This window comes from Epargyreus clarus, unplaced genomic scaffold (genome assembly GCF_041222505.1).
Source record: "Epargyreus clarus isolate Ecla_fem2 unplaced genomic scaffold, WU_Ecla_fem_2.2 ptg000004l, whole genome shotgun sequence".
Lineage (NCBI taxonomy): Eukaryota > Metazoa > Arthropoda > Insecta > Lepidoptera > Hesperiidae > Epargyreus > Epargyreus clarus.
In genome coordinates this window covers 339,246-483,424 of record NW_027332212.1, presented here as the reverse complement: position 1 = coordinate 483,424, position 144,179 = coordinate 339,246, and the positions used below count along the sequence as shown (strand labels likewise).

The 144,179-nt window shown below is 34.7% G+C and overlaps 4 protein-coding genes and 1 long non-coding RNA gene across 5 annotated transcripts in view; 1 reads left to right on the top strand and 4 right to left on the bottom strand.

Annotated features, from left to right (window-relative positions):
* Positions 1-53,432: 53,432 nt before the first annotated feature.
* On the bottom strand, positions 53,433-96,759 carry LOC140757217 (putative inorganic phosphate cotransporter). The gene is made up of 11 exons (XM_073092752.1): positions 96,416-96,759; positions 70,153-70,283; positions 60,805-60,984; positions 58,725-58,863; positions 58,305-58,531; positions 57,645-57,794; positions 57,092-57,224; positions 56,483-56,607; positions 55,893-56,012; positions 55,562-55,694; positions 53,433-55,365 (listed from the first exon to the last, which is right to left on the bottom strand). The coding sequence occupies exons 1-11, from the start codon at positions 96,453-96,455 to the stop codon at positions 55,298-55,300; spliced, it is 1,446 nt and encodes a 481-aa protein (XP_072948853.1). The 5' UTR covers positions 96,456-96,759; the 3' UTR covers positions 53,433-55,297.
* On the top strand, positions 83,024-86,825 carry LOC140757219 (uncharacterized). Its single transcript, XR_012103950.1, has 2 exons — positions 83,024-86,497; positions 86,591-86,825. It is a non-coding gene; the product is annotated as an uncharacterized LOC140757219 (long non-coding RNA).
* A 17,184-nt stretch (positions 96,760-113,943) lies between the features above and the next one.
* LOC140757218 (putative inorganic phosphate cotransporter) lies at positions 113,944-130,821 on the bottom strand. Its single transcript, XM_073092754.1, has 11 exons — positions 130,695-130,821; positions 129,950-130,071; positions 124,558-124,737; positions 123,931-124,069; positions 122,273-122,490; positions 121,500-121,649; positions 120,121-120,253; positions 119,461-119,585; positions 117,016-117,135; positions 114,495-114,624; positions 113,944-114,075 (listed from the first exon to the last, which is right to left on the bottom strand). Exons 1-11 carry the CDS (start codon positions 130,726-130,728, stop codon positions 114,035-114,037), a joined length of 1,392 nt encoding a protein of 463 aa, XP_072948855.1. The 5' UTR covers positions 130,729-130,821; the 3' UTR covers positions 113,944-114,034.
* A 5,607-nt stretch (positions 130,822-136,428) lies between these two features.
* Positions 136,429-139,540, bottom strand: LOC140757097 (putative inorganic phosphate cotransporter). Its single transcript, XM_073092632.1, has 7 exons — positions 139,528-139,540; positions 139,159-139,283; positions 138,570-138,749; positions 138,142-138,280; positions 137,577-137,794; positions 137,041-137,190; positions 136,429-136,515 (listed from the first exon to the last, which is right to left on the bottom strand). The coding sequence occupies exons 1-7, from the start codon at positions 139,538-139,540 to the stop codon at positions 136,429-136,431; spliced, it is 912 nt and encodes a 303-aa protein (XP_072948733.1).
* A 2,055-nt stretch (positions 139,541-141,595) lies between these two features.
* Positions 141,596-144,179, bottom strand: part of LOC140757089 (putative inorganic phosphate cotransporter) — a 3,206-nt gene continuing 622 nt past the window's right edge. The window contains exons 3-8 of the mRNA XM_073092626.1: positions 143,881-144,098; positions 143,199-143,348; positions 142,941-143,073; positions 142,553-142,677; positions 141,994-142,113; positions 141,596-141,736 (exon numbers count right to left, since the gene is read on the bottom strand). Of these exons, the coding sequence (XP_072948727.1) occupies positions 141,596-141,736; positions 141,994-142,113; positions 142,553-142,677; positions 142,941-143,073; positions 143,199-143,348; positions 143,881-144,098 (887 nt within the window). The remainder of the gene's footprint in view (positions 141,737-141,993; positions 142,114-142,552; positions 142,678-142,940; positions 143,074-143,198; positions 143,349-143,880; positions 144,099-144,179) is intronic.

Sequence of the window (144,179 nt, the reverse complement as noted above, 5' to 3'; positions counted from 1 at the left end):
ATTGTATGTATAGATAATCCACTAGTGACAATGGACACAGCATCATTACTTATTTAAAGCCTTTGCTAAGTACACAGATATAGGACAATTGAATCGTACTAAATGTTGGTCGATTGTGAATTAATAAAATAGACACAGCTTATTTTTTGGATGTTTCCATAAAGCACAGTTTTGAGGAGTTTTGAGGAGATTTATAGACTGCTATCCAATGGGACTAGCGGCAAACTGTGGACTTCAAAGAATAAAGGCGCGGATAAAATTCAACCACGACCTTGTTTATAGATTAGTAATGATGTGTAATAAGTCATTAAATCGTATACGTATACGTTCTTCGTAAGTATCCAATGATAATGAACACTATCATATCATAATAAATACTATCATACCAATTGGGCTAATATTAGCTCAACGAAAACTGATTTTCAATCATATTTATTTTTATTTTAAAGGAAATCTTAAGCGTATTTCTTAACGAACAAAACTAGTTATAATAATACTAACAAAAGTAATTAATGCGGATATTACTAACAAGGTTCTATTAAACAGCTATTTTAAACTCCAAATACACCTAATCCCATCCAAGTGGTTTCTGTTTGATTCAATTTACATTGCAGTCCTCTCCCACGACATTCAATTACGCGAGTGGCTCCGGTAGTGTTGTTGTTGTTCTGTGTTGTGTCACAACTGTATTGTTGTCTAAACAGTTATGAAATTACTTGGTACCTTCACTTACCATTTTCGAGTTTGCGATGCATGAATTTGTAATTTGAGTTGCAACTTCATATGGAATAGGATTCCTACATTTTGGTTATTAGCTGGTGATTATTTTTTGACAGGTGTATAATGAAGTGACCCTTTATGTCTATGGGTGTTGGGGTTGTCATTTACAGAAAATGATATCATTAATATTTTGATTAAGAGCTGACGTTTTATTTCTAGTGGAACCAACTACTGTTGTGGCAATACATCAACAACAGCCCTCTAACAGTAGTGTTAGTGTAGTATTTATAAAAGCTAGCGGGATAGATTACGACCTAAACATTTCTGACTAAAAAAAAGACAAAAGTCTAGCAAAGAGAAAGATTAATGTTTACAAGTTACATTTGCAAGTTGTTCTTTATTTTTTTCAATAACATGCATGTACTCGTATGTACAATACATAGGCATGTATAGTTGATCGCTACAATCCTCACATCTTTGGTAAATCCTGCTCTCATTAGTACCTTCATTCAAGTTAGGATTAAGGCTACATCTTGACCTGGTTCGTTAGAATACCTAACAGAGCACATAATGTCCCTCTAGGTACAGAGTCAGTAAATTCATAAATAGACTCCTAAAGAAAAATATTCTAGTAGTATTTTGAAAGTGCTAGAATCACCGTCACACCTATTTCTGACCTAATAATAAGTGTTAAGCGCTGCTATCTTTCGCTTTGAAGGGCGTGGTAAGGGAGCTACTTATCTGAAGTCTTCCAACAAACGCCTGACCATAGGTTAGGTAGTGAATATTTATTATTAATGATTATATTTTCCTTTTGTGTTTGCTTAACTTTAAAGCAAAAATAATTATTAGTCTGTTTTAATTATTCGTCTATGATCTAAGACGACCTCTTTAAACCACTATTCACACCTGTGACACTAATCCCTCGTTCAAAACAAGCATTTATACATTTATGTGAGGAAAAATAGTTTCACTTTTCACTCGACTTTTATAAATATAAAATGACTGTCATTAAAGTGTTGTACCGCGAAATTTTAATTAAAATTTCCTCTCCGTTCCATTGCTAGTTGAAATAAAATGCAGCAAGTTAACTGTGTTAAGCTTTTGGACTTACTTCTGCATTATAAACACTTTAGAACTGTAGTTAACTATTTTTTTAAATTAACTATTACTTGAATATGTTTAGTTTTTTATTTGCACTAGTTGTAAAAAATATTCAAAAGTATGAAAACAAATATTTGTAGCAAAATAATAAATGTTGTTTGTTAACTTGTAATATTGTTTAAATATTTCTTTTGCATATTTTTTAATTAGCTTTGTAGATTTTGAAACAAAATCTCACATAACGGACAAAAATTTTAGTGCTTATAACTGAAAAACGTCAATTCGAACTTAAAATTAGCAACAAACGCAAAAAACACGTTCAATTCAAAGTTGTAAAAGTGAGCGAATAAAAACGATGAACAACTTTAATAGAGTCTGAAATAATGTTGTCTTTTCAAAATCCGTAGCACGCGTAAAATCGCTTCGTGCTCGTAGCTAAACAAGTGTACCGCTACGCCGTAGAACCGCTACGAGAGTCGGTGACAGCATTTCCTTTATTCAAAACTGCATTTTCAGTGTTTTTTCATTCTGCCATCAAACTGTGCAGAAAATCAAAATGTGCACGAAGCGATTTCTGAATTCGTCTTTTGTTTTGCTCTTCGACACAATGTTGCTGACGACTCGATTTAAAACTCTTTTGAATTCAGAAGACAACGGTTTTCTGATTGAACTAATGTCGTATAACTAAGTTTGTATAGATGATAACCAATATTGTACTAAGTATTTCACGTAATCGATCACAAATGCTTAGTTACTCTTTAAAACTAAGACAAATTGTATCGAAATACAGGATCTACCTTAATGATAAATATGGCTATTATCCATTGAATCCATAGTATGAATATATATATATAGATTCTCTTCTAAAAAGTACGTACTTTAGGTTTACTTGTCAAATTGTTTAGAAGAAAGAAAATTAGTCGTCCATTCCGTTAAAATCAAACATGCGTACACACGCCGCCGTGTTTCTTTACTCTAAAATAAGTGACTAATATTCTTATTTTCGTTCCTAAGGAACAACAAACAAATGTATTACGGTGTTGATTCACAAAACCTTCTCAATTAAGATCAAGGCCGAGACATAAAAAAACACTCAACAAATCGCAACCACGGCACCGTAACAAAACGTTTCGCGGAAACACATTCAATTCATCTTATACTGCAAGTATAGAAAAATAATGAAAGAATCTGTTGTACAAAAATCAACCTTACTTTCCTAATATAAGGTGTAGAGTCCATAACGCCGTGGAATTATAGACCTATGGGCAGTTTAGGTAAAGGTTCAATAGAGAATGGAGTGCGATGAAATATGGACTAAACTTTACAATTTTGAAATATAGTAATTCGCTTGTAATCGAAGCCTTCTTGAAGGTAGTCGTGTATAAATATAGTCACATATACGGTACAGAGTAACGATATTACAATAACACGTAAGTAGGTACACACTAGTGATTAGAGGTATTATAACTATTCCCGTTATTAAACTGTTCTTGCTGAAGTCTCCGACCAGAATGTCGCTCTCTGTTAACTCGAGCGTCGCCATGATATCATCCCCACTTGACATCCCCACTGCATCTATGTTGGAACTGTAGTAATCAAATGAGTGACTTATTATTTTAAAGTACTAATATAAAAATGCGATATCGTTAATATTCAAGCTTCGTATTAACGATGATAACACGCTTTTGCCTCCAACAACTCAACAACTGATGGTTGAAGGGCTGTCGAAAATAATTATAATTTGCTTGAACAATGAAAAAATAAATAATGTTTTGCCAGTATTGTGTGGCCAAACATGTTATTTTACCACTACTTACTAATTAGAAATGTATATGGCGAGATGAATAAACTAACGGCCATTATTAATTATCACCAATAAATGTATTATATAACAGGTACTCACGATATGCGTTTTATAATTTGTGTATTGCCGATATTTCGACCCAGTTGCAATGAAACTTATGCAACGTAGTTTATGCAAGTCACAAATAGTGCAAAGTACGATGCGTAAGGATATTGTTAGTGTTGTGTGTCGTGATACATAGATTAATCTACCACTAGTACTGGTCAACTAGTTTCTCCTCGCCATCGCAGTTTCGCCGTGACCACGAGCCATGCAACTGGGACGAAATATCGGCAATAAACAAATTATAAAACACATATCGTGACTACCCGTTACATAATAAGATGTGTCAATTCCGCGATAATTTTAGTCTGAAATCATACATCAGTCAATTATTTTGCCTTCCAAAGTTTGGTATTAGACAATGTCTGCCTATTAGAAATTATCAAATTTAGATTTTTGGGAGGTAAGAAACGGCTAAGTTGATTATAAAAATTTGGCGTAAAGTATATTAATAAGATAAATTATTTGCACATTACGATAACTGAGTAAGGAAATTTATCTAAATATATCTGTGTATATATATGTGTATTACATTCCTAGTACAAGAGTTACGATGGTGCGATCGCCATCAAATCTTGTTATTGCAAATATTATCCACATTAGTTACTCGCTTTCGATCGAACAAGTATCTTATGCACTTGTTTACAGTTTAATGCGGGAGGGTAATCTCTCATCTCTTTGTGGTGAGATAATGAAAGTAAAAAGGCGCCCAACTGCGAGCTCTTGATGAAATGTGAAGCTTCCCATGAACTTAGATAGCACGGACTCAATGGTTTTTTATACGGAAATTTGAAATATAAACATGTTAGATTTAAGGCGTATTACGTATACGCCTTATATATAATCTTTTATAATATTGATATAGCAAACGAGCATGCAGTTAGTGGTTATGAATCTGTAATTAACCCTAAATAATATAAGATTCCCACCCGACGTCGGCTACAGAGTAAAAACATACTCAGGGGTAGCAACGGATCTACAAAGGGAAACTCATTACCTCGCAAATGTTAATAAAGATTTAACATTAACTCGCATAACTTAAACGATGTGTTCAACAGTGTGACTTTTCAGGCGTTCAATATGCAAAAAATTCAGTTCTTCAGAAATTCTTCCTTATGAGAAATAAATAGTGAATCTATGTTGCTACGAGTAATTGACACTCTCGGAATAAAATCGCGAGCAAAAGTTAGTACTTTGTATAAATTGATTTCAATAATATAATGTCTCAACATCTGCTATCGACTTTTAGAACAATTTGAAAACTAATTTTAATTATTTATTCTAGTTTTGACTTTTGTTATTCGAACTATGAATTCTATTAATTCCTTTTAATTTATTCTGCCTTTCTATTTCAACATTTCAAACTTGAATCATTTTGTGTTTTTATTTCAGACGTTGAGTTATTATTTTGATAACTGTTAAGTATTTCATTTATTTTATGTTGTTTCAATTAAAGTATTGATTTTTATGCTCCGACCTTTATTTTTGCCTAACAAAAACAGGGTTAAGTTCTGCTGAATGCCGACGTAAAGGTCAAAGTAAGGGAGCCATACTTTTCTGAGGCGTTCCAGCTAGGTCCTCAGGAGTAGCTACTCTAATCTTATCTGGGGTAGATTGCAGACGTCTATGGGCGGAAGTAGCTTATATAATAAAATAACTTACCATTAGGTGGACTGCATTCTTGTTTGCTGCTTCCACATTATCAAAATGCCCGTTTACTACTTCTGTATCATAAAAAAGAGTGGTGCGAGAAATTAAAATAAAAACTAACAATTGCAACTCCCTGAAAACATTTGCGCTAGTAGGTACTGTATATATCCAGAAATTTAAGCTGTATTTTGTCTGATGTACATTCTGTGTATTTCATGCACGAAGTAGCTACAGTATTCGTTACATTCGAGTAACTTTTAACATTCAAATTCAGCGCTCGAACAGTTGTGTACTAATTAGGACTTAGTTACTCTTCACAAATGTTGCTAAATGCCAGCAGCTACCGCTTACACGTAGACGAAGTAAACATAGAATCCTAATACAAGATACTGTTTGTCGTAGCATCCGTAACTACGTTATTATTGGCATAATCGTAGAACAGCACCGGTTAAAATATTAAACTTTTGTTCTGTCACAAAGAATGGGTTCTTTAAATAAATCAAATGTAACATGTATTTTTATACATGTATTAAAACTCGTACTTAAATTGCTTGAAAATTTAATAAAAAATATTTTATAGTTTAAGTATAAATTATGCGCAGTCTTTTTAAATTAACAAAAATATATTTAATTGGAAGTCTGTCTTTTACTTCGTCTGCGTTTATTTTATATTAGTTAGTGCTATATATTATATCAAAAATATCCTCTCGTCTATAAACTTCTTTCACAGTATACAAGAATTCTGTAATAAATCAAATAAAGAACTTTTCAGAAGTGCCATTGTTATATAGAAGAAATTCCACGTTTAATCGATTTACCACAGGGAATAAGGTTTAGTTAAGGAATTTTCTGTCTGGCAAGTTGATTAACAATGCCTGATGTACCAGATACTAAGAAAATTTCTATAGCGTGATTCAGGATAGTGTGGCGCCATCTAGTTTAGTTATAGGAAATTGAACGAAGGTTCTTAATTGTTATTGACGTTGTTGTATAAGGTCACAAAAAGGAATCATTTCTTAAATCCACAAGTAATCCCATTTTGAAGGTGGTAGAACCCTTTATGGTTCGACTCCGGCGGCACCACCACCACACCTATTTCTACCTAATAACAGCAGTGTTAAGCGCTGCTGTGTTCCGGTTTGAAGGGTGCGGTAAGGGAGACAGACTTTTCCGAGGCGTTCCAGCTTAGTCCTCAGGGGTAGCGGCGCATCTGTGGCTGACCTCAGGTAGGTATATCTAATCCTACCTGGGATTGATTACAGATGTCCATGGGCGGCAGTAGCTACTTACCATCAGATGGACTGCATGCTCGTCTGCTACTCTTATACTATAAAAAAAAAAAAAAAAAAATTGTATCTTTTCCTTTGTGGCTGAAAGCTTCGAGTCTAGGCCGACACGTACGTTATATGTAATTACATATTAACATACATAATATTACAAATAAGGCACAAACTATTGTGAGCTTTATAGCATTTCATCTGAAGCCTAAGCCATAAAGGACGACCCTTAAGTGTTAAATTTTCATTATACAGTTTAGTAATAGGTACCTAAATAAGTTATGTGTACGATAACTATGGATTTGATTCAGAACTTGCAAAGATACTTAATAGTTACCATGTTCAGCCCCAGAGGGGGCGTAAAAGATAACGCTTATATTATTGAAATGTGAGCATTTGTGTGAAATATGTATGAACCACGTCCCCAGTTAGTCTCAGTTAGTCGTTCTACGCAGTGTTTAGTCGTTAGAGAGATGTGGCATATTTCTACTGGGAATCGTAACTATCAATTCGTACTTTGCCGCGAGCCGTAAGTTCCAGTGCTAGACACGTGTCGCTCATAGCTATAAAAGGCCTAGAGTAAACTTCAACTTCAACCGAAGGACAAACTTCAACCGCACTAAATGGATTTGTAAATGAAGGAACGAGCGTATAACTGATGCCTGTCGATTGTATTTAAGCCCGTATATATACCTTACCGTTTCTAAACCATGACTTTCAACAAAGTTTAACGGTTAAAATTTTATCTAAAATTACGTCAAGAACAAAAAGCTTTTATAATAATCGTAAATTTCGATACTACATATAATTTATTAAAAGGTGATAGAATCTGAATGGTTCGACTGAGGAAATAATTTCACCGTACTTATTTTTAGCGTTGACTAGTTCTTACTTTTCGGTGAAAGAGATGTTGGTTCATTTAGGTACATATAAAGTGACTATCTTAATCGTCAAGAGGTAAAGCACATATATCTGTATGCGTTTTTGCTAATTCTTTGTTATAAAAAAAATCTACCTGTCAACTTTGTAAATTAGTTAACATCTATACAAGCAGCAGGACGCCTTGTGCGTATATTCCAGTCGAAATTGCTTTCAGTTCGATCTAGAGTATAGACACGGCCTTAAATACATTTAACAATGTTACCTCTTAATAGCACAGTTGTAACACTATAACGAGGAAAATAAACCAAAAATGTTAATGGTTTTATAAACTAAAATAAGTTTATGGTCGAAATAACAGAGTTTTACCCTTACGTATGATTGCCTTTATTAAGTTTGGGACACGAATGGGTTAATGTCCAAAACGTAGCCGATGTGGCCTTTTTATTGTTATGCTGGTTTATATTTCGCACTTGTTACGAATTCTAGGGTAAAAATGAGTTATTTTTAATAAATATGAAAAAAATAAATTTGTTTTTGCTATTCAAATGTTGCTGTTTTAGTTTCATAGATATATGAGAACTTACATGAGGCGTTCCAACTTAGTTTTTATGTGTAACGGGGCATTGGTGACCGATTTCAAGTAGTTCTGTCAAGTTCAAATTCTGTCTCTTTAAAAAAAAACTATTTTTTGCAAACGATACTGATTTCTATGTTTTAATATCATTTGCAAATACAAGCAAATTTATTGCAAATATACTGGTTTTTACTCGTATGTTTTAATATCACGACATATGCAAAAGATTTGAGATTATTTCACGTAACTTATACAGTGATAAAGTAATTCTTTATCTGTTATTCTTATATTATGCGTTCTAACGACACCTTCGTGGAAATAATGTAGCCAGCAGGCAAGCAGACTAATCCGAGCCTCTCAACCCGCATACAAAATGTACGAAGGCAGCTAAATCTTACTAAATTAGGGAGCTGGCTTTTATATACTTACCCACATCTTCACAGATTCTGTGTATTAATAATATTCTCTTAGTGGTACAAAATAAACTACCATTGCTTTATCTATGTTTATTTTACTTTTAATCGGTTACTACATGTAACATTAGTTTAATAAACAATCATAACAGATGGTGGTAGAAAACCCGTGTAGCTCGACTCCGATGGTAACACCACTACATCTATTTCTGTCTAATAACAGTAGTGTAAAGCGCTGCTGTGTTCTGGTTGGAAGAGTGTGGTAAAGGTGATATAGTTACTCAAGGCTCTTATCACTTACCATAAGGTGGACTATATATTCGTTTTCATTTAAAAAATGTAAGTGTTAAAAAATATGTTATCCTTTGATATCACTGATTCTGATTTAATTTGTTCTATTGATATAAATTCCCACTAGCTCACAATCCTATATTTTTAAAGCCTGATTAAGCTATACAGTTCTGAAAGTATCACGTACGTCGTGACTGGATTATTGCAACTAAATTCTTCTATTAATTGTTTGATAAAGTTATTTATTAACGAAGATATAAAACTACTTTAATTTTTATATACATACTTAATTTATACATTACATATGTATATAATATGTAGTACATATTATGTGCTATGAGTATAAAATTTACTAATTCCAGATTATAGTAGTTACTATTACCAACTCTTGATGTATTTTTGTGTACCTCACAGAATGTGAAATATTTAGCCCATAGTTTAACAAATGTTATCGACGCCAGATAAGATTTAGAGTCCTCCTTCCGGTCGGCCACAGATGGGTCGGCATAAAAATTCAGTTGGAACGCTTCGGATAATTACCTCTCCCTTAACATTTTTCAAACTAGAACAGAATCTAATAACAACAGCGTTGAGTACACGCCGTGTTCCCATAATGGCTGCATTAGGAAGCCATTGTGGCTGATATCAGGTAGATTTCCGATCCTATTTGGGGTTGATTTCTTAAGAGACTTGTTGGGTTAAAGCATGGAGGGTTTCTGCTTCCAATTTCTACATAAAAACTTTAAAGACGCTCAGGGAACTCATTTATACTAACTACGATGTCGCAAGAACCTTTTTCTGTGTACATTTTGTAAGCGACCAGACAAATATGTTGTCACAACGGAGTCACATAAATCCGAAATGTGGCTCAGTTTTACATTTGCACATCTCCCTTTGTAACTCCGAGCTGAAACACCAGATGTATGTGGTGCTTTAGCGGAAGATAAATTAGTTGTAAATAAACTTCTAACAGCGTATCTTATAAGATGAATAGAGTGTTTGCACTTCCTGATTCTAGATTTTGGGTATAAATAAGCGTTAGTTTAAAGTAGACTGGGAGGTGATATTACAGGCGAGTGTATTTACGTGTGTGTGTTTATGGGTATAAATACGGGTGTATGTGTGCGTGTGTACGTGAGTGTGTAGAAGGACTTTTTTCTTGTAGCGCGTTTTAACGGTCGCATGCGTGATTTACATCCTATTGTTTCATACTCGCACACGCAAAGAGTGCAGCGAAGTAATTCACGTGTGCGACACGCGTATGGGAGTAAAAATGCGTAACAGGAAAAACGTTAATATTATGATCGCAACTTAGATGAACATGACTGCAGAGCGGATTCCACCAAGTGGCTCTAATGTGGAATGATCAACTTATTTCGGATTATTTAATCCAAATGGTCTCTGAAAAGTTTTAACTATTACTATCAAATTATGACAACCGAAACCGACGACTAACATGCCCTCCCAAAAAAGCATGAGCATATCTAATATTAACATAACACGCAATAAACACAATGTTTTAAAATTTTCACATTTTACATTTTGGTCTGTATACGGTATGTACTTATTTATGAGGGAAATCATAAAATTCCCAACAATATACCTTAGACGTTAGGGTACGTCTTGGCTGTGGTTTATTTCGCAATAAATATATGAACCGGTTTCACATCAGCAGTTTTCATAGAGCATTGCTTACTAGATGTACCATTAAGTTTATACATAAAAAGTTATAGAACACTTATTTCCTTTATAGCGGCACCACCACTGCACCTATTTTTGTTGTAAGCAGTGATCAGCAGAGGTGCTCTGCGGTGCATTGTATATTGTATTCTAGTTTAAAAGGCATGGCGTAAAACCTTTTATAAGAACCTTTCCAACTTAGTCTTCAGAGGTAGCAGCACATGTTTTTTCATATATAATAGAGTAGCACACGAGCATGCAGTCCACCTGACGGTAAGTGGCTACTGCCGCCCATAGACATCTGCAATCAACCCTAGATAAGATTAGATTCCTACCTACGGTCGGCCACAGGTGCGCCGCTATCACTGAGGACTAAGCTGAAACGCCTTGGAAAAGCATGTGTCCTTAACACACCCTTAAAACCAGAACACCACAGCGCTAACACTGCTGTTATTAGGTAGAAATAGGTGTGGCGGTGGTGCCGCCGAAGTCGAACCATAAAAGATTCTACCTGCTATAAAAATCGTATAACCGACGTTAGGGTGTGCTCCAACTTTAGTGTCTTTAAACGGGCTACGACCTACTATTAACATACATACTCGTTTGCAACCAAAAATAATACAACACGTAATATTAATGTAAAAAGTTCCTTCCAAATCCACACATACCAAATTTCATCGGTAAGACCCAATTTTTAATTTAAAAATAGTGTATATGGAATCGTACTAGACCAACTGGCACTTTATTATTTTTTATCAATTGAACATAAACCGAACAATGGAAAAAATCACAAGCATTGTTGAAAGTAGTTCTCATATTTTTACTAGGAAGCTAAATCGTATGTAGGCGTTTCCAGTCACATTCTTTATGTCCATTGAAATGGGTGAGGTTGGCCGCAAATAAATTTAAACATTATGAAGCTCCATTCCGTTTCAGCACACGTAGGGATGTTCTATGATCATAGCTAGTATTTGTGGTCTTAAGACCGTAACTCGAGGTTTTAAGGTTTGCAGTATGAGAAGAATCTTATATATAAAATTCTCGTGTCACAATGTTAGTTACCGTACTCCTGCAAAACGGCTTTACCGATTTTCACCAAATTTTATATGCATGTTCAATAGGTCTGAGAATCGGCTACTATCTATTTTTCATAGCCCTAAGTGATAAGGGTTGTTCACCCTTACCATTCTTTATTATTATGGCAACAGAACGTTTGCCGGGTCAGCTAAATTTAATATAAGTTAATGTTCATATTGTTTAATAAAAGGTTCATGATTCTTTATTCTGCAATAAAATTAATCGTATGAATTGAATTTTTTAGATGTACGTTTTAGAGTAAAACAGTAGATCCGATGAATTAAAAACAATTATTTCTGTTGGAGTATTTAATTGCTTGAATAAGAAGAATATGTTGTTGCTTTATCCAAGTCCAAATATGTTTTCCTTAATAATACTGTATAATTTTTGAAAGTTACGAAAATAAAAATTCAAGTTCAAATTCAAATTCAAATCTCATTTATTCAAAATTGATTCATATAGAATACTTTTTGAAAGCCAAAAAACTACCATCGTCTCGGAAGGTGTTTCACTATGGAGAAGAAGCGGAGCAAGAAACTCAAAGAATTCAAATCAAGAAAAAAAAAGAAGAAAAATAATAAATATGAAAGTGTGTTGTTTGACTCATGTAATCGTCCAAGGTTAGTGAAAATAGCAATATAAATAACGCGTGTCTTTAAGATAAAGATGTAATTCTGTTGATTCGAAAAATTGAAATATTTATGGATTAGTATGTAACTTTAATTACGGCGTTACCGAAAAAACATTCAATAATTTTCTAGACTTTATGTAGCTGTAATCGCACTTTGAACATAGTACTTGGAATAGTAATGTGCTTGGAAATACAAGATGAGCTTCAAACATAATATTTCCACAAAAGATAATTACTACGATCAAAATAGCAATTGTTTCAAACTGAATTACATACCAAATACTATTGACTCACAATATTGGCCGTACATTTACTCGTAGTTCCGAGATTGGTATGCCCAATATTTATTCGTTCGAATATTTGGTCGTAGCGGTTTTGAATGCACAGCGAATTTTAATAAAGCCAGGAATCAGTGAAATTGAATCCAACTGCACGATGCGGTTGGATTACACACACATACATGATTTTGGAAATGTAGTTACTGAACATCAACAATATCTGATATCTGCTTCTCTCGATCACAGCCTATCTTTTTCATCATGAACTTTTACCTACCAGAGATTTAAATTGGAAAATACTAGTAACACTTGTTATTAATAAACTCAATCTATTCAAATTTTAAATATTACCAAAAAAAATAACAATTTGTAGTACAGAGTAATTGTCAAATGTCGATCTTTGGTACGCAAATCATTGGATAGATTAATTATTAATAACGGGCGTAATTTGAAATAACTGTTACCTTAATACTTCTTACCAACTAATTAATAAATAATAAGTAGATTCTAAATTAAACGTGCAAAAATATTACGTGAAATAAACAGCCGTTATTTTTAAAACCATTATTGTAGATACTTAAAAGTTATCGTCATCGACCACCGCACCACTTCTGTTTGAAAAATGTGGCAAGAGTTATGAACTTTTTGAGACATTGTAAGCAATAATAAATTAATTTCTAATATCATCATCATCATTATCAACCCATTACTGTCCTACTGCTGGGCACGGGTCTCCTCTCATAATGAGAAGAGTTAGGCCATAGTCCACCGCGCTGGCCAACTGCGTATTGGTGGGCTTCACATACCTTTGAGATTTTTTTTTATAAATCTCTCAGGTTTCCTCACGATGTTTTCCTTCGCAGGTTTAGCAGGTGTTAGTTAATTTACAATACGCACATAACTTTGAAAAATTAGAGGTGCCTGGGATTTGAACCTCGGACCTCGGATTGAAAGGTCGTTTTAACCACTAGGCTGATCACTGATCTTCCTAAGCATTTGCTCGTATACAACTTCATTATTATAAACAAGTCAGGGTTTGAATCCAGGACGTTGAACTCACGCCACTGAGCTTGTTATGTTTGTATATTCAATGTATTCGCTGAAGTGAATTTGATGAATGAATTTGAACTAGATGGAGCGACAAAGCTTTTGTTTTGCTGTGCAATGTTTTACAATGTCGATTGGTAGCCGATTGGATTTGCATCGGTCGGTTTGTTCGTTAGGACGTTTGTATTGTCATGTTTAAACTAAAAAAAGTCAGTTTGCCGTAGTAGCAGTAGCTTAATGGTATGAATTTTTTCTTCTCTTCTTCGTTTCTCACGCTTAGGTACTGAGGTTCAATTCCATGAATCTCTGAATTGTCGATGATGTGGGTTTTAAAAATTATTAATTATTTGTTTAAATGGTGATGGAAAACGTGAGAGATCCAATATGCCTCAGAGCCTCATTAAGGCTATGTGTGAAGTCTACTAATGTGCATCTTTTTATTCTGAGGGAGCCCCGTACCCAATCGCAGAAAAAATGAAGAGAGACAATAAAAATTATATTTGATTGTTATTTAATGGCGCGAAGTGCATGATTTGGAGCCCAACCTTGGGACAAGTTGAAATGTATGCCCTCACCCCACCCTACATTGATTGTATTATTAGTGTTGTTGTTGCATTTGGTCTTAACTACATACATATGAGCTTTTTGAAGATCTATCTTTTTTCACTATATATTTTCTTTATTTCATTAGTAAACTAAAAAAAACATGACGAGAATCAATTAAACATTATTTTGTTTCTTTTCTATAAATAATATAATGTTTCAATTAATCGTCGAATCATTTTATCACAGTTTTTTTAATAGTCAGGAAAAACGATAAACGTTAAAAATTCAAATGGTAAATTTTTATCAAAATATCTTTAACATAATTTCAGTTTATTTGTAATTTTGCCATCTTCGTGTGAACAAATATTTTATGGAGATTAATGAAGCTCGGTCAAATGGCAGACAGTGTTTGGGTATTTATAGGTCATCCCTGAATAAACACGGGAATATTGGGACGTCTTCCGGGTCACGTCGGCTTGAATTGGATTCGGTTGTATATCGAGTCTGTATTTATTTGTGGTGTTACTAAAGCCATGATGATTGATGGACAGATCTTTGTCGTTTCTGCCTTATAACAGTAGCGCTGCTGAATTCTGGTTTGAAGTTTGGTATAATTGTGGTTTCAGATAGAATGTTTAAGATGCAATAATCTTTATGTGTTAACTAATCAATAAACGCAAGTTTGAAATTTTTATTGGCCTACGTGGCGGAGCTGGCATCATAGCGGGTTGACGCGCATAGGATTCCGGGTTCGATCCCCGGTCAGACAGATATCGGGATGATGAATTTAGATATCTGTTCTGGGTCTGGGTATTTGTGTCCTCGTCTTTGTGTGTCCATGGCACCCACGATACAAAGAATCCTAGTGTGTGGCTGTGAGTGTGGAAAGCGTTTAAGCATTTATTATATAAACAAAAATATTAAAGAAGGTGACCAACCGATGAATTTAAACCAAATTATATTGAACATCATGATAACCCTAAAATGAACGTACACGGTAATAAGGGGTGAGCAAACCGAACGGTAACTCGATAACATGGAGATTAAAATATCTCTTTGGTTTATTTTCGATTAATGAAACTTTAAAGGCTTTATCATTTTTACATTTAATACAGCTTAAATCAGAATTATTTTGTTTCCCATTCAAGTTATTTGCGATCTTGGCTTCGGTATCATGAATATATTTTTGTAATTATTTTAGGACCTAGTGTATCTAGTTCTGGTAACCTGTATCATACTCCACACTATACTCCCAATAAGTAGATATATTAAATGTGGTGTCTGTCATTGTAACATAATATAAATTAATAATATTTTATCGGAAGAAAAGTTTACCCAGTTTTTATTTAGTCCTTGGTTAAACATTTTGCTAAATTGCCAATGGTGTTTCACAATTATTTTGGTCATTATTAAGAAATACTACACACAATAATAGAAAATTGATCAAATAACTATAAAGCCGGCAATTCAGGATAATATGAAAAATCTTTAGCATTCTTCAGAGACCAACTAAAATACTATTTACTAGCTGACCCGGCAACTGCTGTGTTGCCATATAAATAAAAAAAATGTTAAGGGTGAACGACCCTTATCACTTACGGGTTGAAAAATAGATAGAATATTTGAAACTGCGATGGTAGCGAAGTCTGTCGAATCCAATGTGAGACATTCCAAAATCGACAACTACTTTGGAATTAAAAATTAATTAAAAAACCTTTTCCCACGGACTAAATTGTGAATCTAAATCATTCTCAAGTCCCCTTGAACACACACCACAAATTTCATCAAAATCAGTCCAGTCGTTTAGGAGGAGTTCAGTGACATACACACGCACATAAGAAACATATATATATATATATATATATATATATATATATATATATATATATATAAGCAAACGACGTAGGTGTTTTGGTAAATCTCAGTACAAATCCTGGTTAAACGTGAGCTATAATTTAGCAAAACAAATGGTCTTCAATTTTTTCTGAACGAACTTTGGAAAAGGTCGTATATATTTTCACGGTCCCTAAAATCGGTGTCATGGTCCGCTTGTTATATATTGCGGCAATTACCTGTCCCCGGATTAGCATTTTTTTGCCCTAATTTGCAGGTTTTAGTGCTTCATGCTTTAATTCCTAAGGTATTTTATGTTAATAATTTGTGTGTCTTGACTCATATGTGATTGAGAAGTACCTTCTTTTAATAGTTAATTACGAAGATGTTATTTTTTAATAAAGAAAAGTAACAAACAAGCACTAATGGGTAATCAAACCCAAAGAGGTCATTTAATACGTCAGGAAAGTTATTCCAAAAGTTACCGATGCGTTGCTACTTCGAGGAATTAAATAAGAAGGCCTATGTATATCTATTTATAATAAATATTTAAAAATTTATCAGTAATGGTCTAGTGCTTTCAAATAGCAACTGGAGGTTCGGCTTTAAATCTGAGTTGGCATTAGACTTGTGAAGTCTACTAATTCGCACTTGACAAGCTTGATAGACTAAGGCCTAAAGCTTATTCTGAGAAGATACTGGTTCCCAGCAAGAGACAACAAAGTATTGATTCCTTAATTAAATCTCTTGTTAATTCACGTATTCGTTCATTATTAATTCATTCATACGTACATTAATTCATTCAATTTTATTAGAATTCGAGCGAATTAGGTATCTGAACCACGGAACTCCTAAAGGATTAGTCTAAATACCTGCATCACAAACAAACTACGTCGAAATAGACACTTATGTACCAAACTGTAATATTTACTACGTATTTAATGATTAAAGTATAATTAGTTAACTAATTTACGTGTTTTGTATACGAATAAGATATCTACGAGAAAGGGAGTAAAACAAAGAGATCCATCATTAATTACAGCAGCTTATGAACAGTCTTTGTAGATTATGGGTTTTCAAATAAAACTCCAACTTGAATCTTCAGTTCTTTTCTTCTTGTTTTTATTCCGAGGCGTACACACTTTTCCATACAAAAAGGCGAGCTTAAGTACTTATTTTGGGTACCGCAACAGGCGCAGGCTCAGTCAGCAACCGCGTCCTATTGCCGTCCCTTTCTAACATAGCCTGTCTTACTCTTACAATTCTATGCTTACACTCTATTGCTATCCTACTCTTACATATCTATTCTTATTACGTAGGACTTATATCTATTGCAATAAAATGTCTTATTTACATAGTCTTAATTACATACACAAGTTACATTAATCAACATTTACATTTAAGTTCTTAGGCCGTTGTCGTCCGTAATATTCTCCCCCCGGCGTAGATTCTTCGAAGCCTCCTCCATCTGAAGGACGGCAAGCTTCGTCGCTGGCCTCTGGAACACACCTCCCTTTGTGCGGACGTCTGCAGACCGGACGATGCCATCAGGTCCCGGGTGAACTCGCTCGACGACTCCTCTCGGCCAGGTATTGCGGGGTAAGGCGTAGTCGACCACAATTACGAGATCGCCTTCCCGCAGTTGTGACGCCTGTGCGTTGGACGGCCCCCGCGGAATGAGCGTAGGCAGGTACTCTCGCAGCCATCGCTGCCAGAACTGGTCCGCCAGTGCCTGCGCCCTTCTCCACGTGCTGCGGTCCGCCTCGGTGCATGGCCCCGTCCGCGGTAGCCCCGTCGATGAGCCGATGAGGAAGTGATTCGGCGTTAGTGCTTCCTCGTCCTCGGGGTCCACGGAGACGTGCGTGAGCGGTCGCGCGTTCACGCTGTACTCGGCCTCGGTGATTAACGTCTGCAGTACCTCTTCTTTTGGCGACTTTTCTTTGAGCGTGGTGCTTAGTGCGGTTTTTACTGAACGCACTAAGCGCTCCCAGGCTCCTCCCATGTGTGGCGCCCCCGGCGGTATGAAACGCCAGTCGGTGTTGTACTGCAGACCGTAGTCCCGTAGTGCTGCGATCCATGCTCCGTATGTATTTCTCAGTTCGACGTCGGCCCCTCTAAAGTTAGTGGCGTTGTCGGAGTATATGACGCGCGGCCAACCCCTTCTGGCGGCCATCCTTCGCAGCGCCATAACAGCTGAGTCCGTAGAGAGCGACTGGACGATCTCTAAATGAATGGCCCTTGTGGTGAGACAGGTAAATAGTGCACACCACCTCTTTTCGTGTCTTCGTCCGATAGTCACCGTTAGGGGCCCGAAATAGTCCACGCCACAATAGGTGAAGGCGCGGTGCCCCGAGTCCAACCTCACTTTAGGTAGGTCTCCTTTCGGTGGTGTCGTCGGAGTCGCCTTGTACACGCGACAGTATTGACACGCTCGTGCTACTTTCTTGACTGTAGGCCTCAAGCGCAGTATGATGAATCGTTGACGGAGCTCGTTGACGACTCGTTCGTTATTCGCGTGTCCCGCCCGGCGATGATAATGCTCGACAAGCAGGTGAGTAAAGGGATGCTGCCCGTCGAGTATTACCGGCTCATTAGAGTGCGTTGTAGAATAGAGCGCACCTATACGGCCTCTTGCGGTTATTAGCCCGTCGTTCAATACTGCGTCGAGCCTTTTAAATTTGCTGTGTCGTTGTAGCGGCTGGTTGTGACTTAACCGCGCTAAGTCTTCGCTGAAGGAGTCCCGCTGCGCGCGTTGAAACCACCGTCGTTCGGCCGCTTCTAAGTGTGACACTTCTAAGTGTAGAGTCTTGTCTCTAGATCGAAGCTTCTCGACGAATAGCTGAGTAAGTGCCGTCGCCCTTATAAGCTTCAGGTAACTGGAGAACCTTCTAATGTCGGGTAATGAGTCGTTGCGGTCCGAGTCCTCTTCTGAGACGGTGTAACACGTCTCCCCGGTCTCTTCACCTTCCCCGTTCTCCGTAGGCCAGTGCTCTTCTGTGGCTCGTAGGAATTGCGGTCCCGTGAACCACCGGTCCCGGCTGTCGATCCCGTCGGTTTGAAGCCTGGTCGCATCGTCGGCTACGTTGAGTGTTGTAGGCACCCATCGCCAATCCTCTGTATGTGTGAGCTCGGCGATCTCAGCTAGGCGATGTGAGACGAACGGCGTGTATTTTTTCGTCTCGTTTCTTATCCACTGAAGGACGGTGCGGGAGTCACTCCAGTATATGACTCGTTTGGGTTTCCAACAGCTGTGCTCCCTGACTATAGTGTTAGCCATTCGTGCCCCGATTAACGCAGCTTGGAGCTCCAGTCTCGGAATGGTTAGTAACTTCAGTGGAGCCACCTTCGCCTTGGCCATTACTTGTATTGTTTCTATGTGATCGCCGTGTGCGATCCTCCAGTAGGCCACCGTAGCGTAGGCTTGCTCGCTTGCGTCGACAAACACGTGTAACTCGATGTGAGTTTCCGGCGTTACGTTGTAGCTATAGCACCGCGGTATTGCTAGTGCTGAGACATCTGGGAGTCGTCTTATCCACTCGTCGAATAGGTTAGCGTCTTCAGATGGCAATTCCTGGTCCCAATCAACCTTCTTGAGCCACAAGCGTTGTAATATCATCTTGCCGACGATCGTATATTGACTGATAAGCCCCAGTGGGTCGTACACCGACATAACCGCGCTTAGGGTTTCGCGTTTAGTCGGTGCTCTCAACCGCAGTCTGACCTCATCGGGAACCCTCTTGATGTCAGTGTTGAAGGTGAGGGTGTCGGAGCTCGGGTCCCAGCGCAGCCCCAATGTCTTTTCCTTCTGGTGTGCTGCTAACTTTACATTCGCGCTTTCAGACTTCTTATCTTCGGGTATGCTAGCTAAAACTCTCTTGCTATTTGAGTTCCATCTTCTTAAGTTGAAGTCCGCTTGTTGATAGATGTAGGTAACTTCGTTCACCATTTTAATAGCCTCCTCTTCAGATGGGAAACTGTCTAGGTAATCGTCCATGTAGTGTCGCTCCTTGACCGCCGTGGCCGCCTCTGGGTATTTACTTTCATAGTCGACGGCGTTGCGGTTTCTTACGCTGTGAGCGAGGTATGGCGAACTGCTGGCTCCGAATATCATGGAGACCATTTTAAATCTTCTCGGAGGGTCCGTAGGCTTGTCCCTCCATAAAAACATCTGTGCCGGTTGGTCCTCGGGTCTGATTTTAACCCTAAGGAACATTTCTTCGATGTCCGCTGTGACGGCGATTCTCTTTTCTCTGAACCCGAACAATATTCTTGTGAGTGAAGCTAGTAGGTCGGGTCCTTCTAGTAGGAAGTCATTGAGACAGACTGAGAGACAGACTGAGAGAAGACCATTCTAACTTTTCCCGGCTTGTTGTGATTGGTGACGGCGAAGTGCGGCAGGAACCATTTTACGTTGCTATCCCTTTCGCTGCCGTCGCATTGCACCGCGTAACCCTTTTGTATAAGGTTAGCGATCTGAGCCGCGTATTCCTTTTTAAACGCCGGCTCCTTAGTCATCCTCTTCTCGAGCGTGTGTAGTCTCTTAAGGGCAGACTCGTAGCTATCTGGGAACGTGGGGTTATCTATCTTCCAGGGCAGACCCACTTCGAAGTGGCCGTCCTTTCTTGTGGCGGTCGCTTCGAAAATGTCGTTGGCTCTCTTCTCATGCTTATTAATTTTTTCTTTAGTCGATACGCCAAGCGAGTCCACGTCGAAATGTGACTCGACGAGCTTCTGTAGTTGGACGTCGCTCGCGCAGATGTGAAGTACGGCCGCCTGGTCTTGATAAATCGATTTCCTGGGTACCGACCCGTGCAGTACCCATCCCAACTTCGTTCTCGACGCGGCGGGTTCATTTCTCTTGCCGGCGCGCAGCTGTCGCGATATTATTAGATGCCAGTTGTCGGCACCTATCAATATGCGAGGTCGAGCTTCTCCCTTACTGATGCTATCTTGTACAACTCGCAGGTGCTTGTACCGTTCTAAGTTGTGCGGTACGCGTTGGTGATGTAGCTGTAGTCCTTTTACTGTGCGGGCTGTCACTAAGTAGGCTTCTTGTTCGTGTACCCCTTTGACACGAACCTTGACCGCTTCGCTGTCGATCCTTCTCTGATCGTTAATACCCCTTATGTTCAGAGGTCGATTCGGTCCGCCGTTAGTGAGTTGCTTCGCTAATTCTTCGTCTATTAGCGTCACAGTAGACCCTTCGTCTAGGAGGGCGTACGTATTTACCTCCCCCCGTGGACCGCTGAGTTTCACCTCGCAGGTTTTGAGCAGTACTGATGTAATAGGCGACCTCCTTGTCGTGACGCTCATTACTAGCGCGGCTGCTTCGTCTTCCCTGCCGTCGTCCGGAGTGCTCACTGTAGTCGTAGACTCCGTTACTTTTTCTTTATGTAGTAGCGCGTGATGTTGGTAGGTACATCCGTGGACTCCGCAGGCCTTGGCTTTGCATGTGAACCTGCTGTGCTTCCTTTTCATGCATTTGAAGCACATCTTGTTGTCCTTTGCCCACTTCCATCGCTCGTTGACGTCGAGTGCTTTGAGTTTATCGCACTCAGTAGTGTAGTGTCCCCCAGTTGGACACATGAAGCATTTTCTTTCTTCCGGTTGACTTTCCCCCGCAGTGTATACGCCCTTGGTAGCAACCCGCTTTGGTGCTACTTCTCTTCTGACGGGTACCGGAACGCTTCGCTTCGTTGTGTGGGTGTACCTTATCATAAGGTCCGCTTCGGCCATTAAAAACTCGGAGAGTACTATCATTTCATTATCTTCCATGATGCGTGCTTCGTTATTGGCTGCGTACTCCGCCCATTTGCTTATGAGATGAGGACTCAGTTTGTCCATTACGTCTCGAACGAGTAGCGGGTTTCGTAGGTAGCCTCTTCTATCTATACTTTTTATCGTATAGACAATATTTTGAATCTTCACCGCGAACTCATACAGATCGGTGCTCGCGCTCCCTAATTTCGGGATCTTTTTGAGCTCTTCCATGGCCCGATCTATTATGAATTCCGGTCTTCCATATTTCATCTCTAATGTGCGCATGATGATATCTGGGTTAGATGCGGTGAATAGCTGTGACAGCACGGTTTCTCTCGCTTCCCCTCGCAGGCTGTTTCGCAGTCGAAGGAGATTTTCCGTTGGAGAGAACTTAAAGAGTCTTGTAGAATCTTCCATGGCGGCCTTATACGGTAGCCACTCGGCGACGGCTCCCGTGAATATAGGTAGTTCCGCTGTTTGGCGAGGCAACGGTCTTGAGGCGACTAGTTTTTCTAAGGTGTCGGCTAGCCGTTGAATGCCTTGGAATTTCGCGTTCTCCCCCCGTTGCTTACTAACGGGAGGGCGAACCTCTTCCGGTTCTTCCCTGTATTTCGTCGCCGTTGGTTGTTCCATGCTTCTATCCACCCAGTCTTGTACCCTTTCGTTGCATGAGCTCGCCGCATATTCAGATTCGGCTTCGATTGCAGTCATTTCGGCGGCTAATCTCGATTTGATTAGCTTTTCTTTCATAAGTAGCCGCTTCTCTTCTATAGCCGCGAGTTCTTTCTCCGCTTCGTATTGTGCCATCTTCATACGTGCGTCGATGCTTCGCTTTGAAGTGTTACTGCGAGCGGTGTGTGCCGGCGACGTAGGTCTCCGCACCGGCGATGTAGGTCTCCGCACCGGCGATGTAGGTCTCCGCACCGGCGATGAAGTTTCACGCCTTGGTGGCGTGCTAGCTGGTCGTGCAGGTGGCCCCATGACGGACGTCCGCGTTGACGTCGCTGGTGCTGTCTCTCTCGCCCCTTCTGGCGGAGAGTGCTGCATCCTTTTTTCTTGGGAATTTCCTGCGACCGTCGACGGCGACTGCGGAGAATCTTCATAAATTCGGTGTAGCGATGGCCCTGGCGCACCCTTAGCGCCCGGGGCTGCTTCTGACTCGCTGTACCCCGATTCGGAGCGAACACGACCCCTTGTGTTCATTGCGATCGGCGTATTCATCTTGAGTCTTCTTTAAATCCGGCTTCTCGAAGGACCAATGTAGATTATGGGTTTTCAAATAAAACTCCAACTTGAATCTTCAGTTCTTTTCTTCTTGTTTTTATTCCGAGGCGTACACACTTTTCCATACAAAAAGGCGAGCTTAAGTACTTATTTTGGGTACCGCAACAGGCGCAGGCTCAGTCAGCAACCGCGTCCTATTGCCGTCCCTTTCTAACATAGCCTGTCTTACTCTTACAATTCTATGCTTACACTCTATTGCTATCCTACTCTTACATATCTATTCTTATTACGTAGGACTTATATCTATTGCAATAAAATGTCTTATTTACATAGTCTTAATTACATACACAAGTTACATTAATCAACATTTACATTTAAGTTCTTAGGCCGTTGTCGTCCGTAATAGTCTTAATTATCGCATATTAATCTATTTCTTTTGTTAGCGGCTTCTTTGTGAAAGCTTACTTATATGAAAGGGATAAATTCTGAACAAATATATCTCATGAAGGTATTTCTAAACAATGCTTTGAAAGAAAAGGTTCTTTTATTACGTTTCCTATTGTGGCTATTCTTTGAAATACACTTTCTTATCATATGATACGAAATATACTTTCATCATCATATGATAAGAAAGTATATTCAATATTGAAGTAGTAAACAAGTATGTCGTCGTCATCAACCATTATTGTCCCACTGCTGGGCACGGGTCTCCTCCCAGAATGAGAAGGATTGGGCCATAGTTCACCGCGCTGGACTAGTGCGTATTGGTAGATTTCACGTACCTGTGTAATTTTTTTTTATAAATCTCAGGTACGCAGGTTTCCTCACGATGTTTTCCTTCACCATTTCAGCAAGTGATCGTTAATTTCTAATTCGCACATAATTTCGAAAAATCAGTGGTGCATGCCAAAACGCTATTAAAAAATGAAAATTTCATAAAAATGTATAGATTTAAAAAAACCCGGTATTTCAATATTTATTATATAATTTTTAATGGAAATGTAAGCTTCCAGCGATAAATTATTTAAACAAAGCAATGGAAATTGAATTGAAAAGGAGCGTCGTCAATCTCAAGGCCGGCTGCAGTGAATTTTGCATAAAAGGTTTTTTGATGTAGTTGCTGAAATTGAGACCCTTAAAGGCGGAAGATTAGTGCGCATACCACTTATCTATTTTTTTATTTACACAAATTTCAGTGATATCTGTGAGCGGAATTTACAATTTGATTAACCTTCCTATTTCGACTACAACATAAATAAACTAAGTTAACTACGCCTAATACATAAAATACACATTATATAAAAAAGAAAGAGAAAAAATCTAATCCTATCATATTTAATTTAGATGATATTTAATTAGTTGTTTTAACCGTTAAAAAAAAAACTAAATAAAGTTCTCAACAAAGTCGCACAAAAATATATTAATTAAGATATAACGTTTACGGTTCTACGATGAAACTACATAGAGGGACTGAACGGAAGTGGAACAAGTTCGCTATTAATTGAAACTGCAGTCGATAAGCGGATTGCGTTTGACCGAGCTCTGCGTTTTACATCAAAAGGAAAATTGTACCAACTATTTATACGTCTTTTCCATGGCAATTGCATGTTAAGTGCTGCATGTAAGTTGATCGTTTATTTTATATGTTAGTTGTACAGGATTTTACCTAGTTTAAATTTCTATATGTACTCTACTTAAGAAACCTCTAATATTAACTGCACATATTGACGGAGAAAAAAATTCAAATACAACATTTATCACATTTCATTTTGATGAACTTATAACAACCATTAAACCCAAGCACAATTCTCCATAGCGCCACACGAATTATATTAAGATATGACGTTTACGGTTCTACGACGAAACTACACAGAGAACGTTCCCTACGTTGGAGCAAGTTCGTTATTAATTAAAACTGTAGTCGATAAGCGGATTGCGTTTGACAGAGCTCTGCGTTTTACATCAAAAGGAAATTTGTACCAACTATTTATACGTCTTTTACAGACGGTAATTGCATTTTAAGTGCTTTGTTCATTTATTTTATATGTTTGTTCATTTCGAAAATTCCTAAAGTGTAATATTACCTCCTTTAAACTTCTATCTAGACTCTCCTCGGGAATACTCTAATATAACTGCACCTAATAGTAAATCATATAATCTTAGAAAAGCAATAAAGATTTTTTTATTATATTTTTTCCCCTAAGCGACCCAAATAGGTATGTTATCAAAACGTCTCAAAAGAAATGCAAGATTCTAAGTTTAAAATGATGCTGATTTCTAATGTACGTATAATATCAATGATTTCAGTTTGCTATTTTTCACGTTGCTATGTTTTTTCAATTTTATTAACAAGGTAGACTTATCACCTCAATTTTAATTAAAAATTAAATCAGCCGTAACTGTATATACATAATTAAAATATCACTTAACTGTGTACTTTTTCTGTCGCAATGAAACTCAGCTTTATAGCACTTTTGTTTAATATTTCCCCACAAGACGTAACGTTGTAACCTTACAAAGGCTGTTTAATTTCCGCAAAAACATTATTTTTTGGTCCAGACGATGAGGAAAAATCGCAAAAGGCGCCAGAGGAAATTGAGCTATAGTATCTTTGAGCGTTTCCAAGATCGACGCGGCTAACTTAAAATCCCTTTTATCCCTTTCTTAAGAACTATATTACAAAAGTAGTCACGTATACGCTAGGCTTAGTAATATGTTAACGGTGAAATCATCTGTTCGTGACGAAAAATTGTCTACGAATCTAATAGAATAGATTTTTGGAATTGTAGAGGATAACTTATTCATTCTAACGGTAATTACATAAATATTATAAAAAAACAATAAACATACTTGTTTAAAATTTAGATGAATCCAACGACAACACATATTAAAATCAGTTTGGGCTGTAGGGCGTGCCAAAGAATGAGACTTACATAAGAATATACATACATAGATACATACGCCCGAAAATCATGGCTCACCGACCGAGTGATCAAGCATCACATTTAAGTGTGCCAACAAAATGCGAACCGCTTAAAAATATCATCAAAAATATCATATTTTTTACTCCACAATTGGGTACTTGCATCCTCTCAAAATAAAAAGTGTATGTACCGGCATCTATAAAAATGTAGTTCTATGTAGCCACTAAATTATGTGAAAAGATATTTTAATAAAAAATCCAATAAATCCCTTTCAATCTCAGATTTACCTAAATGGCTTAATCAATTTCACCTTTTGATAAAGCACCCCTATTGTATCGTGTCAAGCTGACATTAATTTGGGGACCGGTGGCTGGATAGCCACTTCGGGCCCGTTCAGCCATCGTCACCTTGAATGAGTGACTTAACTAAGGACAATGTACTATCCGTGCGGGTACGACAGAGAGCGATGTGCGGTATGCGCTAAAAATCCCTTTGAAAGGCAGCCCCTAGACGCATGTACATATGATGCAATGGAAAAATGTGGTGCAATAAAAATGAAATTTGCTCAAACTTTCGGTCAATCGTTGCGCAATTTTCAATACTAACCCTAAACGTTCAGTAATATTGCACAATTCGCAATTTTGCACAATATAATTGAACGTTTATTCGGCTTAATAAATGATGGATATTTGGCAATTCCTAGGAGGCAGACATTGTCAAATCTTTGGTAGGTTAAACATTGGATAGATTGATTATGGGTAATGTTCGTACCGATCGCGACTAGTTACATTTTAAATAGAAAATACAGAGCCTGAAGTCAAGTATGGATTGCTGGCTATAGACATCTGTATTTTATTACAAATAGAATTGAAGTTCTGATATGATGCTTTGTAATTGTGGTCGATTTTAGGTAGAACTTAAATTTTATTTTATTTTGTTATATTTTCTCGCTCCCCTTGTCACATGCATCACATGCAACAAGTACTTTATAACAGCAGCCTAGTTCATTACACTACGGGCTATCACCATGGTCTTAATTCTTAAGATATGAAGGTTGGAAATCGATTGAAGTGTTACCAATACTCGAAGACAAGAGTACATAGTAAAAGGCCTATAGAAATTCATAGGTTGGATTGGATCGATTCTAAAGATATCTTCAGTATTGGATCTCGGATTAGGATTGAGGCTAACCCAATCACTGTATACTAAGATTGCAAAAAGCCATTTTCACTTGTTCTTTCAGTGCCCTATTTTTAGCGTGTCCTAGCCGAATTACAAAATGGGATCTTTATAATTTCGTCTGGTCTGACTGTAAGACCTCAGGTCACAGGTATTTTATTTGCTTGTTTTTACAGTACTCTATTTTTAGCGTTACGTTAGCCAAATGACAAAATGGGATCTTTATAATTTCGTCTATTTTGTTTGCCGATCCCAATGTTCTAGTTCTTTAAGTTTAAAAGTAAAAGTTAATTTTACATGAGTTACATTTTGGGAGGTGTATTCTGTGATCCAGTAAACAATGTTATGTAACGAAATTGAAAAAAAATATGGAGTGTCCCCTGCACACCATATTACTATTTTCGATGGTTAAAAAAAATCGCGTTATTGCAAGCATTAAAAAAGTTTTTATAATCAACATCTGATTAAATTTGGAGTTGGTCACCTATATCCTGTCCCTGTAGTTCCGGGACCAGAATAGGGCTACGGTATCCCCTGCCTGTCGTAAGAGGCGACTAAAAGGGGGCTTCCGGGGTTGCGGACGGCAAGAGTGGGAGCTCGAACCGCCCGGCCAGCAACCCCGGGATGGACGGCGGTATGTGTGGTCGCATACCGTCGTGAACACCAGATGGTGTGGTGAGTTTCAAGCTCACCTGGACGGAGCCCGACGGGGCATCGCGCCAAGTGGACTCCGGTTGCGTTCCGTTGGAGACCCCGGAGTCCTCTACGCAGCGCCGAGGACGGCCACCTGGAGGGTTTAGTGCGGTAAGAATCCCACATAACCCCGTGCCGCTCCCACGGCATAGGGTACCTTTTGAAGGTTTCCCCCTCGTCAACAAAAAAAAAAAAAATGGTCTCCTATATCCATCGGCGGCAATGGCGAATCTGTATAAGGTGTACTGCGAGCTCATTTGCTACCCCAATCTTGTTTAATAATCGTTACGATTAATTTGTCAAATATTAATAAATAATATGAGTATTTATTATTTGGCGAAATAAACTTATTAACGAAATTTGTAAGTTAATTAATATGCACGCAACCGTGTATTTTCTGCAGTCAGCGTTTCAAAGGGATGCAATTTCATGGCCAACGCGCGCGCCAAATAAATTATTATTTTTGAGTAAGTTCGCAAATAGCCAGCAAGGGTCATGAGTACTCATATTGTGAGATAATTACCTTTTACTTTCGACACCAGCTAAAATGGACGGCAAGATACCATTCCCTAAGTACCGTCTAGCTATCCTTATATTTTGGGGATACTCCCCAGTTGTCAAGATATAAAAGCCATACTGACCTTAGCCTCGTAAGCTCTGCTCATCCTGGACTTCTTTCTTCTCGAATCCTGGCTTGGTTCCACATACCTAGCCCGCACATACACACCACACACAAAGCAGCACACACATCTGCAATACGATTGCAGGTTTCACACAATTCACAAACACACTGAGAAAACAGTAAATTATTTTACATATAATTCCAATTTAAAGTAATAATTCTGCTCTTAAGATTTCTGAACGAGCCAATTCACAGTGGTCTTCTCACAACGCGCCATCTTCTTTCGGATTGCACTTCTACGGTTACTAAACAACATGCATATTATGTTCACAAGAGGGTAACAAAATAAAGTTGTGGACATTTTAATAAATAACTTGTACATCAGTGTTTTATTTTTATTATAATAATGTATAAATAGTAGGAAAACGTATAATTAATTAAAATATTTGCAATATTTATACGTATAACGAAGTTATAAATTCATTAATAAATTTATTTCTCTCGTCCAATATTTTTAGATATTAACTTATTACATTCTTCTACTAGTTGTGCGCTTAAAATATTATACACTAAAGTCTACTTACTCGTAAATTTTAATATAAACATTTAGCTAGTAATTAGTTGCACTACAGAGAATAGCTGTGAAATAGAATATTGTACGAAATAAATTTATCTTCTAGGTAATTATATTTCAGGGTGGTTGAACTATAAAGCGATATCTCCTTGGAAAATGCCCCACAATCTTATTTAATAATTAATATGTGAAACCTTAAGAGGATAAATACAATTACTGTTTTTTCATTTAAATCTAACAACTAGCAGTAGTGGTAATAGAAGATATATTAGTAGGATAAATCAAATATTTTTTAAATTCAAAATAGGTTCTATACAGAGCACTTTTTGAATGTCACTTCAACTACCACCACTTCACAAGGTGTTTCGTTATGCATAAGATATATTGAATAAGAGCTTCCTTATGTAGCTTGTAATCTATGTGAAATTTTGTCAATTTTTACGTTTAAACGAGATTTATTTCAGTGTAATAATTAACATCCCGTCACAAGCATACACCTTAGTGTAAAGTTTCCATTCAAATCGGTTTTGCGTCATTCGATAATTAGCCCGTAAAATACACAGATGATTTTCAATAAACGATTTTGTTTGGAAATTGGTAATAAGCTCATCAGTTTGTAAATATCAGTTATTTGCTTGTAAAATAACTACTTTTTATATGCACATTTATTTTGTGTTATTATCGATACGAAAGCTTAATATGGGTCAGATATACAACAACATTACACAATAAACGGATTTGTAGAAGGTCGTATCTTGTGGGACGTGCCGTTAAGTGTAAAGCAATAAAGTAGGAGATAACGCTTGTTAAGTTTATGGGCATTAAAACTATTCTGAATGCGCTGTCCCTCACTCCCTCGGCATGAGTGCTCGTTCCTGTTCTGAATTTGAGCGAGATTATTGCTTTGAGGGTTTAAAATTTCATGAGTGTCTCTCTTTATATACTGAAGGCTAGATTGCCGTTTCATAGTTATTTTCCGGATCTATAGTGGTGATAGTATTTTTTTTTATAATATAAGAGTAGCAGACGAGCATGCAGTCCACCTGATGGTAAGTGGCCACTGCCGACCATGTACATCTGTAATCAACCCCACATAGGATTAGATATTCCGGCCACAGATGCGCTGCTACCCCTGAGGACTAAGCTGGAACGCCTCGGAAAAGTCTGTCTCCCTTACCACACCCTTCAAACCGGAACACAGCAGCGCCTAACACTGCTGTTATTAGGTAGAAATAGGTGTGGAACACCACACCACCTATTTTCTGTTTTTGCTTTGTCATAAGACAAATACTATAAAATACCTAACATAATTGAATAAAATAAAATGAAGTATAACTAGCACGGTATTTAATTTTGTAAACGACCTTAAGTAGATTTCTATGTATCATCTGGGGTAATTGCAGATATCCAGAAGCGGTACTGCCACTTACCATCAGGTGGACTGTATGCTCGTCTGCTACTTCTATCATACATAAAGTAAAACATAGCTACACGCAAGTGTAAACGCTATAACGTGCTATGTTTTAACTAAATCAAAATATAATTTAGTTGCATACAAGTAAGGAGAGACTCTTGTATGGGACGTGGTTGTCATGTGATACGGTCTCAAATATGTCCAAATATTTAAATTTCTGAAGCTCAAATTAAAGAATTTACATAAAAGTGGTTGAGGTTCTTACTATTCTGCCAAATTTTATTATTTTTCCCGGAATACAAAAATAGCATGTTGTCATTAATTCTGGTAATGCTATTATTTTCATTGTTTTCGTTACTCCATTGTTTGTGTTTTTAATAACGGGACATTTTAATTTTAATTAAACCCTACAAACGTGGAACATCGTCACAAGTATACGAGTGTTTTTAAATTTCCACGAGGGCCGTAAGAGGTTTTTGTCAGGAAATTGGTTCCGTGATGGCTCACATTATCCCATCCTACACGCCGCTGTTAAATATAAATATCACTTAAATTTAGTTACTCAGTCTACAGTTAAAATTTAATATTACTGACATTTGATATTTTGAAATTTTAAAATCATTCGACAGAATTTAAAATAATTTCTAATACAGATAAGCCATAAGCGGAACGGAAATCTAAATATGTCATTTAGATATCTGTCTGGCTGGGTATCAAACCCGACACCCTCTGCGCGTCGGTTTGGCATGGTGACCGCTGCGCTTCGCAGCTTGTCAGTGTCATTGCTTCTGGTTTAGATGTTACGTTGAGTTCTCCATAACTGGAGGCTAATTAAATCTTATAGTAGGAAAATGACAGTACACATACATTCACACACGCGCACACACACACACACACACACACACACACACACACACACACGCGCGCACGCGCACACACTTGCACATACATATATAAAGTTATTGGCTATTCTCTTCTTAAAATTGTAACTATAATTACGTAATTTAATAAATGTATTTGTAATCATATATATTTATTATAGTTGTAAAAGGAAATTGTATTAGTTCAGTAAGCAGAACATACTGCCTCATTGTCCAGAGGTGGGCGTAAATGGCTGCGTCACAGTTCTTAACTATAGCAGTCGTTTATGAACAATTACTATTTGTGAATTTATGTTTTATGTTCAATAAAAATCTTTAAATCTTTAATCAAATCAACTTAAAAAAAATGTTTTCTACATTGGTACTTAACCTAATGGTACATGTGGAGCTGGAGCTACTTCAGACCACACCGTTTTATCAGGCAAATAATCACTCAGCCTATAGAGTATCAGCGTTTGTTTAACGGGAAGTTTAAACTTTTTTCTGTGAGATTCAGGACGTGGTAATCTTTTAGTACATACCAGAACTTCAACGCACTAAACTTCGTACCATGTACAGAGAGTTCTATGACACATGCATTGCGTGTAACACGCGATAATTAATACGTGCTACTTCCGTTTGTAAAATGAATGTGTCACCAATTTTTGTACTATTTATTAAGTTAATAATGTTCAACAAACATCAGTCCGTTTTCATTAAGAAAGAGTGCGAGTTATGGACGGTTATTAACTTTTATGTTTATTTTACTTAATTAATGATTTATTTTTATAATAAGGGACCGGTTGTAATACGATTGTTAGAAACAATTACACGATAAATTTTTAGTCTTCAAGTCTTGCAATGCATCTGTGGGCTCTGTAACTTACCTTAGGTAACACTCCAATTCTACTTGGACAGTTAAGAATCGAGATCACCACCAGGTAGAACGTGTTCAATATTGATTATATTTTTTTTCTAATTAGTAAAACTAATTCTAACGTATAACAAGCTTCCACACAACATGATATTAAACCATTTTCAAACAAGCGGCTAATTAATTCCTTTTCACGGCAGTGAAGCTTACGTACTATTCTCACATATCCGGATTAGAGATGGTTTTGATACGCGGAAAATTACTTTAATTACTTTCATTGTGAGGTATTTTATGTAATGTACTTTTTTATAAAATTTAGTTAGCGAATCTCAAAATTATCATACGGTAGGTGTCCTGATGGTATTTGGTTACTGTTGCTCATAGACAACTGTAACCCATTTGATATAGAATGGAAGCTTTACCTGAACTTGATTCTATCAGAAAAATTGACTGCACCGCTCTGGGTTCGTCTTTATAATAATAATGCTGCTAAATTATATTTTAAACTATTGGTCTAGAGAGAGAGAGAGAGGAGGAGAAAGAGAGAGAGAGAGAGAGATAGAAGAGTCTATTTTGAGAATTTAGCAGATATAATTTCTTCAGGCGCTCCATATTAATTTCAGAAGTCATAGTGGACCTCAAGGAGGAGTAAAAATCTTGGGGTTAATTAGAAATGTCGACGAATGCCTTCTGATAGATGGTTTATTCATTTGCTGCTTTCATTTCAGAAAAAAGCTACTTTAAAAACCATTCTCCCCAGAGCTTGTCATATGTCGGAAATTCCCAACCCCTCAATATTCGTGGACAGGGTGAGACCAAATCAAATTTGTTTAGAAGTTAGTTGGTCGTTTGTCTGTCACAAAGTTTGCTCTCAGTCGCTCTTACGTGTCGCCGTAATTCAGTTTGCTGAATGAACTTAGTGAGTGAGGAATTGTTAGGCTTATTCTGGGGTTAATCTACTTAAAGAATTTGCGGTATCGCGTGGTGTATTGTTTGGTGGTAAGAATGTAAGCGTATGAAATCAAGGGACTATTGTTGTTCCTGGAAATACGTCACCAAATATAAACAAAACGGAAATCCTATCTAATATATGTACCAAATACGATAAGATTATTTTTTTTACCAGAGACAAGTGAGGAAGCTAAGGAGAATTCACCAAGAGGATTGCTTGAATTTAATTACTTAGCAGTGGTGTAAATAACTTCAAAAACGTTGTTTTATAAAGAAGAACACAAGACAAAGATTGGATTTGGAATGAGAGCTAACGATCCAAAACCGGTATCAGAGAAGACGACGTACTGACAACAACTTACACCGCAGTTAGGGCGTGTTTGTCATCTTCATAGCACTTCCTACCCGCTTAGCTTTGAGGGAGACAGTCAAATAGTTTCGTAAAATAGCTTAGCTTAAACCACTCACCATTTACCTATCAAGCACATCTCTAATGCAAAAGCAACGTTACAGTACCACTAGATGCGTTGCCTCCTTTGAGGATTCACTTAAAACTACTCATGTTACCTTACCTTAACGTCCTTCAAATCGGAAAATTCCAGGGCAGAACAACGAGGTTTTATTCTGGTACGGTCGGATTGCTAATCCGTATATAGTTCTAACAAGACGTAGCCTTAATCTTTAAATGTTTTTATGTATACCTGACGTCAAATATCTGAAGGGATTTGTAAGTATCTTATAAAGTTATTTTTAGTACGGGCACTGTGGGCGGTTTGAATGTCAAATAAACAACCTATTTTTGATCTTTGCTTTATGCCTGATTATTCTCTCACTTTGGGCGGTGAGGCATGAAATCTTGTTATAATTTTCAGAATAGCTATTTTTTGGTGTTCGTATCGTGTCTTGAATATCAAGGGTTTATTATTATTATTATTGAATATCAAGTATTCATATGATTATTTCTATCAAAATCAATTAGTGCAACATTTTAGATAGCGTTGCATGGTCTTCTAGTAGCCAATCAATTTCACAAAGAAATAACTGTAATTATAATACACAAGTACGTTAATTGCTATCTGCTCTTAAGGTAATCTGTTTCGGTTAAGACTAATCCTATTCACACAAAATTAACCTCCCTAAAAATATTTTTCTATCTATACGGGGCATCACACCCAAAAAGGGCTTAACGTGAGATAAAGTGGACCATTTTACGGAAATGATACCAGAACGCCCTTAGGTCCCTTAAGTAATGGGATTTGTAACACCGAACAATCTTCTGTTGAAAATTTTGAGAAAATTGTGATAGAAAAATCTTTCTTTGAAATACTGCTGTATTCCGTTTTATTTGTATCGATATGTTTTTATGTGAAACGTTAGTTACCCGCGAGCATACGATCTATCATATGTAAGTGGGCACTGCCCCTCGTTGACATCTGCAACTAAATATATATAATAGTATATTTTAGTTCAAATACAACGAAAGAGTATTCAAACTATTTGGAGAGCATTTCAACATTTAAACTATATGGAAGTTTGGGGTCCATCTGATGTGCACCACTGCCCTGAAACATCTGTAATCAACTACATATAGAACAGGTTTTTCCTGAAGCATCTCATATATGTTAACCAGTTGGCATCCATACAGATACAGGTCTGTGATCATTGATCAACTGTCCCTGTAGTTGCGGGGCTAGAATAGAGGTAGCCCTATTCTAGTCCCGCAACTACAGGGAAAGTATCCACTGCCTGTCGTAAGAGGCGACTAAAAGGGGGCTGGGGGCTTTCGGGGTTACGGGCGGCAAGTATGGGAGCTCGAACCGTCTAGTAAGCTACCCCGAGAAGGACGGCGGTATGGTGCTAAGTATGTGTGGTCGCTTACCATCGTAATTACTAGATGTTGTGGAAGGAGTAAACGCTCCGCCAGGGCAGAACCCGATGGGGCATCGCGCTTGGAGGACTCCGGTTGTTTTCCGTCGGAGATCGCGGAGTTCTCCGACAAGCGCTGAGGCCACCCACTGGGGGGGTTTTAGGGCGGTAAAAATCCCACATAACCCGGCGTTGCTCCCAAGTCATCGGGTACCTTTTGAAGACCTCCAAAAGAAAAAAAAAGGTCTGTGATCCACACCTTTCTACCGAAACGCAACTGCTTCATATTACTATTAGATGTGGCAATGATACCTCCCCGGTTGATACTGTATTGACTCCACCATCTTTTAAGAATTGTAAAACGAAATCCGATACAAAACAAATGTCCCTACTTACAGTACTTTCCCTCATAAAATAATTTAAAGTCACACGCAGATGCGTGGCGTAACGCCAAATCCAGTTTATGTACACCGCCGAATGAAATATGTTTACAAAATAAATTACGTGCCTTCTGCGGATACAATGTTTTAGCAGAATTTGTGTGTAAAATATGGTTGTGGGTGATTAAAAAATTACCAAGCCAAATTACAGTTTGTTCAGAATGAATTGCGAAATGGAGTAATGGGATAATTATACGGATACGTCTTTTTTAGGCATTTTCTGTAGTAATAAATGCGTATTCAGAATCAGATTTTTCTTTGTCAACTACGACACATACAAAGACCAGTTAATTTTCTTTCATTTTATGAGCATTTATTTTAAATATTTTATCCTTAGTTGTTATATGCAACCTTTCGTGTTAGAAATAAACAGTATTTTTTGGCAAATCCAAGTCATTCCTTTTGCAAAATTTTCTCACTGTAAATGGAGCAAAAAATATTCATACGTTTCTCATTTTGACACGAAGATCTGTATTCATCCGTCGGAACATTCCCATTCACCTTGTCGCTTCAAGTTTCATTTTGCGACACGAGGCCTACACCCTTTTTGTAGATGGCCCGTACTTTACTCTCTTGTTTCAGTACCATTGGGTTAGCTCATAGCTATGACACATAGGAAAATTTCTTCTCCAAGATTTTGATGGTGGTAAAACTCTCTGTGTTTTGAGTACTAATGCAACACCGCGCTGCTGTATTCGCAGGTTTGATAGGGATACATTCTTATTCGCGTTGTTCCAACTTATACCGCAGGTGTAGGCCAACAAGCAACTTATTTTCTATAAACATATTTCTGCCCCATAAAAAAGAATAACAATGTATGCATATATTTTCTTTAAGATCTATGTTGTCGTCTTTTTTTTCAGACAATAATTCTATCAAATCGCTTTTCAAATCATCTATATTCGCTGATGGTGAAACTAACTCCTATCCTCGGACTCATATCTCAGGTCCGTAGGTCCCAAATAGATGAATCAGCGGACATTTTGCCTTTTGTTTTTTGGGGAAACTTGATGATCTTTTTGTAGTGGAATCACGATCTATATCAAAAGTATTGGACTATCAAAGGTGCTATGTGTAACCAATATAAACGTTAATGTACATCTTCACATATATATTAGCATTTGTGTTTTCACCAAGGGACCGTATGTAAAATTTATTGGAATAAAAATATTTAAAACAGAAAAGTGGTTCTTCATAGCATCCATAAGATGACACTTGGCGAAGAAGTGGTAATTAACATTTAATTAAAAATAATTTGGAAAGTGTTTTGCTTTGGATTGATTTGAAGCTTGATACAAAAAATATTTAGTAAAACATTAAATCCTATTTAGATGTCCTTTCATGTTGATGACAACTGTACCGAAGCGCCAATGTACATTTTACGTAAAACACGTTATCAACTTTTGTGGTAAACTGTTGGAAATACTTCCTATAATAAGCGTTAACTCTGGCACTGAGCCATCTGAGTGTAACGATTCCGCTATCTTCTGCAGGTCGCTGATCCACCAAGTCACTTAACTTCTGATTCCTTTTCTTAGAAGCTAGTTGCAATGTGAGAACTTTTATTATTTTTAAGTGATATTATTGGCACATTGCCACTTTAGTATCTGTATTTCGAAAGATTTTTCATGATTTTGAAGTAGCAAATAAGCATGCAGTTCACGTGATGCTAAGTGGCTACTAATATCCATTGTCATCTGTAATAAACTGATGATATTAAATTTCAATCTGACGTTGGCCACAGATATCTCCCTTACCCCACCCTTCAAAGCGGAATGTTGTGTTTAGTCCTGCTGGTATTAGGCAGAAATTAATGTGGCAGTGTTGCCTGCGGCGTTAATTATGGGTTTTACCATCTTTTTTATAGTAAATACACATGAATAAACAAAACTTCTAACGAATTTGTAAATAGCATCCTTAAGACACATTATAATGATATCAAACATATTCCCACACACCAAGATATTTCACAGGTAAGCTCGCCCTGCTGATTCGGCTGCCGAGGCAATTGCCACTTGACCTTAAATCCCTTGGATCTGAAAGGTCGGAATGAGGATGCCGTTTCCGTGACTCCATCTTTAAATCCCATTTCGTTTGTGTTAACAGCATTTTAGATGCGGATAAGGTTTCAGAATGGAAACATGTGGGTCGAATTTGCCTTCCGATTTGTGTCAGACGTTTTTATATTTAGTAGTCTTTGTAACTTTTTTCGCCCAAAATCTTTTTGAAAATTAATTTTAAGGTTAAATATGATGGGAAATTTATAAAGTAATAGTTAGCTGTTGCATTATATAACTCGGTTAAAAGGAAAATATTTGGTACAACAAGACAAAAATTTTCATACTTTTTACAGAAATATTACAATACATATTAGTACATGCAGTGAGCGTGTATCATCGTTTTCATATCATAAAGAAGTAAAATAAAATTAACTAAATATTCATGTTTTCGTTAGCTGAACTGAGGATTATTCATTAAGAGCATTCAAGAAACAGTCCAAATAATATGCCTAAAATAACAACGATGTATTCAGCATCTGAATAATATACACAGGTATACATACATAACTTGCTATTAATACCGTCGTTTACTGGGAAATTTGCAGCATTTCTGCACAAAGTGCATAAATGAAGTGCTGATGAGAGGAAGCTGAGCGTCATTATGTTTATTAAGATCGGGGCGTTGCAGCTCGTCTGCAATTCTGTAAGTGTGGGTTAAGTTATAAAAGATACGAGAATGAGCTAACGAGTCAAAAGCTAAATGTACAAAGTAAACGCTAAAAGTTACGAACCTTTGAAATGTTGCGTTTACTTTACTTACCTATGCAGTTTTTTAAGGTCTAAGTAGGTCATAAGCTTTGTTAAATTCTAATAAAAGGTTGAAGTTTAGTATAAATAGTTCATTCTCGTCTTGCTGGCCACAGGTTTCGCCATAGATAGGTCATACTGACTTAGAACAGTTAACTACTGGGCAGGTCTTCTCTTGAAATGTGAAGGATTAAGCCATACTCTCTCAGGTATTCAGGTTTTCTCATGGTTGTTCTTCGGCGTTAAAGTAAGTGATAATTAATTCTAGTACATAACTTCGAAAAATCAGAGGTGCGTGCTTGGGATTCGAACCTGGAACCCTTCGATTGCGAGGCCCAGTTTCAATCACTGCTTTTACTGCGTTAGAGTAATAACCTGAAATACAAAAAGGAGTTTTATAGTCTAAGGTTTTTTTTATTATTATTAATCCCGATAAGCTTATACTTGCTCCACCTGTGAGGGATGACTGCACCAATTATATTTCCAGTATTTCGCGTCTGCGGCATTTCTCGTAAATTATTACACCTCTGTCAACTACAACTTAATTTTAGATAACATTAAACAAATAATTATTATACCCTTTAACGGTGGAAGGAAAGTAAAGGTCGTCAAGAAATCTATATTAGTAACTGCAACTTACGTAAAATAAAATTTCTCTTGTTTTATCAGTAAAATATCCCCGACAGACCAGTGAGAGAGAAATGGGTTTACGATATAATAGAATATAAAAAAAAAAAATTGGTTAACGTTGTAGATTATTAGGCACTTAACATCTTAATGCTATTTTTATATTCTAAAAATAAATATATTCTAAAAATAATATATACACGTCGTTTGCAATTTTTCAACTTGTATGTATCCTTGTCGTTCGGTGAAAATTTTAAAAAAATACTTTTTTTTGGCTCTACGTAGAGTTGCGTGTGTAAATATGTGAACTTTGTATCCTATAATTATATGAAACAAAGGCGCTGTAAAACAAAAGAGCGGAGCGAAGGAAAGTTGATGATAATTTTTAATTAAAAATTATTTACAGTTTACCATTTTTCGCTTCCACCGTTCAACTTTGTACTAAAACTCGGAAGTTAATTTTAAGATTTGTTTTTTAGACTTTTTGTTACAAAACCAGATACGCTACGCGATATCCCAAAGGTTGTCTGGAAGAAATCGCTTCTAAGTGATAAGACCGCCTTTTTATGCTGTATCATATATTATTTTATATGATTCTTATATTTGGTGTACAAATAAAAAGTATTTGTTGTTGTTATGCTGGACATGCCGTCTCATAGGAAATCGATATAAAAATGCTATGGTGCTTATGAGCTACTCTCACATTTTTTCCACAATGTTGGATAGGCTTGTGGCAGGACGGTAAAAGAATTGCAACCAAGTCTCACCTTTAGTCCTGTAATCCTATTTGGGATTCATCATCAACCCATCCCACTGCTGCGCACGGGTCTCCGTTCAGAATGAGAAGGATTCTTAGTCCACCGCGCTGGCCAGTGTGTATTGGTAGACTTCACATACTCAGGTATGCAAGTTTCCTCACGATGTTTTCCTTCACCGTTTAGGCAAGTGATAATTAATTTCTAATATGCACATAACTTTGAAAGATCAGAGTGCGTGCCTCGGACTTGAATCTCGGACCCCTCGATCAAGAGGCCGCGTTTTTTAACCACTAGGCTATCACTGCCTTATTGTCTATATTTGTGATTGATGATAAATATCTATAGGTGGCAGTGACCATTTACTTTCAGGTCATTTGCTTCTAATATTTTAAACTAATATTTTAAAATATAAAACTAACGGTATCTACTTATATTTTTAATGTTTTTGTAATACAACTCTATCAGACTCTGAAGAATACCTAGGATACATGTTGCTTTTATATTTATTTCTTATTAATCCCAACATTTATCATCTCAATTAGTAGATTGAGATAATATTAACATTCGTTACCTGTACGACCTACATTATTTTTTATAGTAACTAGTAAATGTGATTGTTATTTAAATACTATTTTTAATACTAAAAGCTTGTATTTTTCATACTGTGTTTAGATTGGTTCGCTAACTTTTAATCTCGCCGATTATACAAGTGAAACAGACTGTTATGATACGTGCATAAGTAAATAACAAAAATATAAAGTAAATTGTGATTAAAGTTATAGTTTAAGAATTAAAAACCGCGCTAAATCGCACAAGGAAAATCGTTAATCCTGATTCCTGACGATCCTGATGAGGAGAATGGGATAAAAATATTAAAATCGTGTATTGTCATCGGTTATTGATAATAATTGTTCAAAATTTTAAATTACTCTGACAGTTCAAAGTGGGTAAAAATCGAGTTCAAAGATTCCGTTACATACATACAGGTCAAGCTAATAAAACCGTGGTTACATTAAATAGTGGAAGCAGAATCTGTGTACTGGACAGAACAACTAAATTAATTAGTTCGAATTCCAAATCCAGATTTTTCAAAGTATATAACTTTGTATCACATATTAATTAGTATTTCTAAATATTAAATAGTTAATTTAAAAGTTAATTCGTTTTAATGTAGGAGTTAACAGAACGCATTATTGTTAATGCACAAGTGTTAAGCCTTACTTAACAAGTATTAAGTTCGCTGTGTAAATGCACTTTCAATAAAATACAATCGTTACGTATGTAGTATCATGCTCTGAAACTTTTGTTATAGAAAACTTAATACACAAGCTTTTCTAAAGCAGCCGGTAAACAATAAACATATTATTACGCACACTCCATTCGTTATGAGTGCAAAAAAGAAGTGGAATTGTTACATTAAATTATGCTTCAATTTTCTTTGCGTGTTTTTATTTTGTGTAAATTATATTATACATACAACTAATAAAACATTTGGAGGATATGGTACGGGTCCTCAATTTTAGTACGTCCAAGGATTGTAGGTAGAACTTCAATTCTATCTGGGGTTGACTAATATATATCTGGGCCACAGAGATCACATACCATGAGGTGGAAGTACGGTCGAATCAAATTCAAAATCAAAAAAATAAATACTAAGTCAGAATGGATATAAACGAAGCTGCGCGGGAAGTTATGTATTTAATAATAACACTTATACCATCCACCCTGACAGAATAACATTGAAAATACTACATAGAAAATAAAATTCTCTTTTACAGCCATCGTAACGTACGGAGTACTCAAGAAATTTAATATTGTTTGCATAAAGCACACAGAAGTACGTTCTCCGAGACTTAAGTTGATATTATAATTTAGTACAACCATTCGAATTCAAATAGTACTTATTCAAAATTGATCCTCATATTTTTTTACAGACAAGCATGAAATCCACCTGATGGTAAGTGACGCCTGCTGCCCGGACAGGATTAGATACCAAATGCAGATAACAAATGCGCCGCTACCCATGAGGAATAAGCTGGAACGCTTCGGGTAAGTAACACTCCCTTACCACACCCATCAAACCAGGCTATTACGACTACTCTTACTGTACTATATTACCTTCACACCAAAACACAGCAGCGCTTAACACTGCTGTTATTAGGTAGAAATAGATGTGGCGGTGGTGCCGCCGCAATCGAACTACAAAGGGTTCTTTCTACCATCTTCAAAAACACATTTGTTTTAAGAGAACAATTGACGCCCGCATGACGGATCGGTTAAATCAACACCGATATGACATGAAATGGGATCCGGGTTTGATTCCCAGTCATATAAAAGTAGTAACTACGAATAGTTGATAAATTTAAATTTCTGTTCTGGATTTCGGTGTTTGAATATTCGTCTTTGCACAGACTGTGTCTAAAGCACTCACGACACAGGAAAAATCCTAGTATGAGGCTATGAATGTAGAATGCGTTATGAAATCAAAGGAAATCCTTTATAAAGAACACATGCTCATATATATCACTTTGCTGCAAGACTTCAGACAAAGTACGTTTGGCCGTAAAGCAGAATGTGTGTTTAATATGGAAATATGACTGCAGAGCTCTGGAGAGTAATTTAATAAGAGTAGGTAGTAAGGTAGATAAGATGTTCTTAGGATATTTCACATTAAACATTAAAGCAAAATGTGCTTATTATAATAAAATCAAATTTCATTTCCCACTCCATCTCTTTCAAAATTGATTCCCTTATTTTTTATTTCAACTATCTATGAATACATCGAAATGTGTTTCGCCATAGTGAAGAAGGGACGCTTCACAATTTTCAAATGAAGGTTAAGGGTGGTTTCTGGTGTAGTTTTGTTTGATGGTAGTAGTGGTGCCGTCGCATTCGTAAAGTTTATATACCCTTTAAAGCAAAGCTTGTTGCAAACAATGACGAAAATTTAAAATTTATCAAACGATATTCAACCAGAAAATTAATTATTTATAAGACCCCTAAAATAAGACACAAGAAAATGTTTTTGTGTCTTATTGAAAAAACAGCAAGATTTACTTTTTATACTAACGATAAATAAAACCAGTGTAAATAGTTCGTTGCATGTGAAAAGCCCTTATCGGTTGTGTAAGAAGAATGGGCGACTGCACTTTTGCATTCATAACCTTACACTAACAATAAAGTTGGCAAATAACACCTGCTCTCTCTTCTCTTTGATGTTAAATTCAATATTACATTTTATGTGGATTTCAACTAGTAAAATATTAGCTTAAGAAATTTCACTCGGTTAAGTGTCTAGAATTTGCAGGTTGAATATAATGTTGTTACCTCATTCTTACCCTTGTATATTATACTTACACGTCAAAAGGTTGCAATATAGCGCATGACTTGTTTCATTTTTATCTGGATCGTAGAAACTGAGATGCAAAATATTATTAGGGTAGTTATGGGAGCTGGACGTCGAGGAAAGAATTGCAGTATATTTCGCGAATGAATTAATTTTTATTTTATACAACACTCATTTTACACAACTTGTAACAAAATAAAAAAATAAATGATGTGATAGGTAGAGTCACTTTCCGCGATGGAGGTGAACTGTTCCCATGGTGGACGGCCACCTGCACGTGGGACGCGCCTCGTCAGCGTTGACCGCTCCGCGAAGACACGATGCAGCGTGAGAACGGTGTAGGGCTGGCGCGATGCATCCTTAACGTGTAGGGCTGTCCCTTACACATAACTGGGTCTTAATTGTTTTTAATATTAAAGTAATTAACAAACACACAGTGCGCCTGATGGTAAACGATAACTGCCACCGAGGATTTATCTCTGTTTTGAATGACAAGGATAACTTGAATGACACACAGGTACATAAACAACCAAATCCAGGACAGAAATCCACACTTTAAATGTCTGTTTACCCGGGGATGGAACCCAAAACCTTATGCCTGTGAGACTGGCTCAGTGACTGCTGCCCCATGTGAATCAGCATAATAATAGGTAGTAATAGTATAAAAGGTATTAATTAATTCTTTAGAACACAAATACTTTTCCTTAGTCAGTAGTAAAAGTCTCCGATTATTCCAGGAACCCTTAAATAATCGCTTTCATTTCTTTCCAATAGCGATCTAGTTAATTAAAATTCCCGAAGACGAAGGGTTATTCCCATGGCGTTAGGGATCGCAATTTTGTGATCAACCATTTCGTTTACATTTGTCGACACTAATATAAAATACGTAGGTTTGTAAGTATGATAGAAAGTGTGAAAAAAATTGTCAACTGTGATATATAGTCAGCATTCTACTGTGCACATGGTCCTAGGCCTATCCCTTTTAGTAAAGGTTACTCACCCCTAACAAGGAAATGTAACCATTTTTGAGAATTGAAATAGTTGCGTAAAAAAGATTTGCCACGTCCCCGTGAATAACGCAATAACGTAAATAACGCAATATTACATATTTATTCGTAATTTTTCCCTAAAATGTTTTTATTTTTTTAAGTATCCAATCAGCCTTTAGTGGCTTCATTTAATTTCAAGGCGGCGAAGTATCTTTACTTATCAAAGGTCCTAGGTTTAAACCCGTTAGAAAATCCCTCAAAAAGTGTAGAAATGTGAAGGTCAATTCGAACCAGTTTTGGAATGAAAATAAACATTTTGTGGTTTTAAAGTGTGACGAGTTCCATCATAAGTGAAGCTTTGAACCTCGTTTTTGACTAAAGGTGGTGTAATCGTTTATGATTAGACTCTGGCAGCACCACCGCCATATCTGTTTCTGCTTATAATAGTTTAATTAAGCGGCGTTGTCGGCGGCATCATTCAAATCTGCTTTGAATGATGAGAAAAGGGAGACATACTTAATACTTATCCGAGGCTTTTTAACGTAGTCTTTAGGAGTAGGTACGATTTTTTGGTTGGTACGACTATCGGGGGTTGACTACGCATGTTCATGGCCGACATTTGCTGCTTCTATATCTATACATATAAATAAAATTGGAGTGTCTGTTTTTAATACTGAAATAACCACTTTTTAATAACCAACAAAAATAACATTTTTATAATCTTTGTTTCACTGTCTGTCTGTTTGTTCTGGCTAATCTCTGAAATGGCTGGACCGATTTTGACGGGACTTTTATTAACAGGGAGCTGATGTAATAAGGAGTAATTTAGGCTACTTATATTTTAGAAGTAGCTGTGCTGTTTCTTTTTAACGCGGGTGAAACCGCAGTGGACAGTTAGTCAAAAATAAAATCTTTATAATTCATCAAAGATTTTAAAATATGCAGTATATTTTAAAGGTGGTAGAACCCTTTGTGGTTCGACTCCGGCGGCACCACCGCCACACCTATTTCTGCCTCATAACAGCAGTGTTAGGCGCTGCTGTATTCCGTTTTGAAGAGTGTGGTAAGGGAGAAATATTTTTCCAAGGCGTTCCAGCGTAGTCCTCAGGAGTAGCGGCGCATCTGTGGCCGACCTCAGGTGGGAATATCTAAACCTATCTGGGGTTGATTGCAGATGTCCATGGGCGGCAGTAGCCACTTACCATCAGGTGGACTGCATGCTAGTCTGCTACTCCTATATTATAAAAAAAAAAAAAAAATGAACGGAATCAGGGCAGAAGCTTAGCTTCTAAGTTAAAGTTTTATCAAGGCCCTAAGGAATCTTGGATCTATTACAATCAATCAATCTCGGGCATAATTGAACTTTAGCGATTCTATTCTTAATTCTAGGGATTGCCTTTAATAACCTAATTTTTTCCACAATTTTAAGACTTTTATGTACCTACTATTAGTATTTTGCACACACGGTTTACTTTTTACTTGTTTTTGAATATGCTACTATTGTATTGTAATCTATCACTCAGTATATTATGTACTTCTGTAATCCTATTGTATCTTAGCTTTTTAATGTAATTTCGCTTTCCACACTTTCCATACGCTTTTCACACTTGTATCTTCCCTACTGTTGATGTCATCAACACACACACCGAAGACATACGTTTAAATTGACTATTTATATTTTTTTGTTCTGGGATTTGAACCCAAACCCATTACGTATCAAACGGATATGGTCCACACTGCTATTTAAATTATTTAAAGTAACAATTATTAGGTACAGCGAAACTTTTCGTATTTTGCCTACAAATACAAAATTATTCATACTTACCATATCACGTGTGTGCTTATAACGAAATGTGAGAAACTTACACGTTTATGGCTGGTAATAAGAACCTGATAGCCCTTATGTGGATGTATCGATAAGGGTCGATCCTCACTACGGTGCCCAGCCTTATGTTTGAAAAACATACAGATTTCATGTATTAGTATATCGACGTGGATGAAAGTAGTAGGTTATAATATATTTCTACATTTTTAAATTATGCAAACTATTTTCACATAATATGTAATTTCTTTTGCTGTTTCTTCTTCACAGCGCAATTCCTCCCTAAGTGACGATTAGCGTAGCAAAAAAAATCTAAGTCTATAGTGACGATACTTACATAACGTATAAAGAATTATATTGAAATAAAAATTCACTAAATATGAATTACATTTGAATTATGTAATCATCAAAGGCGCAAATATCATAAGGTAGTAAATAGCATGACAGTGTGGATCCACCCTTATTGTGTAATAATAACATGTGATAATAATAAAAAATAACGGACCTTAGTAAGCGGTTGCGCGATTCTAACAATCGTTTACCTACAGATCTAATATCAAATAGAATAGGCATACATATTTTTAGTCGTATTATCGATAAATGATGTGAGCGCGTTGGACAATGTCCTAAAACTCTTACTTCGAGAGCAGACTCGAGCCCAGACGACGGTGAGGTCTGACGATATGATATGAACATAAAAAAGAGCCTTCGAAGATCCAATGGCTTGCTTTACATGTCAAATGTAGTCGCATGAAGAATTTCATATCTACAGTCTTCAACTATGGTGTAGCAATGGATCAAGATGTAGAAATAATATTCCCGTTTTAAAACTGTTAACTGTAGATAGTGCTTTTAGGTCACTGCATAAATTATTCTGTGGCATGTCTAATAGTTATTAGATCTATGTCCCACGCCCACATGAACCCGGTAAACTGCCGAATTGTTTTAAATAGCTACGTATTGGATATGTATTTTCGATTAATGGTAATTATATCTTCATCGTTTCATATAAAAGCGGTTTTGGATAAATTAAGATGACAAGCATTTACAGTTAGAACTATAATTACTATGCGATTTCTAGACCTAAGCTCAGGATTTGTAATCAGGATTTGCTGAAGGATAACCACTACATAAAAGCATTTGTATCCATCTCAATAGTATTAATATCATTAGGAGAGCCCGTAAGGCCTAACATCAACGTAAAAAGCATCTTTTACCTAAGGATGTCATCATTAGGCTCTGAATATTACCTCATTATAGCACAAAAGGGAACCAAAATAATTGCTGTATAAATCCTTAATATTATAGTTTTTACGATCCTGTTACCTCTACAATCAGCTCAACAGTTTATACAAAGTTTTTAATAAACAATCATTTATGAACAATTGTTGGCCATGACTTAAAAAAAATTAACACTACTCCATTCAGAGTAATCAAATCTATATAAGTTATAGACGTTTTTAATAAGCCTAAAGCAAAATTAATTTCCATCTCAGGAGCTACCAATTTCCGAAAAGTTGATAAATAGGTAATCCTGTTAATATTTAAACGCCCAAACTGTACTTTACACCATCAATCAGATTCGTCAAACATGTTAACACAGTTATGAATTTCAGTAAAGTAAATGAAGTTGTTCAAAGTTGTCTGACTTCGTTAATTAAATTGATACTGGCCGAAAAGTTTCACAAAGTTTATCTCTTGCGTTAGCTCTCGATTTATCTCTCGATTTAGCTAACAAATTTTTGCTGACTAGTAGAAAATGGTGACAACATGCTTCCCTGTGAAACTCCCGTGCGGTGGGAATTTTGATGAGCTTAAATATTATGTCAGTTTTATTGCAAACGGTTTGTACACATTTAAAAATTCTTATTATTGTTACGAAATATAATTATTATCATATCACTGATATATTTTTTCATTTTTATTTTCTTTTACAAGATTTTTAGTATTAAGCCGTTTTTGTACCACCATATAATTAGTTCCATTGGATTTCAAATAGACTAAATTCAATTTCTAGCATAAGTCCTACAATTTCGTCATATTTTTACGGCCGATAACAATAATATATTTTGAAAATAGCTTATTACATTACACCGACTTTTTATACCTATACGATTGCCTTTCACATTATAAACAATAAAAGTGTTGATTCGATGAAATATGGTGTAATAAATCCCGTTATCCTTTATTGAAATCAGTCATAAATTTGAGGAAAACGTTTGATTCGAGAATCACATGGAAAAAATATACGGTATATAAGTAATTTTTATTTTATTTTTTTAGGTTGAACGTTTGAAAATGATCCTAAACCCAAACCAACCAACCAAAACCCAAACCTTGTTAAATGCGTACAAAATACATATATTTTTTTTAAAATTAAGAACGTGTTTGAAATTACTTCTTTAAAACCGATTGTAACTAAAAATATGTTCAGCCCTGCAAAAACATGTTTTTTTCACTGCGAATTATAACAATTTTGAAAGTTATCTTGTTTGTTTCATTTGGTTACAAAGGAACTGAGCAACCCATTAAAACTTCCGCGCGAGTAACTCGCCGTTAACTAATCCTACTCGCGCAATAAGCCAACATAAAATTAATTCATCTAGAACTAACCCAAAACCAACCGCTGAAAGTGCTTTAGCTTCACCGACTGCACAAACTATTGTGGATTCTAATTTAATACCCTACGAGCTACTATTCTCTGCATGACTTGGATACGCGATGTCATTTTAATCTAGGATACTCTACAGTTGAATGCGATTTGATTTGATTTATACCTCATTCTCGCGTTAAATGTTGCCATCATTGCCTTTGCAATTAGATTGTTTGTTTTGAGTTGGTAACCTGAACGTTATTCACATAAATAAATTAAATTTATTGGTCAATTTTGTGTTTCGGTATAACTGCCATCTTTCTAAATTTATGGACAATATTTATGTCGTATAAAATATCGTATTAAAATATTTTATTTTATATTGATTGCTATTCTTGTTTTGTCAGTTTTAAGCTGCGTTAGCTTAAATATGATCAAAATTAATTAAACAGGCAACCCTTTTAAGCATAAATATAATGACGCATCTCCAAAGGGCTATTGTACACAAAACGTAACAGTAGATTGAAAAAAAAAACTTTTTCATTAAGCCTTCCCCTCATTTAAAAGTTTTACAAAGCGTTTTGCGAGAGGACACCATAAACGACTTATGGGGAAAGTTTAACTGAAATTTTGTGTGGCAGTTAAAATGAAAGTGGAACCCGTGTCGACCACAAGATTAAGGTTGATAAAGGAACTGACAAGCATGTAAATTGGTGAGGAAGAAATTTACATAGCAATAGGAAAAGTGAGGAAAAGTTTTAGGATCATTTTTCAAGTCTTTATTTTGGGTTGAATTTTAACACAATGGATCTGAAAGGGCTGAAAGGATGCCCTGGGAAGCAAGCCAAATTTTTTTCTTTCGTGGTTTTTAACGTTAAAATTGTTCGCGTAAGTAAAAGAATGGTAGATAAAAATTGTAACGTGCGCACGCACAACATTACAAAGAATGACAAGGTAACATGTATTACGAATACTGATGTAGGTCATATAATAAATTTTGAATATTTCATATTCACTCAATTTTTTACTTTATTTTCAATAATTTGATTCTAACGACATTAATAACAACAGATTCTTCTGCTTTGTAAGATACAAGTGAGACCATTTATGGAGTATTCACATTTCTGGGCAGAAGCGTCAAATACCAACTTAATTCATTTGACTTCGTCCTACCGGATCGACTAGCATGAATGTTTTTGCTAGGAGCAAGATGTCTAATGAACTACATCCTGAGATATTCCCGGAACACTATGACAGGGCTTTTTAAACATTGTCCATTCGTACATGGACATTTCGCACCTAAAATGCTCAAGATGGCGTTGTATAACGAAGCATCATATATTCACAGTCCCACGTGCAGCTTTTAACGTCAATTTCTGAGCAATCCCTGAACGCTGTCTTACGAAGTATTACGAATACTGATGTAGGTCATATAATAAATTTTGAATATTTCATATTCACTCAATTTTTTACTTTATTGTCAATAATTTGATTCTAACGACATTAATAACAACAGATTCTTCTGCTTTGTAAGATACAATTGAGACCATTTATGGAGTATTCACATTTCTGGGCAGAAGCGCCAAATACCAACTTAATTCATTTGACTTCGTCCTACCGGATCGACTAGCATGAATGTTTTTGCTAGGAGCAATATGTCTAATGAACTACATGCTGAGATATTCCCGGAACACTATGACAGGGCTCTTTAAACATTGTCCATTCGTACATGGACATTTCGCACCTAAAATGCTCAAGATGGCGTTGTATAACGAAGCATCATATATTCACAGTCCCACTTGCAGCTTTTAACGTCAATTTCTGAGCAATCCCTGAACGCTGTCGTGTAAGTTGGTTCTTATTGGTTAGACATTTGTCTAATCTTAGAAGAGTAGCTATAAACTTATGTAATATTTTCTTTTTTAATTTGTAATTCAAATGAGAAAGTGTCAATGACTAATCTATTTATAGGATGAAGAAATAGCAGCGTTTCGGTTGAAGGGTGTGGACTTACCACTTCTATACTTACTAATTACTTTATTTTTATTTGACTTAATAGCAAATTTCGATTCGGAGTCATTAACATATTCTTGTCTGCGACATTTACCTACTAATTATAATTATCAGTAGGTGCTTTGTATTACACTATTTATAGAGTTTCTTAATCTTCTTCGTTCTTAGTGAGACAAAGGTTTTACACATAGACTATTTCTGTATCTGGAATGTTTAACGCGAGCCTGTCGAGATTCTGTCGCGTGTTTACATTTTAATAGCTACTTTACCCGGGGGATGTACGTGTTTTTAGAAATCTCGACGTGTGGTATTTCTTATTTAGATAGGCTCCAGTTGGGCTATCGAGATATACAAGGTTCTTTGAAATGCGCATTCGAAAATAGGCGTGGGAGAACACCAGGGGCCTTAGGTTTAGCTATTGCTTTTTTAGAAAAGCTATGAAATTTCTGTGTATAAAATTGTCATAGTAAAGTCACCCGTTTTAATTGAGATCTCTAATAGATGTGAATTCGTATTACATGAAGGTAAAGTTCCATATATTATTTTGCCATATACGTCAACACGGGAACAATTTATTTTTACATTCCCATTGTTAGGCGGCTATCTATGGCGTTGTGTCGCTGACTCGCCACATTTTAGCCTTGGATAAAACTGCATCTATAATTTACAAAATTTTCATACTAATATCAAAAATCTATAGTACTTAACAAAACTTATTAATTACTAACTATTATCTCCATAACTCAGAATTGTATAGACATGGTGAAATTTCGTTTCCATTTCGATAAACTTGGTAAACTGCGGCACTACATCACACAACAAGACTAATAAATGGTCAGATATCCAATTGCTCTTCCAAATCTCAGTGCAATTCTCACAATCCCTGATTGCTTGGGGACTAACGTGGAAATATATCGCGTCGGGTTATTTGTAGACGCGATCATGTTATCTACAAATAAGTTAACATTAAACATCGGAGAAGCAGTTATAGCCTAGTTTTAGAAAATATCTCAATTGGAGGTCCGAAGTTCATATCCCGCCTGATCTGATTTTTCAAATATGTACATCGAAATTGAATGTCACATGCTTTAATGATAAAGTTTAATCATTGTGAGACAACTTATATGTCTGAGAGTTCTTAAAAAAGACTGAAACCTATGAAGTCATCCAAAAGTGCTTGGCCAGCCTTAAGGATTAGACGTAAGACCTTGCATGAAGCAAGATCTTGCGAAGCGGTAGTAATTTATTAGAGTTTAAAAGTATTAAGTGACATTCATAATTTAAAGAAATAGGATTAAATAGAACAGAAACGTGATAACCAATATACTAAAAGTCTCATTTCTGATATGTAATAAAACTAAATGCAACAAAAACGACTAACCATCCAAAAGCCTCAACAAATGGCGCAAACAACATCTAAAGGATAGCACAAAATCGTTACAAGTTTCTCATTGGTCGGTATTTATTTGTGTGCAATGGTTCCGGCGATAGTTTATTGCACTTCGTCGCGAGATTGAAGATATTGGTGTCCGGGGAGCGCTAGACTGAGTCTCGAGCCGTTTGAGATATAGAACAGGCGAGTCTACTCTAGTGTAAAGTTGTTAAGCTAGAGTACACGATACCTCTTGCTGTAACAACATTTTAATAAAAAAGAAATACAATAATTAAGACCAAGACCTAGATATTTTGCATAAAGCAAAACCTTGTGAAGTGGTTTTAATTTATTAGAGTTTAAAAAGTGTTATTCAACATTCCAACTTTAAAGAAATAGAACAGACATGTGATTAACTATACTCCAAAAGTCTCATGTCTGATGTCATTATTTCAAGTCTTAAAAAATAAAACTAAATGCAACCAAAATCCGGTTACCAATACCCCAAAAGCCTCAACAAATGGTGCAAGCAATGTCTAAAGGATAGCACAAAATCGTTACAAGTTTCTCATTGGTTCGTATTTATTTGTGTGCAATGGTTCCGGCGACAGTTTATTGCGCTTCGTCGCGAGATTGAAGATATTGGTGTCCGGGGTGCGCTAGACTGAGTCCCGAGCTGTTTGAGATATAGAACAGGCGAGTGTCTACCCTAGCGTACACTTGTTACAGTCAGAGTAATTACACGATCACTCTTGCTGTAGCAACATTTTAATGAAAGAAGACACAATAATTATAGTTCAAAAAACTAAAAAACACGCTTTTATGATAAAATCAACTAAAAAGTAGAAAATAACTTTCAATCTAAAAATCAATTAAGGAACAGTAAATAGTATAATTGTGGAAAAAGTGTGGGGTGCTTTTCGAACCTGATAAATGGAGCACCCCACACTTTTTCCACAATTATACTATTTACTGTTCCTTAATTGATTCTTAGATTGAAAATTATTTTCTACTTTTTAGTTGATTTTACCATAAAAGCGTGTTTTTTAGTTTTTTGAACTATAATTATTTATTAATTTTTAGTATTTCTCGTTATAGCGACCACCATCATTCATCGTTTGTAAAAAAATCAAGTGTCTATCTATTACGATTTAAGAGATAAAGCCCAACGACAGACGAACAGACCGCAGAGGGTTTCGTTTTAACCTTTGAGTACGGAATCCTAAAAATCATTCTACAAGAGGGCAATATAGATATGTTTCAGAACATTTGAGTTATAGGGAAATAACGTTATTATTTTCTAAACTAAAAATCACGATATAAAAGTTACGCCTATTGAAACTAAATAGCAATAATTATTTGCAATCTAAAGTTGCGATGCACTTTGCTGAAGGTGCTTGAAAAATCTCGCTTCGAAAATCGTTAATCCTGAGGATGTTGATAAGGACAATGGTACAAAACTATTAATGTTTAAAATATTGAATTGTCATCGGTCCTTAATAAGTATGCCAAATTTCGAGTTAATCCGACGTTTTGAAGGGGGTTAAAATCATGTTCAAAGATTCCGTTACATACTAACATACCAACATACATACGTCTGAAGCTAATAAAAGCGTATTAATAAATATGATGACACTTTTACAGCCAATTCAAAAATATAAGATTTACCAATTGAATACCGCTTTAAAATAATTTGTCAATTGTAACTAATTTATAAATATACATGAAAATGTATATAAAACACAGTCAAATTAATTAGAAGTTCAGGATTTTACAAGAGAAGACGGTGTTTTATAATATATCATTTATTCGTTACTTAAAGAAATATATTTACATTATTTAACTGTGAATAAATATTCTGTACATGATTATTTTAATAAACGCATCCCGCAGTCATATCAATTACAATAATTAAATTAAAAGAACAAACATATTTAATTCTACTTAAACAATATTTAAATACAGAAAATAATTACTTGTTTTGTTATTTGTAATAAACAAAGAGTCGTATCTTTCAAATGATTATGGGTATGGTTTTCCAAAATTTTACAACTGCTTGTACACGTCAAAGTATTCATTTAAAAAGATTTTTTTAATGTGTTTTGTTAGTTCGTTTTAGTGTAAGAGTCAATCCATACAAACTAAAATTAACCCTTCGGTTTAGCTAAAATTGTGTTCATACGTTTGGTTTGGATGACAATACATGAGCGATGTCATTCTAAATCCGATCCGAATAAATATGGCATACCAATTGCTTTTCAGCAATCATGATGTGTATATCAAATTAATAGAATTTCTAAGAATACAGAAAACAAATACAACTTACTAAAAGCTTGTGTGTATTCTTTTTATATATAAACATTTATCATTTCTATTTTATATTAAAGTAGTTATTAAATTATGTTAACATAATAACAATATGATTATCACAAACATGCACATAGAAATCTTAAATATTTTAACAATTTAATTTTATTGACGAATATAACATTAACATAAATTATTATTAATTGATATTTTCGTTCCTGGGTCCTTAAAATGAACCCATCACCCAGCATTAGACACACGAAAACAGTATCGAAATATTTCCAAAGAATTATTTTTATAATTAAAGAAACAGATGTTCGTATTAGATTATTAATACGCACATATGTGATATTTTAATACCTTTTAAACTTAATGGAACTTTTTGAGGTGGCCAAATTTCCAAAAACCGAAAGTAAAATTTGCGGAACACCTTCGGATCTTTTGTTACTGTCTTCGATCCTCAATATACGAGTACGAGTGCCAGGATTATTTTAATTACGATTCACATCACAACTGACATAAAGATTAGTGACAAAATAAATTATGTTTTTAGAATTATTTTTCAAAAACATTATTTTATACCTATTTTTAAACTATCACTGGTTACCGCTTATTATACCATTTGCAAGTACTGAACAGTAATTTCCCTTAAGATTTTTACTAAATGTAACAAAACATTTAAAACAGCATGTATACGAAGTTTCTTTACTACAACTTTAATCCTGATGTAATACTTACCCATTTTATATTAATATCAATGTTATGTCCTACGGACTTTCATTATATACTTGCTTACTGACCTGATTGGGCACTTAACCATATTATATCACTCAAACGATTCATAGTGAACAACGTTTGAAGGCTAGAACAGGTGCGTCTGGAAGCAACTATGCATCATCTAGAAATGGCATTATTTATTGAACCTAGAGGTACAATTTGGCATTGCAGAATCACACATCTTTAAGATGTTATATCTCAAATTTCTCAAAATCTCTTTTAGTAGTAACAACCTTCAATAATTTAAATCTTAATACTTACTACCATTATATCTAGTTTTGCTGCTTTGCAGCATCGCGTATTCTTGTGCGCTGGTCTGAACTTTGTGAAAGATGGCAACCTGGTCATGGAGTATTCCGTAGAGTTCAAATCCACTGACGTTAGATAAGATTTTATTTGATTGTGGTGTGCAATTATGCTATATAAATTGATCTAATACAGTCCTAATAAAAGCTTCTATTACACACGTTGTTGTTTACCGAATCTCTTAAATCATTACATAGTTATAAATACTAAACTTGTGGAATACTGCACGCCAGTTTGCTACTTCTATACCATTAAAATAATGACTAGCTACACTAAAAGCTTTGGTCTTCTTAGAACCTGTGTTCTCCTTCTGACTTTTTCTCTGTTTCCTTCTTTTCTTCTTTTTTAACCCCCTCTTCTGCAAAATTAAATATTGCTGTTTAAACATTTTATTAACATTTCATTCTTCTTTTTTTAACTTTCATCTAATAATATTTTATCCTAACATTGTTGATTGGTCTTACAAATTTGAAACGGATAACACAATAAAGCGAACTTGGGTAACTATGCACTGCGTAAAACGTGAAATGATTCTATCATTTTAAGATACGTACCTAGAGAATTGTTTACTTGAGGCTCATTCCAGTCCTGGATCTTACCAGACATAAACAAGATGAAGAATAAGTTGCTGAGGAAGTAGAAAGCAATCGAGATGAAAAACACCTTTCTCCATTCAGATGCACTAGTCTGTGGATAATTAAAAATTAAAAATGTATAACTATATAATTAAACATGAATAATGTAATGAAAAATGATGTAATAAATGTTTGAAATACCGATTATATAAATTATGGGTGATAATAAGGTAAAAAAGCACTGTCTCTTAGAATAAATAATGCAATTAATAAAAATAACCGATTGACTCATAGAAATAAAAAATAATACCTCATCTTTAACAACAAGTGAGACGCTGAGAGGCGCCATAATTGAGAATATGTTTCCGCAGCCGTTGGTGATACCCATCAGAGTACTGGCAAAGTTTGGCGATAGGTCGATGTGGGAAATCTGGGAACAAAAAATATTGTTACTTAATTATACATTACAATACCTTACAATATAATCTTAAAAGGTAAGGTTATTTATTAGAGACTATATATGCAAAATAATGTAAATTTTTATAATGCTAGTCTTTAGCGGAATTTTTCATTGTAGCTTATATTTTTCATTATAAATCAACTTTTCAGAAAAACAAGACAAACAATTTTAGCTGCCAATAAAACATTTAATTCTACCTAAAGATGACTTTGAAATATGCAACAACTTTTATTTACCTAACAATGTTACATAATCGTATTTACATTTTATTATAGGGCAATGGTTCTTCCCCGCAATCAGGGAAACCCCGAACCATTCCTTAACCGTTTTCGAATACTAACTGCCTAATTGTGTGATTTTCCTTATCATTATATTTTTCAGCAGTCACTTTCTTAACTATTCATTTATGTCATAAACCTTAACTAAAAATTAACACTTACCAGGAAGCCGACATAGTGAGCTCCGTTCAGACCAACTGTGATGGTCAAAATAACAACAGCCATTGTTAGATGACCCGCTGGGAGATAAGACAACGCTAACAAAGCGGCTGCAGGGCCCCAGAAAGCTAGAAACAAAAAATAAGAAAGGTAAATAATGACTTAGATATAACAAAAGAACGTAATACTTTGATAGTCAGTGCTATTTATTAATATCTTAAGTTCTATTAGAAGTTGATCAACTACAACACTAACCATGGGGGTTAAGTAGAAATGTTTTAACAATTTATGAGGTAGCTGTCCTTAGAAACTGAATAAGTAGCGCCAAATTGCTGTTATAAAGCAGTAATGACATGGGGCTCTTCAAAAAGGGTGCAAAAAGTTCTCATACAAAGCCGGCGATGCATTGCGACTCCTCTGGTGTTGCAAATATCCATAGGCGGCGTTGACTACTTTCCATCAGGCAGCGCGTCTGCTTAATCGTTAGGTTAAACAATACAAAGAAAAACAAGTAAAAGGTATGGCGATGGTATCTCCACGTAACATTCGGGAACTCGGAATTGTTCTGCTAGGAGAAGTTGGATATATAATTATAACATTTTTTTTGCTTACCTATAGTGTTGAAAACCTTACGAACTGTAAGCAGGGAGAGAATATTCCTATTAACGAGGAGATCAGCTGTCCAGCTGAAGATGAAACTCAGGATATACATAGCGACGTAAGGAAGAGCAGACAGGAGACCATTCTGTAGGAAGACATTTTATTTTTTTGTAAGTAACGAACGGGTATGTGCTTTACATAATCATTTATTTATTACTGCTGAATATGTAGAAGATGTGCTTTTATCTTTTTTTTAAGATTCAGTAGAAAGAATACATGTCTTTTGTCTGGTTGGAGCCACTCAGACCAGTCATTTGTTTTGTGTTCAGCGGATTTCCGCTATTTTATCATCTAAATAATTGCTCACAAATAACTTTAATTCTCCAATTTATCACATAGATAACATAAAATAACCATAATAGCACAATCAGCGGTCTGTCACCCATTCAACTTCGTACCACGCCTGACGTTGATTAACTTTATAGAGTGGTTGAAATCTTCACAAGCTGCTGGAAAATTCGCGTTTCAGAGACTTTCCGTATTATTTTATATATCTAATACTTACATTCTTAATATTCACTCCTAGGACCTTGCTCATGTATGACGGGATCTCAGTAAGAAGAGTCCAGAAACCTAAACTTTGACCGCAATGTGCCAGGATGATGGCCCAGAAGGGAAGAGAGGTCCAAATCGACTTCCATGGCGTTGGCATTTTCTAGAAAAAAATATTTATTAAATTATTGAAATAGTTCAAACATGTTAATTTACTAAATAACCAACATAATTTTCACCGTTCCATCTTATTTCATATCTTCAATGAATTACCCGTCGTCATCGTCGTCATCAACCCATTACTGTCCCACTGCTGGGCACGGGTCTCCTCTCAGAATGAGAAGGATTAGGCCATAGTCCACCGCGCTGGCCAAGTGCGTGTTGGTAGACTTCACATACCTTTGAGATTTTTTTTTATAAATCTCTCAGGTATGCAGGTTTCCTCACGATGTTTTCCTTCGCCGGTTTAGCAAATGACAATTAATTTTACCAGATATTTCTGGATGTATATTTATCAGAACTGAACTACATTTTATTATCTACACAAATTAATCTTAGTATATAATCCTTATATTGTTAGAAGACCCAATAATGTATTCACTAAGTTTTTCAAATAATTTTGGTAAAATATAAATTTCATTCGTTGCAGTTCCGTGAAACAAAAATCCGTTACCTTTTGCTCAGTAATATCAAGCGATCCAGCATTCATCTCAATGTATTTCCTCTCCTCTTTCGATATCCATCTGCTAGTTCCAGGGGTAGAGGCACCGAAGATGATCCACAGAACTGCCCAGCCCAAGCAAGTGATACCGGCCACGTAGTAGACGGAAGGCCAACCCCAGGGGCCAGCTGATAGGACACCAGCCATCATCATCTCAATAATTGTTCCTAATTGTGCACCTAGAAGGATTGATTGCATTGATTGAATTTATAATTAATAAGTGAAGAAAGTTATAAAGATGCAAATTTGCACACTCATGGAGTTTCTTTCGTCGCTTTTTCTCCATAGCGAAAGACCTTCCGAAGAGTTGTTGTTTGTTGACGTACAATATAAGGATTGACATTGTAGGATTCACATTCGCTCTATTCTTACCCGCATAAACGAAGGTTCCCATTCGGCTCCTCTCAGAAGCCGGAGACCATTGTCCCAGCAGTCCATGAAGACTTGGATATAGTAAGCCCTGCGCCAGGCCCATGACAATACGACATCCACAAACAGCTACCCAGTCTCCCTGATAAAAATATTATAATAAAATCAAACCATATCCATATTTTAAATTCGTGTTTTCGCCTCAATTTGTCAATTAATTCAGTAGATATTATATAATTTGTCTTAACCACTAGTAATTAGAACAGAAAAGACTATACCCATGGGCGTTATGTAACATGTCCAACTAAATTTTTGTAGTAATAAATAATAGTACAAAAGTAAGTAAGCAAAGTATGATGTAAAACAGTAGAGCTTGCTACACATACAGCCAACCGTGATGACTAAGACAACTAGCGTTGGATTTCTTCGTCAATTAATATAAATAATTAAGTCAATTATATAATTAAGTCAATTAATATAAATAAGATACTAACAACATGAGAAATAAGTAAATCGTTTTTTGGTTTAATTCTGATGCGCACATACCACATAATATCCCCAAGGAGACAAGTTTTAACAAACTAAGAACTTTGACGAAATTCAACTTCATCTTTCAATTCTCGCGCATTCCCACGGCGCTGAACAATGTTTTATTAGTAATTTGATTGATCGTGTCGTACTGAAAGTTTTGCTTTCTGATTGGATTTTTAAAGCACTAAAATATTATATTTTTGTATTTTGAAAACAATACGTTAAACAATAAAATAGTATTTCTTAAGTTAAATAATTATAAGAAATATTATATGTTTTTAAGTTTAATTTTTCGATAAAAAATAAATACAATGTAGCTTTTCTAATATTATATAAAACGTCGCTTAATTTTACAAGCAGATATTTTATGTTTTTCAAATTAATTTAATTGCCTAGATAACGAGCAAATATTCAGACCAATTGTGATTGGAATTATATTTTTTGGCTAACGAGTAGTGCTTTAAACTTGGGACTAATTGGATAAAAATTATATTATTAGTGTCGTAAAGGAGGGTTTGAATAACAATTTTTTCAAAAGCATATTTTTGAAGTTAGTTTAATACGTGATGCTGCGCAAGAATCTAAATTTACTATTCTACGGGTTAAAACTGATATTAATTAGAACTACTAAATCTGGTTAAAAGTGTCGGATATTTCCTACTCTTATGCACGTAAGGATATACGTGCACATTTCGGATAGATTTGATTTGAAAATGAAACTTAGTCATCTGACTCGCGATCTTGATTCAATACAATATTTATTTATTTACAAGTATTTATTTTCATTTTAATCTTGTAAATTACATATTATAACGAGTATTCTTTAGCACCTTTATTTATACCTATCTATTCCTGTAATTATTAAAAATCAATTCACGACAGTGCATGCAATGGGGACGCGGAAAGACGTCGATAATAAACGAAGATTATTATATTATCAAGAGTTAATATTATCCAGATCACGTCGGGATGAAAAAGTGGAATCATTGAGAAAAATTAGACAAGGTTTGTATTTACCAAACGGAGTCAGCCTTTGGCGGAGTTACTTTACTAAATTGGCCAATTCATCTTGATCGTTCTCAACTCAAGAACGTTTTCATTTACCCTTTTTCTTCACTGTCTGTGCTTAAGTGAAATGTTGCTTTTAACATACAATTACATGTCTTTAACGAAAAATAATAAGCAGTGAATTTTCAAGTATTCATTACTCATCTTTTTGTCAGGGTTCTCGATTTATTTACAAGTAATTAACTGTTACATTAAATAAACACCTAACAAAATCTAAATCAATATGATAACATTAAGTTTTGGACACATTAATGCTTACATTGTACAACTGTGTTTGCTATTTTGAACTTAAACTCATGACAATCGGAGTAACATAGTCGTTATATTTACATAATACATAGTTCATATTACATAATTTATATTACAACCATCTTCTCCAGGAGTACTTACAAAGACCCAAAACACGAATTCAATTCATCATTTACATATCAGTTGAGGAACATAACCCAAAATATTTGCTTGCGAAGTTTGCACTGTTACTTACCATATCAGCAGCAAGAGGAACGAACAAGTTGACGATGCCAGTGATGAGCATGGAGACGAAGATGAGTAGCTTCCCACCGAACCTGCCGGCGAGCATGCCCGCGGGGATCTGGAGCACGATGTAGCCCCAGAAAAATGAGGAAAGCAGCGTGTCTTGGATCTTACGGTCCCATTCGAACACCTGAAAAAGTTGATGATTTAGAATTTAGCTATTCGAAGCTCGTTTATTACAGTTCCATAAATTACAGTGATGGTTGAAGCTCAATCGGTTCGTAGTTCAAATTCTGCACACCTGTCAAATATGTGTCTATTAGAAAAAAAAATCATTTGCTTTAATGGTGAAGGAAAATATTACCAATAAACCTACACGCCTTATAGTTTTAAAAGAAGACGTCAAGAGTGTGTGAACTCTACCGATTAGCACTCTCTTACTCTGAAAGGTCTAGCAGTAGAACAATAATGGGTTGAAGACGAAATTAATGTTATGAACTTTTACGTTATGTTACTAGAAGAGGTGATTTTTGTTAAGCTCTAGAAGCAATTTTAATCACCGTTACGTATGACAGTTGCAGCTTAACATAAATATAGAAAAGGTAATATTGTACACTTGTAAACAAGTGTTATATCAAACAGGAAAATGTCGGATTAGGAAAATATCTATAGCCTTAAGACTTTGAAGTGTGTTGAGTGGCTTGTGACATTTATCCTGACGGAAGATCTGAAAGGGAAACATTTCTCCGTATGTTACACCTTGTACACGTGTTCACATAGTATTTTTGTTTTCTTTATTTATAACCACGGTAAAAATGTATTCTGGTAACATTTCTTTTCACATGTAACATAAATATATTTCTTATGGGAAAAATATTTAAATTTCTCGTATGACTAAGTACAAATTAATAACTTTTATACCTTAATATTGTGACTATACGTATAATGTAGTTTTCGCCATATTAATCTGTTAAGTACTGGGTACGCAATTCGATTAGTTAACATTGGAGCTTTAATGCGTTGGTTAAAGCATCATTAGTCCATTGAAATGTTGACAACATTTGGCTTGAAAATATCAGACAACGCAATTTTATTTCAATATGGTGGCCGATTAGGCGGATTAGGTTAATACTATTTATGACCACATTGACCACCCCTCCTTGCCTTGAAAAATTGCGTACCATGACTTTTGTACGCTTAGTACCCTTAGTATAAGTTTTTACGTATTGACAAAAATGACGTATTTCCTTTACATTTCCAATCAGTTTAGATACACTCCGCTAGGGGCGCTGATTGGAAATGTATGGGAAATTCGTAAACAAATACAAAAACATTCAGTAAAAACTTAAACTATGGGTACAGGACCAAAATTTGTAACTTTGTAACATTTCAATGGATTACATTGACGGCTGTCAATTTACCGCTAGATTTCTTACAAAATTAAATTCTAATTCTAATGGCATTTATTAATGGTTTGTTTTGACCAGTTCTACATATGCTGTCTGCGGAGCGTGCTAAAAAAGTGAAAGTGTAAGTTCTACTATTCCAATTGATTCCTCAAGGGTATTAACGAATCTGTGGTCGAGCTCAAGTAGGACTTCAACCCAATCCTGTCTGAGGTTGCTAGTTTCCTAATTATACATATATATTAAAAAAGTTTATTACATGATCAATACCAGTTGTTTGAAATAATCGACTTAGGACGATCAGAGAAATTTGGAACTTCTCGAAAATCGATTTTCTCAGTTACTTACAACTAACATAACTTATCATTAACATCTCAAACCGTTTTGAATTTCTTCGCTCCTCACAGATTTTCTTTTCCTCTTTCCTTATCAAGAGAGATCTAAAATGGATATTACTATTTTCAGGCTGCGCTATTGAAGCATCAGTCTTCTCAGTCATTTATTCTTCCACTACTAAAACTACTTATCTCTTTGCATTTTAACATATCAAAAGCTTTACCGTGAACGTGTAGTTCGTCTTTGAATTTTAATTTAAATTCACAAAGTCTACTATAAAATAATGATTGCGCTCGACCTATTTGCTTCCTCGTGTTTCCACTGCTGAGTGCCATTGTCATTAGCGGGGTTGCTTCTGTCGAGTTGTTTTGCATTTTAGAATAATATGTATGCTTTTAACAAATTATTGTTACGTCACACACCGTCATAAACACTTTGTTCGTTTCTTTTGTATATGTTAGTAATATTTTTTATTGTATTATGATATGCGAGCTTGCATTACTTAACTATAATGAGTAATTCCATACCTGGAATATAATGAGCATTTTTTTAAAAGTGTTTCTATTTATGTAGACCAGGTGGAACCTCGCTGGATGCATAGCTTAGAAATGTAGCAGTAAAAAAGTAAAAAAACTGTTTACGGTAACACCAAGGCTACATCTATTACTACCTTATAAGAACAGTGTCAAACTATACCCTTAGTATGAGTTTTTACGTTTTGACAAAAATGACTGTTTTTGTACTTGTTTACGTATTTGAAATCAGCGCCCCTAGCGGACTGTATCAGGACTGATTGGAAATGTATGGGAAATACGTAAACAAATACAAAAACAGTCATTGTTGTAAAGGGTACTGCTGTTTTCAGTAAATTTAGTATTAAATTTAATTCTATTATAAATAAACTGATGCATTCCAACTTCATTTTCCAGGAGAGCAATATATCTTTGATTGGATTGAAGTACAACCCCAAAATCGCAACCCTAAAAGGTACATGAAACGCTATAATACCTATGTCAATGTCAAAAGCGAGAAAACTTTTAAACATAACTTTCTCTCAAAACAAATCGAATTTTCGAAAGTTTCTAACAATTTTGTCACTTGCTCCTTTAATTGCTACACTTATATTATCGTTATACAAAAATAAACTATGATCGCTGACAATAGAGTTCAATTTCACGTCAAGTTGCAAATATAAATGTGTAGAACTTACGTGTTTACATATAGTCGAATTTTAAACCGTATCTTATGACAATAAAGCTTATTTTACAAAATAGCTTATGAAGTGTAGATAAAATCGTGCCATAAGATTATACGCTGTATCTCTTAGATAATAAGAACTATATTCGCATGTACATGTGAACCCTAGCACAAGGGCGGCAAAGCAGTGCGAAGTTTTGTGTAGATTTTATTCTTCATGCGTGTACAAAACGTGCCGTGTAGTGTGAAACTGTTAATTAGGAACTTTTATAATAATACGCACTTGTTCTGAAGCGCTTTGTAAAGTCACGTAAGCCTGGAGTTACTGTAGAATACAATTACTTTTGTGAATGCTTAAAAAATTAATCCTTTTGACACAACTTAATAAAAATGTATTTAATTAAGTTTTTGGTGGAGTTCGCGGTATTTATAAAAAGCCTACTCAGGTTTTTATAATAGTGAAGTAGGATACGAGTATCTGATGTTAAGTGACTATGGGCATTAGTCACTTAACACGTCTAATCAACCAAGGATAAAATTAGAATTCTACCTGAAGTTGGCCACGGATAGGTTGCTACCTCTAAGGAATAAGTTCCAACGCTTCGGATAGATAAATCTTTCTCATCACACCAACAGGCTTGGAAATAAAAGTTTTGTGACACTCACAGTAAGTATTCTAATATAGTAAGCAATGCATCTATGGCCAACCTAGGATATTCTATCTGTAATGTACCATGTATTACCCAAATAGGATTAGATCCTATTGGGTAAGACATGATCTAAGCCTCTCTTACTTTGAGGAGAAACCCGTATCCAACAGTTGGAAAATGCGCTCACGACGTACGTTAATTTCTAATTTTGTATGGAGGGCAATGAACTCTTACCATAATTTGCACTGCGTTCTTGTTGCATAGCTATCTTCAAAACAGGAATTAAAAGCACGGATTCCACGGCGGGTAAATCTAATACATATATACTACACAAGTCGTATGTTATAGTGCTGCAACCCATCACACGTCAAATTACTGTATAACAGATCGGACAGCGTAACGGATGGTATGTTTCGCTAAGTAATAATATTCGTATGTACCTAACTCGTTACCATATAGTTTATACACTTGCATAAAATGTAATTAATGTGCAGAGTCGAGCGTGGTAAGCTGTTGGATGTGTGACTGTTATTGCCTAATTTTAATAGGCGCTTCTGCGCTTTGAAGAGCATGTAAAACATGCTAGGCGATTATGCCCGGGGAGCAACAGTCTCAGTTCGGAGCTTGTATGTATACAATATGTTGAGAAAACTTCGATAGCGTGATTCAAAAACATGTGGCGTCATCTTTTGACGATTTGTGGAAAGTCGGCACAGTATCACTAGACAGCAGCAGCAGTCGTTAACCTTTGTCAGAGGTCTCATGGTTTAACTTAGAACATCTTATACAGATTGGCCTAAGATTTATGCTTTTCTCTGCTAATACGTTTTGCAGCAGTTTATTGGAGTAACCCGTAGATACTTCACCATTTACTTTAGAGAACTGTCTTTAGAGAACTGTACATGTTTATACATAATATTGTATTTTAATATTTTGGGTTTGGTGTTTAGTGACACCTAAGTTGCAATTTGAGTGATCATGACTATTATTATGAGTTTTTACACACAGTTTTAAAGGGGGTGAACCCTTTGTGGTTCGACTCCGGCGGCACCACCGCCACACCTATTCCTACCTAATATCAGCAGTGTTAGGCTCTGCTGTGTTCCGGTTTAAAGGGTGTGGTAAGGGAGACAGACTTTTCCGAGGCGTTCCAGCTTAGTCCTCAAGGGTAGCGGCGCATCTGTGGCCGACCTCAAAGAGGAATATTTAATCATATCTGGGGTTGATTACAGATGTCCATGGGCGGCATTAGTTACTTACCATCAGGTGGAATGCATGCTCGTCTGCTACAGGAGTAATTATATAAAAAAAAAGTTATTTTTTATCACATTCAAAATGGATCTTATACATTTTGAGCGCTCAAATTTAAAAAAGACATTGTTATTTTATTAATAAATTTAACCATTCACAGTACACCCATAATTGTATATGTGTTTATGCACTTTCATTGCCGCCAACATAACAACTAAGAATAAACCTAACGCATTAGTCTTTCTCTGTTCGTGGGAAATTTGTCGAGTTATCGGAATCAATTACTTCGATTCTGTTTCCAAGAAGCCATTAAAAATCCAATTAATTTTGTTCTTCAAGCGCTTACTTTACGCAACATTACTTAAATATCAAAGGTATGTTAGAAGCAAATATTTTTTTTGTGAATATATTGTTAAATTTAAGTTAAAAGAGTATAAAAGAGAACCCTTTTATACGCAAAACATGACCTAAAAGACATTATTAAGTACTTATTAAACACTGCTTCGTCTTTATGGCGTGAACTTTCGCCAACCCCTTCTATTAAGAAGTGACATGCAAAGCAATGTTCTATCAATTAATGAATAAAGGTTAAGCAAAAACGTGCCGTAAATTACTTTAAGTAGACATTTAATACTATGACGCAATAATATATGTTCTAATTTTTATTATTTTCTCATTCAGTAAAGGTTTAGCTTATTTAAAATATGTATGTTTTCCTAAATTTTGAGCTGTATTCTAATTTAAGTTACTAGAGCAAAAATTCCTCTGTACCCTCTTTACTCTAATTCTGTCACTGAGCTACGCGGACAAAAGTTTGAAACTTTAAGTTGCTTCGTACGTAATTATCTCACTACGCTACATAATACATGACTTTCATATTAACTACATAATATATGTGGCTTTAGGGCTTATGGAAGTTAATTTTTCTTGTACATTATACAAAGTATTTTACGATGTTACGTCGAAAGTTCTCATCTACATAATATAGACTTATAGTTTTTGTTGAATATTCTACTTCGACCGTTTTATGAGCTACTAAAGTTACAAAATATGTTTGAATTAGGTATTATGGGGTAAATGCCTTTGCATAATCTACCTTTCATTAGGTAAAGTCTCTTTCTTTCTCTAGCATAATTTTCAAGTTTTTTTTTATGGATCAGTACGGCCTATCATTGGCAATAATTGTAATTTTTGTTTGAACCTGATAACCCTTAGTTTAAAAGTTATAGTGATTTATTTACTTCAGGTGCACAATTCAAAAGGTTGTAAAACCTAAAACATTTTTTTTTTGTTGACAAAATGCGGTTTAATTTTACCTGTTTCAATATGTGCACATTCTGGAGATTCACCCTGTATATTTTATTTCATTTCACTGAGATTTCGCGGAGTAGAAAATTTCACTGCATATTCCAAACAATATATTTTTTTTCACATCTAACAAATTTATCTGATCAATGCCAACTTTTAACCATAAAAAGTATCGCTGAAGTTGTTAAATTGAATTTTGATTCCCTAGAGCTTTGACATATGAATTTAACTTAAAAATATTATGTACAAATATTATAAGCAACTTTTTAGCTCAGACAGTTGGTGTGCAGTTAAAATGAATAAATATTTTATGAATACTGCAGTCCATACATTATAATTTAGTCCATACATTATAAAACTTTGGGATAATATAGGTACTGTTTAAATATATAGGTTTCATATTTCGTTCGCGCAGCGCAACCTATATTACCCAATGAAATTTAAATGAGTTTTTACAGTTCAAACAATTATAATTTTTTTATCTCTTTTCCTGCCTAATTAATAATTATTTGTTATTTGTTTTGTAAATTAGTCACAAAGGTAGTAACTAAATTCTCAAGTAATAATTAGATACTTAAATTTGACCAAAGATAAATGAGGACATAAGCCTAAATTGAGATCATTAACAGCTATTTTATGTTCTTACAAAATTATCGCCTGAACGTCAGCAAAATTCGCATCACGTACTGAACTGCGAGTAAACAGCTCGATCTTGCCCTCATCCCGCCTCTTTCTGATCCTGAACGCTGTCAACAGTTAGTGACACTGTTATGAGTAATGTATTGGTATTTTCGTCGACACTATTAAAAATGGGCTGTGTTGTAGGCGAATTTCATGAATAAAGTTACTCAAAATACGTCGTTTTGATTTCTTTTCTTGGTGATATTTCGATCCAGTTACATGAATGAATACACCGTGAGTAGCCGTAGTATAATACAATGGGCAGTGTTCAATAGAGTAATATGTTAAGTAATTCTGACTTACAGAAATATTAATCGTTACTGCGTCGAGCTATGAAGGATGTGGTAATTCAAGACTACTGTGACATTTGTGGCCAATTTTAGACAAGATGGCAATTGCCAATTGCCAAAATTGCTATCACATGGGTTTTACATTTAATACCTACTTCAATTTCATTCAAAAATTAAAATGATTAAGTTAAGTTTTATTTTTCAGCTGCTTATCCGGCTTAAATCTGCTTCCTTTTTAAGCAGCGTATAAACCGTATGGATTTCATTTGCCTGATAATAATTTTAATCATCATTAGGGATGAAGTGACTGCCTTAATTGCATGATTTCTTTTCCAACCAATTAATACGACCCACGTAACTGTACCCAGCAGAATAACAACTTATTCAGTCCTTAAATTTCCCTTAAAGAGAAATTAACTTTATTTTGTTCCCGTGGTACGGTGGGGTCATTGTAAATTACGGGACCAATATAAACTTCTAAATGGGACATTTGTATTTGAGTCACGTACGGGGTTGTTTTCTGCTGTGAGTTCGATAAAAATTGTCTGTCCATTGGTCCGATGGTTTCATAGTATTTTTGTATTTGGGCTTTAATTATTTTCTATCAATTTTCGATTTGGAAATACAAAATGCAAATCCATGATGTCTTTCTCGAACAAGAGATTACCTATCTAGGATATTTATATGTTTTATTTTGTTTGTTGTTGTTGCACATTATTTGTGTGGGAGAAAAATAAAATATTTTCATTTCATTTCATTAGATTCGAAAACACACCTCATATGGGGGCCATAATATGTATAAAGCCCATCACAAACTTTTATTTAATGTGTATTAAAATTTTAAATCGTTCTTATTGTTATTATTATTATTGTTTGCGTACGTTATTGGCAATTTATGAGGGCCTCGTAAACGATGACTTCTAAGAATATTTTAAATTCTGTCAGATTATGAGGTGAGCAGATTTGGAGTTCATTGATAATGTGTGATAGTGGTGATCAAACTAAGGTAAATTTATATGAGTATAATTGCAATAATTCGTAGGTACTTTTCGGAGTATTTTATTTATTATATAAAAATCTTGTTATGTAAAGGTGGTAGAACCTTTTGTGGTTCGACTCCGGCGGCACCACCGCCACACCTATTTCTACCTAATAACAGCAGTGTTAAGCGCTGTTGTGTTCCGGTTTGAAGGGTGTGGTAAGGGAGACCGACTTTTCCGAGGCGTTCCAGCTTAGTCCTCAGGGGTAGCGGCGCATCTGTGGCCGACCTCAGGTAGGAATATCTAATCCTATCTGGGGTTGATTACAGATGTCCATGGGCGGCAGTAGCCACTTACCATCAGGTGGACTACATGCTCGTCTGCTACTCTAATATTATAAAAAAAAAATCGTCCTTAAAATTGAAGTACATAAGAAAAATAGAATGATTACATATGTTTGAACAAAATGTAACATGCTTTCGCCTAATGAGATAGCCTAGGTAGGTAGACCAGAATCCCTATTCTGGTCTACCTACCTAGGCTACGGTATCCCCTGCCTGTCGTAAGAGGCGACAAAAAGGGGCTTCCGGGGTTGCGGGTGGCAAGAGTGGGAGCTCGAACCGCCCGGACAGCGACCCCGGGAAGGACGGTGGTATGTGTAGTCGCATACCACACACCACGTGGTGCACACCAGACGGTGTGGCGAGCGTCATGCTCACCTGGGCGGAGCCCGTTGGGGCAACGCGCTAAGAGGACTCCGGTTGCGTTCCTCTGGAGATTCCGGAGTCCTCTACGCAGCGACGATGACGGCCACCGCGGGGGTTTTAGTGCGGTAAGGGCACGGCATATGGTACCTTTTAAAGATTTCCCCAAGAAACAAAAACAAAGGTAGTCAGGCTACTTCATTAGGCGAATTAGGCAATATGTAGATTTTTTGACTAAAGAAATTATAACGACCCTGTCCAATTTTACTTTAGGAAAACTCGAGGCTTGCATTATGCATGATTAAATAAATAAATATATAAAAAAGCGCCTGAAACTTAGAAGTGTTTGAATCTCTAACACCGTTATTAATTATCAATCTGGCTAATTTTTACATACTAACGCTCTAAATTTGACATTTTTTGTAAGTTAGTTTGTAGGTGTAAGTTACCCAATTTCTATCTTTGACCAAACAATCGTGGTGGATAATTTGCTTATGTTTCCTATATAAAGATGCATGTAGTAGGCAATATGTAGGTAGGTAGGTAGGTACTTACCGGATAACTATAGTTGTTGGGTGTTGTCATGGCAACGATGGCGACACTCATGCTAACTCTCGTGGCGTACGACACCGTGGTGGCGAGGAACAGGAGGAAGACGACTACATGACGCATGCCTATCATCCGGTCTGAAACAAATGGATTACATTTAATAAATAAATCTAATTTAATACGAGTTAACCGATCCACAAATCACAGTGGTTCAATATCGTCCTCAGTCGGGAGAACCGAGGTTCGAATCCTAGACACGTGAAGGTCGTAAAAGGCAAGTGAAATCTACCAATGTGCACTTGACTATCGCACCGTCTGATACCAAAAGTGGTCTAAGAGGAGGCCTGTGCCCAGCAGTGGGGGATTTTTTTATTTGGATTTTTATGTTTTTGATTTAGATTTTTAGTTGTGCGATAGTGTGCCGCAATCTCAAAAATATGATTAAAATTTGAAAATGTTATTTAAAAAATATTAAAAAAAAAAATGTAAAGTTGTATATGAAATTTGATCTCCAAATATCTCTTCATTACAAAGTGAATCACGTAAAAGTTATGTTATCTAAACGTAACATTTTGAATGTGGGTACGGCTTTAAATATTGACATTTCATTGAAACATTAGCCAATACAGCTTTTACCGATATGATATGCAAGCATTACCTTGAGCTGATAAACTTATTGATTCTAACCTAGTCATGAACTAGTTTTTAAGTATTGTTTTCAAAATATTGTTCAATTGAACACTTATAATAGCTTTGAAATGAGTATTGGATTACTCTTGAAAATTGAGTGCTCTCTTTAAAGGTTAGGCAGTAATTGTTACTTGTTTACTATGCGTTTGACCTACATATTATCGTTCAATTGTCTAACAGATGCCCAAGCTACTAATATTAGTATTTCAAATACCTTTATTTAAATGTGTTATTTCATTTTGTCTGCATGCAGCATGATTGAAAGTAATTGAATTCGTTTTTAAACAATTGTGTCTGTTTAGTAACATCTCTAATATATCAATTTATGTCCTTTTCTGTATATTTTCATATATATTGAGTAAATTTGAATTACTTATCCCTTTTTATATGATCTTGCTCTAAAAAATAAATGGAATTCTTGCTTCATAAAATGTACTAAGGTTAATGAATTTATGTAATGACTGCTAAAACTTGGGTCTACTTTAAAACGACGAGCCTTTCGAAAGCAAATACATTTTTGCCTTCTGAATACAAGACGAGTTCTAAATGTAAAAATAAGTGATTTAAAAAAATCAGTGAGATATTTCTTCATAAATTAATTTAAATTAAAAATACCTTAATATATAGTTTCATGTTTACTATCATGCGTTTTGAATTTAATAAAGCTATACTTACATAATAATAATAATATAACAAATATGTACCTACTTAAATTTACAATTTAACGATCTTTGATAATTAGTAAAACAAAAGTTAGTAATGATAATAGAATTAGTCTAAGTTGAAGTTGATGGGAATAACGACTTTGACAAGACTTTGTGTTTCTCATTAATTGTTAACTGTTAAAGAAATTACTTGGTCTATTTATATTATGTAAGTTCATTGCCGGGGTCAATGGAATAATTGGACTATCATGAGTTGACGACCCGCGTGGTGGAGCAGTCGCGTGTACGGATTGTACTAAATACGTTCTCAAAATCAAAACATAGTAATATGACTCATTTATTACTTTTGCAGACATTATAGGGTCTTACCTTAATAACAATATGAATACGATACTTTATAGACAAGATTTTTTAAAGTTTGATATGATAACACGTGTGACAAACGACACTATCTTGATGAGAGACGCAGAAGGTTCCGGATACGATTTCCGAAATTGAAATGATTTTTTTGTAGAAAGTATTATAATTTATGGATTTTTAAGTGGTGGAAGTAAATGTTTAAGTGACCAATCATTAGTTCACCTGACATTAAAATCATACGGTAACGTATGGTTTTAATTACAGTGATCAAATTTATATGAAATGTACATGTTAGATAGATGATTTATATGTAAATATTTAAAAAGACGATTCTTAAAACCTAAGGTGCATTAAGTTATATTGCAAATATCAATTCACCTCGGAAATCTCCACCTATTTCATTTAAACTGGACTATAACGGAATTCTTGTAACTTTAATGTTATTATCATTCATATAAAGTATATTATTTGTTTTTACCTACACTAATGTTGGTCGATTAAGTGGTGTGTGGGAAATCACGCACGCGTGTTGCATACTCCTTTTTATGACATGTAAATTCGTTACTTTACCATGTAAAACACGATGAATGATGACAATTAATTAATACAAAACAGACAAAATGACGTAATGATTAATCTTTAATACCCCTCACACGCCTTGTGACCTCTATTAACTAGTAATTACTATTAAAACCCAACTGCGTAAAAATAATGAACTGAAAAGGAAATTCATGTACCCTATGTCATTCCCATAATTCAGACAAATCATTAATCGTGATGGTTTGTAATTGCATTTTAACCTTATATTATTAACTTGAAAAACATTTTATAAGAGCATTATTTTTATCCGACTTCCCAGAGGACAGAGGGTATCTATTTGTCGTGCATTTTTTTTCATAGTGTCATAGAGACATGAAAGGACAATACCATTGATCGCACTTAATGGTGTATTTTGTACGTGACTCCCATTTTTACGTGAAAGCAGTGTTTCCATCTGGTAAGTCACTGTCGCCAGTACTGGGTAGCAGTGTGTTGCGATTTTACTAATATAATAGATGAAGATGGGGGTAATGAATTTGTCCATATAGTTTTTTTTAAAATGAGAGAGAGAGAGAGGGGGAGAGAAGAATTGTATGTACTTGCCAACACTTACACCTAAACTTGAACATGATATCCAATTACATATTGTGTGCGATAGACCTATATTGATTTATTTACATCAAAACGGTGCCACAAGTCTTGATGGGACGATTAGTACGATGAGTCTATTAAATGAAGCTCAGACCAACATCGAGCTTTTCTAAGTTGTCGTTCATAGAAATTACCAATCTATGAAATTAATCAGAAGACCTAAATTTTCATAATTCCAATATAAAGTTGTGTTCTGTATTTTATTCGAGCAGTGAATTATAGTGTATATCAGCTGTATTTTGAAAGAAGAATTGTTTATTAGAAGTCTAGATTAGTTGAGCATTCGAAGGTTAATGATGGAAAACTATACAACTTTACCGACTTAAAATAAATTTACAGAATAGCAGTACGTATTGATAGGTTAGTAATAAGTTGTCCCTGTAGTACCGGGACCAGAATAGGGCTACGGTGTCCTCTGCCTGTCGTAAGAGGCGACTAAAATGGGTTTCCGGGATTGCGGGTGGCAAGAGTGGGAGCTCAAACCGTCCAGCAAGCGACCCCGGGAAGGACAGTGGTTTGTGTCATCGCATGTCGCTGTAATCACCAGGGGATGTGAGAGGAGCGTAAATTGCTCCCCCCAGGGCAGAGCCCGATAGAAGGGCATCGCGTTAGGAGGACTCCGGTTGTGTTCCGTTGGAGATCCCGGAGTTCTCCACCAAACGCTGAGGACTGCCACCGGGGGGTATTAGTGCGGTAAAAATTCCACATAACTCGGCGTCACTCACATGGCGTCGGGTACCTTTTGAAGGTTTCCCCCTTGTCAAAAAAAAAGGTTACTAATAAGTACGTGCCCAATATTCTTAACTGGAGAAATAAATAATATTATGAACCTACATAGCTTATGAATATAAAAACAACTAAGATAAAATTAATTACACAGTACAGACAGTAGCTGACTCCAAATATAATTCTAAAATTGCTTACAACATGACAGTAACTTGACTTGTCTTAAATTTGAAGACAGTAGCTGACTTAATACAAATGTGCCTCAGACTGTTATGGTGCTCGATTTAGTTGACGCACAACAGAAATGTATGGTACTAATGGGCGATTGATTCGTGGTAATGTGTTCTAGGTTTGGTGGAAACCAAGCGGTCAATGGATCTGTTGTGTAATAATTTGGACTTCCTGAATTCATTAGGTTCTTTCGATTTAAAACGCGGCGCCTGCAACTTGTCTAGGTTTGAACACATCTACAAAGTTAAGCAACAGTCACGGTTCATGTGTTGGATGGGTGACCCGTAGTACGTAAAACTGTTTGTTCCGTTAATAGTTATTACATAGGTTGCAATTCTTGAATCAGAAAACTTGAAGTGGTTTTAATACATACCACACAAATTCCTCTACTTATCTAATATTGACATGGATTTTTTTAACGAAACACCAAATTTAAAAAAAGGTGGAGTATGCTCCAGGTCTCCTTCAGTTATGATATGAGACCGTATAATAGAATAACATAGAATTTATTGTCATTTTAAAACGATATTTCATTACTATACCTAATTAGTCGTTTTAATAATGCTAATAATTTTCCTGAGTTTTCTTGCTACATTATCCTCGTTACAACTGTCCGTTTTTCTTACAATCATCATTAATGATACTTTTTTAGATGCATTGTTATTCGAATGCAATCAGTGTTTGTGATAAATCTATTATTGTTATTACCGGTTAATATGAGAATCAGGAAGATGATAAAGTTATATTTATCATCGTTAATGTTTATTTCTAGAGGAATTACAATTAAATATAGTATGCTAGCGCTCAAAGAGCAGCAATTGAAGGTGGCAAAACGTTATTTTATGTAAGGCAAAACATAATATATTTGCCATTTGTTTGTTAGTAACTATTTGAACATTTTTTCTAGCCAAATATCCAGTTCATTACTACAGTAGTTCCTATTACTCAATTCAATGTCTTTAGTCGCAGATATAATATTAATGACGTAATGCCAACCTTGACACACTCCTAAGTTCACAGGGAAGAAGTTATTTAGTCGTTTAAGTAATCAAATTTACTCAAACACTAAATTGCTGGTGTCCACAGCGACACTACTTTAAATTCGCTGTTTAAAATGAATTGGACAACGGGCGGCTTAGGATAAGTGTGAAAAGCTGCGTCCAATAGTAAGCGTTTGCATAAGTTTTAAGTAACCGGATTTTTATAGTCATGGAAATTTTATAGTATAATGGCAATACAAATCTTTCTTGCTCTCTTTAATGTGCATGATTTATAAAGACAAAATTCATCAAATTCAAATTTAAAAAAAATTGCTCTTACTGTCATAATCACACGTCAACACATCAACATTTTGTCGGACGCGGTCTCCATCGCTTTTCCGATTTTTCAGATTGCTTGGAACTTTAAAAACCATTTTGAAATTAGAAAATAATAAAACCTTATAATGTTACTTTATAGAATCCGCTCACTGTTCAACACGACTTTACTTCGAGGTATAATTCTTATGCCAAGAGTAAAGCAAATTTTTGCGACATGTCGTGATATTTACTACAGTCACTATGGATATTTCGATTCGCAAATGACCACGGGGTCAAGTGAGACTGAGTACTCACAACCAGCGTATATCCGCTATGAGGGTCCGGAAAAGACTAGCTATCATTTTCATTATCGCTTGATAACGAAATTAATAACTGCTATTTGAGCTATCGATTTGAAGATTAGGATTATTTTTTACTATAAATTTTGCCAATGTTTGTCCGTAGTACTTAGTTAAGTCTTACGGAGTTTTACGGAGCATTAACTAAATAGAGCTAATGAATTTTGGAGGTTTAATACGAGAATTGTAAAGCCTACAGAGTCTGCTTTGAAAGGTAGTAGAACGGTTCTACCGGAAATACAGCGCTCTTGACAATATTTTCAATTTACAATTTACAATATCCTGAGTAAGTTATTTCAAAAATTTACTTAAGATATACCTGAACCTTTTAAAAAGAAGAATGATGAACGTCTTATGCAACTTTAATAAAACTAGAATTAGCTAATCATTAGGATTTGATAAAATTTAATTTACATACGTAAGCACTTAGATAACATATTTATGCATATAGTATTATCATATTTACAAAGATACTAGGAAATCCTATCATAAATATTATTTAGATTGTTACCGATTGCTATTATCACCGGACAGTATAATTTCTTTTTATCATTCACCAATAGGATTAAAATAAAATGTTAGTTACCGTACTCCTCCGAAACGGCTTTACCGATTTTCACCAAATTTTATATACATATTCAGTAGCTCTGAGAATCGGTATATGTGATAAGGTGATAGAGAATCGGTATCGGTGATAAGGGTTGTTCACCCTTAACATTTTTTTAATTATATGACAACACAACGTTTGCCAGGTCAGCTAGTAAGAGATAAATTAAATTCCTATTATAAAAAACAAACAGACCAATTCGTGATAATACTTCGTAGTTTACGTGACATATTGAAATGCCGAAAATGCAAGTTTGTGATACGAGGAATCAACTTCTCCAACAGAAAAATAGAAAAAGGATTGCATCCTATTTCAATAAAATCTGCTTGTCGAATTATGTACGTTTTGCCTACCAAAGATTGAATTTGACATTTGTAATTGACAGAAATTTCGATCTTAGGTTTACAAATGTGTAGATTGATTTTATCTATAATAGGACATTGTCAGATTAAACCTATTTCATCGCGTGCCATAAATTTTTGAAACGTCAACACACCTGATAAAATATGAGCCGTGTTTGTTTTTATCATGACGTTATCAAGCATGATAGGGTTTGGCAAAGATTGGGCGAAACCATGTGGTGTCATCGTTACACCTGTTATTTTAGATCGAAGAAACTGCAGTTATTGTGTATCCAAAGAAGAAATAAAGTATATTCTCAGTGTTCAAATGTATTTTTTCAATTTTTCAGGTATTAATTGTCAAATTTCTAACTTTGTTAGGCAAAAATTGGTTAAAATTGATCATTTATTACTAAATCCTATAAAAAAGGAACCAATAAATGCTTTTCTTTGTAATATCAATGACAGTAAACACTTATTATCAAGTGAATTGTTGACGTTTTTTAGTTTTATCGCATAAAATGTAATCATATGAGTTGTAGCCACAAGCTACATAATTCTAGATACTATCTACTTATCATACTGTATTATTATGAGTTCCCTCCCCAAGCTACACTTTATCTTTGTCAACCACATTATGATAGCAACTTAAGAAAATTTTATGAGCATAGCCTTTTATCTACCCGGCTAAACAACCCCCAAAGGGATTATTGCTGTTAATAAACCGAGGAATTTGTACTGCGGTGTAGATAACGGGAACATACTTTGATATGAGCTTACCTTTTATCATTTGTGTACGGGATATTAAGAGTTAAGTTGTTTTTATTTAGGTCAGCCTAATAACAGCAGTGTTAGGGCTGCTGTGTTCTGGTTTGAAGGGTGTGGTAAGGGAGACAGACTTTTCCGAGGCGTTCCAGCTTAGTCCTCAGGGGTAGCGGCGCATCTGTGGCCGATCTCAGGTAGGAATATCTAATCCTAACTGGGATTGATTACAGATGTCAATGGGCGGCAGTAGCCACTTACCATCAGGTGGACTGCATGCTCGTCTGCTACTACTATGTTATAAAAAAAAGGTCAAAGCTTTATTATTATAGAACTAAAAGGCTGGAAAGGTTTTAAAGGGAGAAACAGCAGGGTTCGACCAGGGAGGTACCGTCACGTCTTTTTCTAAGGTGAAGGAGTCCTTGCACTTCAGTGGAAGTGTCTGGATCCCGACCAACTTACTCAGGAGTAGTAATGCATCTATGATCAGCTTCAAGAAGAATGCCTGTTCTATACGTAATTGGCTAAAGAAGTCCATGAAGTCCAAGAAGGTTGCAATACCTACTTATCATCGGGTGGACTACTCATTTTCTATTTTAATTGCTATTGTTATAAGTTAATTTTCCTCTTTGAATACTATGTGGAAAATTAATTTTCAAGTAATATTTCATAGGTTAGTCTATCCGTAGTACACTTACTCGAAAGTAGGACGTAGTAAGGCATCCTTAAATTATATGAAACCAAACATAGGACGTGCTCTAAAGAATTTCAATAATGGATTTACTGAAACAATAGCGGTCCCTAAAACTGTCGCAACGGACCTTTAACAGCATTAGCATAACAATATCAACGCAACTAGTTTCAAATTTTAATTTGAATGTGCGAAATTGGTTTCCAGACCTCTTGGGCAAGTTCTCGTTAGTTTTAATTGACGGACCTTAACTTCTATTACCCCAGAGCATACGAATAGTGGAGTCATTAGAAGTAATTTTACAGTAAACTAAAGTAACAGAAATTGTGCAAGATAAGCGTTGTGAAGCGCGGCCTTGCGGTGCGTTAAATCGTAGAGTTAAGCAACATCAGGCGTGGTCTGTAGTTTGATGGGTGAGCATTAGTGGCTAAATTTCACCGTAGTTCGGAAGGCACATAAAGCACTCGTTACGCATTATTTTCGTAGTTGTGCGTTATTTTCATAAAGTATGCGAGGATAAATTTCAAATATATATAGTTACGTTTAAAATTATGTGAAATTAGTAGGTTTTTTTTTATAAAAGAGACTTGTCGTAAAATAATTATAAACAACGAATTAACTTAAAAAAGTTAATGTCTCGAATAATTAGTAGTAAGCACTATAAATCTAAATGAACATAAATTAGGAAATATATTTGTAACTTTTTCTAACAATAACATTATCATATTGCTATGATTAACATGTTACAATGTTCTTTACGCTATTATATCGTGAGTATAAAATTATTTCCGACAACACTATGTAATTGTAATTGTTATTAATCATTAACTTATTTTTTTCGATTTTATTCGAACGCTTATCTCTAGCCCTATAAAGGTTAGACACAATTTTAATAATAATGCTTTTACAAATATTACGCCAAAACAAACGGTCTAATGAAATCATAGTACTTTATAGTCGTTTATATACAACTGTACAAATAATTACTATTAATACAATTATTTTGTCTAGCATTGAAAAAAATGGTCGTTGCGTATCATCTGCTTCTTGTATTTACTTATTTTTTTTATATTGTCCTTAATTTACTAATGTCACTTTTATTTGAGGTGATAGAACTCTTTGTGCTTCGACTTGTGCGGCACCACCGTCACACCTATTTCTATCTAATAACAACAGTGTAAATAGTCATAGTAGATTATATTATTATTTTATTTTTAATCAAATCTATATATATTAAAGAATGTCGTGTAAGTTACACTATTTATAACTCAAGAACGGCTGAACCGATTTGGCTAAAAATTGGTGGAGAGGTAGCTTAGAACCAGGAGACGGACATAAGAATTTTTTTATCCCGTTCGACCGCGTTTCCGTGAAGTCAATATAAAACGTGGTATAACAAAAACGCATCTGACATGGAATAACAAAACATTTAGGGGGCAAAAATAGCGTTTATATTTTATTTTACATGTATATTCTAAAATACCTTGACATTAAATTCGGCCCCGGGAGGCAAATTTCAAAGACCACTTAGTCTGGACGATTATTTTTTGTTTCTGATATTGTTAGATTTCTTTTTAACGCAGATGAAACCGCGGGGCACAGCTTGTTTTTTTTTAATAAATTAGAATCGTATTATATTGACGTACGCCAATCCTATCTTAACTGTATAGTTAAGATAGGATTAGAATTTTCAAATAAAGTGCGAGATGTCAATGTTAGATAGTTAATTGTATCAGGCGTTACTTTGCGGAAATCCATGGCTTATGCTATTAAGTTAAGATTAAAACTACTTCGCAACAATCCGCTACAAATATGTAGCGTCAAGTTACATATTTGTAGTCTAAGTCAAGTAAGTTAAGCTTAGCGATTAACCGTCGTAGAGTCAACTTACCCTGATGATGCTCCGTTTTGGAGCGAAACACGTGTTGGTGGTGTATATTTTTAATTTTTGCATCTGCATGCATCCTTTGAGGGAGGGAGGGTGGTACATACTGCATGGTTTAAAATATATACCATCATACATGTTTGTAGCGGATTGTTGCGAAGTAGTTTTAATCTTAACTTGATGTCAATGTTGTCAATCTATCAACGAAATGGGTTTTCTAGGTTCCCGTGGCGTAAACAATCAGGTGTTTCTATTGCTAGGTGTACAGATAACCTACAAATCTCCGCCCGATAACTGATATCAAAGATATACTTCAGAGTGATAGCTACTGATTTATCTCATCACATGGCGACATAAACTATTTTTTATCTACTTATTGAAAATATATTATCAATCTGAAGAATATAGTGTATACCCGTGAATAATATGTATGAGTAGGAGCATAAACACACCCTGGTATTGTAAGTGAATTGTTATTGTATTATATTATATTTTGTTAAGATAATAAACGTACAATAGTTTCATGAAGTAGCAATACGCACATATGTTCAAAAAATCACACGTTAGAATCAAACTTTCGACCTCGCGAATAAGATGCAGCGTTTACAACTTCACAGCTATCACAGCCACAAACTTTATTTAGCGACGTCTCAGTATACAACAGGACTTGCGCGACGTATGCCGAGCATTTTTTCATAAAATAATAGCATAGCGATAAAGCCAGTTGAATTTATTTAAATGATCCATCGCTATTTATCTTAAAGGCTACCAAGCGCGTCCGTTGGTCATTAGTATAGTTGAAATGTCATTTACATGAACATGAAAATGACCGGAGTTCATTATGTGCCGTGACCGTGAATTATTATGTACTATACTCATAATATGAGCCCGTTACGTCATCTCTATATATTGTCATTTAATTCTGTACCCTTAGTATGAGATTTTTAGTTCAAATTCAAATTCGTTTGTATTTGCCAATTACGACTATAATCAAAAATGCCGGCACGCTGCGCATCGTAAATAAATTAATTATCAGAATTTTCCTTCAAACGGTCATTAATGACTTACAAAGATGACAATATTTTATGGAAAATATATTTTAACGAATGAACCAATTAAAATTATAACCATATCACTTTTCTATTAAATATGAAATTAAGTCCGTTCCGATTTGATATAATCAATTTTAAATAGCCATAACAATCACAAGTTCCGTATAAATTATATTTCTAACATTAATTTATTTGAGTTATTCAATAATAATTTATCCACGTTTTAGTCCGGGCAACCGGGCTAACCCGGGGGAATGAAACATTTATGTCGGACCCTTACGGATTAAAACATTTTGGACGCTCGGTTCCGGATCACGAGAAGCGTTAACATTTTTTTCCCTTCTCAGTATACGTACTCAGTACAAGGTGGTAGAACCCTTAGTGGTTTGGCTCCGGCGGCACCATCGCCATACGTATTACGACACAAGTATCTACCTAATAGCAGTAACGTGAAGCCCTGCTGTATTCTGGTTTGAAGGGTAAAGTAGACATACTTTTCCGAAGTAAATCCAGCTTAAACCTCAGGGGTAGTGGCACATCTATGGTAGGTATCTATTTCTGTCTGGGGTTGATAACAGATGACCTTGGGCAGTAGCCACTTATCATCAGGTGGACTGCATGCTCATCTGCTACTTCTATATAAAAATGTTCCTCATGAGACAAGCATGCAAAACGCACACACATCTTGAGTCCTAAAGACCGGAATTGAAACGACATTGACGAGAAGAGAGTGCGAACTTAGCGAACTGTCAAATTCACATTATATGTCTTACAATTATATAATTAAAACGTGTTTGTTTAAAATCTGACCAGTACCCTTAGTATGAGTTTTTTACGTTTTTACGAACGTGACTGTTTTTTTTTTATTTAAGTAGTTCCCATACATTTGCAATCAGTTCTGATGCAGTCCGCTAGGGGCGCTGATTGGAAATGTATGGGCAAATACGTAAACAAATACAAAAACAGTAATTTTTGCAAAAACTCATACTAAGGGTGTGGTGTATACCTAACTAGTTAACTGCTTCAGTGATTTTTTATTTAATTTTGAGTCAAGTTTACGTATGTTTACACTTTCTATGTCACTCGTTCAGGTACACAAGGTCAAGTCGCGATCTCATTACGCCGCGTTTTTGCTATTAATTGAAACAGACATATTTTTGCATTTTGTTACAATTGGATCGATATATTCGATTGGCTTTTATCGAAGAGTCATTAAAAATAGTTTCCGTTTTTTCTGTTTTCAATGAATAAATTATTCGTTCGTACTAATGACGTGACAATTAATAAGATCTTATTAAAACTACTTTTAGAATTGTACGGCATTAGAGTTTTTATGCCACCACGGAGGGTAATGTTATCGAGCGTATGTATGTTTATGAGCGTATGTACGTTTAATGCTTTGGCTGGCCCTGCAGCCCGGCTTGACGGATTTAACATATGAGCTACCGTTAGATTCAACTAATCTATCTTCTAGTTTTAAAATCAATGTCCATTTTATAGTTACGTAGTTGTTGTAGTAATAGGAGCTCTAGATGCATTCATGCGGAAGAATTACCAAAAAGTATTCAATAATAAACACGATAGTATTTACTATTTAATAATGGCATCTCAAAAATCAATTTATAATCAAACGGACTTCAAGTTAAGATTGAAAGTCATTTGTCGTCGATTGAAGATGGCCTTGACTGATTTAGCGAAACTGTCGGTGGTCAATGACATCATGACACTTCGGTGATCTGCATTGAACTTAATTGAATAATAATTAGTATTCAGATTACTTTTTGTTTGTTTATTTTAAATTTTTTGAATTTAAAATATTTTAAATTTTTTGAATTTTTAACTTTATGGAGTTTAGTGTGTCGTAATATGATGCCTAAGGTATAAAAATGTAGATATAGATTTTCATACATTTACCAAAAGGCCTTTTCAACGGTTTCTCTTCAATATAATAAAATAAATATATTTTTTTTTAATCTAAAATCCTAATATATCTGGAGGCACGGCAGTGCCTCCGCCAAGTCGAGCCAAAAGAAGCGGCACGGCCGTACCATACTTTTCCCGAAGCAATTCGGCCCATTTTTGACCCCCTGTAACTTCGTTGCATATGAAGCTAGAAGCCTGAATTTTCAGGACCCAAGCAAGCATTGTATAGACACGGTACATTTAAAATTTCATGCAATTTGAACCAGTAGTTTAAGAATTACAAGTAGTTAAAGTTCGTAATTTTGTCACTCACTCACTGACTGACTGACCGATCATCAAAAGTTTAAGGCACTTCCAGCAGACATAGAAGGTTGAAATTGAGGGTACAATTAGTGTTTAGTATATAACTCATGGAAAAACTAAAATATTTTGCAATTTCTGTCCAGTTATCTAGATACACCAACTACATTAAATAACTTTGTATCCTATATAAGTTATATAGGATTACAAAGTTATATTTGCAGTTAATGAATCTGTGTTTCTGTCCGCGAAATGTACGAGTAGTAGGGGAGCCCATGATGTTAAATGGGTAGAAACTCGAGCGTCAATAGGACGTATACGATTGTGTAGATTACACGTTAGAGTGAAGAAAAGGTTGTGTGATATTTTTCGTTTCACCGTGGAAATAGTTTCTAGATGATTCGAAAAATGTAAAAAGCAGAGTCAGACATACTCAAGGCGCGGAAGGTTAGTGATAGAGTATATATCTCTGATGCCGGAAATATGTTTATCTGCTGGTTTGCATAGGGGGACAGCCATACGAGAGGTAAAAATGGAAAAAAAGTAACCAGCACATTAGATTTTCAAAGGGGATATGAAGTTACCCCAGATGAGTCCCCCATTCGAAAGTCTGACGATTCGATTCGAAAGACTGTCAGTGACTCTTCGAAAATGCAAAAAAAAAACGTTATCTTGACACACTCGAGGGCGTAAGATTATTATACAGGAAATTCCAGCTGATGTTTTACTTATCATAACCCTTCATCTGACGATTTAGTGGAGGGGTTTTTTATACTGACGATTTGAAAAAAAAAACAGAATGAGAATATATAAAGAATAATGTATTTTCCATAAAATTTGCCTTTTCCTTTAGTTTGTTGTACACCATTACTTTCCAGGGATCCATGCTAATAAATGGCGCTATCAGATAGTGCATATTTTCTAGCATTATTTCCTTTGTATTAAAAAAAATACCGCACTCGAGTATGTCCAGGTATAGATTTTTTGCAACCTTATTACTCCCTAACGCCGCCCTCAAACCATCAGATTATAAATTTATTGTTTTCAGCATGTAATTAAGCTACTATAGATAATACGATTTTTTATTAATGGACTTCCCTGGTTGAACCCCCCAAATGGATAGTTTAAGATACTCTATAGGATGTAAGGTATCTCCCATATCTTAATCTGCCGCGTTCGAGTCACTCTCGAAATCCCGTCTTGGGCTCCCCTACTATTATAGGCGACGTCAATTGTTTTTATTCTCGAGATAAAAGACGTTTTCAATTCCAACTTCAATTTAAATTCAATTCAAATAATGGGTGAAGTGCGAATCGAACTCGTACACTGAGGGTTCCGTACCACAAAAATATTTGTTTATTTTATTTTTATTTTTACTAATTGATGTTATAGCAGCCATATAATGCATTGTGAACATTTCAAATGAAAAACGCTAAAAAATAGCAGGTCCTTATATGTTTGTCTCTGTAGTTCCTGGACTAAAAAAGGGTTACGATATCCCGTGCCTGTCGTAAGAAGCGACTACAAGGGGGCTTCCGAAGTTGGGAGTGGCAACAGCGAGCTCGAACCGTCCAATAAGTGTCCCCGGGAAGGACGGCGGTATGTGTAGTCGCATACCGTCGTGAACACCGGATAGTTTAGGAGGAGCGAAAACTGTTCTCCCAGGGCAGAGCTCGATCGAGGCATCGCGCTTAAAGGACTTCTGTTACGTTCAGTCGGAGATCCCGGAGTTCTCCAACAAACGTTGAGGACGGCCACCGGAGGATTTTAGTGCGGCTAAAGTCCCACATAACCCGGCGTCACTCCCACGTCGTCGAGTACCTTTTCAAGATTTCCTTCTTATAAAGAAAAAGAAGGTCCTTGTATGGCAACTCTCCTTTATTTGAAAGTTTTTCGTTTTACTTTTAGTACTTATTGTTAAAGCCATTATACATATTCCGTAAAAAATTTAAATTTCTATCTATTAAGGTTCCAGAAATAGAGCTCTATGTCAGACAGACGAACGGACAGCTTAGAAATAGGGTTCCGTTTTAACCTTTGGGTATGGAACCCTAAAAAGTTATATAATATCAAAAACATTCCGAATTTCTGACAAATGTCATGAGAAAAAAACTAGATGTTACGGCTAATGTGCCTAAATCAGTTAAAACGCAGATTAGCTTGTCCATTACCTAAAGTACAAAACGAGATTGTATCAATTTTCACCCCTTGACGTCGACCCGTGCATGCCATGATGCGTCGTCGTGTCATGAATTTACGACAAACATTGTATATTTTCACGAAACAATATCGCTTTGCGGCACGATGTCGCTATGTGTCACGATACGTCGTCGCGTCGTAAAAAGGCATGTGTTTTAGCCCTAAGAATAAGTCTGAAAAGATGTTTCGAATTTTGACTACATAGTTAATCTGCATATTTTCTAGCTAATCTTAAGCCTAGTTAATGTGTATGCTAACGTATTCTACAATCTAACGGTAACATACAAAAAATACAATAACTGTCGTGAGGTTTAGCAACTGTCACCGCATTATAAAATAATAATAAGTTTGTTTCCAAGGAAACAAGTGTTTAGGCAAAGGAGATGTTTCATTTTCGGCCATCTCATGTACATTATAACTAAAAAACACGAATAATTTGTATAATTGAAGAAAAATACACATATATTTTGATAACCTAAAGTATTCGTGTTTAAAAATATTTAAAATAAGCAATCCTCATTGAAATATTAAAAATGGCGGAATACTGTCAATGTCAAGTTTTCAAAACTGTCGATGTCGGGAACCTATGTGTACCCCATACATAGGTTACTATACTCTTTGGATGTCGGTAATTCTGTATTTCGCTGTTTTTGTCGTAAAGTTATTGTTACCTTAGTACTTTACAACCTGGCTTTTGTTTTGGGTATCCCGTCATTATTTCTGAATTTAATTAATTATTTATAACAATAATAACAAAACCACCTTTTAAATAGTATCTGGTTTTATAGATGTAAGTGACATGTCAAATTAAAAAAGAAGAAGTTGTCAATTTGATATGCGTAAAAGTGGATATATACATATTATAATAGTGGACTCCAATGTAAACGTTGAATAAATATGTAGGTACTGATGAGAAGATTCCATTTTAATCCTGAATATGTTTCTGCTCTGTGCTGCTTACGATTATGGAGTGATTCTACCTTACTTGTTTACCCAGCTTATGTTTTATGGACTCTTGTGATTTTCGTGCGATCGCTGTGGATTGTGTTGACAAGGATTCAATATCATCAGGTAAAATATACATCAGTTGTTGTATTAATCGTGAAATAATCGTAAATAATTTTAAACTACAGAAGCTAATATTTTTACATTTCTCTTTTTTAGATAATTACATTAGCAAGACTAGGACATTCTTGGGATGACAAAATAATCAGTTATTATTGCAACTGCATCGCTGGGCAACGAACCGTACTCGTAGGTAGTTGCGCTCACATTATGCCCATTGTTTGATGTTTGGGCTGAGCTCGTCACAGGATGAAAATATTGATAAGGGAAGATATTTAAAATGAATAAATAATGTATCTAAGTGAAGAGTAAGTAAAATATGATCAAATGTGTACTTAAAGTTGTTTTATTTACACACTTAAATGTTTTAACTAAAATAAATTGGTATAGAAGTACATATTTTGGTATGTTTGTTTTAAGTCAAGATTTATGAAAGTAAATATAATTAATGTTTATCAAATATAGGCCTTGTTTCTCAATACACATAATACAATGTTTATATATCTACGCCCATTCGCGTAAAAAATATATTAAAAAGTATATAATGTATATAGTAAGTTAAAATAGAATGACAGATGACATTATTATGGTAATCACTACCGCCATGATGTTTTTGCACTGTTGTGTTGCAAGTTTAAGTGTAAATTATTGTTTTTTAACAATTAAACGAACATGATTTGAAGAAAATTAACCCCCTTCTTTGCATGTTTTCTTAATTTTTAATATAGTGTACAAAAGGTGGCCGGGAGCCCATACATTTTGAAACATCTCCTTTCGGCCTTATTGAGCATAAATAAATGTCTATGAAAATAATTTTTATATGTAAGCACATAAAAAATTACAATGTTCACAATAGAAAATCCCTAATAACTTCTAAACGGATTACCCTAATTACACAATTCCTTTTGCCCTATCCGTTTTAGACATAAACCTACCAAATGGCATTAAAGACAAACCAATATATATACGAACAAAAAATCATGTTTTCAACTTACGTAATATTAGGTACGTAACATTTCAACGCAATATTACAAAAATTTAGTTAAGTTCGTTTCAAATGATTCGAAATAGGAAACTGTTATATAAATCGAGCTTAGATATCCACTTTATAACATATTCTTGCCATGATCACCAAAAATATCAGCTCCTAGTGGCTTGATAATTGATAGCTATAAAAAAACGAAAATCCACAGTTTAACGTTGAATTTAAACAACCGTCCATTGCACAATTAGGGTATTTTATTTTGCTCCATTGCTTGTACAAAACAGTTACAAACGCGTGTCAGAAATGAACTGACAGTCGCGCACGTATGCGCTCGAGTCCCCCCGAGATAACGAGTCGGTAAGTGGTGTCTACGTGTGCGTTACTTCAGCCCACTTTGTATGAAGATTGACTTCTGTTAGTTTTTATTTTGTGTTAGTACCTACCCGGAAAAACGTGGAAATTATTATAAGAAACCTTTTTAATATAAATAATTTTAAGTATGAATTTGTTAGCGGTGAGTAAACTTACTGAAAAAGGATTTACTGTTAATTTCTTGAAAAATGGTTGCACTATTAGTAACTCTATGGATATTATCATCGCAACTGGCCACAACGTAAATGGTATATATACAATTTGTCAAATCACCGATATGTAATTTGACAATGTCAAATAAATATTGGCATAGAAGACTAGCCCATATTAATCCGGAATATATGCGAATTTTAAAGAATATTATGACTGGTCTTGATAATGAACATTACCGACGGATATGACGACTAGTAAGAAACCATTTCCAAACCTCTGAACGCGAACGAACGATATACTGGAGATCGTACATACAGATTTATGTAGTCTCATGGAAGCTAGTTCACTCAACGGTTCAAGGTACATGTTATTATTTATCGACTATTATTCTCGAATGACACGATGAATGTTTATTTTCTAAAACATAAGAGTGAGTCTTTAAGAAATTTCAAAAATATAAAGTGTTGAAAAAGGAACTAGCAAGTCGAACAAATGTATGAGATCAGATGGTGGGACGACATTTTGTAATAGAGCTTTCAATATTTTCTTATCAACAAATGGAATTCTACATTAGAAGGCGATACTGTATACCCCTAAACAAATTGTTGTGGCTGAAACAGCTAACAGAACTATTATTGTATATGCGAGAAGTCTAAAACGAATGTTATCATTATTAAATAAATATTTCATTTCATTTCAGAAGTCAGAAGTCTATTATAAATTGAAACTAATTTGAGCAAGAGCAGTAAATACTGTGGTTTATATCAAAAACCGGAGTCCGACGAAGTCAGTGAAAGATTACCAATGATTTTTGTCGGATATTCAGAAGAAAGTAAGGGATGTCGATTATTTAATACGAAGACACGTTAAATCCCAATAAATAAATAAATAAATCACAATCAGTAGAGATGTTTTTAGAAGAAGTTTTTCCTGAGGATAACGGGCATAATTTCAGTTGTCAAAATAGTAACTTTTTTAGATTTAATTTATTGTCATGTTCGAATGAAAGTGATGATGAATGGCAAGATTATTTACATAACTACAAAGACTACCTAAACAATTTAATTGCCTTTAAAAAATCTGTTGTTGAGATTCAACTAGTGGAAGGTACCGGAAAGGAAAAGAGTAGAAATATCTACAAAAAGGAATGAGATGCCATCAAAAACAATGCTTGTAAAAAGATCCAAGTCTCGCCATTCAATTCTTCTACCGTAAAAAGTCTTGAGATCTATGTAATACCAAGCCGGTAATGTATGCAGTCCCTACTTAAGGGACCTTCTGTCTTAAGGTATTATCTCACTATCTAACCTAACAACATCTCATGGGACCATACCAATTTTAAAAATATTTTATGTTCTAAATAAATTGACGTGGCAATCGTACTTGTGTGATGCGATATGATAAGATGAAAACACAATGTGACTTGCAGTACGATTGCCACGTTAATTTATTTAGAACATAAAAGATTTTAAATATTGGTATGGTCCCATGAGATGTTGTTAGGTTAGATAGTGAGATAATACCTTAAGACAGAAGGTCCCTTAAGTAGGGACTGCATACATTACCGGCTTGGTATTACATAGATCTCAAGACTTTTTACGGTAGAAGAATTGAATGGCGAGACTTGGATCTTTTTACAAGCATTGTTTTTGATGGCATTATTTAGTTTAATTGGTTTAACATATTATTTAGGTCAAAAATAAAATTTTATTTATTCCAATTGGGACAAGTCCCTACATTTAAACTACACAAGTGTACTAGCAAAAACAAAATGACAATATCGTAATTATTTTGGCAATTTTAATTGATACCACACAATTCTGATAATATAAAAGGTGTATTAAACCAGAGGCCTGACGTCAAGGAAAACATACTCATCGTCACACTGCTGTGGTTAATTGTTATTTATTCTATAATGTATCGTGGTATCGTGATATAAAAGGCGTGGTAAAACGACGAGTACCTATAAAATACTTATCGTCACTATGGAATGACGAGCCTGGCAGAAAAAAATAATGCCGTAACAGTGAATGAATAACATCACATGATATTTGCTGATGTCCAATCTTCTAGACATCTTAATCACCTAACTTTAAATAATCTAGGTAACCTGCTCAATATATTAATGGGACGTGAAGTAGGACTGTAATTACTTCTGCAGGTGAACACTACTCTCTCGAAATTTTGGACGCTTTGATACATGGTAATAGAGCCCTAATCACAAAATCTCTATTTTTATGAAACAAAGTTCAAGTTGGGTGAGTCTAATAAATGTATTAAAAATGGCTTACAAATATGATCCTATCATAATCTGTGTAGAAGTACATTAAATGACTAATTTAGTCGAGGGGTTTCAAACCTTTCCTCATCTTATCCAACGAATGTTAATTAAGGCGAGCAATAAGTTTAAATGATCCCCTAAATTGGAATAAACTGGACATAATCCTGTTCCTCCTAGGTCCTTGATAATGAGGAATTTAGCTGATTAAAACTGCGTAAAGGTTTTGTGCGATTTAATAAAGTTATTAATGGTCTGAAACTTTTCTTATGTCGTCACAATTTCTGGAGCTTACTTCCGATATATAACCGATGTAGATTGATGGAATACAGTACGAGTTATAAGCCATCAGTTTAATTGTTATCAAACTGCTCATAAGGCCACTGATCATCATGACCGACCCATGACTGTCCCACTGCAGGGCACGTGTCACCTCTCAGAATGAGAAAGATTAAGTCATAGTCCACCGCGCTGGCCGAGTGCGTATTGGTAGACTTCTTATGCTCTTCTACGTATGCTCTTGAAAACTTTTATTTTATGATTTCTCAGGTATGCAGGTTTCCTCACGATGTTTTCCTTCCCCGTTTAAAACCGTTTAAAGAGTGATAATAAACTTCTAATACGCAAATATCTTTGAAAATCATAGCCTGGGATTTGAACCTCGGAATCCTCGATCAAGAGGCCGAGTTTTTTAACTACTGGGCTATTACTGCTAAATTATAAGCTGAAGCTTTAGAGTTTTATTAAATGAAAAGGACTATGACCGACCGATTACTGTCATAATGATATATTATAATATGCTAAATTCCTAATGACTAATTTAACAATTTGTAGCAAATAGGTGCAACTTATAATGTTATCTTAAATCAAATTATATTGTTTGTTTGTTTACGAACAAACAAATGAAGGTAACATTGCACATAAGTGAGGAATAATGATCTGCTAGGAAAATAAATTATATTTTATGAACTAAACGTCCCTTTGTTAAAACCAAAAACCTGGTTTTGAAGACCTCTTGATATTATTTACGATTGAAAAATAATACCGGGCTAAGGACGGAAGTACCAATTATGTATATGTATATGTACATACAATTATGTATATGTACATAGAAATTTACGATATATTTTTGTTTTTATTGTTGCAGTAACCTTAAACATAATATGAAATATGTTACGTAAGTATTGTTGCAGTGCTGAAAAGTAAATGGATTTTAAATAGAGTCTTTGTACCTACAGTATATTTTGCTAGGTAATGTTTTTAAAGTAAATAAATTTTACAAAGTAAGATATTTAATAAATTTTAAAATTATTACTATTTCAGGCCCATGACTCTTTGAAGATGGCAATTAGTTGTGGCTACAATCAGATGTTAGAGTCGAATCGTAAATTGAGGGCTACATGCCCTAAGTAAAAGGGGCACCACACACGGGAAGTATCGGTGCGTTCTATTTGATATGCCGGGGTTGGTATCAGAAATGAGGATACCCAAGGGGTTTTTGAACTACTTTCTACTTCACTTGTATTCTTTCTTTAAAAGATCTGCCCTCAAAACAAAAAGGATCTCCAAAGAGAATAATATTATTTAAGGTTCGATATGGATTTAAATTAAAAGATCGCAAACATTCTTTCCTTATCTATAAAACGTTATGATTGCTTGGATTGGTTACGTTCAAAATTTTACGGTCCACTAAATATAACGCCAGTAATTTAATTTGTAGTCCACTAAAGCTATTTCTGTAACTTATTATAATAATAATATTTGAAGTAATAAAGATTGTTGAAGGCCACGAGTTTCTATTTAATTTCTCTCAATAATTATTATCTCGATTTATCTTCGTGAACTAATTTCATCTCATTAGAATTCATATTACGTAAAATGGTGAAAAAATAGGTTTTATTTCTTTGAAACTAAAGAAAAGTTTACTTTATTGACATGTCAAATGTGTATTAATGAAGTAAAATATGAAAATATTTAAACCTGGGAAATGGAGTCATAGTTGTTTCACTTCGCTTATTTATTTCTATTAAATTGAATTTTGTCAGTTTATTGATGTGTATAAAAAATGATTATCTACATTCTTGATGATAACTGAAAACATTGTGAGGTAATCTACGTGACCGATGTTATCTAAGAAACATTCTCAAAGGTGTAAAAGACTATCTTCAAAGGTTTGAATCAAGGTAATTATTTTTAACTAATATCAAACATTTGTCGTTTCCCGATAGAATCCCTTTTTTTAAAACGAAACAATATTTATAACATCATTATTTTTTAGTTGAAATGTAATTTATTAATCAATATTATCATTAGAAATATTTCATTAATTTGTATATTATATAGAAATAGATGTCACCATGAATAACACGAACTCTCATAATGTATGCGATGTGGACCGCAACATAATGGTAATGCCACACGTAGCCACGCGTGATGTGACTGTGATATCGGTGGTATTAGGCCGATTGCAAATTGTGCGAGTAGCTAGATTATCCTTTTAGTAGACTTTACAGTGATAGACACTTCCGTCTTTCGACTACGGAAATACTCTGCTACAACTAAGAAAGTGCTAAAACCCTCTGTGGTTCGACCCTTAAAATAGCGCCGCCACACCTATTTCTGATCAATAAAAGCATTGTTAAGCGCCACTGTGTTTCACTTTGAAGGATATGCGGAGTACTCCTCAAGGGTAGCAACTGCTACCAACGTCGGATAAGAATCTTATCTTCTGTGGAGATAATTACAGATGTCCATGGGCGGCAGTAGCCTCTTACCATCAGGTGGAATGCATGCCGTATAGTCTAATGTTATTAAATAAAAAATATTTTTCATCATCAGTGTAGTATGCAGCAGTGTTCACTTTACAATTTCAAGGATTTAGTAACGCAGAGATACTTATTACAGAAATTGTAACCTACTCCTTAGAAGCAGTAACGCGTTTGTGATCGATTCCTCTTAACATTAAAATTAAGATAAAATTGATATTATTTTACTCGTGTAAAAGCAGACTTATCGCAAGTGGCAAATATGCACGTCAGGGCAGAAATGCGTCTGTTTGTTTGTATATCTAAACTGATCTAAACAACAATTACTATTGTGATCTGACAGATGTATAGCTAATGTTGGTTTTGACTGTTGCTAGGATGAAAGATGCGTTACTAAGTAAGATGATACCGGAAACGGTGAAAATTACATATTAAACTTGACAATCTTTAAGTTTTAACTTTTTGGGATATAGTCCACCTTGCTCAATAAATGCAGATTAGTAGAGCTACCAGCTTTTGCAAAAAAAATTAGAAAAAAATCGGACATAGGATAGGCTCATAATGTTTTTTCATATCATCATTAATGTCAAATATAATTATTTTTCAAACACTATATCTGTCTTAAAATTGATCTCAAGCTGTTGTATTGTGCCTTAAAACGTGTAAATAAAATGATCCTAAATTGTCATTACATTAGGTTTTATGCAACCTACTTCATTAATGTGTTTTATAATTGAGTACACTGCGCACACTAAATCAGCGTAGTTAAATATAAAATTCATTCATGAATATCTTCTTCTTATATTATATTTATATTGTTACAGTCAGTGACACAGTTACAGAAGCAGTGATAGCCTAGTGCCTAAGAAACTTGATCGTGGGGTCCTAAGTTCAAATCTCAGGCACGCACTTCTGATTTTTCAAAGTTATTATGTAATTAATATAGTAATTAATGTAAGTATTAGTAAATTTTTACTCTTTAGTAATTTAGTACTCTTAGGCTGACCGGCGATTGGCCTCTATTGCTTAAGCAATTCGTAGTTGTAGTCATTAGCCAATGGTAACCACTGTCAAATGTTTCTCGGGGACTATTTATTAGCCTTTGTATGTATACGGACGCTAAGTCGATTTTTTCGAAATATATAAAATATGTACCACTCGTCAATATTCTTTCCTATAGCTCATTTAAATTATATAAGACATTTTTGTTCAGTTTTATACTAGACCTACTATTTTAATTAGTATGTTGTGTTAGTCGGTCAATGTTATGTTACAATAAATTAAACACTTTAACTCAAGTATTAGTTTACTTTCATTTACGTTATGCGTACACTTACTAGATTACGCTCAAGTGTACATGGATAATTGCGTACGTACTAACGATATGAAAACTAAGTACTTACTTTGTAATAGTAAAAAGATAACGTGAAAAGTGGTTTTCATGGCTCGGTATTCTAACGCACTTCTGGAGTGTACTTCACCACTGTGCTCCAAAGGTGCCTCAGCAGATATGCTGATTTTAGACTGAGTTTGATTGATGGACAATTTAGCTGATTTTCGGAAGTTAGATACAACGATGAAACGCGGGTATCAAACATCACTGCACACGTCGGTCGCAGCTACTTTTGGACTCTCGGAGTTCGCGATAATTGGGATAAACTCGGTGCAGTATTCATGCAGTTTTTGATACCGTGACCAAATGCAGCAGATCAAACGATCGTGCGGAAGCAGCAGTAGCCTCTTGGTTGAAAGTCGGCCACTCGATTGAACGGTCCGAGGTTCAAATCCTCTGAGTTTTCAAAGTTATATGCGTATTTGATATTAATTAACACTTGATATCACGATGGAGGAAAATATCGTGAGGAAACCTCCACACCTCCGAGATCTATAAAAAATCTCAAAGGTATGTTAAGTCTACCAATACGCCTTGACCAGCGCGGTGGACTATGGCCTAATTCTTCTCATTCTGAGAGGAGACTAGTGCAGGTGGGACAGTAATGAGTTAATGACGACGACATCAAGAGAAAAATTAAATTTTAAGACATTAAGGTATGGTAGGTATATAGCTACACATACGTAGTCTTATTGAAATTTGCACAACTGCTTTGTTGTCATGGTAAATGTAAATTTACGAGTATATTACCAGACATCCAAATATAAGACACAGTCAGTGGCAATAAATCATATAATTCGATACAACGTGTAAGTTCTGTAACGAGACGACGCCGACACGGACCATACCTGAATGTGCCAAAATTATGTGCAGAAAATAAGATTTCGTCTGACACGACACGTTAAATATGTAGATATAAATAGAACCTTCTACGTCATCATAACAACCCAACTGTCCCACTTCTGGGAACGGGTCTCCCCTCAGAATGAGACGGATTAGGCCATAGTTCACCGCCCTGGCCAAGTGCAAATTGGTAGACTTCACATACCTTTGAAAACATTTTTTTTTAAGATTTCTCAGATATGCAGGTTTCCTCACGATGTTTTCCATTACCGTTTAGGCAAGTGACAATTATTTTCAAATACGTACAAAACTTTGTAAAATCAGATTTGAACCTGGGACCCCTCAATCAAGAGGCAGAGTTTCTTAATCACTAGGCTATCACTGCTTTTGTGTACCGACCTTATGCGTACATCTATTAAAATATAAATAAATTTTAAAATGAGTGACAATTCAATGTGTTATGTTAATTTATAAACAGCAATTATTACTTTTTAATTATAACTATTATACACTATTTAAGGTAGAACGTTGAACAGGGGTCAATGTGCCTTAAAGGTTGATAAGTATAATAAATGGTTACAACAGACATATGTTTGTACGCGTGATAGTTTTCAGGTGTTTTTCGATTTCTTTTAAAGTGATCATATTTATATTCAAGAAAATTTGCAATGAAATTTTAAAAAATATATTTCTTTAAATCGTAAAAAAAAATTATTTTACAAATACGAATTTTATGGTGTAAGCCATTGTTTTTTAATATTTTTCATTGCACGATTCCATGAAAAAATGTTATCAACATCAGGACACTACAGCTATTTATTAATATTCATAATTATGTACAGGTCAAATATATAATAAATTACCAACGAATACCACTTAATTAACATTATCTCTTTCTCTTATACGTAAGTAAATTTTGTAAAATAGCCTATTGAACATTATTTTCCCTACTTATCCTTCACGACTATCCACAACCCCCTTGTAGAGTCTCTATAAACCTCTAGGGGGAATTTCACTTACTGAAACATAACAGTGTAAAGGAATGTTCATAACAAGTTTTACGTGCCTGTATGTATAGTAACGTTGTTAAAGAAAGTCGCATAGCAAAAAAAATGTGTTGAAAAATACCACTTACCAGGCTTTGGCGCAGCATCTTGCACGTCACTTACACCCATTTTGTCACAAATTAACAGTAAAAAGTCTGTTATAAATAATGTTTTTCTATCTTCAAATTATTTAAAATTACTTATTTAATTGAAACTCTATAATAAAAATTTTCACAGAAAAATGATTAACAGCAACCAAATTTTTTCGTTTTTTTATAAGAAATTCCGCGCACAAAATTAGAATTCGTTTATCAAGTGCTTAAAATAAAATTGTGTATATTTTTAATTTTCGAATTCGTTTCGTCTTCACAGTCGTGTAACAGTTCGATAACTGCGTTCGAATCGGAACTGAACATCAAGGGCGCCGCCTTGGCTTGCAGGAAGCGGTGTGCGCTCGCGGCGGCTCCACATGGCTTATATATGTAAACCGCATACTACCTCGTGCTGTGGACCCGCGTGCGAATTGTTAAGGAAAAATTAGGCTTGAAATACGTGTTAAAGATGATGTACAATCAGAAATTTAAAAATATGAGAATATACTTTTTAGTATGATTTTTTTTATATATACCTTACCTTACTTACCTTAAGATAAGGCAGACGGGCTACCTGGTGGATAGCAGTCACCGTCGTTTATGGATACTTGCAACACCAGAGATGTCGCCAATCGCCGGCTTTGAAGGAGAGCTCTTGTATTATAGAAATTTTCTGCCGAATAAAGTAATAAATTGCGTATTTATTTATTAGTGATATCTGTATTGGAGCTGACTATGCTTCAAGTCCCCTTTGCAAGGAGAGACGTGCAATGTATTGGGTATTGTAAAAGCAATTATTTTTTGTGACCCATGGAAGTATTTTTTTTTTATATTTTACTTAGCAATATTCGAAAGTAAATTAAAATTAGTAATCTAATAAAAAATTTTCATGAATTTCATAATAACTCAATTACTCGTGCATAATTTTGTCACATAACCTGTGTTGACGAATAGTAATATTATCTGTATACATAGATGAGTAAATGCATCACGGTCAATTTGTTTGTTTTCATCAGACATTGCTACTGCACTGTGCACTATTCACACTCTAGCTCTGAAACTTTACGATAGTAAAAGTTTTGTGTGAAATTATCGACGACATCTATATTTTCCTAGCGGAACGTGTTCCTGTGCCCACTAGTCCAGTATAATAGGTTCGATGTGATAACCAAAAAATGTGACTTGTGACGAAGTTTTGACTACGATAAAATTTATAACTTCTCTACATATTTATCCTGTCAATTGAAATCACGATACATTTATGAGTAAGGTATATGTTTTGCGCTTAAGCTGTGCTGTAAGCTTGCATACCCGATTTTTATGTTAATTATTTTCAACGTTTCATTATATTTCACTATTCTTTCTTTAGGTACTTGTATACTACTAACACTAAAGTAATATTATATAAAGTTTTATTAACAGAAGTGTCTATTGTATCCTGCAGTTTTCTGTTGATAGAGACATTGAAGACAGTTAGCAATATTGCTCAACCAGAGGCGTAACAATTCCAAACTCTGTAATCTTTGAGTAGGATCATACAAAGTCTTATTTTAGTGTAATGTAAGCAAACTTAGATACTTTTATTTTATATTTAAGTACAAAACAGAAAAAGTAAATAACCACAAATAGAACTGCATAAAATAAATTGGAATAATATTTAAACTAACATCATTCATTTGAAAAGGTTCAAAACATTTGGCAAATTTTTACTCTGGGATGGCTGGGCTAAGCATATTTCAAGGAATGCATGCCATTCTTGTAATCAAAGACATGACGACAAGAATGCCAACTCATATGCTCGTATATTATTATTAATTAACGCCCGTTATGCATAACCAATTTATACAAATTCTTGCGATCATAAATTGAAATACTACTAGACAAAAATAGATAGTTCGATTATTGATAATGGGCGTAAGTCAATTAGGGCACAGAGCGTGCCAAAGAAATTGTTTTGGATACATATAAAACACTCCAAAAATATACCCACATCTTCCGTTTCGTTTCGTTTCGTACAAATGCATTTAGAAGTAAATAAAATAAACTAATATCTTAATGTACGTAAGTACAGTGCAACTTATATAATTCGTAACTCAACCCACGCATTATACCAATTCAAAATTGTGAATCTTTTCTCGGAGTTTGAGACGGCATTTAAAGTGATCATTAAGACATTAACCCAAAAAAATCTTGTCTGTAAATTTTGTTTTTTTTTTTGCGATAAAGACTATTATTTTTCTAGGTAAAACACATAGCTTTAGAAGTAGTAATAGCTACAAATTCGTAAAGAAATCCTCCAAACACAAGTTTTTTACAATGCCATATAAATTGAAGAGTCAATGATTATCATAATTAATTGAATTGTATTTATTTATTTATTTATATTATATTATATTATAATTTTATTTATTCAATATATTATATGACTATTATTATTTTAATTTAATTAACTACAATTTAATCATTATAAGCGGCACTATCCGACTGTGGATACAAGGTATATTTTTCCCAAGGTACGAGTATATTTTAACTCGTTCGACTCTTGGCTTGTCTCGGTAAATACATTTTTAAAAATCGAATGAGTTTTTTTTTTAATGGAGCTCGAACTCCAACCGCCCCTTTTTGCTTGTTTTTTTCTTATTTTTATTTATCTTTAAAAACATATAAAAATAGGAATTATCAAAAAACTTTCCTAATTCTAATAATACATTATACTTAAGATAATACAACTTTGTTTAGTTATTATGATATTGGATTTTATATTCACAAACAAAATCACATACTATATAAATCAGAAAGACACACTTTACTCAATAATATAGATATCACTGATACACATTATGATAATGTCATTGCAGGCTACATTCGCCTTTATTTCGCAGAGAGAGGGCTTTTATTCGCGCAATGTGTTATACCGGTAACATATGTTAAAGAATAAATTATGCCAAGAAATGACACTTCGCGGTGTACAGGTTATGTTTGTTGTGCGAATTGCAATTTGATGTTATTTATCAACTGGTTTATTTTGTTACTAATTAAGACTTGTTTTAATTTTTGAAGGTGGTAGAACACTTTGTGGTTCGACTCCGGTGGCACCAACGCCACACCTATTTTTATACCTACCTCATAACAGCAGTGTTAAGCGCTGCTGTGTTCTGGTTTGAAGCGTGTGATAAGGGAGACATACTTTTCCGAGGCGGCACTAGCCACTTACCATTAGGTGGATTGCATGCTCGTCTGCTACTAATATATTATAGAGAAATGGTTATTTTTCTTATTACGTAGCGCAGGCATAATCTTCAAATATAATTCTTTCAAATCCGGCAAAGTTCCGGCGACTCTCTTAATGTCTTAAATGTCCATTCGACTATGTCCAGTTACTATATATCTCGTCTGTTTTGTTATGAGATAAGATAAATAAGAATATAGGTACATAACAAGTTGAACTTTATTACTATGCTAATATTACATGAAAAATATCATATCCAGGTTGTAACCCGTTGGTCTCTCCCCGCAACATTTGGATACCAAGGTCAGATTCTATAATAATAATAATAGTAAACATAATTTTAATAAAAGACCCAATAATAAAGTGGTTACATCTGTATAAATAAAATATGTGTAATGTAAGCAGCCAAATCTTTGTATAATAAATATCCATTTGATCACTGTAACTTATCGACACTGCCGTTCAAAACCAATGGCATTGCAATCCTTACCATGAGTTTTTACGTTTTGACAAATATGACTGTTTTGGTATTTGTTTACATATTTGCCCATACAAATTCCAATCAGCGCCCCTAGCGGATTGTATCAGAACTATAGTGCCAGTAACGTAACATTAAATTTCTAAATTGACAAAATGGCGCTTTATGTTTTTTGTCTCTCTTTTTTGCGAACATGTGAGGTAGACATAAAGACTTGAACACTTTCTTATTGTTACGTTTACTCAGTCTACTAAGCAAACAGAACAGAATAATGGATTGAGTAAACGTAACGTAAAATTGTGGGATGTTTTGAAAACTCAAGTACAGGACGCACGCCAGACGCACTATCGGGAACTCGTCGTAGACTGAAGGACACGAATAAATTATCACACGCTTTAAACCTGAATACAGTAGCTTTTAAAACTACCTACCGCTGTTAGACAGAAAAAGGTGTGGAGGTGGTGCATCTGCATGTAAACTTCCAACAGAAATTTAATAATGGCGAATTTTGTACCTACCCGGTTGTAATTTTGATTACATTGTGCAATAACATTCCTGTCAAACATTAAATTAGCCTAGATTGTATTTAACATTCAATTATAGCTGTGCTATTTATTGTGAATTAAGATACTAAAATTGAAAGTCATTCATGCCAAGTGCGTTTGTATACAAGTTGATTAATCACGCGGAACTATAGTGTATTGTATTGGTATTGATTGTATTTTCAAAAAACAATGTACTCATACTTAGAACATGACTTAGCATATGAACAAAAGAAATCTATCTACTACAATCTCGATATCGCTAAGGAATCTAAAATGAAGGTGATAGGGCGATAGATCCCGGGCGACTCCGGAGACACCATTACCGTACCTATTCCTGCCTTGTAACAGCATTGTTAAGCGCTGCCATATTTTATTTGTGCGGTAAGGGTATTAATACCAGGTACCATTTTTCAAGTCCTATTCAAATAGGATTCCATACACTTATACTGTTATACAGTTATACTGCAGTTGGTCATGTAAGCTAAAATGTATAAAAAGAGTTCTCCTTGTTCTCCTGACTCTAGAGTCGATGATGCGTTAGTCGGTCTTCTAGTATTGCATATGCTTATAGGCGACGACAATTACTTTACAACAGGTAGGTCATCTACTTGATTGCTAGGTAATAATTGACGTCATATGTCGTCATGAACTCATGATTGTACCACTGCTGGCAACGGGTCTTTTCTCAGTGTGAGAGAGTGTGAATCGATGAACACCTTTAAGAACTGTTTTTTATTATAAGGAATTCCGACACTTCTATGTTTCCTCGCAATGATTTCCTTGATTTTTATAGCAAGTGATAATTAATTTAACGTTAACACATACGTTTGAAAATATAGAGGTGTGCGATTAAGAATAGAACCTCAGACTCCTCGATTGAGACGCTAGTTTTCTACCACTAGGCTATCGCTGCTCTGATATAATAATGATTATAAAAATATAATAATTATGAAAAATGTTACCGCTAGGTTAAACTATAGAAAATCTTATGTAATTCCTGTCATTTTTAATAGAAATCAAAATCAATGAGAAAATAAAAAATAAAAATCGTAATGATTATCCTTACTTTTGTTTTCATATAAACAAATATGACAACAGTGACCGGAAGTAGCAAGATGGCCTCCATAGCCCGCGCCACAACAATAAAATTACGATAACCATCCTGAAACTACGGAATTTCCTTTAATATTTAATGACAGAACTCTTAGATGTCATTAATTACAATGGGTCATTTACATGCACCTATTCTCTGTCGGAAATGCTTAACTGGCTATTAATAAAATTAGCTTTATATACTTTTGTTTAGTACTAATAACTGGTTATATTAGTCGTAAAGTATTAATGGTATTGCATTATCTACAATCTACATACATAAAGAGTAAAAATATGTCCTTACGCCGTAGGTAATAAACGAGCACGCAATCCGCCTGATGCATATTGGACATGCTGTCTACGCCGTTATCCAATAAAATATATGGAGCGCCGACTTCAGAACTATGTACTAAACCAACATTAATTAGAATTATATTTTACTTTGTAGTGACATAGAAGTCGGTTTAATTTTTTGTTTAAAAAAATATTTTATAATATAGGAGCATGTAGTCCATCTGATGATAAGTGGCTATCCATGGACATTTGTAATCAACCCCAGATAGAATATGATTCCTACCAAAGGTCGGCCACAAATGCGGTAACGGCCCCTGAGGACTAGGCTGGAACGCCTCGGAAAATTATGTCTCCCTTACCTTCCCTTAAAACCAGAACACAGCAGCGCCTAACACTACCATTATTAGGTGTTCTTTCGTTTAAAAAAAATACTGTATTAATATGTATTATATGTACAGTAAAACATTATATCACCTCTACTTAACATGAAGTGACGCCGGCTGATAATCCATGTATTAATTTCGAGACATAACATGTTTAGAGTTTATGTCCGCTATTCGCAGTTTTCCTTGTTACATGAGGATAATTCGATTACAGGAAAATCTTCTAAATCTTGTGCTTAGATCTGGTATCGAGGTCGAGTGACGTCAGTTCCTATGTGACAACGTGATTATGTGCATGCTATTGAAAGCGTTACTTGAATTAAAATTTTGGTTTGACTCATTGTTATTGCGTGCAAATGGAGCTCTATGTCCATTAATCACGTTTTTTGTGGGAATTTACCTAAGTAGCAAGTGAAAATGCAGACCACTTGATAAGTGCCGTTGTCACCTCTCGATATCTATTATGAATAATGACCCGCCTGTTGGAGCGGTCACCATACCGGTCTGACGGGTCCCGGGTTCGACCCCCGGTCAGACATATGAATTTAGTTTCTGTTTCGGGTCTGGGTGTTCGTGTATTTGTCTCTGTATGTGTCCATAGCGCCCAGGGAATCCTAGTGTGGGGCTATGAGTGTAGAAAGCATTTATAGCGTTCATTAATGTCAAATATTTTAGGAGTCCCATTTGAGTTTGCCAACCATCTATGTGTTGCTCTTCTAAAAGGCTAAAAAAGAATGCTGAAAAAAGAATTAGGAAATACTGAGCTGCTATGTTCTGGTTTCAAGCGTGTGGTAAAGAAGAAATACTTTTTCAAGGCGTTTCAGCTAAATCTTCAGGGGGGCGCATCTGTGACCGATCTCAGTTAAGAAGGAATATGTAATCCTATGTGGGGTTGATTACAGATGTCCATAGATGATCTAGCCACTTACCATTAGGAGGACTGCACGCTCGTCTGCTATTCATATATTATATAAAATAGAAACGTTATTAATTAGAGATTCAGTGTTATTTCGATATAACCAAATACAATATTATGATTTAATGTTACAGCTGTTTGAATAACATGATTATAAATCGTTAATCATAAATCCTTCGCAACATGAAACAGGCTAATTAGTATTACAAGAGTGATATTGCGTCCGGAACTGATATTTTCCGTCTCTTTGGCTACAACGGTCACGTTTGGCTTCATTGTCCTATAGCTAATTGTGGTTAAATGGTCTATTGAGATGTAATAGGAATAACTGAAAGTGGCCATGTGTTGTGATGGACAGGAAAACGAGAAAGGTGCCAAAAAGCGGAACTTGACAGACTTCACATAAAACATTCTGCGGTTGTATCAGTGTCGTATCGACCGTTAATTACTCTTGTATTGGTAAACGGATTGTGGGTCCCACGAGCCTCTACGAATAAATATGGGAGCAGTGAATAATACTCCATTATGTTTCATTGTGGATTGTTGTAAGTGTCCGTGAAACTTCGCCTGACCATAGACACTTCAACAGGGTTTTATTACTACTAACTAGACGTTAACGTAGACGTGGTTAACGATCTTCAAAAGAAGCAGTAGCCGTCATCTATTTAAATTCTAACTCACGCTGCTTAATTTTGTAGATTAATTGAAAGGCCAACATTGCTTATGTGAAGTAGTTCTGCTTTTCGGTATGAGGGTGTGTTCGGTAGAACCGTCATGCGTTTGCTACTTCAATCTAATAAAAAGGTAGATTATACATCTACGTCCCTGTAGATCCGGGAGTAGAATAGGATTACGGTATCTCCTGCATATCGTAAGAGGCGACTAAAAGAGGGCTTCCGGGGTTGCGAGTGGCAAGAGTGGGAGCTCGAACCACCCGTCAGCGGCCCCGGGAAGGACGGCGGTATGTGTGGTCGCATACCGTTGTACACACTAGACGGTGTGGCGCGCGTCAAGCTCACCTGGGCGGAGCCCGACAGGGCAATGCGCTAAGAGGACTCCGTTTGCGTTCCTTTGGATATCCCGGAGTCTTCTACGCAGCGCCGAGGACGGCCACCGAGGGGGTTTTAGTGCGGTGAGAATCCCACATAATCTCCTGTCGCTCCCACGGCATGGAGTTTCTTTTGAAGGTTTCCCCCATGTAAAAAAATAAAAAAAGGGTTATACATCTACACAAACTATTAACACATATTACTGTAGCCTGCACCATCATCAACTCATTACTGTCCCACTGCTGGGCAAGGGTCTCCTCTCTAAATGAGAAGAATTAGGCCATAGTCCACCGCGCTGGTCATGTGCGAATTGGTAGACTTCAAATACCTTTGAAAACTTTTTCTTTAAGGTTTCGCAGGTATACAGGTTTCCGCACAATGTTTTTCCTCACCGTTTAAGCAAGTGATAATTAATTGCTAATATGCACATAACCTTGAAAAATCCGTGGTGCGTGCCCGGGATTTGAACTACGGACCCCTCGGTCAAGAGGCCGAGTTTCTTACCTATGACTACTGTGGCCTTAACTTTGCTAATTCGGTTACCTAAAAGAGTGTTCAGGAAAACCCGTACTTAGTAATGGGATAGCAAAGTTGATGACGATAAATAGGTCAAAACAAACTATAGGTTTTTCTTCGTGGGAAAACTTCACCACAAGGAATTTTTATTGACTAATTGGATTTTACCAAGGAATTTTGTTGCATTTATGCTTCATATAAAAATAATAATTGAGTAGATCAGTATGTCCTAGGAAGATCACAAGTTCTTAATAGGTTATTGGAATATACGTTAGCTATTATAAGTAACATAACATTTTTTTTAAATGGCAAAGTATATAAGATATGATAAGTGGCGGTATTTTTATTAAGTACGACGAATTAGAAAATTACGTGTCTTCTCAGATAATTAATCTATAATTCTTAAACTTAAGTTCATGTAATGAGATTATTGAGCATAGAGTCCTTCGAGATTCCACTTCGACACCACCGTCACACAACTCACACTTGTTTCTGCCGTAAAACATAGCTGTACAGTTGATATAAAAATACATTTTAAAAGTGGCATATTATTTAAACAATCAAAGTAAAAATTATGTAGTTAAAATAGATGTGGCCGAATTTTTTGGCTACTAGTATAGACATATCTGACGTATTATGTAGTTTAACTAGATTTATTCGTATATTATTTCGTATATTATTAAGTTTTTGCAAGAAAAGTAGCAAACAAAGTGATGGCATTAACATGAACCTTGCACCGACAACACCACCACTAAAAGAGTTACCACATCAAGTTGTTTTCACTTACACTGAACTACAAACTAAGTTGTAAATTGTTAAAATAACATCAAGTTAACTTCGACTAAACTTTAGTTTAGTTGGCGTTAACTAGTTCTAAGTGCAACTTGTAGTCAAGAAGTCGGAAATACACTTTACTTCAGTTTGAAAATTTTCGGCCAAGTATAAGTCGGTCTTGGCTAATTTGTTCTTTATGGCTTAAGTGTATGTGTTGAATATGAGATGATGATGGTAAATGGTTAATAAAGTCCATAGACATCTGTAATCAGCCCCAGTTAAGATTGGATGCCTAAATAGGGTCGGCTACTGATGCACCGTTACCCCTGATAACTAAGCTGGAATGTCTCAAAAAAATAAAAATAAAATAAAATGTCTCCCTTGCCACACCCTCCAAACCAGAACACAGCAGCGCTTAACACTGCTGTTATTATGTAGGAATAAGTGTGGCGGTGATGCCGCTAGAGTCGAACCACAGAGGGTTCTACAACCTTTAAATAATATGTAGAGAGTAAAAGTATGACATAAACAAACGCAAACCTTCTTTGTTCATAGTATCGTTATATTAAAACATAACGATTATAGAGTGTTTGTATAAACAAGCAACAAACGTGGTATCAAACTATCGCGTAATGTTTCATCAGGAGATCTCGAGTATTTGCAAAGGACCAGCTTTCTAAATCAACAGACATTAAGAGAAGCAACTTTATACGTCACGACGCGACGTATTGGCTGCACGTTCAAACGGAGTTTCGAATACTTGTTGGACACTAAGTAATTGAACTATTTAACTGATGACACATTTAGAAACCTTATATAATACTAAAGGTATATAATTCTTTAAATTTTACTGTCTGATCGTACATAGATCATGTTGTGAATTTATGATGTAAGCATAAGTAGTTACTTATGGTCCTGATGTGGATATGGAAAGTCAAATAAGTGTCTACTTAATCTGAGAACCTTTTTTTTTTTTTGGAATAAAAATATTGTTTTTTTTTTAATATACACGCAATCCTGAAGGAGCTAAGATCTTTGGCTAAGATGAGATCACCCATCAGCTCTAATTATAATTCTCAGCACCCAATAATATATTGCTACTCTTGCAGACGAAGTCGAAAAGCCTCGAGTAAGTGGTCTGATTTACAACGACCTTCAAACCAAGCAGCAGCGCTTAACGTTGTTATTATAATATGAAAAATGATATTGTATGAAAAGGTAAGTAAATGGTTTCTATTTAGGTTTCTATGAAGCTTGGAAATTGATGAAAGAGGCAATCCAGGCAATGTCGTATTGTCTTCTTTAATGGAAACACAAAAACCGTTACATATAAAGGTCCTTTATATTAAGGATATCCTAAAGTGCTTTGAGAAGCGACAAAGATGTCTCGTTTTAGCTTAATATGAGTAAAAGGGACAGAAGGTTTCATAACCGTGCAAATATAGAATATGTTGAGAGATATAAGTGTAATGTTTGTAAATATTGCTTAGTTGTATAGAAACATAACATCATATCGATTAAAGAATTGTTTTATCATCGTCATCGTTTTGCCCCACCGTTAGAAAAAGCAAAGTGAACATTTTCAAAATGCACGGTTTAGGTTATAAGTTCATCGTTAGGCGCCTCGTACGCCATCGTACGTCGAAGCGCATACTACACGACCACTTAATGACTCTCCTTCACCATTACATTACTGCAAAAAATCAGAGGTACCTGAGATTGAACCCCGGCCCCCTAACATGGAAAGCCGAAACTCATACCACCAGGCTTTTACTACTTTTATAACATGCTTTTCAAAGTATTCGCTAGATTTTTATGTGTCCTTTTTATTATTGTAGAGTCTTTTGCGTGATCTATTTTAAGACATAAGCCTCTTCCCCTCGATTCGATTTAAAGATATTCCAAAATCTTCTACAAATAACGATACATTATTATATTTACCTTAGGTAGCTTTCCTGTTGTGGGCGAGTAAGCGATTAGAGGTACATCGCTTAGACCAATATTTCCAGTCATATTAAAATGTGTTTAATAATGAATAGTCAAGTGCAGGTCGAACAAGCATATAGGTGGGTTATGTACCACCAGTTTTTGTTTTAATCTTACATTTTTGCAATTGCGACCATTAATAGTAATACAACTTACAAAGAACTTATTGTCCATATTTACTCGCTTGACTGGTTACTCGTTCACTGATGTTGTTGAAACACTTGAAATGAACATGATATTTTTGTAATATTTACCCCCTGATATTATCTTGGCAGTATTTTGTTTTCGTTTCATATCTGTTATATCGGTGATCCTTCAATAATATTGGAAATGTTTACAGAGATTTGTGAGATATGTATTATTGCTTTATTTTGTTTACACATAAACATCATATAATATTAGAATGTTGACTTACTGATTTTATTTTTTATATTATTGTAGTATTCAGTAAATACCTATACATATACATTTCTTCTGAAACTCAAGAACTTTTTCATGTATGAAATAGGTAGTTTAATGATACCTCCTCGATAGAATCATACAATTTGTACCTTTATACCTATCCATTTACCATTTACTTTACCTTTATACCTTTCCATTTACCATTCGATTTATACCTTTCTATTTAGGTATTTGTATTAAAATTTTATATATTTACTTGGTCCAGAAACTCAAAAAAGAAATATGAAATCCCATATTATTTATCGTTCAATGTTGATGACTATTATTTTATAAATAGGAATAATTTAACTTGTAAATTAACATAATATTTATGTATGTAGACCGTCTAATAGTATAGTGCACCTTCTTAAGAGAATTCAAGTATAACACTTAATAAGTTAAAAAAAAATTTAACAAAAATATAAAACCGACTTCTATGTCACTACAAAGTAAAAAATAATTGAAATAAATGTTGGTTTAGTACATATTTCTGAAGTCGGCGCTCAATATATTTCGTTTGATAACAGCGTGTCCAATATGAGCGCCGACTTCAGAAATATGTACTAAACCAACATTTATTTCAATTATTTTTTACTTTGTAGTGACATAGAAGTCGGTTTTATTTTTTTGTTAAAATTTTTTTTTCACCCTTTTTAGTGATGATATGCTAACGTTTGTATTAATATTATGTAAAATTGTATAAATGTGATCATGAATAAAGGTAAGGTCTGAATAGATACGGATTGGACCCACCCGCTCGCAGGGCGCTGCCGCGCCCTTCTCGCTTAGTTTTATATTGTCTTATATGTTCCAACCTAACCTAACCAATTCAATACGAAACACTATAGGCGAAGCTTTATGAGATACTAATTATTGGCTAGGTTAGGTAGGAACAGATAAGTAAATAAATCAAACTAGGTGGTAAAACTCTGCGAGTGAACCGGTCCAATTTACCTTAATTCAATAGTTAAGAAAAGAAAAAGGAGTTGATGGTCAAATTTTTCATCATATATCTCTGTCTAGCTACTTCATTACAACAAATGTCTAATCTATATACTTTACATGGGAGGCACCTCTGCATCATCAGGATTGAAGAATTGAAGGTCATATCTTCCATCATATGTCTCTACTCAAAGACCTTATCATATATTCGTAAGCTCCAAATGCCTAAGTTGTATGGTTGAGGCAGGAGGCACTTCTGCATTATCAGAGTTGAAGAGTAGAAGGTCAAATTTTCCATCATATATCTCTACCTATCAACCTTATTGAATATTCATGAGCATCAAATGCCTAACTTGTATGGCTGATGCAGGAGGCACCTCTGCATTATCAGAGTTGAAGAGTGGAAGGTCAAATTTTCCATCATATATCTCAACTTATCGACTTTATTAAATATCTATAAGTTCCAAATGCCTAACTTGTATGGTTGAGGCAGGAGACACTTTTGCATTACCAGGGTTGAAGAGTTGAAGGTCAAATTTTCCATCATATCATGATAACCTAGACACTCAATGTTCATTTTAAGTTTCATGAGAATTGAGTGGGCAGAAGGTAAGTTGTCATAAAATATGTAAAAAGCAGGGGTAGTGATGATGAGTTCCACCCCATAACTTAAATTCTAATCATCAGAGCGTACTAATGTTAATGTAGGAAAGTACCGCAACGAAACACCCTTTCATATGAAAAAAAGAAAATTAAAATTGGTTAAGAAATACTCGACTTATTCAAGTTTATATGAAATCGGGTTTTTCCAATTTTCCGGGAAAACTGGCGGAAATTTTCAAATTTCCTCGAAATGGGACCCCCTGTGAAACTAGCCGCATACAATGGTGTATGAATCATGTCGATCGGTCGCGGCATCGCGAAAAAATCGCCGAACATAAAAAAAAAAAAAAAAAAATACGGTCGAATTGAGTAACCTCTTCCTTTTTCGAAGTCGGTTAATAATTAGGTAAACTTTTTAGCACAAATAAACTTTAATTGTAAGTAAACTGATTAGATTGGCTTACTATAAACATTTATTTTCACAGCGCTATAATATTGATGTACTTAAAAACAATATATATACAAACAATACTGAAATGTAAAATGGTTTGTAAGCACAAGTATAAGCTGAGGGGTAAAAAATGATCCCCCATTTCAAACGGCGTGTTCCCACAAATTATTGCGTCGCGAAGGGATGCCGGTTATTATAACAGAAATAAATTTCACGCGAGGTGGCGCTACTGTGCGGCCTTAACGATAGCAATAAATGTGGAAATAAACGGTTGGCTGGTACTGTGTCATGTTTTATTTGCATGTAAATGTGAAATGTTTCTATCAATACAGGAGAATTAGGTAGACCCGTTCAGCACCTAAAAAAATATTGTTATTTTACTTCAGAGGTGGTACCTCCCCCATTTGTGGTCACACCTATTTCTATCTTTCGGAAATGTTAATCACTGATGTTGTTTTTAATGTAATATGGAGTACAAGACCACCTGATGGTAAATGGCTACTGCCGTCCATGGACATCTGTAATCGGCTCCAGATAGGATTAGATATTCGTACCGGAGGTCGGCCACAGATGCGCCGCTACCCCTGAGGACTAAGCTGGAACGCCTCGGAATAGTATGTCTGCCTTACCACACCTTTCAAACCAGAACACAGCAGCGCTTAACACTGCTGTTATAAGGCAGAAATATGTATGGCGGTGGTGCCGCCGGAGTCGAACCACAAAGGGTTCTATCATTTTCGTTTGTCTGATGTGTCTGATTTGAAGGAAGACATTCTTATGTGAGGCGTTGCGGCCTAGTCCAGGGGTCACACGCAGTAACGCATCCGTAATCGTTTTGTAACCAAATGCGAGGTTTAAAAACAATCATTGACATCTATTTCTATACTTTATATTGTTTACTATTGTTATTTTGTTACAAATCTTCCACATTCAAATGGTATATTTATGTTAATGAGAATATAATTATTGAATTATTTCTATACAAATGACAAGCAAATATCTACTGGTTGAGAATGATTATTAATATGTACGGAAACAGTGGTCAGTTAACAAACTGACAACGTATCCTTTATCTTCTTCTATTTATCTCTTTGTGGTTCGATTTTGGAGAAACCGGTTTTGGAGAAACCATCATAGAGATAGCAACGCATCTCTGGTCGACCTCAGATGGCACTAAAATCTTTTCTGGGGCTAATTAAATATACCAATGCGTGGCAAAGACTACCTACCATCCACTGGAGACCACGCTCAATTGCGACATCTATATTAAAAAAATAAAAGAGCGAAATTAATACCATTACATCTATTTGAGCTTTGAGAGGTTCTATGATATTACAATGTTTCAAAAAAGGTATAAAAAATATTTCTTTAAAACAGGCGATGCATTAGCGAGTGCTTTACTGCGGCAAATCACCATTCTCTAAAGAGCGCTCATAAAACCCATTAAGCCGTTCCGGCCACAGCTCGTGCCAAAGAAATAGATATATCTCGAAAAGATACACCCGAAAAGATAACCCTCCTTTTGTCGAAGTTTTTTTTTTATTATATAGCAGTAGCAGACGAGCGTGCATTCTACCTGGCTACTGCCGGTCATGGACATCTGTAATCAACCCCAGATAGGATTCAATGTTCCTACCTGGGGTAGGCCATAGATGCGCCACTACACCTGAGGACTAAGCTGGAATGCCTCAGAAAAGTATGCTCCCTTACCACACCCTTCAAAGCAGAGCACAGTAGCATTGAAGACTGTTGTTATGAGGTAGAAATACGAGTAGGTGTGTCGGTAGTGCCGCCAGAGTCGAACCACAAAGGATTCTATCACCTTCAATACCAAGTATACATATTCCGAAAAGATATACGCGAAAAGATAACCCTCCTTTTGTCGAAGTCTGGTAAAAATAGCGTGAAAGTTTCACTTTGACGGATCACTTGTAATGGCGCGAACGTATGAACATAAAGAGATCGGTAAATAACGTAACGGTGTTGTATTGACACTGACCTCTATTCGCCCCTCTCCCAGCATCCTTTGTTTATTTATTTGCCGATCCATTTAGCTGAGAAGAGCATGAGATAGATAACGATACTTCAACGTAAATAGACTTTTTTATATAATGGGAGGTTTAACTACACTCGCGGGCAAACGAATCGACTCACACTCCAAACGCGCACTCAAAGCCGCTGCATTTGAAAACGCAGATGTATTTTTGTTACAAAATTACTTTTTCTTAAAGCTTAAAAACCTAGCTTTCGAATGATATCATTACCATAAAACTCAGTACAATACTTTTTTTTTAAATTGGTGCCGAATTGAAGTAGCGAGAATTGTGCTCGTAGTCATACCCACTATTTGCGGACTGTAATTCCGTATAAAAGGCCATTGTGTTGTCATAAAGTTATCACATGTTGACCTGTACACATCTCCACTGCCTGCGCTCATTATTTCGACGACATCATGGATACTACACCGGAATAGAGCGCTCAAGTTGTTGCGTTGTTGCAACAGGGCAGGACAGAAGCATTTTTGTATTGAATGTCCTATTCTGTCCTGATAAGTATTTTAGTTTACTAGTAAATAAATTATTTAAATCAGAACACGTTAGTTATTTTCACACGTTAGTAAAAGTAGAAACGAAAATAAAAATATGTTTATGTCGGAGCTAGACCTTTTAAGAAACGGTAAATCTAAGAAACCTATAAAGCTTAGATTTTTTGAAGGCAGAAAAATAGTGTGCAGTTTTTAGCTGCACCCGTTATTAACTAGCTTATTGTAAAGACTACGTTGGAACTGTTCCAGATCCAGTTCCAGATCTTTTAGATTTGCAAAAAGACTATGTCTATTTTGACCTATTTCAAAATATGTCTTAAAGGTGTGTGTGAAAAAAGCATACACGACTATACTCACCTTAATCGCAAGCGGAAGCTGTATATCATAAACCCGAAAATTACATTCTCTTTCAAGATCAAAGAACAACGCAAGATTTTGTACATCAATCTAATAATCTGGAGAAAGCGAACCGAAAACTGTATAGAGATTTGCTGTAACGAGATACAGCCAGTTCTTTTGATGACGTGAGAAAAGCCAATGACGTTATCCGTAAAAGGAATATTATGAAATGAAATTCAATTTATATAAAACACGAAACGTGCCCCGTGGTTTCGTCCGCGTTTAAATGTCACACATTTCAGGGGGTTTAATTTTTTAAGCGGAATCCTATTATTTTTCTAAAATAAAGCTAACCTAAGTCACGCCTTGTAACATCAACTAACTGCCACTCAAAGTCCCGTCGAAATCGGTGCAGTTATTTCGGATATTAGCCAAAACAAACAGACAGTCAGCCAAAAAAATAATGTTTCTTTTCTTTTACAGCAGGACAAGAATGAGTTGAAAACGAACCAAAAGCTAGAAAAATCTCTATAAATGTTCTCTTATAAAATTTTCAGCAGTTTGTTAAAGCATTAAACGCTGAGGCGCTAGATCAAATCATCTAACATTGAGGTCAACTCAGTTAGTCACTGAAAGCATTAGTTCTCAGCGTTTTATTAGATTGCTCAGCGGCTTTGCTGTCTGCTTGATTTTACTGATTCCCTTCAGACAGAAAAGAAATATCTTTGATGGGGTACCAAGAGTTCCAGATTTTTATCATAATATTGGAGTAGCAGACGAGCATATGGTCTACCCAATGATAAGTTACTGCCAAGCTACTGCCATGGACATTTGTAATCAATCCCCTATAAAATTATACACAGGAATATAAAATTATACATAGGACGGTTTATGCCGTTTTCTTACTTTTAGATGACTCTTGGCAATAAAACGAGGAGGAAAAATATTTTATATTATTTATTTACATTTTAAACGGAATAATTCAGGTACAAAAATAAATAATTATTTTACAAAATATTAACGGTCAATTTCATTACATGTGGACGCTTCCTTGTTTCTCGGTTGTTTTCATTTCTGTAAAAATAAACATCATCATAGTATTTATTTTATCAAATATTTGAAATATGATAAATTAATTTTATTTATTGAAAAATAAATAGTACATTGGAACGCGTCAGTTTGACTGATACACAATAGTGCCGTGTCTGATGTAAAATACGGATTGTAAAATGTAAAATGGACTGATTGTAAAATTGACATTTAAGTCTGGAACAAATCCAAATAGAAATGGAATTTTATCTGTGATTGCCTACATATGCATCTCTACCTACTATGTTGGTATGTTTATGTATCTGACTTACCACAGAACACAGCAGGTCGTCATATTTTAAAGCAGATAGGTATGGTCCCTTCGTAGTTGTACCGCAATGGCTTCAACTAACTGTAACTTTAGGTTTCCCTTTTATTTCCATTTTAAATGCTTTAGAACTAACCTGTATCAGTTTCCTCTGGATCGTTCCAAGCCTGCTTCTCCGAAGTGGTGAATAGTACGAAGAAGAGGTTCGTGAAGAAGTATACCCCAGACGCTAAGAAGAACACCTTGCGCCATTCGAATGGATCCGTCTGGAAATAAATATTAATTATATCTTGTGTGTAATATGGGGTAAGCACTAAGCAACCCCTTTTTTGCTTAATGCAGCCAGAGGGTAATTTAATGTGTAAAAATCTCATAACATATCATCTTCAAAAAAGGTCAGGCGTATTATATGTGCCACATATTAGTTTTACTACACTCTTACTCTTTAAACTAGTTCCTAGAACGCACTCTTGACGTAACACTACTATTATAAAGCAGAAATAGATGTGATAGTGATGGCACTGGAGATGAACGTTTAGGATCTACCACCATTAGCATTCATACCATCTCCTTCTACAACTTTCATATTTACGTTCTATAATTATTATAAAACATTTACATTTTAATCATCCTTTAGAACTTGCTTTTTTCACGATTTCATTAATGTAATGTAATTAGGCTCAAAATATAACGTAACTTCGGTCACAGCGACCTCAGACCTGACTTCAAATATATTATCAGCCTAAGTGTATCTGATTCCATTAATTCTATGCCCGTTGCCTTTTGGGATTTCTAAAACATTTTGTACATCAGAAAGTTACAGAATGTCTCCAAATGGTATGTCGGGTACATTAAAGACATCCCTTAGCATTTAGACGTCGGGGGTTCCCTTTGAATAGCGTTTCACAATTCCAATATTCTAATTCTATCTTGGTCAACCGAAATGTGGGTAAGACACTGGTTTTATTGGCGGCGAGTAAAAGTGATAGCGGAAGATGATTAATTTTAGTTCAGTGGTCTAGAGATACCGTTTTATTTAAATGTATACTTTTTCATAGTATCGGTTTATAGTTGTGGTAGAAGAGATCATCCACGTGATATTTCAATCTAGTCCCCGTAAGTAAATAATTTGTGATCAATACATATACCGGGAACTGCAGTCACTGAATATCAAGTGTCTTTAGCAGTCATCATATACACTGGTAGATTTGTCATAAAGTGCTTTTATATATGATGTTTATTTAATATATCAAATAAAAGTCCACAGAAATGATTCTTCCACTTACAATAAGAAATATTATCAAGTAATATAAACATGTGAATAATTGTTAAACTTAATAAGATCAAGTCCTTTATTTAGGCACTGTTTCCCAAACGAGATAATATGACACTCAGTCTTAACTCGTAGGCAGTAAAACCTATAGTTTATTCTTGAGAACGCTTTTACCACGAAATAATTTAGAAGGGACCAGTATCATCTCTAGGAATTCAATTAAATCGATCCAATTAATTGAATGACAATTTTGATTTCTAAGACGAGAAGGGTCTGTCTTAATTAAGGAGATTATACCCATTTAGCCCTGACCGTAGCGAATTGTTTGTAATTATTTTAGTTAGTGATGTATTAAGGATATTACTATTATTAGAACGGTTCGAGATACATTTTAGACGAATAAAATATATAACTGATAAATTTAAATTATCTAAGCTAAAGATCCAGATATGTAAAACTAGAAGATTAAAACATGTTCATCATTTGTACAATTATACGAAAAGCAAAGACACCCAGACGAGCGACTGAACTTAAACAATCATATTGTAACGGCCCTTATTAATAATCAATCTATCCAATGTTTCGCCTACCAAAGATTGACATTTGACAATTTCTTTATACCAGATATTGTTAACTTTCAATCCTTGGTAGGTTAAAATTTAAAATTAAAATTAGATGTATCGTTTTTTAATACCGGGGGAAAAGGACCTTTCTAAAATCTTTGGCATCGCGTGTGTCTGTAACTCTGTAACTGTCAAAGCCGCATTTTCCTGTCACGACCGCATGTCACAGCTATCTTCACTATTATGACTTGGTTATTACAAACATAATTAGGATATTTTTAAAAAAATGTCTCATAACCGTTTCTGGTTCCAAATATTATTCACTCTGTATTTTTTGAGAATTTATCCTTACTAATATTATAAATCCGAAAGTAACTCTGTCTGTCTGTCTGGTTGTCTCTTCTTCACGCCTAAACAACTGAACCGGTTTTAATGAAATTTTGTACAAAGATAAAACGCGAGAAAGGACATAGGATAGTTTTTATCCACGGGAACTAGGAATGGCGATCTAAGATCGATTAATCGGAGAATCGATCTTTTGGACCAAAAAATCGATTATTTTAATCGATATTAGGAAGGATTGAATCATAAACTATGCATTTGATCAAGTGATGATCTTTAACAAAGTTGTTGTCTAAAAGCCCACGAAAGTTTGGGATTTGGTAAGACCAATTTTCGACAGATGTCGCTACTGTCATTCCAATGAAGGTACAAATTTTCTGTTTTATGTATGTCATATTATTTCTTTAAAATGCGGGCTAAGCCGTGGGCACCACTAGTGTAGTGTAGTGTATTATGATCGCCCAGTTACAAATATTTACCTCATCTTGAATGATGAACCCGCAGACCAGAGGCGCGATGATGGAGATGATGTTCGCGAAGAAATTGGAGATACCCATGAGAGAGGCGCTGAAATTAGGCGCTATGTCGATAGAAACCAGCTGAAACGTAATAAATATTACATTTTTATTATTATAACAGTAGCACAAGATCACGCCATCGACCTGATGGTAAATGGCCACTGTCGCTCATGGACACTAGTAATCAACCCCGGATAAGATAAGATGTCTACCTGAGGTTGGCAATAGACATGTTGCTGAGGATGAGAATTAAGTTGGAACGCCTCGTATAATACATATGTAAACTTCTGCTATTAAACAGGTATATGTGTGGCGATGGCGCCTGCGAACGACAAGAGGTTCTTCATACCACATTTAATAAAATCTAGTTATAGATACTTATATTAAGGCTACGAATAATTTTAGTGCTTCAAAATGATAAAAGGTGCCATTGTGAATTGTGATTTATGTTCAGTGAAGGGCTTTGGGTATTAAGGAAGCATTAAATCAATGCCTAAGAAAAGGATACCACATTCAAGTCTACATTAGTGTGCATATAATATTATCCTTGAACATTGGGATTAGATCTTCTATCGTCAAAATGGTCTAGAAGCTAGAAAGCTCTAATAAAGAACGGAGATTTTTGGTTGGAGGATTTTGCTTGCCTCGTTCTATTTAGGGAGCTAACATACGAACGACAGTCACCTCCCTTTGTCCTTTGACAGCAAACGACTGCTGCTGACGGCTGGCAAATTTCTGCGATCTTCAATAGGTAACATGAATGCGGTCTGTCGCTAATGTGTTACCTCCTTTAGGCAAGATGCGGATTAAACAAATAAATGCAGATGTGAGCTACATAAAAAGTACTCTTAGAGGTAGAATTGTAAATTTTAAGGACAGCCCTCTTTTATCACTTGGTATTCGAAGGTATTCTAGAGAACAACATATTGACGAAGGTTTGGTAACAATGAAGGAATACCGATACGCCATACATACAAATGTAAGCTACATAACATCAGTTCCATTGTCATTTTCTTGAGGTTACCACAAAATAATCATGTAAGGACAAACCATAAATAATGTAAGAAATGTACTACAACTTACAGAAGTAAAAGAAATCTATAATCTTAATACTAATACGAGTTAATTAGATATGTTTAGTGTCAATTGGGAATCAATATCACTGCTTAACAACAAAAGATGTTCAAACATACTCGTACTATTTACTACTCAATATTTTTGAAATCCTATGAAACCAAAATCAGAGGACAAACTGTTCATATTTTAAGTGTACTACCCTTGACTAATCAGTGAGGACGCTTCATATAAATTTAGTTGACTTATATTTTAAAACGATAAGAGGACGATGGCATTTCATTTATGCTGGTTGTTAAAACCGATTATGCAAATTTATTACGTAGAAATTGTTAAATTTCGACCTTTGATAGGCAAAACACAGATAGATTGTATGTATATTGTTACAGTCACGTCACACTGATTATGTTTAGATCACATAACTGCTGGCTGTTGATAATTAACGTCACTTTAATAATACTTATTCAATTTTTATATTTTTAGAATATTCAATCTTTGCTTTGAGGTATGAATTTTTAACTGTTTTTGCAATGTATTTTATAATGGAGATGCGATAAATTAGTGAATAAAGATGTATTATTGTTGATGTTGATAATTATGTAACTAGTGTTTCTGTAATCCCTTCTGAGCGTTTTCATTATATGTATAAGTCAATACTTTAAGGAGGAATCCATAATCTATACGAAGATATACTACACCTACTGAGACTATAAATATGTAATAAGGAACCGACCCGCTTTCCGTTCATCAGTCAACCTTGGATCCCTTGCATCGATAAATTTTAAATCTTTCAATAACGACCGAGGGATGGTCTGAATAATCGACGGCGTTCACGTTTGTGAGAAGAACGTTTTTTGAATATTGGAAGGGAACGAATTGGGAAACCTTTCTAGTTTAAAAAGTCATGATTGATCAAATTGTATGTTTTGGTCTCTTTTCGATAATATAGCACTATTGTGGTTGAATTTAATATACGAGTATGTTAACAAATGTTTATTTGTATACAGGTTAAAATATTGAATGGCGTAAACGCTATTATCAAAATAAGGATCCATGTAGTAATGTGATATATTAGAAAGAGGAGACGGGGTCAGTAAAAGTTATGGTAAGACGAAAATAACTTTCTATTGATTTTGTTAGAAAATACGATTCAATTTTAATAAAAAAGTAGGATCCATCTGATCACGACAGATGTGTGCACTCGTACCACCTTGCTCAGTGATGGGTTAGTTATCTTCCCCTCGTCTCTCAGTTCTCGCGTCCTTTTTCTTGTATTTGACTTAATAAATATTGGTATGCCCATTATTCTACAATTAATAAAATATATCTTACCAGATATCCCGTATATTGTCCAGAGTTGATTCCAACAGTTAGCGTGAGCATGACCACAGCAAAGACCATATTACCCGCGGGGGAGTATGACAGTCCAATGAGTGCTATAGCGGGACCCCACAGACCTGGAATATCATCATGATCGTCATGACTAGTTCGATATTATAATAATGAAGTAATAATTATATTGTTATGTTGCTAGTGGTGACAGTGAGAAAACAGTCGTAAACCTTGACAACCCATTACTTTTTCACTGCTAGACTTGGGTTCCCTCACGAAGGTAGAGGGGCGTGGACTGCAATCTACCACGCTAGCCTAGTGCGGATTTGTAAAAATTACACGCCTTTGAGATTTTTTTATTATAACGAACTCTCAAGCATGTAGATTTCTTACGCGTACCTTTATATACTCATATCATTTTAACAAATACGGACATTATTTTGAAAAGTCAAAGGTGCAATTGTGTGGATTTCGCTGCTTAGAAACAATAGTATGAAGTCTGCTAACCCATGCTTTTAGAGATGGTATGAAGTGACCTTAAACACACTTATTATTATTCCCCTTCATATTTGAATAGGAAGACCAGTGCAATGAAACAGTACATAAGGAAGAAGCCATAACGGTTTGTGCACTGAGATCGATTCTAAGAAATGTACTCACCTATAGAATTAAACAGTTTCCTCGAGTTGGTGACGCTCAGCCAGCGTTTCCTAATGATCAGATCCGTCATAGCTCCCATTGGAAAACTCAATGCATACATCGCTAGGTAAGGTAGCGACGAAAGGATACCGTTCTGAAACACACATTTGAATGTTTATGTAAATATTAACGAACATGCAGTCCATCTGATGGAATTACTGGACATCTAATAAGCTACCCCAGATGAGATTACCTAAAGTTGGCGACAGAGACGTTTTTATCCATGCGGACTATGTTGGAACGCCTCAGATTACTATCTCTTCCTTACTTCACCCTTCAAAGAGAAACAGAACAACGCCCAACACTGATGTAAAGCAAAAATATGTAGGTAGTAATAATAATAATAATCATCTTTATTTGCAAAAAATAAGGTACAATTTGGTATTAAATAAGTCAATAGGTACAATTTCCTCTTATTTTTGCCTACTTTTGTCGTTAGATGCTTACTTTTGTCAGTAATTAAAGTCTATATTCAGTATGTGCAGTCTTAAATATATAGTACTTATGTTGATGTTTAACTTCTAATATTCAAGGCACGATTAATAACACGTTCTTGAGAAATGATTTATTAGCAAAATGTCAAACCTATGTTACAGTTGAAATGAACATAATTTTAGTTCAACGTTCAAGATGTAATGGTGCGAATACATTAATAAGGGGTATTAATAAGGGGTCTACTGGTCTTAAGTTATCATATTCAGCAAGTAATTCCTAATTTTTTAAGGTATTTTAAGGCTTTAGATTTTTTTATACAAATTTCAAATACATTGACGCTCTATTTTCTTAATTACCTAACTTTTCCTTGTAGCCTTCTATAGTATTATTTCTTTGTAGTAATCACCATAGATTAGTAAAGAATACTCACTTCTGATAAGAAAATGTAACCAGTTTTGCCAATTGAAATTGTCACTGTCATCTATTTTCATGTTTAAAAATATTAAAAAATGTGGTTTTTAGATCATTTACGAATGAAACGATATTTCTCCGCACTTTTTCTTCGATTTTGTATTTTTGCACCACTTAATTGCACATGTCGGCATTGTTTCGCGTAAATTACACCATGACAGCCACTAACACATTGTCAGCCGTTTAAGCCATTTAATGGCTTCATTCATTTACAAGGCGGTGAGATATCTATACTTATCTATTATAGTCACCTTTATTGTCAGCCGTTTAAGCCATTTAATGGCTTCATTCATTTACAAGGCGGTGAGATATCTATACTTATCTATTATAGTCACCTTCAAGTTATCAATATTAGTATTTTTAAACGGATGGGCTATCTAGGCTGGAATATCTAGGTACAAAATTTATGAAAATACCCATTAAAATTACGTTACCTTTGTTAGATTGACATCCAAAACTTTCGCCATATATGTCGGCATTTCCGTCATGAGGGTAAAGAAGCCCCAGTTTTGGCCACAGTGGGCAACTACAGCAGCCCAGAAAGGAAGACAGGTGACAATCTTAGACCAGGGTGTGGCGAATCTCTGGAATATCAATTTTATAATTAAGTACCTATATACTTTTTTATGGTATCTATTTCTGGAAATACAAGCAAATGGTAGTGATTTCCAAGTTAAAATATATTATTTAATTTACAGATTTTTTTTATTTACTACTTGTAAAAATTAACGATGTTGGAATAAACAGGGGCAAAGGATATTTCTAGATACATGTAAGAAGGGATAATAAAGCCTTAGATTAGTTTGACAGGGATAGATTACGAGTGCCAAACTGTATGAATATTATTATTTTATGATAAGATAAAGTTTCTTTTGTTATTGAAACGTGAATGATATGGTGAAAGGTTTATACGTATTTTTGCTGGTCATCTGAATTTACGTTACTGTATCCATTTATTATACCTCTAACTGACTACAGTACTTAGGTTTGGAGACGTACGAGCAAACCAAAAAACAGTCATATTTTGTCGCCTCCCAGAACTAATCTTGTCAGACTTAAATCTATCATCATAAGGTATCATCTTTACCCTATGTAAAAATCAGACAACAACATCAAATCAAAATAAAACAATAAGCCACTGTTGTTATAAGACAAAAACGTGTAACTATTACTATTAAATATTTTGAAACTATGAAGTCAAAAATACCTTTTGTTCCCCTAATCTTCCTAACGAAGTCTGTATATATTTGAGTTCAGGTTTTGATATCATTTTAGATTGTTCAGGACTTGCGGAGCCAAATATTATATAGGCCACCGCCCATATAACTCCCAAGGTTCCGTTAGCGTAGAAAATGGCTTCCCATCCCCATGCTGTTGCTAGAAAACCTGATGCTATCAGCTGAAGCGCTATTCCCAACTGCCCACCTGGTAAAATAAAAGTAAATACAGTACTGTTGATAGCAACAATAATTACATGCCAAATCATAGTAAAGATCATCAAAATCATTGTGAACAATTGAGGTATTTCTCCCATAATATAATAATGGTGGCATGTTATGAGAGTAAAAGTCATAATTTTAAACAAGTGATAGTTTGATAAAAACAATAAAATTATACAAGATGATCCTTGATGTGACTTAAATATTTTCACAGGCTTTTAGTCAGTTTTAAACACTTGACCTCTAAAGACGATTATTGCAAGGTCTGCATTGATGAAATAAAATGTAACATTTATTATCTTTAATAAACTAAGTTGTAGATAAATATTGATAATTTAATAACATCACATATGCCCTAGGAAGTAACCTCAGATAAACTCCGATCAGAATCAGATCATTTTATTACGTTGTTGGTATTTCCACCTAAATGTAACTTCCGGTAGCATTCGGAAGTTTATTTCCGAAGCTATTTCCGAAGTTTCGCAGATAACTATATGAATACTCCTAAATAATTCGACCGAATAAAAAATATCTTGCAGTAACAGAATAGTTCGTGAGTTAAGTATTTCAAGAGTACTAGTTAGTAGTTTTCAAAGTTACTAAAAATATTTCTTGAGAACTGTTAGACTTTCGCGACGGAATGAAAAGCAAAGGAGGGCGAATTCGGTTTATATAATTAATGTCTCTTACATAATTGCACTATATTGTATTTGTTCAACAAAAGAAAGTTATCAAATTGGTTTGTTATATAGTGAGTATCCTTTTTATTTTTTGTACAAAAGATTTTGTAATAACTAATTGAATTAGTTCATTCAATCAAAAAATAGAAGTTTTAGTCTAGTCGAACTAAATGTTTATTTTATTTTGGGCCGTGATTAGTTAAAAAAAATGTATTAAAGTTAGTATGAAATGATAAACTTCTCATGTTTTAAACTATAAAGGAAAGATCATGGAAAAGTTTCCAATTCCTTTGTGGAACTGTAAAAAGCTCAGAAAGCTTCTTAAACAACTAGCAAAAGCAAAGGCAATAGCTCTTGAACGAGTGATGCTCATTACAGAAAAAGTTCTTACAGCGAACAGAGATCTTATTGCAGTAACTACTTTAGTTGCATCGTAAAATACTTATCAACTTTGGAACTTACGCGAATAGTTTAAATTAAATTCTTTTGTAAACAGTTGTAGGAGTTACTTGAGTTTTAATGAACGAGAAAATGTCGGTAATAAAAACGTGAGATAAATTCATTAAGACTTATAAGGATAAGTGTTACTGTAAATAAATATTGCATTTTATATTTAATAGGCTTCGATCACTACGAAGTTAATAGGATGCTTAAGTGGTTGTTTTAAAATATTTAGCGAATAATATAAACATAATTATTATATTTACTGAAACAAAAAGGTTGAAACTCAACTAAACAATACGAACCTGCATAAATGATAGTGCTGAGTGTTCCTCTTTCTTCTAATGGTATCCACTGGCTAACTAAGTGGTGCATGGCTGGGTAGACAAATGCTTGTGTTAATCCTTGTAGAATCCGGCATCCACATACAAATTTCCAGCCACCCTTGAAACAAATGTGTCTTGCGTTTTAATGCTGGATTTGAATTCCCATCGTCTTACATTTCATGCTGTACTTAGCAAGTCACGGTGCTTTTCTTTTAGACTAAATTTATGGTTTAAATGGCGCTAAATAACTAGAGCATTTTTTACATTGAAATAAGTTTTACAATCATCGTGGTTATTAATAAAATAAATAATAATAGTTGTAGTGCTAAACATAAATTTCTGGCTGTAACCATATCAGGGTATTAAAACCAAAAAGTGAAAGTTCATTTTGATAATAAGTTTAAAATCTTGATACTTAGTTTATTTATAGCATTAGTATCATCATCATCAACTTTAACCTCAACATCAATCCATTACTGTTGTAGTTATGGCCTAAAACCTACTTACAGAAAGAGTAAAACATATACTGTCCCTTCATAATATATTTTGTACCACTAGGCTACGATTCTTTATCTCTATCTCATCGAAGCGTAAGTTGATACTCACAATCGCCGCTCCAACAGGCATCACTAGCGACAGCAGCGCGTTGACACCAACAGAGATGGTGATGAGGACCTTGCCGCCGACCCTTCGCGCCATGATCCCACCAGGGATCTGCAGGATCACGTAGCCCCAGAAGAACGAGGACAGGATCATGGACTGCACGCTGTAGCTCCAATCGAAGTACTAGAAGTAAATATGACAATTAATAATTTAAGAATTAAAAAAATCTTAGTTGCTTCATTGTTTCTGTTGAAAATAAGTATATATAAATATTATAATCTTCATTTAAGTAAAATAGTAGTAAGCTACGATGATCGAAAAAGTATTATTATAGGTTACTAAATTCTTTGGTAATGTTTTCTTGTTATTCTTCTTGTCAAATATTTAAAGAAATAAAGATGAAAGCTAAGAAAATAAGATTTTATTATTTAAATAATTTCACGATCCTATATTTTAACAGTTTCAAAACAAGTTGTTTTTTTTCTGGTAATTACTATGATTTTAACAATATTGATTTCTTTGGAACTTTTAAGAGTCTAACATTAAATAAATTGGTTGTCCATTAGCCTGAATTAAAATGTAGGTAACATCGATATACTACTAATGTAGATAATATGCATCTTAAACAAAATTGAATAACAATTTATAATATACACTACTTATTGCCCGCGTCTTCGCCCGCGTTTAAAAGAAAATAATATGACACACTAACATACATAAAACTGAAAATTCGTACCTTCATTGGAATGAAAGGAAAAATTGGATGTTGCCAAATCTGGCGAAAATTGGTCGTACCAACTCTGAAACCTTCGTGGGCTCATGGACAACAACTTTGCTAAAGATCATCACATGATCACATGCATAGTTTACGATTCAATCACTACTAATATCGATTAAAATCATCGACTTTTTGTTCTAAAAGATCGATTCTCCGATTAATCGATCTTAGATCGCCATTCCTAGTTCCCGTAGGATTTCCGGGATAAAACTATCCTATGTCCTTTCTCGGGTCTCAGACTATCTTTATACAAAATTTCATTAAAATCGGTTCAGTGGTTTAGGCGTGAAGAAGAGACATACAGACAGACAGACAGAGTTACTTTCGGATTTATAATATTAGTAAGGATTAGAGTAAAAGAATATATTAAATACCATACACTTTAAGGCTAATTGATATGCAAAGACATGATCTTTCAGAAGCCGAAATTTTTAAATGACAATTTCAGGTTATGACCAATGGAATAATTAAATATACAAGTAGAACAATAAAAGAAAAATACAAATATATTTTGAGATATTGCCTGTTGAAATGAATGTAAGGTCTCAATGGTTGGTAATCTTGGCAGATCCTTATCAATGTATGTATTCGACAAAAAGTACTACTGATAGTAATTCGTCATATTATGTGTGTAGGAGATTGAATAATACGAGTATATCGTTGGTGGAATGTTATCTTTGTATTTTATTGTTATATTCGTATCTATCAATATCGTCATTTGAGTTAAATAAACATAGAATGAACAATAATAAAGTATTATTCGTTTTGTTTTATAATATATCAATAGGTAACGAGTGTGCAGTCCACCTGATGGTAAGTGGCTACTGCCACCTATGGATACCTGCAATCAACCCCAGATAAATTAGATTCCTATCTGCGGTCGCCAACAGATACGCTGCTACCACTGAGAAATAAGCTGGAGTGCCTCGGAATAGTATATCTCTCTTATCACACCTTTCATATCAGAACCCAGAGAAGCGCTTAACACTGCTGTTTTACGTTCATGACACGACCATGACATGACAAGTATTACGTAACCTACCTATGTAATACTTATATTTTTTTGTATTTTACTTCTTAATAATTATTCCTTATTTAATTTTAATTCTATTCCACATTTATTGCTCACAGTAGATCGATGAGTATCGATAATTTTATCGTAAATTTTGAACTCTTTTGTCACTACTCTATTCCAGTAGGAGAAATGTTACGCAAGTTTGGTCCGTAACTTTAATATGCTCAAGACTATAATTGCATTGTATGCTGAAGTAGCAGAATTACATCTTCAAATACTAAATGACGTAAATGCTTTTAAATTTTGTAGCAAAATATATCTTAATATTATATGCGCCTAAGTTGTTTTGAAATATGTATTCTGTATATTTTAGAATAGTTTCGAGCTAACTATAAACGACCAATAAAATGTTATTTACTTTAGTAGTGTTATATGTAACATGAAAAACGCAAGTGTGAGTTTGGGGACAACGGTTCCGATACATTTGCTCGTAATTACCACTTCTACTTGCTTTTCTCTTCTATGGTCAATACCTAATATCCATCACAACAATGACAGAAACCTTCCTAAGATCGACAATACATGCTTTGTAAGCAAGGTAAAACTGTAGTGAGCATTTACCAAGAGCGTAAGGCCTTACAGTTTTGTAATTTCTTTATCTTCTTTCATCTTTTTATGTAAAGATATTATTATTCATTTCACGTAACTTGCCCGTTATCGCAGAGATTTATTGTGTTTGTTTTTATTTTGTTTAAATTTATACATACTTTTAAGATACTTTTGTTTTTATTTCTTTCTTGCTATGTTTTGTTTTACTATCTTCGTGTTTATATTACATGTGAATTGGTAATTTTGATTTTTGCACGTAATTTGCATCTCGTACAATGTTGAAGTTATTTTACGGAATGTCATATTTTATACAATTAAGTGATGTTAAAATATTTTCATTTTAAATAATAAAATTTTATTGTTTTGAAAGAAATTTTTGTTGTTTTATTTTGTAACGCTTATTCTATATAAGATTAGTTACTGTTATTATCCATACATTTCCAATCAGTTCTGATACAGTCCGTTAGGGGCGCTGATTGGAAATGTATGGGCAAATATGTTAACAAATACAAAATCAGTCATTTATGTAAAAACATAAAATCTCATACTAAGGGTACACCTGTATTGCACGCTTGTTAGTTGGTTCAATCATATAAAAACTATGAAATATTCCATTAATCATATTTGTATGTGTTAAGGCATTTATCTTGTTTTAAATGAATACTTTAAACAATCTAATTTGTTTATAAACAAGTGGATTTATCATTGACACGTGACCTCAAATTAGTTTAACTAAATTGATGTTTTGTAATCAAAAAATGTAATCATTATTTTTCAACTTATATCATGCTTAAATTTCCATAACTTGTGACGACATTTTAAGCGTCCGTCGGCGTCATGTTAAGGGTCCAATAGAATTCTAATAACATTCAAACACTTCTATAACAACTTTTGTCAAACTATTACATTGTAGTTCTAAATGGAAATTTTCTGCTAATAAACATGAGTAGGGCAGCAATTACAAATGTGACCCAGCCCCGCCCACTAGATATGACATTGCCACATAAGATCACTAGTACAAGACACACGTTTATGATATCCTTATCAACACATTAATTATATTGCGTTGTATTGATCTTTAGTTAATTTAATACAAGTAATAAGTCTATTTATAAATATCACTTCTAATTTAATAATTATTAATTAGAATTAATTTTATAATTAAGTATTGTCATTTTGTGTAATTCTTAATTTACACAAATTTGATAGGATACGCGTTGGTTTGGATGTAAAAGTAAATTAACTTCTTTTTAACCGACTTCAAAAAGGAGGTGGTTATCAATTCGGCCGGTATCTTTTTTTTTTCTTTATGTATGTAAACAATTACTCCGCCGTTAGTGGACCGATTTTAATAATTATTTTTTTATTGTATAGAGACGAGCTGGAAGTTGGTCCCATTTAAATATGGTTATGATCCATCGATGGGTTCTGGAGAAAATGAGGGAAACTCCTCCACCCATGTAAATATAACAGCCATAACTTCGCCGTTTATGAACCTATTTTATTGCCTTTAATTTCGTGTGTGGACAATTGCTACAAGTTGGTTCCATCTAAATATGATGAGGATCAGAGTGGGTTCTGGAGACAAAATATGTAACTCCTCAACCGATGGGTATAATTAAGTTTTGTTTGAAGATATTTGGTGTAGGGTCTTATGAAATTGCAAAACCAGTTTATCATTGACCATTTAAGGGTCTGATAATGTGGCTCGGAGACAAAATACGTAACTCCTCAACCGATGGGAATAATTGAGTTGTGTTTGAAGATATTTGGTGTAGGTTCTAATGAATTTGCAAAGCCAGTTCATCATTGACTATTTAGTTAGGTTAGGTTGGAACATATAAGACAATAGAAAACAATCAATGTAAATTCAGACCTTACCTTAATTCATGATCACGTTTATACATTTTTATATTGTATATTGTATAAGCATTGCAGTCCTTGCTTGCAATGCTTGATGATATGTAATTACTGCCATCGATGGACATCTGTAATCAACCCCAGATAAGATTTGATTCCTATCTGCAACAAGCAATAGAAGCGGTCCTACCCCTGAAGACTCAGTAGACACGTTTCCGATATGTATGCTTCCCTTACCACACCCTACAAAACGGAACTGAACAGCTTTTACATTGCGGCGCCAACAGATCAATCAATGAAATAAAGTCATTTTCTAATGTTTCGATATAATTGAAGGCTGGAATAATCCCTTTGCATTATTAATTATTTATGATTTATACAAAGCAATCAGTATCATTATTTAACAAGAAGTATTAGTAATTCATTAGAATGATAAATAATTTGCATGATAATATACAGAGATTTTTTCTAGTTAAATGAACTTTACGTTAAACAGCATCACTCAATTGCTTTAAAATTTGCTAAGAGTCTGCTGGCAACATCACTTTATATCCTCTAAATAATGCAATCTACACGATTGTTGCTTTAAAATAAGATACATGCGTATGGAAAATAATATTTTCACGACTTTATATAATATGTATGAGATATGAGTATTTTTGAAGGTGGTAAAGCCCTTTGGAAATTGACTCCGGAGGTACCAACGTCACAAATATTTCTGAATTTCGGAAGCAGTATTGAAGGCTGCTGCGTTTCCGTTTCAAGAGTGTGGTGGTGGAGTGTGTGTAAGATACACATACTTATCAAAGCCGTCTCATGTGAATCTCCAGGTGTAGCAATTGTGGCTGACCTCAGGGAGAACTCTAATCTCATCTGAGGTTAATTTGTATGTCCACGGGGAGCAGTAGCCACTTACTATCAGCTGGCACGCTCGTTTGCTACTTCTGTTGTAAAACATATATACAACCTTGTCCCTTGTTCCTAACGATAAGGCAGACGTATTACTTGATGGAAAGCAGTTACCGTCACCTATGGACATTTGCAACACGAGAGGAGTCACCAGTGCATCGCCGGCTTTTGTTCTCAAATCACCAAGAGTACCTTTTGTATATGAATCATGATACGGGACTCACCTTATCCCTAGTTGTGTCCGTCATGTCAACGATGGCCATGCTCATGTTGACTCTCATGCTGAAGGCGAGCAACATGGCCAGGAAGAGGAAGAATGTTTGAGCATGGCGGACTCCAAGACCCTCTAGAAAAACACGAGGAAATAATCTAAGTTTTAAAATGCTTTATTTTGTGTCTTTATCTTGTCTCTATTCACATCGATAGGTAATTTTCCCTTTCTTTCATTCTATCCATAGCTGTGACAGAACAAGATTACACAGGCGAAATAATTTTGTACCCATAAACCTCATATACATAGATGGTATAGATAAGAGTCCGATTTTTAAATATGTTTTATTGGTTACGTTAATTTTTCAGTCGACACAAAATATAGTATACAAGTACGTCCATTACTATTAAAATGGTTATTATTTTGAGTATCGAGAAATATTTAAAGCTGAATAAATATTATCATAGTTTATAATTTGCACGCTTCGTTAATTAAAATTGTAACATTCAAATTTATTTCACCAAAATAAAATTTCGTAATTTTATTTATTTATTTGACTATCGTAGTTAACATTGTTTTTATTTACAGGTTAATATCTACAAGTTTTAAATTATATAATTTTAGAAATTTTAGTTGTAACAATTTTCGGAAATAGTTAATGTAATTTTGAATAACTATTATTTATTATATTGTATTTTTTAACATTTATTATTTTGTTCCTTATAGAATTGTAGTGAATTTGGGATTCAAAAACTCACTCGGGGGTACATTTGTGTCCGAAGCGACGCCCATTTTGGTTAACTGCAAATATGTGGAATATTTTCTTTGATAATGTCAAGCCATGTCATCCGCACCACAGACAACAAGATTGTGTTTGAAATCACGTATAGATCTCCGAGAGAAATAATCTTTGATGGCTTAGAGTAGCGTAGAGTCGTCTTCATAATAAAACTTTACCATAATTATAATTAACCCGTAATTATCAAATCTTATACAAAACATTTTAAATAGATACCCATTTAAGACCATTATTTTCACAGAAATATATCATGTTTAATTCATTTAGCAAAATGTAGTTCGCATATTTGAAGTATACCAAAGCCAGTAATAATAAATTGTGTAAACTTTTAAATCATTAAGTTTCATTTATTCCTATACTGTCACTCGAACCAATATTACAAAATTTAAAAACTTCGTTAACATCAAATGTTAGTCGACCGTCGGTTACATAACCAGCAGCATTAAATAAAATTTGTGAAAAAATAATGATTACTTAATCAGCTACCTAACTGATTACTTTAATCACCTGATTTTAAGTAAGAAGTGAATGTAATTGCATTGTTTTTAACTATAAATATCTCCATACATTTCCTTGTTTCAAAACGCATTAACTTTGAAAAGTGCGATAAATTTTATATCAATATAAAAGGTTATCTTTCAATAGCCCCGTAACACCAACAAATTTCTGCCATTCATACATCAATGCCATTGTAATCTCACTATAGACCTTATTTCTTCGAGTTACAGACTATTTAGATCGCAGGAGTCAAGTTGTCGCCGAAAATAAATGAACTGCAGTGAGAATGGTACAAAATATACCTTATTCTAGAGATATAGGAATTGAGTTGAACGCAAAACAAACTTGTTAACATGAAGATAATGTTGAACTTTGGCAATGTCTTTGCCATTTTGTTATTTTACGAGCTGTTTTATTCGGTAATGTGAACCCTAGTTATAATAACATTAATTATTATTGTAAATGGGATAAAAATAAATATCTTATCAACCTTGTAACAACTAATTCACATATTTTTATTGTACTAATTGCATGTTTCGATAAAGGGTTATGTTAATCGAAATTAAAAATTATACTTACTTGTTAGTTGATTTCGTTGAATGAGTTAAACGAATGTTGGCTAAATTGGATAAACTATGTTTATTTACATTTAAATTAAGAAGTGAAACTCGAGTCCAATTCGTCGAGTGGTGCGTTGATGCCGATAACAGATTAAGTTAGATCATTACCAGAAAACCGTTAAATAAATAATGTTTACTCCTATCCATAAGCTATTCCAACCTAATCCTCAGAGGTAGATATAATTCCAATTCTTTTTCGGGTTGATTATGCTCCGGGCCGCTAGAAAACATTTAACGTCAAATAAGCTGGGTTACCGTTTGTCCAGCTTAAATCTTTAAACCAACTCTATCAGTAATCATAATAATTTGCCGCATTTCTTTCTGCCTTGTTACTATAGTTTCAAGTGACGCTCGGTTCAGATTTGAAGGGTCCGTTCAGCCAAATTTTGGTCTATTAAGGGTTGATTACAGATGTCGTTGACTAGCTGGATTCACTTAAGACCAGATGCGATGCTTGCTCCCTTGCCTGGTCCATTATATAAGTACCCTCATCATACCAATATAATCATACTTCACTGCTTTCTTAAAGCTTTCATAGATGTAATGGTGACGTACCCTTAAACTGAATAACGAGGATCTGATCCTACCGGAAGCGTAACAAATGCTTCCACGACAACCGTTAGGTTATTATTTGGGTACGTTTGATAAATGAAGCAATTTATCCGAAGAGCCCGTTAAGCGTTCATTTTCGCTAATTTGCAAACGCCTGCGTACCCCCAGATTGCCGAGTTGGCCGGAATGCGAGAAATTTGAATTTCATGCCATATTATCAACTTGTGCCGTTGCGAATGAATAAACTACAGGCGATTAAAGGTTCGCTATTCCTTTAATATTGAAAATATAACATAATAATTATTGTAGATAAGTGTACGCGATTTGACACAAAACCAAAAGTACTATTATTAATATACAACTCTATTAATAATGTTTTAACTTCTGGAAATATCTCTAAACTTTTTTATTTGTAAGAGCAGTCTGTATAATTGAAAGGTGGCAGAACCAGTATATCATTCCGAAGAGGTGCCGCCACCACTGCCACCAATGCCACTACCACTTCCACGCTAATTTTTAGCGTGAAGCAGTTCTTGCATTCTAGTGAAAGGGAATGAGTGCCGGCTGATTTACATACTAGACGACGAATTTAATTCTCAGGTTTATTTATAGACTTACATATAGTTTAGTATACCCCATGTAATTCCAGTGATTAAACAATAAATATTGAGTCACTATTCTTTTGAAATCAGTCTCAAGCGCACAAATATGTATATCTTGAAGAGCTTACATGTATCTAGGAAATATTGCAAGTAGAAATTAATTATCAATTGATAAATGGCGATGGAAAACATCTTGAGGAAACCTACATACTCTATCTGCATACTATAAAAAAATCTCAAAGGTACGTGAAGTCTACCAATACGTACTTGGCCAGCGCGGTGGACTATGGCCTAATTCTTCTCATTATGAGTGGAGACCCATTCCCAGCAGTGGGACCCTAATGGGTTGATGATGATTGCAAGTGCACTTGAATAATATGAGCAAAAACGAACAAAATTACATGTCTGGGAATTTCGAATAGTTCTGTTAACATTCAGAAGCCTAACTGCCGTTCTTTACCCCGACGGGTCCAGCTCCAATTAGCTTCATTGTATGCAAATTGCGTGTTGCCTGTTAAAAGCCTACCCGTTTAATTACAGATGTTAGAACTGACTGGACATGTACTAAATTTTCCTGTGGACTGTGTATTTGTTCGCTTGAACTCTTTCGTTTACCAGAAGCGTCGGAGTTGAAAAGTGGTAGAAATTACTAGCATTCCTTGTGCATTTGATGCTTCTCGAAGGCTACCTATACCTTTACCATGAGTTTTTACCTTTTGACAAATGACTGTTTTGGAATTTGTTTACGAATTTGCCCATAAAATTTCCAAATAGCGCCCCTAGCGGATTGTATCCGAACTATAGTGTCAGTAACGTAACATTAAATGTCTAAATTGACAAAATGGCGCTTTATGTTTGGTCTCTCTTTTTTGTGGACATGTGAGGTAAACAAAATGACTTGAGCACCTACTTATTGTTACGTTTACTCAGTCTACTAAGCAAACAGAACAGAATAATGGATTGAGTTAACGTAACGTAAAATTGTGGGATGTTTTGAAAACTCTTGATAAGGGTACTGATTACAAGCAATCTAAAAGTGTTTGACTACGTTTAATGTCAACTATGCTAACATTAGCTTAACGGCTTCACGTCACCATTTCCCCAAAGACGACAAAATGGTCAAGTATCAAATATTGCATGTAATTAAAAAAAATTAAACCCTCAAAAAACTGAACGGAGTAATGAAAAGATAATATAAACACCAGCTTATTACATAATTTCATTACATTAACTGAAATGTTTTATCCCCTTCCCTTACTTTTACTTCTCGTAATGAACCTTTAATTTTTCGCTGACGGCAAGATAATGGATTTTGGTAATTTTTTAATACATCAAAGTTGTTTCTTGATAATTCTGTTGGCAAATCTGCGCCCTTTTGATAATATAATCTAAGTTTTAACTCATCTACTTTGAAGTTATTGAATTCGCGTACTTTTAGCCCTTAACTTGTTAATTTTTTTCTTTATTTTTGTAATTATTGTTTTGTGTTATCAAGGAAGTAGTTGGTTAATTTTTGATATGAAAAAGATACAATATTGATAGACCCTAGAAATAATTTGACCACATATTTATTTAAAACATATTACAGCTGATATCAGTAATAACTGATTTTAAATATGGATTATAGAGAAAGAGATTTCAAGACCGAATTGCGTTTTAATAACAGAGAAAGTGATAAGTTGTACAATGTTTTACCAATTCAAAGTCTTCTTTTCAATTCGAATCATGCTCACTTTATAATATTTTGGTATCTTTTTCAATTTTTTCTTCATTTTCTAATTTAGTAACGCGGTGTCATAGCAAATCTAATCATGTTTTCGATAGTCTTTGATAAACGTTGAAGTGGTGCCAAAACGTATATATTTCTCATATTTCATTGTTACTACAATGTCCTTTCTTTGCCCCTTGTATAATGTTTGTAGTGTTTTATCACGGTGTCCTTAATAATCATACCTTTTTAATAAGTTTCTATGTTAAGTATTTATCTGGATAAGTTTTAAGGTAGTGAGTGAGTTACTTTGATAGTGGTTTTGGTTACATGTTTATGATAATTACTTTAGATTACCGTAATTGTCTTACACACATTAATTATTAATACTCAATCTATTCAAATGATTCCTACCAAAGACAATACAAAATGGGACAGTTAGGTTAGGTTACTTCAGTTCTGTATTTACTTACTATCTCATATTTATAAGTGCGGTGCATTGCTTCGTTCGTGCTTTCGTTTTCTTTAAAGTGTAAAAAAATACAGTTCAACTCATTAAACATTTATTGATTTTTTGGAAATTTCAACTCCCTCGTTCCACTTCTGCGACTTACTTGTAGCGAAGATCACAAATAATATATTAGTAATTACGTACAAAAAAACGCATACGTAAAATATTATACGCCATTCTTCAGGGTTTGTCTGAAAATAGAAATTAATTATTTTACGACTAGTATTGTAATATAGTACATTTGATACTATAAAAAAAATGTGAGCCGTCACGGGACGCCTGGCAGATGTGAAACATCGACATTATTTTGTAAAAGTAATATGCAGAAAAGAACATATTGTGATAGGAACTAAAAATAAAAATATGTCATAATGATAAAATAAAATATTACGATTTTTTTCCAGATAACGATGACTATTTATTGAATTCGATTGCGCATGGCGACGCGTCGCCACACCGTACACATTACTGCATATAGACACGGCATGCGTCGCCACGCCAGAAATCGGTTTTACGTGCGGCTATAGATGTTTCACATCAAAATATTATTAGCATTAAAATGTAAGATTACTATTAAGCAAATTGGGCGCTTAGCAATAACTATATATACAACAATAGTCCAAATAAATAATAAAATCATTAATAATGAAAGTTAAAAAGTGGAAGTAAACTAAATATACATACTTCATCGTCTAATATGAACCCAGCGAAAAGAGGCGCAAATAATGATACGGTATTTGCGACAAAATTCGAAAATGCCATCAATGAACTTGAAAAGTTGTGTGCAAGGTCGAGGAACATAACCTGATGACAAATAAATTATGTTTATCATAATGGTAAATCCATATACCCAAATATATCACCCTGTTACAGTTACTTGATGACAGTGACAACCAGTAACCGTAAAAGAAACACAATAGATATGGTAATGGTAAGTTTTAAAAATATAAAAAAGTTGAAATATTTAATACTACTGTACTGAATATTTGTAAAAATTTAGAAGTTATAATTATATAGGTACATCATATTGATTTCGCGTTTAAGAAAACATTGTATTTCAGCTAATACTAAAATAAAATAAAATTTCACTAAAAACGTATCAGGCGAGATGTTAATAGGCAATACGAATCAAATGCTATTATGTCAAGTTATAATATAACTTACGATAAATCCGCTATAAAATCCAGCTTTTGTGGCAAACGTCAAACATAGAAGGACAAATGCCAACGTGACGTTACCAGCTGGAGTGTAAGATAAGCATAAAAGAAATATTGCCGGTCCGAAGAAACCTGTGAAATAAGCATTAATATTGGGAAATTAATCAACTATAAAAAGTAAATATAAAGTTAATAAGTGTAAATATTGAGACTAAATTTTAAACTGAAATACGAGTATATGCAATTAATTTTTGAATGAGAATAAGCTGAATTAAGAAAATAAATCTTACCAATAGAATTAAATATCTTTCGGCTCACAGTCATACTAACCCAACCATTCCTTATAAAATAATCCGAAACGAATCCGACGGGAAAGTTCATCATAAACATAATCAAATAAGGTAGGGCAGACATTACGCCATTCTGTAAAAGAAAAAAATGTTTTGACTTGAATTATATTCAGTGAAATATTCATTATGCTGACAGTATGAAGTTTATTTATATTACTTTTCACGTGTTGACAATATCTTTCTTTAAGATAAATGCTTTACTATTATCATTATTAAATCTGCTTTAAGATTACAAAATATTAACAGCACTTAACAAAGAAGATCTATTTTCTTAAAAAATATTTTTATTATCAGTTATAAAACTTACCGATTTGATGTCAACGTTAAGAACTTTGCTCATGTAAGTGGGTATCTCAGTTAGTAGCGTCCAGTAGCCCCAGGTGAAGCCAGTGTTGGTTATGACGGTGGCAATAAATGGAATTGACGTTAGAATTGCTTTCCAGGGTGTTCTTAGTCTCTGTTACAAAAGGGTATTCATGTACTCACTATACAAGTTACTTTGATGCAAATAATCCAATTACTAGAAAATTAATCTCTCAAACTATGTAATATTCATGACTATTTAAAAAAATATATTCTTTTGTTTTATTTTCCTTATTTATTATTTAGAATGGCTTAATTGTTATGTCCAATGAAATTGGCAGTATGTGAATATTGTATGATTATCTTGTAATAAAAATTTAGTCGACTATTTTTTACCACTAGTGTATTGAATTGATTTTTTTTGTCCTTAGCGTGCAAGAGGATGCCGAACTTTTGTGATTTTATCCTAATTTCGCATCCGCAATTCTCATACTTATATTAAAAGTAAATAATATGAAAATTATATTTAAAAATAATTACCTTATGTCCCCCAATTTGCCCCAAAGAACTTTGTATATGAAATCGTTCCTCGTCGCTTATTAATTTCGATATTTGTGGATTGTCGCTACCTACCAACAGGTATGCCACTACCCACACCAGTCCGACCACTCCGTTCACATAGAAAATTGCAGGCCAGCCCCAATACTCCGCTATGTACCCCGAAACAATAAGTTGAGCTCCTGTTCCAAACTGAGCACCTGATACATAGAAATACTTAAGTAAACATACGATAAAATATTATACTGTCGTGGTATTGTAAGGCTGTGAAGAATATTTCCGCAGACTAACGCCTGATTCCTTTAATTATTATCTACACGCGTGATGACATAAATTAGGTAAGAGGTTTATTAATTTTGGAATGTTACAATTTTTATTTAAGTTCTAGCTTTAACTAATAATGTTTTATTACTATATCAATGTCGCAGTTTTCATCTTTTGATTTTAGGTTAACTCTCAATCCATCAATCAATATTATCATAGGTTCAATTGATGAATGATAGGTTCAAAGATGATGATGTCGGTAATCATAAGTAGTCTTACATACCGCTAATAATGAAGCTGGCCATCTGACTTCTCTCGTTTACTGGGACCCACTTTCCGATCAAGTAGTGAAGCGCTGGGAACATCAATCCTTGAAGTAACCCTTGTATCAGACGGCAACCACAAACCACCATCCAACCACCCTGCAATCATATATAATTTTACGTAAGTTTTATGAGGTACTGATATTTTGTCATTAATTGTAATCCTTGTACTACCTTATATTTCAATTTTATTTAAATTTTATTCTCTCCATGGTCAATATTTCTTAGCATCAGAAAAAAATGAAGATCATACTATACTTACTTTTTTTTTTATTTCTCCTGTAACCATGTCTTGGTTACATTCCTATAATACCCTCATACCCTGATACATTTTCTGCGTACCGAAAATATGAAGGCCCAATATGAGTCATTAATTTCTCTTACTTACATAAATTGCAGCAACAGGCAATAGTAGTGACACTATAGAATTGACTCCAACACTCAAAATCATAAGATTCATTCCTCCAAACTTGGAAGCCAGCTCTCCAGACGCGCCTTGCAATATAACATAGCCCCACGCGAACGATGACAAGATTACACTCTGTCGCTGAATTGACCAATTGAAGTACTGAGGAATAAAATAAAACTTTATTAAAAATAAAATAAATAATCCTATCTAAGTAGTGTTGGGAATTATTTTTTAGGTCTTCCTCTATTTTTTTTAAGACCGTGCATACTAGTAGGGATAAGGTTTGTAGTCAGTAATCCTAACGCATTATTTGTTATATTTTCTTAATAAAGGTAGTATTATGGTAAAAACAAAAACCACATTGTTTAATCTGTCCAGCCATTTAGATCTTGGGCGCGCCAAATAATGCGCTTAAAAACATAGTTAAATAAAAATAATAATCAATTATCATAGCAACAACGAGCCAGTAAGCAAATCGTTTACTGCGTCTTAATAAATTGACGAAACGCAGAAAGATCCTTATCATTATAATTTTAGTAGTGAGGGGTTACAATAACTTTTTTCTTACATTTTCGTTATTGGGATCGGTCATGGCAACGATAGCGATGCTAATAGTAACTCTCCCGGTGAATGAGGTGGTCTGACCCAGAAATATCAACAGGACTTGAAGATGGCGCACCCCGAGCCATTGTTCTGTAGGTCAGTTTATACATTATTTTAAAATTAAACAATAATATTATGATACTAAAACAAGAAGAATGTATAGTCTGAATTACCTCCTGCTCCACATGCTATATTAGGGTAAGATTATAATTATAATTGCACAACATTGGCTTATATCATTGTCAATACTTTAACGTTTTTAAAACAGTTTAAAAGTAGAAGTTACGTGACTTGCACAATCAATTATACGTACTTCTATTATAATATAACTTACTGGATTTCGTCATTTTGTTTGTTTCTTCTTAACCACAAATTTAATGGTGAACTAATATTATGTTCTTTATATTAAATATACAAAAGAGAACTTTCGGGACATTTTAACAGCATTACAGTATAATGAATATTGTTGAAACTTCTACTTAAAATAAAATAAATTAAATTACTGACGTGTACAATGAACTTGACACTGAATTTTCAGCAGAAATATGAGATATCGCTTTTAGAAAAGAACTTTATATTCTTGAGTGGTATAGTTTATCTTTAGGATTTGATTATTTGAGAAATTACGTTGACATTGAAGTTTATCTTGATTTCTCTAGATAATTTTAACATATTCAAATAACGGTACCTTTTTTATGTACACTACTGCACGTGTAGTTGTTGATAATCTATTGTTAGCCTCTGTTTATATAAAAGAAGCAATAGCACTTAGTCTCTTTTAAGTACTTTTTTTATAATATAGGTGTAGCACAGGAGCATGCAGTCCGCCTGATGGTAAGTGGCTATTGCCGCCCATGGATATATGTAGTCAACCCCAGATAGGATTAAATATTCCTACCTGAGGTCGGCCACAGATGTGCCGCTACCCCTGAGGACTAAGCTGGAACGCTTTGGAAAAGTATGTCTCCCTTACCACACCCTTCAATACGGAACACAGCAGCGCCTAACACTGCTGTTATTAGGCAGAAATAAGTGGCTAGTGCCGTTCAGCCATCTGTAATGAACTAAAGCAAGAGTTTGCTGCTGAGAACTAAGTAAGATCTCCACGGTTAAGTACTCGTACTCGTATATCTGTTTGTTGGGTAAATAAGTTCTATCAAAAGTCAGTAACAGTACTTGATTTGTTTGGAATGGAAAGGCTTTCTTTAACACAACTGTATTCTACAGCACACTACTTCTGAAACCAGCCTTGAGGCATCGTTTATGCTAATTGTTTAGATTTAATAATGTTAGAAACCTGCTTAGAAACAGCTGAGATAGTCTTGACTTCATGCTTTCAATAGGAACTCCTGTCGTACTTGTAATTGGCTATAAATGACAAAGCTTCCGTGACCATTTCCCATCATAAGTATGTGATGATCGTTTTCAACCTTAATGTCCACTTTAATAAAATTTGTAACGTCTTCAAATCGGTGAAAAATAAGTTCAAAGAATCCAACCATATATAGATACAAGTGTAGCTACTATGAAGCCAGTAATAGTCGAAAATTTAAAGGAGCTAAAAAAAATGTAGTACATAACTGTTCTTTTTACACGTTTTATATTAGCTTCACTTGTATGTTTGTCAGTGAGTAACTCCGTTTTTCAGTAGAAAGAGATCAACATACATCCTAATAATTATGACGCTTTGTGGATATGTGAACAGCGGTATAAATAAAACAATAAATAATAATTAAAGAAACTAAAGAACTCGCTTTTGTAAGAAATTTAACTAAAAAATTAAAAAAAAAATAGTTTAAAAAAGTAAAGTACACCCGTTTATAGAAATCAAACCAAAAAATATAAAATAAACTTAGAAAAAAATTAATGGACAATTGTATTAACAACAAATAAAGATATATTTTATTGTAAATAAAGCGTGAGAGTTCATTATGTGGCTCTAGATATCCATTAGATATTCTTGGATCTCAAAATTATGAATTTAAATTTCAGTTTTGACCAGAGTGTGACCTATAATGCCTTTGATATGCGTGTGTCTGTATGAAAATCCTGATTTATTAAGTTAATCATATTCTTAGTGTTTACTACTGTTTTATAATAGAAATAAATATAGTTTAAAAAACTAAAAATTACGCTATAACAGTATTGACAATAATTACTAAAAAGCAATAATTCTTACAATCTAATAACTTTGCAATGAACTTCTTCTGAAAATCTTTAACCCTGAGGATATTGATAAGGACAATGGTACAAAATTATTAAAATCGTGTATTGTCATCAGTTTTTGATAATTGTTTAAAATTTTCGATTAAATTGAACGTTCAAAGTGAATAGAAATTAGGTTCAAACATTCCGTTAAATAGTTACATAAAAATAAATAAACTTTATTGTTTAAAAAATATTTATTGAACTTTGGGAATCACTTCAGATCCTTCGTTCCACTTCTGTCGTTTGCTCGTTCCAAAGATCACGAAGAACAGATTCGTGAAAATGTACGTCAGTGCCGTTATGTAGAATACAATACGCCATTCTTTTGGATTTGTCTGAAAATAAAACATTAATTTACATAATATATAAAATTAAAATCAGATAGATCACTCATATAGACGTAGGAACAAAAAAGAATTATTATAATTATTTATCAATCTTTCTCCTTCCACTGCTGAAGACAAACATCTAATTGTGTTATAACACTTAGTTCCCTACAGACGTCATAGCCACTTTAGCTTTTTCAACGTCAGTCGATTGAACTAATAATGCATGAAATATAATAAAATTAGAAGATAAAAGTTGTACATACTTCATCTTCTAATATGAAACCAACGGCAAGAGGAGCAAACAGTCCAATGACGTTTGAAATGAAAGTAGACACCGCCATCAACGTGCTAGCAAAGTTTGGTGCCATATCGAGGTGAACTAGCTGAAAACAAACAAAATCCTTGATAAAAAACTAAAAAATGTACCTACGTGAAATAACGAAAAATTCTATTTTATATATTTCTAGTCCTAAGACCTGTTGATAGAGGGGATTTCACTGCAATAACAAATAATTGACTACTCCAGAGGACCTGTCTTTATTTTTTTTTTTATAATATAGGAGTAGCAGATGAGCATGTAGTCCATCTGATGGTAAGTGGCTAATTTCGCCCATGGACATCTGTAATCAACTCCTAATAACATAATTATCCTACCTAAGGTCGGCCACAGGTGCGTGGCTACAACTGAGGACTAAGCTGGAAAGCCTCTGAAAAGTATATCTCCCTGACCACACCCTTCAAACCAGAACACAGCGGTTCGGAACACAACCAGTTTCATTTGGCTGCTATTTTACTTATTTTTGATAACAATATGAAACTTACAATGTACCCATTGTAGAAGCCGGCATGGAGGGCAAGAGCAGCAACCAATACGAGAAGAGCAGCAGTGACATGTCCAGCTGGCACATAGGACAGGCATATCAAGCCGAAAGCTGGTCCACAAAAACCTGGAATAAAATATCATTTTCGCTGTACATAAAAAGTTGTAAATAATTAGAAAAATATTTGCAATATTATTGTTAATAATAGGGTGATATTTTGGCTCACATGGTAATTGTTATACTTGGAACACAAAATTTAGTTAAAAATATTTTAGAAGCTAGTGAGGTCATCAACAGCGGATATTTATTTTCAGCGAGGAACTAAATATTTTCAGGCAAAATTAAAGTTATACATATTTATATAAAACCCACAATTTGTAATAACTTACCGACAGTATTAGCAATCTTTCTACACGTTGTAACACTAACCCATTTCTTTTTTATAGCATAGTCTGAAGTGAATCCCACAGGAAAATTCATGAGAAACATCGTTATGTATGGAAGGGCAGACATAACACCATTCTGTCAAATGTTTATTAAAATTATTAGCTTAGTTATTTAATTAATTTTATTTGTTATAAGATCTTTGATGCTATTAGTATAAAATTTATTAGTTTTAGTAATCCAACAAGTACGTACTTACTTACCGATTTTATATTTACTTCAAGAATATTGCTCATGTAAGTTGGAATTTCAGTAAGTAACGTCCAAAATCCCCAATTACTACCAATATTCGCTACGACGACCGAAATAAATGGCAACGATGTAAATATTGATTTCCATGGCGTTTTCATTCTCTGAAAATGAAAAGTTACTAAAATTAAGTATTAATATGTACTTAACTGAGGCAGTATTGATAGGTATCTTAATTATCTTATTTATGTTCATAAACATTATTTAAATAATCAATGAATATATGTATAGTCTACGTGATAGTAATGGTAGTCCAAAATGATTCTGTCACCTTTAAAACATTTTCATTAGATTCAAAACTGCCCAAAACTAACATAATTAAGTATAAATGAAGACAATAATGAATACTTATAATTTTAAAGGACTCGCAGTGGATTTCATGCTCATTTGCTTTTGGAACGACTAATTGATAATGACATTAATTACAAGCCCCAGATGTCAAGGAATAATTGGTATTAATTAGCGATCCCAATTAGGAACAGAATCACGCAGTCATATACAGAGACGAAAGAAACGAAATAATATCGGATGCAGAAGACAACATGATCTTAAGAACGTAACACTGCAGAATAAACTGAGAATATATGGGAAAAGGTGGTAATGATAATCGAATCATAACTTGCAACAATAACATACCTTATGTCCTCCAATTTGCCCTAAAGAAGTTTGAATGTATAAACGTTCTTCTGGACTGATCATCTTCGAGGCTTGTGGAGTATCACTGCCTATTATCAAATAGACGATTGTCCAAATTATTCCAACGACTCCATTAAGGTAGAAAATTACTGGCCAACCCCAGTAATCCGCTATGTAGCCAGATACTATTAGCTGCCCGGCTGTTCCAAATTGACCCCCTGTTGATAACATCAAAATGGAAAAAATGGTTACTGTTAGATATGTAGCAAACAGGGTTAGTGGATATGATTTTAAGTACA

Coding starts and splice junctions, on each gene's coding strand:
- LOC140757217 (XM_073092752.1), bottom strand. CDS start 96,455: ATGGGTGTAAGTGACGTGCAAGATGCTGCGCCAAAGCCTG. Junction 60,985..70,152: donor CCAACAACTATAGTTATCCG/GTAAGTACCTAC, acceptor CAACTTTTTCAG/GTGTTCGAATGGGACCGTAA. Junction 56,013..56,482: donor CTCACTATGTCGGCTTCCTG/GTAAGTGTTAAT, acceptor TTTTGTTCCCAG/ATTTCCCACATCGACCTATC.
- LOC140757218 (XM_073092754.1), bottom strand. CDS start 130,728: ATGGGCGTCGCTTCGGACACAAATGTACCCCCGA. Junction 122,491..123,930: donor CAGCACTATCATTTATGCAG/GTTCGTATTGTT, acceptor TTATTTTACCAG/GTGGGCAGTTGGGAATAGCG. Junction 114,076..114,494: donor TCCAGAGGAAACTGATACAG/GTTAGTTCTAAA, acceptor TTATTTTTACAG/AAATGAAAACAACCGAGAAA.
- LOC140757097 (XM_073092632.1), bottom strand. Junction 138,750..139,158: donor CCGATCCCAATAACGAAAAT/GTAAGAAAAAAG, acceptor TTTATTCCTCAG/TACTTCAATTGGTCAATTCA. Junction 137,795..138,141: donor GGCCAGCTTCATTATTAGCG/GTATGTAAGACT, acceptor TCTATGTATCAG/GTGCTCAGTTTGGAACAGGA.